Below are 144,179 nucleotides of genomic sequence, written 5' to 3'. Positions count from 1 at the left end.
AAAAAAATAGCAGAAAAACGTAGACTAAGAAGAGTATGGCAGACCCATAGAACACCGGAGGACAAACGCAAACTTAACAACGCAACTAGAAAGCTATCCAGAACCTTAAAAAACTATAAAAACGACTGTTTCCATAAATACCTCGCCAGCTTATCCCCCACAGCCGACGCCAACTACTCACTATGGAAGGCCTCCAGGAAACTCGCACGCCCCCCACAAATAATCCCACCTATCCGCCGTCCGCAAGGTGGATGGGCGCGAAGCCCTATAGAAAAAGCCGACCTGTTTGCTAAACACTTGTCAAAAGTATTCAAACCCCATTCTCCCAAAGCCGCCGCGGACGTTACTGAATACCTGCACACCCCCTTCCAAATGTCCCCTCCTATCGAACCCTTCTCCTCTGCAGAGACTATAGAAACAATCAGTCGCCTAAACCCCAAGAAAGCAGCAGGACACGACCTAATAGGCAATAAAGCAATCAAGGAACTTCCCACAAAAGGGATAGCACTCATCACATCGATTTTTAATGCTATCCTTCGCCTGGAACACTATCCTAAGGCCTGGAAAATCTCATTGATTACCCTCATCCCTAAACCCGGTAAACCGATATACGAAACCTGCTCCTATCGCCCAATCAGTCTTTTACCTACACTGTCCAAGCTATTCGAGAAGATGCTCACGAACCGACTCCTTCCAATCCTAGAGAACTTGAAAACACTCCCAGATCACCAATTCGGCTTCCGAAAACATCATTCTACAGTAGAGCAAATCCACCGCTTAACTCATACGATCAGCCAAACACTTGAAAAGAAAAAATATTGCTCAGCGGTTTTCCTAGACATCCAACAGGCATTCGACAAAGTATGGCATGAAGGGCTACTATACAAGATTAAAAAGATCCTACCTCACCCCTACTACTCCATCCTAAAATCTTACCTAACCAATAGACAATTCATGGTTAAATGCCTAGACGCCACTTCCGCAACATTCCCAATAGAAGCCGGCATACCCCAAGGTAGTGTCCTCGGACCCCTACTGTACTCCATCTACACTGCCGAAATACCTATATCAAACGATATAACAATAGCGACATTTGCAGACGACACAGCGCTATTAGCTACCCACGCAGACCCGGTAATAGCCTCATCCACTCTCCAGCGAAGTCTCGACTCCATGGAAAAGTGGTTTCACAAATGGGGCTTCAAAGTCAACGAAAAGAAATCCTCACATGTAACCTTCACGCTCCGAAAACAAACCTGCCCCCAGGTCACCATCAACAATGCAACAGTTCCTAGCAGGGACACAGTCCGATACCTGGGCATGACCCTGGACAGGAGACTAACGTGGAAGACACACATCTCAGATAAAACGAAGCAACTAAAGGACAAACTAAAAAAACTCTATTGGCTCACGGGCCGACGCTCCAAACTAAACATACAGAATAAAATTACCCTCTACAAGACCGTAATAAAACCTGTCTGGACCTACGGAATCCAACTATGGGGAACAGCAAGTAACTCCAACATTGAAATACTCCAACGCTTTCAATCGAAAACGCTAAGATCCCTAATTGACGCACCTTGGTATGTAACCAATGAAACAATACACCGCGACCTCAAGATACCAACCGTCAAAGAGGAAATAGCAAAATATAGCGACAGATATAGCAAAAGAATCAACAAACACCGAAACCCCCTAATCACTGGACTACTCGATACGACGGACCAGATTCGCAGGCTGAAGAGGCACTACCCGCTAGACCTAAACGTTAGATTCATTTAATTATCCAAATTAAGCATATGCACTTACTTATAATACTTATAAATTATACCTATCTATAATAAGTATTAACTTATTGTAAATAAACAGCCATGTCACTGCGCCACGCCAGAAAAATTACTGAAAATTCTCAACGCGAGAATTGATTGTAATTTCAACAAATAAATAAAAAAAAAAAAAAAATATTCCTACGCTTCTTCCGCCGAATTCTCGAAAGAGCATGCACGTGCTAGCCGCCGTAGTACATCTCACGAACGCACGCTAATGAGGATATCGCTGAACAACGAAGGAAAGAATCCGTTCGATCAATCACCTCATCTGTATGCGATTAATATCGTTGTATTCCAACAAACTCTGAACAATAACTTAAACACGAAACTGTAATTTGTGTCTTTGTAATTTGCAATGTTGTTAAAATTTTGTATCTCCCTTTGCAAATGCAAATAATTTAAATGAAAAAATACATGGTTTTTAAATCGTTCCTCTTATATTCGTAATAATAATTTCGTTCTACAGTGAATGCATTTATTATTCAACGACGTGATTTTCGGTTGTTTATTGGAAAGTTATAATGCTGCTGATCTATAGAATTAGTACTGACTGTTATAGTAATATATATCGTATGTATGTATATCGATATGTATGTATCGTATATATAATAGTAATGTATATCGATTGTAATTACTCGTAAACCACTCAATTCATAAATGCATACATATGTGGCGGCACTCGACAGCACAAATACGACAACTCGACACTAACTAATACCAGACAACGGCAGCGCAGTGGTTAGCGCCTCAAGTTACGAACGTTCGGGATCTGGGTTCTTAAATCCCGGCGACCGTAGTCCGATTTTTCTTCCACGATTCTTAAATGAAAAGAAAATACAGCAGTACCCTAGCAGCGACATCTACAGCCAGCAGCTACAATTATCATTTGTGTCTTTGTTCTCTCCTAAAGGCCGTCCAAGGGACTTGAGAATGCAAAGAAGAAGTGCTGCAAGAACATAACAAATATATTTACAAACCAAAACCAATTCATTACAACGCTCATCCTTCAATTACATCCTCCGTCGCGAAAATCCTCCGCTTCCTTTCTGTCAATCCATCTTGCCCATATGTGGTTCCATAGCTGCTGAATCGTATATAGACAAACAACAACTTGAGTAAGCAAGGGGGATGGATGTAGAGCCGACAAATAAAGGAAAAGGAGAGAGAAGTGTTTCGTCCTTGAGTTTATCATATTGTGGTGGCCGGGGGATTCAACGCTATGTCCTCGATTCGCTCTAAGTACTCAGGTTCTAGACACCCTTGGAGGGCGGTAGATTTTTCTTCATCGCCCGCGATGCTCGCCGCCGCGAGCTATCTCTCTAGTAAGGAGAACCATAGCACTATCTTTTAGAGCATCGTCAAAGGCACGCGGACTCTTCACTGGTCGTAACTGTTTTATTCTTGCTTGACATATCGTTAGCGCGCCCGGAATCACGATAATTGAAATCTCATTAGCTCGATCACGTCGGGGTCACTTACACCTCACATATTTCAAATAAAATCTGCATAATTCTGAAGGAAACACAACTACATTTGGGTTATCTTGTTTTCACAGAAACCTGAGAATTGCTCAGAGTATTTTAATAAAATATTCAACTACTTTAAAACGCAAAAAATAGTTTATTGTATGTGTTACGCCGCGCGACTCTCTGCCTGGCCCAGGTCACACACCGCGGGCCAGAAGGACACCAGAGGTCCGCTCGTCCGCACGGCGTACCCTCATTATCCTTAAGCACCGTCCATAAATCATAGATTTACTAGAAAAGGTCCTTTAAACAAAACAAACATCTGGTCCCGAGGAGTTTCTAAACACTATTGTCTACCACGGCAGGACAAGGGAAAGTTGTTTTTTGTCACGTACGCGGCAACTTTTCCCCCGTTAATCACTTTCTCTCGAGGGCAGTTAAGACCCTTCGTTTAACCAATTAAAAACGAAGCCTATTCCCTCACTCTCCTAAATAACATCGGCTCCAACAAATCCGATGGTCCCGTGCGCTGGAGGGACCGATCCTTAGCCTTCCACCGAGACAGCATCGTCTCCAAAAGACACTGATTTCACATCCTTCGAACGAGCATCATCCTTCGAGCTGGCTCTCTGCTCATCTCGTACATACGCACCAGTGTAACTATTCTCGTTATAAGTTGTGGAATAAACGGTGACCTAACTTACTACTGTGTAATATTCAATCAACCACCTCTGTTATCCTACCCGAAACAGGGGAACGACTACTTCGCGGCGTCGATTCACCGAATCGTAGCGAGAATTTACGCCTCTCGCTGACGCGTTTTCCTAGCGACCGCGTCTCTCCGCGATCGGTCGTAACAGTATGGAATATATAGAGTGGTTCACGCAATTGTTTCGGCATAATTGGAAAATTCGAAATGTGTAGCTTTAAAAATATTGCAGAGGAAAAATCGGATTCGTCGAGGACAACCTTCGTTCAGAAAGTAAGGGAAATTGGCATTGCTGCTAATTGGTCAATTTGTATATCGGTGGTTAGAAAAGGATGCTAGCCGCTCTCGAGAGAAAGTCTCTAGTGGGAGACGTCGTTCGTTAAAAAATAGGCGTTTCGACCGTTCGCGGAGAGACGCGATCGCGAGATAGCACGTCAACGAGAGTTGTAAGTTCCCGTTACGATTAAATAATCGACGCCACGAACTGATCGATCCCCTTATTTCGATTATGATAGTAAGGGTAGTTCAATGAAATTCCACAGAATTAACACAAATAAATTAATGTTTATTTCAACAACTTATTAACTAGAAAGATATAAAAGGAACAAAAAAAATGTAACTGCGTTTTGATTGATAAGTAATGCGCGACGTATCAGATGTGTTGACGGTTTGACTTCTCGAAAAGTTCTGAACGCCTCTCGATTTTTTTTCGTTTTTTCTGGAAGGCGACCCCCACTACGTTCGGATCACGCCACATTCTTTTACGCGAGGTAAAATAACGGCCACGAGTCGACGTTTCTGGAAGTCGCCCTGCTTAATGAACCACGCGCTTGCCACTACAATGTTTGTTTGCCGGGCAGACGCGACGATCCGTCTGCGACATTATAGTGCCGCGATCGATAGTTAAGAATATGACCTAGGGTAAGCCGCATGGCGTAACATTCTCCCCCCGTTGAGAGGGTACCGATCAAACTAGCGAGGTGTGGTTGAAGTTCCCATCTTATTTCGTCTCGGTGGCTAGTTGTTCGGGTTTCTCGAGATCGGGTTGAATTGGCAGTGGGACAAGCCTTTTGACGCCCCGATCCAAAATGCTCTTTGCCGTCTGAACTGTAGCTGTCCGGATGACACCATCAGCGCCTGGATGAACCTTGATAACTCGGCCCAGAGGCCAATGCATGGAGGGAACGTTGTCCTCTCTGAGGATGACGATTGTGCCCTTTTGGATGCTATGTCCACCCTTGCTCCATTTATTGCGGTTGGTTAGCTCGTTCAAATACTCCTTATGCCAGCGGTTCCAAAAATGTTGTTTAAGCTGTTGGATATGCTGCCATTTGGAGAGTCGGTTCGATGGAATGTCCCTGAAATCTCGATCACGTAAGCACATTAATGAATCGCCAATGAGGAAATGTCCGGGAGTGAGGGCTAGGAGATCATTTGGATCGGTGGAGATAGAAGTTAGCGGGCGGGAATTGAGGACTGCTTCTATTTCTATGATAAGAGTATTACGGTGTTAAGCTCATATGTTTCTGTTTCTCCACTCGCGCTGCGCCATAATATCCTTTGATATTTCCAATTTAATTTATGGTTGGAATAAAAGACAGTTATTTTTCATTAATTGAAATATTGCAATGCAGAGTACTTTCCAAAATACGCCGAGAGTATTCCTGATGGTGAAACGAGCGTTGCTTCATCGAACGCAGCTAAAGAAAACAACATCTATGTAGTTGGTGGTACGATGCCTGAAATAGAGGGCGATAAATTGTAGAATACCTGTACTATTTGGGGTCCCGATGGAACTTTGATAGCAAAACACCGAAAGGTAAGTAATATATTCCTTTATGGCTTTGAATTTGAAAATATTGGGGTGAAGAAAGTGACTCTATCTAGGAATAATTTAGGAATATACATATGTACATACGTATACTATAACCAATTCTATAATTTACGGTTTATAAAATACGTTATGATACGGGAAACGCCCATTTTTGTTGTAATGTGTTTGTTGTTGTATAAATTTTTCACATACTTAAAATATTATTATACTTATTTTTTCTCCTTTTTAAACATTATTAAATGATAAGATTTTTTAATAAAAGAAAGTGATAAAAACGCTGTCAGTTATTAAATAAAAAGTAATTAAAGTTTAGGAGTTGGTAACTTTGATATTAAATTACAAAAGTTGCAGCAATAGAATTAGCGACTACATTTTTATGTTATTAGGTACATCTATTCGACATCGACATTCCTAATAAGATTACTTTTCGAGAGAGTGATTCACTCAGTCCTGGTAACTCCCTAACGACGTTCGATGTGAAGGGCTGCAAAATAGGTATTGGCATTTGCTATGATATTAGATTCGAGGAAATGGCACGCATTTATCGGAACAAAGGTACAGTAACTTAATCGATCAATACTTAACTAGCAAAAAATTAAATATCTTTCTTAAATATATTCTATATAAAATTAATATAATCTGTAACTCTGTATAAAAAGAAGCTTAATTTAAAAAACCAGTATATTTGCTGAAAATGAAACAAATAAAAGAATTAAAAGCACAATAAGAGGACTGTCCTCGCATATTCAGAAATGATGGAATGTGAACCGTGCAACTACGAAGTTAATTGGTATTCGGTGGCTTCATATTTCCTGCTTCTCTGGGTTAGGTTGCCAAATGCTGATATATCCAGCGGCATTCAATATGACCACTGGACCACTGCACTGGTCATTACTTCAGCGTTTCAGAGCGAATGATAATCAATTATACGTTGCCTGCATATCACCGGCTCGTGTTCCTTAAGCAAGTTACGTCGTATGGGGACATACACAGTTGACTAATCCCTGGGGAAAGATTCTTTACGATTTGGAAACTCAAGAGAATATGGCAGTCACCCATATAAAAAAAAAAAAAAAAAAAAAAACTGGCGAACCGTGTGTTACCACAACGAGACACGCGATGCTATTTGTCGCTTTAAATTGTGCCGCAACTCGTTTTTGAGATCTTTGCCAGGGGCGCGTTTAAATATGCTGAAAATATATTTCTGGCTTTTCTGGGGTTTAACTGAAATATGACAAATAACGTTGTAAAACATATGTACTTATGACTTACAGAGTAATTGAGTGTACAAAATATATAGTATACAAAATAGCCAGCGATTTAGGGCTTTAAAAGATCAAAAGAAAAGAAAAGAAAAGAAAAGAAAAGAAAAGAAAAGAAAAGAAAAGAAAAGAAAAGAAAAGAAAAGAAAAGAAAAGAAAAGAAAAGAAAAGAAAAGAAAAGAAAAGAAGAAAGATAATATGTTGTGGCAGTCTAAGTCGATCTAAGAAAATAGATAAAGGGAGGGAGGGGCAAAGCTAGTTAATCTGGAAAGAATCCAAGCGTCAATTTCAAGCATTTACAGAGAATCAAGCGAGCTGGTTAAAGTCGTGAGCTGAGCAATTATCCCGCGTTAGGTTCAATCAGGTTAGTCCCACGCGAAATTGATCCAACCATCGCGAAAACGAGTGTATTCTGATTTCTGTCGCAGATACTTCTGGCTAGTGCAGTACCTACACGGTGGTTGTTGAAATAGCCGCTTCTCATCTATTTTCCGCAGCGCGGACATCATCCTTTGATCCCTTACGACTAACGAAGTTTTCGAAGATGTACGGTAGTTTGAGATTCTACTTGAAAATGATCATGATTACGGTCTGTGTGCCATCTGCTCTTCTTTTTGTCCTTCTGTTAAAGACTGGTAAGTTGATACTGATTAATTATGCGATCGAAACCCTATATAATGGCTACAAAAATGCCGCTAATATAATATTCCTTCTTTCTTGTATCTGTCTGCCTCTCAGGTCGTTTTACTAATTACAATAAGTAATTTCGACTTCTTTGCGCTCTCTTTTAACGCATTCGAGACCGAAAGAAATTCATATCAGTCAGTAGGCAAGGGTATAATATACATATTTTATATATAACTTATGTAGTAATGTATATATCATGTTAATTTCATATTTTTTTCAATATAGAATTATTATATATGTCGGGTTTACATTAGAATTAGGGTTAGGGGCGTGAAACGAATCTTCGTTTGGGTTACACGTTGTCGTTATGCAATAGAGAAGACATTGACTAGTGCAAATACGATTATTATAGAACCGGACAAGTAACCGCGGTAGTTAGGTACTCGAGAAACTAATGACAATGATCCTAAGTGCAATAACGAATCCGCGGTCAACGGGATAGTGGATGTACGGGCTCACAAAATCTAAGTCGGATGCGTAATATTCACTGGTCGTAAAGGGTTACTCCTTTCATCAGTGAGATCGCGAGCGAGAATGCCTTTCCCGTCCCGATGATGCCACAGAGGAAAACTATAATGGGGTGTGTCTAAGGACACGAGATCATCGGATTCGTCGAGAAAAGCCTTCGTCCAGAAAGTAAGGGAAATTGGCGTTGCTGCTAATTGGTCAATCTCCATATCGGTGGTTAGAAAAAGATGCTAGCCGCCCTCGAGGGAAAGTTGCTAGTGGGAGACGCCACTCGTTGAAAAATAGGTCTCCCCTATTTTCCCGTAGTTGGGACAAAGACTGTTTGTCTGCTTGAAGGACTTTAGTTGACTAAATCTTAAGATTTATAACGGGCCCTCGAGCTAGCCGAACATGTACTGCGGAGACGCATCGACATCTGGCAATCATCTTACTCGAATAATAGGGTCTGCGTGTGGCGAGCCACGGGACAGAAACCGTTGGAATGTTTACTGTTGCGTGTCGCCACGAATATTTCTTTTAAGGAGAGCTATAGAATTACTCCATACCTTTGTTAGACAAAGCGTTCATCCCGTTACCGCGGCTACGTTCGGCGACTGACTGTCGCCTCGACCCCAAGCTCATTATCACAACTCTCGAACAATTACAATCGGATTGAATAACTACAATTGTTCAATTACAGCTATAGTAGACTCTAGGTTACAATGTTGCGGGATTATCCAAAATTCCAAAGGCTCCGGTGTTCTTTCATCTCCGACATATGTGTTGTTTAAATGTGTGGACTAAACGCCTTAATTCCGTTGGAGATTCTTTGGTTATCCTTGGATAATCAATTATTGCCATGCAGTGATTGAAAGCTGTGTATCGTGGACATTCGAAACTCTCCTTGAGAACGGCTATAGCCTGACTGTAGTTTACATTACTAAGGGGTAACGCGTTTAAACACTCGGCTGCTTTTCCTTGCAGGGCGGACTGCAGATAATGGAATTTCTGTATGTCCGTGAGACTAGGATTTTTATCGATTGTGGAAGAAAAGGTATCATAAAACGTGTTCCATTTTTCTAGGCTTCCGTCAAAAGTAGGGAGCCGAAGATCTGGTAATTTAATGGCTATTGGATTTAAACTTGCGGATGATGCACAGGTTGGAAGGTTTATGGATGTCGACGGCGAAGCTGCTTGCGCGTTCCTCAGAAGATTTTGTAGCTTTGTGTCTACCGCGACGTACTGATCCCTTATTTCGAAGCCGCGCGCTTGTTCCTCCTCGTCTAATACTTCTAACTCGAGTTGGATCGCTTCGAATTGATTCGCAACTTCGGTCAGTTGTTTCTCGTAGTTCGTTAATAAGGAGTTTTGCTGACTCCCGGATTGCTCGTACTCGTCCAGTCGGTTCGATAAGTATGTGAATCGGCCGCTACAATAGCCTTGTCTCCGACGCAGGGAGATGAATTGGTCTTCGCTCGTCATCGTTGCCGAGGATAGGAGATGGTCGAAATAAGGAACGAGCTTACCTTACTGTCGTGCGGCGTGAGGTCGCGTGTATGTTTGGTGAGGAACGCCTTGTTCCTTCCCGACGGCCACTCGTTCGGTTGTATTCTTAAGTTGTGAAATTCGTTGCGTTGATGACTGTCCAGCTGCGGCGGAAGGCTGCGTGGTTGCGTTCCCTTGCCAATGGGATGTGCTTCTTCGAAGATGACGCGCCTGACGTCACTGGTTTCGCTGTAGTGGTTGCTCCCGCTCCCGCTGCTGGTTTTGATAAAGTCACGTGGCACTGTGTGGTCACTGGTAAGTGCACTCTTCACTGGCACGTGATCCGGCTCGAAGGACCAAATATTACGACCGTTCGCGGAGAGACGCGATCGCGAGATAGCACGTCAACGAGAGTTGTAAATTCTCGCTACGATCATGTTAATCGACGCCGCGAAATAGTCGTTCCCCTGTTTCGTTTTGGATAACAGAGGTGGTTTAATGAATGTAACACTGTATTAACAGGTTAACATAGAACAATATATTTTACAATAATCTGATGAAGATGTTACAGAAATTTGACTCGACTTTGATCTCTAGATAAATTCCTTTGCTATTGGTCTGATATGTTCGGTGTGTCACGTTTGACTCGTCAGAAGGAACTGCCCGCCCTTCGATTATTTTCGTCTTTTCTGGAAGGCGACCCCCACTACGTTCGGATCACGCCACATTCTTTTACGCGAGGTAAAATAACGGCCACGAGTCGACGTTTCTGGAGGTCGCCCTGCTTAATGAACCATGCGCTTGCCACTACAATGTTTGTTTGCCGGGCAGCCGCGACGATCTGTCTGCGACGTTTTAGGACCGCGAGCGACGGTTAGAAAATATAGCCCGTGGTAAGCCTCGTGGCGTAACAGTAGTCTATATAAAAAAAAATCTTACTAATAAAATTATTATACGATTTCCTGCGTGCACGACGCTCGAGGAATAAACGAAAGTGTAATTTTCATTTTCAAGGTTCGCGTCACGAAACATACGCATTTACGGATACATCTCACCACACAGTATCGTATTGTGATTGCAGACACGTGTTTGATCGGTAAAAACGGGACACGCGGTCGGTGAACGCTTGCACGTCAAGTACAGGACGTGAATTTTTGCATTTCGTCCTCCAGGCCGCGTGAGAAGAAACACTAGACAGGCCTCTGATATATCGCACGGGATACGGGACACTGCCATTGTTCCAGACGCACACAGATAGGCCACGCATGGACGAATGAGAACTTATATTCCGGCACAAGGATAATCTTGATTGAGGATAGCGTCGCCAGATTATAGAAATTAATGGTAATCATCGTTCGACCGCGAATCCCGCGAATTCCCAGCTACCAGGAAAATGCTTGTTTTTCTTTTCTTTATCAATACCTAAGTAAGTTTGAAAAGTTACATGTACAACAGCAACAATGTAAATATGGATGCTGTTGACATTTAGGAGGGAAAATGTCGATGACTATGAGAGTCCTCTTTCCATCATATGTATAGTTTGGATTAAAGGATATTTGTATCTCAATGTTTATTTGCACTTTTAGAAGTTTCTCTTTGTGTATTTTGTTTGACTTCCGGATTTTCAAAGATAACAGTATCTTAAGGATACAAACTTTAAACGTATATATTTTTCACACCTTGTTCGACCTTCGGGTTGAGTAAAGTACGGATTATGTACAAAGGTATTTAAAGCGTTATAAATCACAGATTTACCCAACGTGGCATAAAACGAAAACTCTACTCACCAATGTCCTTGATACGAAGTCTTGACGAGTTTCACAGTGAAGAGGAACTGTATAGCGCACACGAGGAGACAGCAGAGGTTTAGGGAGAGGGCGAGTGCGCACAGCGCTAACGTCACCTCGTAGACAATCGTATACTCTTCCGGGCTGATCAGGCTACTCGGCGTCACCGTTAACGGTGAGATCTTCAGCAAGAAGATCAACGAGAGTAGCGCCAGTAACAACGACACTAGACACAATAAACCCAAACTGGTCAACGTCTCTTTCGCGCCAACCTCGTGGTCCTTGTGATTCCTTGACAGGGACGACGACCAGGAAGCGTTCAAGGGGTACGCCGTGGAACCGGGACCGGTTAACTGTCCCCCGGTAGTCGTACTCTGAAGAGCAGGTGCAGGCGAAGGTGTCGCCTGACTGGGTAATCTGGACAGTCTCGAGATATCAAAGCCTCCATTCGCTTTAGGTCTGTTGTCCTGGTGCAGCGGCGCCGGGGATATCACCTCCAATGTAGTCGACAGATTATTATTATTGTTATTGTTATTCCCACCGGCAACAGGACTGACGCTGTTCACAGAATGCTTCGACGTGGACAACGTGGACAGATTAAGAGCGTGCGAGTGATTCAATCGTTGAGAAAGATTGTTCACGCTCAACTGAGAATGATTCAAAGGGTGTCTGTGAGTGGAAGATGGCGTGGTGGCAGCCTGATGCACGTTGGCTCTTTGATGGACCACCGAGTCGTAAACGTCGACTCCCCGTCCTTGGCTCCCCCCTGTCGTTCCACGAACGTTGCTGTTGTGACATCAATCACATCTCAACCTACATCAGTGATAATGCATCGACGGTCGACTTTCGAACACTTTTGGACACATCACCACCTTATCATCATAGCATACACCAAGACTGTGACGCACCTTAGTCCACATCAGAGATAGGATATGGACCCCCGACCTTTGGACACTTTTGGATACATCACCACCTTATCATCATAACATACACCAAGGCTGTGATGCACCTCAGTCCACATCAGAGATAGGATATGGACCCCCGACCTTCGGACACTTTCTACATCATAACCTACACCTATCCCCTCAACATCCTAAAACCAAAACGTATATAAACCGAGACTTCACCCAGCTCGGGCAGTTCTTGTTCTTCTTCTAGTTGCTGTACTCATACAACCCCTTTTCTCCAGGTCGGTATTATTTTGTAAGTGTGAACATTTATAATAAAGTTTTATAAAGGAAAATAAGTAGTTGGGTTACGACTCAGCCTTCTTACTACCACCCAAGTACCGACTTTACGTGACATTTTTGGCGATCCGTGCCAGGATCTATTCACTTCAGTGCAAACGAAATTACGATTTCGGCGTACGCGCATCATTGAAGATCGAAGGATCAACGGACCCAGTGCGAATCTTTGCTACTACGAAGCCCTGCAGCAACTTTCAACGTTCCATTACGGTGAAACTAGACGAGAGGACTACGGTCAGCGCAGAGCAAGCCTACAAATAAGATTCGGAATCTAGAACCAACCAAAGAGGAAACATCCCTGAGACTCCTCAACGATCATAGCTACTATGGTAAGCTGAAAAATCTGGATTCATTTTCACGATACCGTGTGAGAAAACCCAGTTTCTCAAGCGCTTCGAGTCCAAATAGCAACAGTAGTTCAGACTCAATAAGCTCAATTAGAATCATGCCCACATCACGAAAAGATAAAGTCGAAACTATTGAAACCGTTTCTACAAACGGAGGTACGGACAATTCGATTCGTGCCATACTCGACGTAATTCAAAAACAAATTGAAATTCTTGCGCAACGTGTAGAAGAGACACAACGGACGGCCGACAGTGAAAATAAGAAGCGTGCATCGGAAAATGTAGAAAATAAATTTGCCAAAGAAGAAAAAAGAGGTGTTAAACAAAAATCAATTTCAGATAGTGAAAACGAAACAACTGATACTCGTCAACGAAGGGAAGTTCTTTTAACGAACACAGCTAGTGATAGCGATAGGTATAAATCTGTAGAAAATGATAATGCAGTAACGGGTGTAATAGCAACTGATGAAGCGAAACATAGAGGCAGACCTAGGAGATCGGATAAAGTCGAAGTTAAAAAAGATGAAGATACAAGGAAGATCCTACAAAATGAGAAGGGTGGATTAGAAGAACAAAGAAAACTCGAAGAAGATACAAAAGAAGAAACTGCAGAGACAGAAGTCAATTCAAAAGGTATATTAAATAATAAGTGCGATTTACTTGATACCGAAAGAGCTATTGAAATTAATGATACGGTTCAAGATATTAAATTTACTGAAGGTAGAAGCCGCACTCAAAATGATATGGAAGATGTAGTAGAAGATTCACAAGAATTATCTAATAAAACTAAGTTATCAGAAATAAGGATTGCACTTAACAAAATTGAATATACAAAAACTATTTTACGGAATAAAAAGAATTCATTAGAAAGAGAAAGAGGAGTAAGGAAAAAGAAGAAAATGTACAGACAGAAATTATTTCAAAAAATATATCAGATGATAAATGTGATTTGCTTTAGAAAAAAAAAAAATATTATCCACAAACTACATTAGGAATTTATCTATTTTAGTGAGGAGAAAGAGAAAGGATAGAGGAGTTGATCAATAGACTGTGGATTTTGAAGCGTTTATGAAAAACTTACAATTTTAATAAAATATTCAATGTAAAGTCTTTGTTATAATATTCAGATAGATAGATGAAAAAAAACAGAATTTGCATAATTACTCATGGCTTATTGATCAATCATGCGACTCGTTCAGAGGTAACTCGAGTTGTAAAGGCGACAATTTATTAAAAATGGTATATCTGACGTACGATGCATTTGCTCATGTTAAACTATTTAAATAAGTATAAATATCACGCGAAAAAAAAATCTACTGAGAATAATGTTGAACTAGTTAATAATAATAAATCATATAGTGAAACACAAACCTTAAATCAAGATTTTAAGTTCAAAAAAAAAAAAAAAAAGAAAAAAAGAAGAAAGAAGTTGATAAAATGACAGCAACATGTAGCAGCAGGCGAGAGAAAATAAGCCAAATTTCTAAAAGAAGAAACGATGCTCAAGAACTCGAAATTTCTCGAGTGGATATGCTAAACAACGAATTTAATGAACAGTTGAAAGAACGTGAAACAGCAATAGAAGACTTACATCAAATGTTAAAGCATCAATCGGAAATTCATAAAGTTACCTTAAATGAAGCAAGTTTGAAAATAGGAGAACTCTCTGATAAAATTAAATGTTTTAAAGGAAAAGATAGCCAGATACCGAAACGTAATGAATTACTCGAAGAAGAACAGAATAAATGGAGAAGTTTAGAAAAAATGATTACAGAAAAACTTGAAGAAGAAAAATCCCGTTAGGAAACAGCTGAAGACGAAGTGAGAAAGCTTTCCAAATATAACGAGCAACTTCTAAAAGATTATCAAGAAATCCATAAAAAAGAAAAAAAAAAGTAAAGAATTAAACATGTACCTCAACTGAAAGATAAAATCAATCGACAGGATTTATATGCGAAGAACATAAGAGCACAATATATAGAACAGCACAAGATGATCGAAAAATTGAGAGCAAAAGGAAAACGTGTGCATAATAAAGGTAAAGAGAACACATAATGTATCTTCACCAGGGGCGCATGATCCAAAATTAAATAATAAAATAAAAGGTTTTGTTACTGAAAAGTTAGAGAGATTTCATGACAACAAAAGCATTGCCTGTGCAGAGTGCAGTGTATCAATGTGCACTAAAAATGTAAGCAACGTGACGATTACTTTTAGAACACCACAAGCACCACGAAAACACAATCAAGACCAAACAAGATCAAGTTCAAAAGTGAAGTTACGTGAGCTTATTACTGCTAACGACCAAAAATTGAATTACGATCCCGAGCATCAACTCGCTGATCTTCAAGTAGAATGTTCCGACAAAGACAGGACGACACAAGAGCTCGAGAAGCACATAGAGGACATGAAGGAGGAAGTGCAAAAATTAGAATTGCAACTCGACGAGTTACAAAAAAAAAAAAAAAAAAAAAACACACACGTAAAAAGAGTTCAATCTTTTGGAATACAAATTGAAGAACTAACAATAAAATTAGAAGAAATAACATAAGTCACAAATATGAAGTTGACTTGCTGGAACAAAAAAAAAAAAAGGCCAAACTTAATTCATGTGTTAGTAATTCAATGGAGGAACGTGAAGCTGGAGCTAAAGATGCAAAAGAGATAAAATGTAGTTCTTGAACCACAAGGACAAATAATCTGCCCTTCAATGTGAACTAGACGAACTAAAGGGTGAATATGAAAAAGTGGGTGATTTTGGATATAACTATGAAGAAGAAACTAATAAATTGAAACTGGATTTTGAAAAATAAGAAAAATGATCCTTGTCAATGAAAATAAATTTGAAATATTGCGTAGGGTAGAAATTGAAGGTAAAGTAAAAGATATGAACGAACAAAATAATTTTCTTAGAAAAGAACTGGAAAACGTCCAAAAACTTTCCAAAGAAGTTAATAATCGCTTACTCGAGGCAAACCAAGAATTAAAAGATTCACATAGAAAACACACTCTTATTTGAAAATTGAAAAAAAAAGAAAAAAAACATCAGGAAGAATTAGGTGATATAATAAAACTTCATGATGAAGAAAAATATAAACTGATACAGCATTGGTGTTCTGTAGAATGTCAAACTGCCATAAAGGGTTACATTGATGGAAAAGTGCAGTAAATATTTAAATAACAATCCATGACTTCTTAAGTAATTGTAACAATCTTGATGTTTTACTATGGAACAACTAGATGAAGTGCACAGTGACATTAATAAAGTAGAATCATCGATAAAAGTAGATGTATCTTCTTCATTAATATCAGAATCAACGACTGATATTATAAAGAAGGTGCATGATATTCCAGAAAATCAAAAAAAAAAAAAAAATAAGTCACAGGAATGTACAGATAATACAATTCAAGATGGTTTAGTAGTAAATAAATGTGATGTAACAAATTTAAATAAAAACAAAAAAAATTTCTAAAGTAAGAAAAGTAGTGAGACAGAGAGCATAAAGAACGCTGCGATTAATGAAGTAGAACAAGAAATAATAAATAAGGACCCACAAATTGATGATCAATGTAAAAAAAAAAAAAAAAAAGATGAGAAATTTCAAGAAGAGCAAGCAGAGAATACAACTGAGATTGGAGATCATTCAAGATATGCAGGTGACACATCTTTAGATAAAGAATCTTTTATAAAGGAAAATAAGTAGTTGGGTTACGACTCAGCCTTCTTACTACCACCCAAGTACCAACTTTACGTGACACTCTCGACCCTTCCATCCCGATAATCCCAATCAAAATTCGAATGAACCACCCAACGGAACGAGCATCGATCCGTATAGAATCTCTTTGAGCATTCTTCACTAAGGAATTGTCGTCTTTTACCCCATTACGTTCTTCCATCACAATCTTCGTAATGGTAAATGAAAAAGTAAAAGTTTTTAAAACGCGATGGCGCTATCACTTTCTAAAAGCGTCGTCTTTACATTTCCGATGGCCACGGGCACATCCGACTGCCAGATATACAATGTATTATAAGAGTATCATTACCATACTTTTCATGAAAAGAGCAATTTTTCTTGATAACTATACTCTGTAACATAGATTGAAGTCGCTGATTTGATCCCTCTGATATCGTTGTCTTATGAGAGTCTCGCCTGGTCTTGATTGGTTCTGCTGACTCTTATCGTTGTGAAAAATCGATTCGTTGTGTACCTTTTTTGTATAGAGAATTATTTTGTGGTAGAATATAATGTTGTAATATTCGTGGTCTTTACTTTACTAATTTTGTCACTGAGCCGCTCTTTGGTTCGTTGAGCGATTCATATTCCGCATATATTCCGTACTTGCTTCGCTTGGTACGTTTATAATTTTCGCAGTTACAATAAAAAATTTAATTCTCAACAGATTAAAGATTTAACCTCTTGCTTTATAGTGTACAATAATTTTTTTTTTTTTTTTTTTGTATAGGTTATGTGATCCATAGTTTGAGTAAGTAGTACATATATATATATTTACGTGACAAGCTTTCATTTCAATCTATATTTAAGATTAATATTTTATCAGTTTCTGTTCGTAACAACATCGAAGTAGTCAATAAGTTTGAAGAGTATAATTAAGGAAGTTATGAAGCAAGAGGTTAAGAACAAATTCTGAAAGAGGTTATGTACAACTCAGTAGTACTGCTTTACATTACTTTGCGAATTACTTTTCAAGCATAAAAATAGTTTAACAGCCACTTATAGTTACTTCCTTACCATTACATTCATTAAATTCGTTTGATTTTGTAAACAAAATAACCACGCTGACCAGTCTCTTATTTAAAATAGAATTATTTTGTCATATATCCAACAGTTTACTTTCTCTTCGCTTTGTCTCGTATTACGACTTTATAACGGTGTTTCTTTAAACTTTAAACGATCGTAATAAATGTATTTACGGACGATGACTGATATCTGGTCTGTCTTAAAGTTTCAACTAATTAGTGCCCCGTTACTTTGGACGTTATGAAATGTTGTATAACCAAAGACTTATCTTCTCTTTTGGTAGTTGCATAAGAGAAGACTGAGCCATTGAAACGCTCGAATAGATTAGCTGATTCGCTTAACGTATTTTTACTTCCGACGAGCTAAACACAAGAGCAGAAAGCACATAAGGAATAATACAGAAACGTCAAACGTATACAGAAATATATTTCGTAAAAGCATTAGTACGTAACATGTCTTTATAATTCTATTTATGTATAGTAAAATGGCTTGTATCCATTTTCATGAATTATAACTGACATTTCAAAGCATTCATGTAGATATGTAACTCTCGTTAATTAATAATTTAACAATGCGTCATGAAACGTATCATTTTCGTTTCTTCCTTTGTTTCGTTATACACAGGAACGAATTTGTAAATAAAGATGTATAATCAACGATAACATATGACAGCGAGTATAATAACTGTCAGCAAAGGAAGAGGTCGGTAAAATGATTGTGGTTGATTTCAGTGTATCGGTAAATAAGCTTTGACAGACGTTGCCGGGGGACTCGGTGTCGGTGAAACCGCGTCGATGAAATGATTGTCAGTAATTTAAAGATAACCCAATTTATTGATCTGTCTCCCCTTCATGGCGTTGTACGTCTCTCTATAAAACATATTCTACCTCGGAGGGCTGAAAAATTTAACTTGGTCTCACTGGACTGGACTGTAAGTAAGAAAATTGAAATGCAAAATCCACGCGTGAGCGCAACGGTTTAGATGGAAAGTTCGATAGGACAATTATGTATATTAGCCTGAAAGAAAGCTCGTGGCTTCGCACGCAACACGTAATTTCCCTCGCTGAAATAATCCTATTACAACGATACGATTTAAAATTTTCCTTAACAGACCTCGCAATGTAATTCTTCATCTACAATTTTTTATTCGGCCTGAAACAAGAGACTTTCGAAGCCTTATAGAGTCTCGCGAATCTAAAAGTCAGGTTTCAACGTATTTTCGCGTCTTATTCTATAATACTGAAGACATTAAAGGTGTTAACGATTATTGTCTCACTATGTACGTACATCAAACGAGTACTTACGTAAGAGACGAATGGAAATGGAAACAGCCGAGAATAATTGAAGATAATTTGAATACGTTCCAGGCTATAATACAATTTCTCGTGAACCGTAATTGATTCGCAGAAGGGAATTGCTGCTTCTCACGACTAGCAAAGTGTTTCGCAAAAAAAAAAAAAAAAAAAGAAAAATGGTATCGGAAGGATAGAAAAAAAGCGGTGGCTTACATCAAGCAATCTTCATGCCGATAATGCATTTATTATTCAGTTCGTTCATTTTCTATCGCGTAACAGACACTGGGATAACTGACAGAACGAGCGTATAAATCTTGCATCTCTCAACCTGACTTCTCCCGATGGAAAAATATTTACTGGTCTGGAATCGTGCATCGCTAATTAGTAAAAAAGTAATAAGCAAGAAAGCAATTATACTACCGGATTGGTATTTCTATTTTATTGGAGATTAATTAACCTGAGTAAACCAACAAAAACTTATCGAAAATCAATCGAAATTAAATCACCTTTTCAAACAGGCTATAAATGGCCAACTAATATTTGCAGTAATAAACTTCACTTTCGAATAAAGTATACGCTCTATAAATTGTAAATTGATAATTTCGTTATTATATCATTTTTCTTAGTCTAAACTGAATTCAGTGAAAAGAGCTTTCAATTGAATTACACACTTCATTAGTTTATGAATTATATTCGTTACCATACGTACAAAAGAAGGTTGACTGGTTTAAAAATTCAAAGGGTAGAACCTCCAAGCTCACGATTGGAAACAGATTCAGTTCAATGGTTTAATTTGCCATTTAATTGAATTCTCTGGCAATTTCAGCGAACTGTGGGCTTTAGAAGTGTCCAGCATTCAAAGGCAAGACCTCCTCCATCTTTCTCTTTCTTTCAGTTCCAACCTGTAATTGACCTGTTAATTCGACGCTATATTTACATGCTCGCAAGGCATTCAAACGACTTCATTGCGTTAAATTCGCAATTTAGCAAACACGAATGTCTCAATCAATTTGTAGTTCGAAACAAATAAAAGATAATCAATTTTTCAAAATAACAATCGATATGTTCAATGCATTTGTCGATGCATTTGATCGTTACGTTCATTTAGCATTTTTATAATAAAAGCGTAGAACACATGTACATACACATAATATTCCATGAAATGATTTATACAGAGTCTATTATGAGTCTCGTTTTATCATATTATAAAAGAATGAATTTTTCCCAATAAATGTAACTTCATACAAAATCTCGTTTAAAAAATTCAGTTTTTAGTCTCATCAAATTAATTTAATATCGGAATATGTCATTTTAGTCGTTATAAAAATTTTATGTCAAAAAGCGTTCACAGATACATATATAAATAAATGTCCAATCCTATGCATTTATTTAAGCTGAAATCTGAACTTAAATATTTATTAACAATATTCTGACGAATATGCAATGAAAGATAAAAGCAGCTTTATTTTTTTTATAGGATGGCTCATGTTTTTTATTCATTTTATGTTTTTCGTTGTCAGCGCGTAACTACCTATCAGCCGCATGAATGCCAGGTTTTACTACTCAGAAGCGAAGAAGCACAGATGCAAATATACGTTACCTTGCATGGAAAGACGTTAGATACATATAAAAGTCATAACGTAGCTATTTACACATGGGGAATATTTATTTTTGTATGAAATATTTTTGCTTCTGAATTCTCATTATAAATGTACGTCCATTTCCTACGTTAAAGTACGTCTCTGCTTTGAAAACTTTCATTTAAATATAACGGTTAACAAAATATTATTAGAGAAATATTAAAACGAGACGCTAAAAGAACATTTTAATAAAGTACAAATGATTATTTGTTCTTTGTTAAATTGCACTGCTGTAACTCTGATTTTATTAAATTCAGAATGAATCATTTATAAACTGAACCGGAATATAAAATTTTAATCCGCAAAAATCATAATGTTGAAAGTTAGGAACGAATAACAAATGAATAACCTAGTTTCATTAAAAGGCACGTGGTTAAGGTACGCCAATCCGCGTAATAACTTTGACACTCCAATTATTATAAAATATGTATCCTTAAGGGATTTTTTTGCGCGAATGCAAAATACTTTTCATACGTGCATAAATACTGAATAAATGGGACGTGATTTTCAATATTTCTTTTTTTAGAATTTATAACAAAGTAACTTTTTCACAAATGTTTTCGCTGACATTTTTACTACGTAAATGTCTTCTTTTGTAATTAATAATTTCGACATTTCTCTGAACTTTCTTCGTTGCGATAAAAAAAATATACAAAGCTTATGACGTGCTTGTTTAAAAATATTTATACGGAACAAGACTTTGAATTTGTCAGACCAATCGTCCTAACGAACGAATAAATTAAACGACTCGTAACAAAAAATTATTCCTGTCCATGTTTCTCTTTGTAAAAGTAATTCAAGGCAAGTTAGATGAATCGCTGTGTACCCTATTCGCGTAGCATGTGCTTTAACGACCAGCGTGCAAGCGTTAACGGTGTGCTTTAGTTTCTCTCTGGTTGTGTTAAGTGTTTAAGTAATGAGCATATACTCACTACGGGTGGTTTGCATGAGATCACCTGGCACCACTTCGGCTTCGAATGATAGCAGATGCAGAGACTGCAAACCGCAGGTCCCGGCACAAGCATAAGACCACGTCGAATGGTTTCTCCTTGAAAGTCAGTACAGTTGTCGTCTATAGCATCTGAAGACGATTCTCAGCTTGAATATCTTTGCCATTCGACGGTCGTACGCGCAGTTACGTTAACCGTTTCAACGCCACTCAGCGTGATCATGTTGTACGCGTAGTGTGGTGAACTGTGTCGCGATGTTTGGTTACGATTGTCAATTCACAATGCGCTCGGTTCCGAACGTAGCTTGTCACTAGTCTATCAGAGTTTCCTCTCGTAATTACTTTTCTTTCAAATAATCGTAAACCAAATAAAGAAAAAACTAATGTATAAATTACCTCTTGAATTGGAAAACCAATTACAGAACGTCACACAAACAAAAGGTAAAGCACGAATATTTGGCAACCTTTTGACTCTTTAGTGTAACGTTTCTGATATAACTGATGAAGTGAAGCGTGAACGCGTTGAACGGTATGTTTCGACAATCCGATACGGATTTTTAAAACATCCCTGATACTGAAACGGCTAATAGCGTTACGAAAACGATCGTGCCAGGAAATTTTTGTTCGGATCCGCAACGGATCCGCATTGCGGCTGCCACGATGCTTCTACGTAGCATTGATGCTTCATCGATGAAGCACGATTAAAATTGGATATTCGATTTTTTACTAGGGAGAGAGTTTTCATATCGTGTTTACTGTTTCACTTCGCAAGTGTGCTTTACAGTATACGTTAGAACTTGAAATCGAGCTATTTGAGTTAAAGTCGCTTGTAGCTTGAAATGACGTTTAAAGGATATAAGAATAATAGAAGGCTAAAATTCAAAAGTGTATATACGTACATATACATTTCAATAAAAATAGCAGATAATCTCAAGTAAAAAAAGTAGATTCGCGCTAGTAAAATAGTTTCAAAATACTTGTGAAAAGTCAAACGACTTGACTAATTAAAAATGGATGTAAGAGCTTAAAGGACAAAGGCGTATAAGAGTATCAATTAAGTAACAAATTCACAGTGACAAAGAGGTTTCCAGTCGATCGAATTCAAATAAATCGGCTAATTTGAACGAAACTTTAGATGCACGAGAAGCGACACTCGTCCTCAAGGACTACGAAAGTTCTACTGGGATGAATGAAAACTTTTGTCTGACCCGGTGTGTATACACAAGATGCGCGAATCTCGAGTACAGCTTGCATTAATTAAAGTAATTGGTTGGTTTGATCAAATTAATCGGTTTAAGCAAATCACTTTGAGTCCAATTATCGGATGTCATCGATGCTACGTTGAAATGGCGAACACCATCCAAGTAATTGATGTCCTCTGTAATTATTTGTTAATCATGCGCGGAATCAGAACGATTCGACCTCGTTACTAGAGTAGAGACGGAAATTAATAATTCGTGTCAATTGTTCGATCGTGTTCACAAATTCAAATGCGGTTGAGTGGCGGAAACCATTTATAACACGTCCCATACAGCGTAGATCGCATACACGTCTTAGGATGTATTTTTGGTACTTATATATACTCTATATATATTCTTACTCTATATATACTTATATGTACTCTATATATATTCTCTATCTTAGATATACCATAAAATATTTCGTGAAATCGCGTATTCGTGTCTAATGTCAGGGATTCTCTTTCCATAAGTCTGCGTTTTCTATATTATCTTTCTTCCTTATCAGTAGGCATTCTCACAATTTGTGATTAATACTGCTCGTACAGGAATGTTGGGTTTTTGACGTTGTAAAATTTCACGTGAAATAATAATGCCTATATATTGACTAATTTATCAATTAATTAAATCCGTGTATATCAAGTTTTCTATAATTTAGTACTTTCGTGTAACTACAGAAATTTGATGCAATATAAAACTTGATTAAAACAGCGATTCATTAGGAAACGAGAATAATGATGCAAATATTTTTTGTAGCCATTATATAGGATTTTGATCGCATAATTAATCAGTATCAACTTACCAGTCTTTAACGGAAGAACAAAAAGAAGGGCAGGCGGTACACAGACCGCAATCATGATCATTTTCATGTAGACTGTCAGACTGCCGTACATCTTCTTTAGTCGTCAAAAGTCGCGATGAGAAGCGTAAAAGAAGTGCACTAGCCAGAAGTATCTGCGACAGAAATCAGAATACACTCGTTTTCGCATGGTTGGATCAATTTCGCGTGGGACTAACCTGATTGAACCTAACGCGGGATAATTGTGTTAGGGAAGTGATACATTTACACTGTACATGAGAGTGTGTGTGTAAGGGCCAGAGGGCGTCAAGGTCTTAGTGGAGACAAAAGACTGTTGCCAGATGTTAGAAGAATCTAGGATAGTCGGTTGGCGACAAGCGTGCGTGCAAGACGTTCTTCAGAGTGTAATATAGATGTATAACTGTTGTGTGGGAAATATAGTCAATTATTTGTATTCCTAAATCCTCGAATTTCCTTAACATGGTAGCAGAGCGTGGTTACTAGTTTTGCAAGATATTTAGTGCGTGGTTACGATCTTGCGAGTGAGTTTTCAGTAAAGAAAAAAAAACTTTCAGGGGAACAAAATATACTTCGAGCACGTAGGAACGCTTGAGTAAGAAAAGAAAAAAAAAGAAGAATCAATTAAAATGGAGAGATCGGAAATCATGATACCTATATTCGATGGCGAGGATTATGGAATGTGGAAGCAAAGAATCACGATGTTTCTCAAATATAAGGGATGCGAGGTTGTTACAACTAGAATGAAGAACGAAAGAGACGATGAAGACTGGGACAAAAAGGATTTGAAGGCGATAAATATAATTTATAGTGCAATATCGAACAGACAATTGGAGTATGTTAGGGAAGGAAAAACGGCGTATGATATAATAAAAAGGTTCGATGAAATGTACTTGAAAAAGTCGACGGCACTGCAGATCGTATGCAGAAGGAGATTGGAAAACATAAGACTGGAGAACTACAGTGATTCAGCATCATTCTTTAACGATTTCGAAAAATTAATAAATGAATTAAAAAATGCGGGCGCACAAGTAAGTGAGAGGGGAAAGCTGAATTACATGCTGAATACGTTACCCGAAGAATACAGCTACATAGCGGACATAATAGACGCATTGAAAGAAGAGAATCAAACGGTAGCGTATGTGAAAAATAAAATAGAAATAGCAGAGAAGAAAAATAAATCCAATCGAGGAGAAAGGCAAACGCCTTTTCTGCAAAAAAGGAAGGATGCTTCAGATGTGGAAGATTAGGACACTTTGCGAGAGAGTGTCAAAATGGCGTCCAAGCGGGAAGCAGTAACGGCTATTGGCATGGGCCAACACGTGGTCGAAACAGAGGAAGAGAGAACAAAGGCAATACGAGCAGAGGACGTGGAAACTTTCATCGTCAATCAAGAACCGGCACGGGCGAGCATGGAAACTCAAGAGCAGGCATATGGACAGCAGTGAGACGAATGAAATAAGTAAGAACGAAATAGTGTGGCTATTAGATAGCGGTTGTACCGATCACATAATTAATAATATAAATTATTTCGATAAATCTATCGACCTAAAAGAACCGGTAAATATATATTTAGGCGATAATAGACCGATAAAAGCGACAAAAGTTGGGAATGTTATAAGTCATTTTGAAGCATTCGGAAAACAAAATAAAATAAATATGAGGAAAATATTTTACGCGAAAGAAATGTCCGCAAATTTGATTAGTTTAGGTAAACTAACAGACAATAAGAATACGGTTATTTCCAAAGGAAATATTGCGAAAGTAATAGATGAGGATAATAAACTTACAGCTGTAGCGTTCAAAGAGAATGGGACATATAGAATAAAAAGTATATTGAAAGGGAAGAAGCACTTAGTAAACAGCGCCGAACGTAGTGGTATGAGTAAAAAGGAAAGATGGCATAGGCTGCTAGGACACGTAAATTTTAAATATTTAGAGATTTTGGGTAAAGAGCAGCTAGTGACTGGCATACCGAATGAATTTGAAAAGGAACTTTTGAAATGTAGGGTGTGTATAGAAAGCAAAATGCATAACTTACCTTTCAAAAATAATCGAACTAAGGCTAAGGAAATAATGGAAATTATTCATACGGACGTATGTGGTCCCTTTAAGACTACCGGATTCAATGGAGAAAAATATTTCATTTCATTTATCGATGATTATAGTAAAATAGCTAGGATCTATTGTATAAAATCAAAAGATGAGGTCTTTGATTCTTTCGTACAGTTCGTAAATGAAGCCGAAAATTTAACGGGCAAGAGGTTAAAAATATTAAGATGCGATAATGGTAAAGAATATTTAAATAATCGAATTTATAAATTTGCTAGGGATAAAGGTATAAGAATAAATAATTGCCCAACATACGTACATGAATTAAACGGGACAGCGGAAAGGTATAATAGAACAGTGATGGACATGGCGCGTTGCTTGTTAGCGGAAGCGAAAGTACATAAAAGGTACTGGCCGGAAATAGTTTGTACAGCGGAATAACACCAGCTCAGATAAATGACCCTCTAACTTACCTTTGTCCTCATCGACGTCAGTGATTTTAAAGCTAGTTATAAAGTGCACTTCTCAGCCAGCGTCCACGGCAGTCAACATTATTTAACGGGTCTTAACGCGATGTAAAAAGGGAAAAAGGAGGAAAGAAGGAACAGGGAAGCAAAGAGGAAAAACGAATTTTTCATTTTCTCGAAACTGCATCAAGTTTCAGGCTGCTCGCCAAAGAGTCTGTAGCTAACGAGACAAGATTAGACAAACCACGCTTTAAAATTCCCACAGAACTATAATAATCCTCGAAATCAATACGATTCGTCGATCCATCGCCTGATTAAAAAATGAGATAGGATGAAGCTCACTAGTCGGCCTTTGAACTTTCAATAGTGATTCTCTGTAAATGCTTGAAATTGACGCTTGGATTCTTTCCAGATTAACTAGCTTTGCCCCTCCCTCCCTTTATCTATTTTCTTAGATCGACTTAGACTGCCACAACATATTATCTTTCTTCTTTTCTTTTCTTTTCTTTTCTTTTGATCTTTTAAAGCCCTAAATCGCTGGCTATTTTGTATACTATATATTTTGTACACTCAATTACTCTGTAAGTCATAAGTACATATGTTTTACAACGTTATTTGTCATATTTCAGTTAAACCCCAGAAAAGCCAGAAATATATTTGCAGCCTGTTTTAACGCGTCCCTGGCAAAGATCTCAAAAACAAGTTGCGACACAATTTAAAGCGACAAGTAGCACAGCGTGTCTCGTTGTGGTAACACACGGTTCGCCAGCTTTTTAAAAGCGCTCTCCGTTTGCTTTTTCCTCTCTTCCTTATCTCTTCGTTTTTTCTTAACGAGCAAAATCATTTTCGCGAGGACGAGAGTACGGAAATGACGTACTGGCAATTTTGTTTTGTGATAATACAAGCAGCTCGGTTTCAGTGAATTAAACTTGGCCCCAAGCTTCTACTTATCCCTACCTTCCTTTCCTTTATTTTCCCTTCTATATCGGTTTTGCGGTTTTCCACATTTCCATCACAATAAACCATGTTTTTTCTCGATTTTACATGTTAGCCAATGATTCACGGCAAAAGCGTCGACTGTAAAAATATTTGTAGTTGCAATAGCAACAAGTATGTTTTCTCAAATAGAAAATATTGGGAGCGTACTAGTGACGAGGGCCTCAGGCTTGATAACGAATCCGTGACCAACGGGAGGACAGGTCCGTTGCTCTAACTCACACGTGCACCACTCCCTGCTCGTAAGGCACTCGACTTCCTTCACCGATCAGCTCTCCAGCAAGACTGCTCGTCATCCAAACGACGCCACCGAAACAAGACTCCGGTCGAGTGTCTCAGTACACACGATCCTCCGATCGACGTACGATTGCTATCGGTTTGGATACTTGCGATTGTTTCGTTATGGCTATATTAGGCTCTAGGTTGCAAGGTTAGAGTGTTGTCCTGAAGTTCCAGAGGGGCCCCGGCGTCCTTTCGTCTCCGACTCGGCCATCCTGACACTTACACGTCCTCGTGTGTGGCCTGCTGGCTTAGTCTACCCGTCGGGGCTTCCACCACGTAGGCATCGACCCGGCGCTCGTCCACGGGGCAATGTTTTTCTTCTCGCCGCGATGGACAGCGAGACGCGATGTGTCCCGGCATGTGGCAGTGAAAGCACAACGCTTTTGGTGGTGCAGCCGGTCGGCTTTCCTCCGGGCGTCGGGGGTCCTCCTTCGGTTACCACTTCGCCCTCTTGCGGCATTCGAATGTCGGATGTCCGTAAATACCGCAGTGGCCACACCTGGTCCAGGGGGCGGGTGACCTGCCTCGTTTGTTTCCGGAGCTCGCTAATGACCTCCACGGCGGGGGCGTTGGCCACTCCGTGTATAGGAAGGGCTTCATTTCTCTTTGGAATTGTTTCACCGACGTGATGTCACTCGTGAGCGCTAGTCGTTTAAAACGTTCATCGCGCGAGCCCAGCAGATGGAGGGCGGTGGCGGCGAGTACCTCTTCCCTGGTTGAATTTCGCCACTTCGACCCCAGGAGGGTGATGATACGATTTCCGTACGCTCCTGGTGTTTCGCCGTCCCGCGGTAGTTCCTCGGCTACCTTGATTAGCGACGCGGCTGCTACTTCTTGGCCACCGAAGTGCGCGGCGAATTGTTCCTTAAAATCTGGCCAGGTGTGCTCGTCGCCGTTCATTATCTGCGTAAGCCAATACGCTGCCGGACCCTCTAGGGCACGGTTTAGGGCAGAATACAGTGCGCTGTTTTTCAGGCGGTGGTCCCTCATGAGCAGGCCGACGGCTGTGCACAGGCGGCTGGATCTGCGTCCGCGGCTTCGGGGTTGAAGCGCGGTAGCGATACCCAGGTTGCCCGGTGTCCTTTCTTCTTCTTCTTCTTCTTCTTCCTCTTCTTCTTCCCTAGCGACCGCTTTAGTGCGCGCACGATACTCTTACGATCCCGTGCCGACAACGTGTGTTCGGATGCCACTTCTGATGTCGAGTCTGAATCCGAATTCGAGCTCGAGTCACATTCCGAGTTCGAGCTCGAGGCGCCCTCCCGGGCAGGGCTCGCGGGAGATTGCGATTCCGTGTTGGAGTTCTCCATCGTCCGGTCGCGGGTGGGGTACCTTTATTGTCGATAGTGACACTAGTGACGAGGGCCACAGGCTTGATAACGAATCCGCGGCCAACGGGAGGACTATCATATAAAAAGCAACAGGATACACGAAATAATATAATTCTGACTAGGACAACATAAACGCAAGAAGTGTTGATATTGAAAAAAATATTTAATTTTGTATATAAATATTTTCATATTTAAAAAAGTTTCCGGAAGCAGGAAGATTTACAAACAAATAATATCATAAACCGAATGTTTCATGATCCTTTTCTAATTAGAGTGTGTGACAGCATGTGAGAACGTTTCTTAAAAATATGACTTATTGCAATTACCTAATCGCAATTATAAACGATTAAGACCTTCTCACAACGAGGCAATCTATCCAAAGTATAAAACTCGTTATACTTGATGAGAAAACAAATCTCTACTTAGGTTTCATTTCGTTTCATCGCGTTCATAAAAAGTGAATTTGTATGAACGCATCGTGCAATTTAGTAATTAGGACTGTTGATCTCGCTGCAACATAGATGGATAGAAAAAAGCCATTTAAAATGATACAACGTCGGGAAGACAATTATGAAAATTATAAATGGAACACAAGATAAAATTGTTTAAGATTAATTCTTCTTTTTTTTTTTTTTTTTTAAATCGCGAGTGTTTGCAAACGAAGTTTCAATCTGTTTACAATGATAGCAATGAGAGGAGGATGTCTATGAAAGTTATAAATGCGATATTGAATAACATTTCTGCGAGTGGGTTTGTTTTTCGTTACAAATGTTTTTTAAACGAATCTGCAATCTGTTGGAAACTACGGAACAGTAACGGGACGACTGATAGGGAAATAAAAAAGATCGCGTTTTATTTGAACAGACAAATCTTTGAAATCTATTCGAAAGTCTATTTGAAATGGTACGAGCTCGAAAAGAACGGTGAATACTATAGAAGAAGGATTAATTAAAATTCTTATTAATCTGTACGCTTTGTATATTAAATACCTTGATCGATGCCAAGATAACAAATTATTATACAAAACAGTGAAGTATCCACGTCTGACATTAATATTGAGTATTACCATTACTGTAATTTAATTTTTAACCGATCCTGAAAATTCCTTAGAACGTAAAAAGTATAAAATGTTACTGTGCATTTCAAGATTAAATGCACTGTAATTTAGAAACAGTTATGAAGCGGAAACAAATAATTTATTCAGAATAAGAATTCTACGTAATCATGTTAAAAAAAAAAACGTACTTATAACGCGTTTAAACTCCAAATATGTAAAGACAATAAGGGAAAAAAATTAAACGAAGAATCGTATTTTTTGTAAATTCACACAAGATTTTATCCAAAAAAAAATTAAGATTTTTTGAAGAACGTACAAGACGGAACACGAACAATAAATAAGGGATGTTAAATACAAAAAATAGATTGAAATTTAGATTATGAAATATAAAAAAAATGATATTGCATAATTTACAATTATTTTCGGTAGCTTACGTCAGTATGTTGGAGTGTAAACTATAAAATATTCAAAAACTGATACCATTTAGACATAATTTAGAAAAACAATAAATTGCGGAAACCGATAGTTAAAACTCGATACGATCGATACTCCAAAACTCTAATCCTAATAATTACTCAGCAATAATAACCGATAATTCATGTTGATTAATGTTTGAACTCCGTTTTTTTTCTGTATGTGTATACAAATTTTGTACAGTTTGATAAAGCGAAATTAAATTATCATCTTTTTGTACTACTTCAAACATTGAGATTTGTCATCTTCAAGGTCGATCACACATATTTTCATATTGCAGAGTTGCAAGGGTAATTAATTTTGCAATCAGTTTTCCTTTGATATAGATGTGAATACAAATAGCCATTGATTGACAATATACCGAAGCAATTCTAGTTTAATTTGAAGTCATCGATCCTTTGATATTTTTGGAAGAATAGTAAAAGTACAGAGAAAACAAGAAAAAATGGCGTTAACTAAAAGATAGCTCCAATGTATCTCATAAATATTATCTATATATCATTTGTAAGATGTAAGTGACCAAGATATCGAATTATACAAAAATTGTATGTAATGATTAATACTTGAACGTTACTTACATTTATGTACATGAAAATTTGATCTTTTATTAACTAAGTTATTGATCGACAAAATGACTTCCTACATAATTCTCCGCCTGAACTGAAATGCATATTTTTCTTTACGCAAGCCTTATGTGTAGCTAGCAACGAGCAAACAGATTAATTACTTTACACAGGGTCGTATCTTGTTTGCTGTAGGTGAGTTCTCTCGTGTAATCAACGAAGTACTCAACTTTAAAGCGATAACAGAAGAACATTATTGTATCGATAAAAATCATGCTTTTTTCAAAGAAATATGTAACTCGTATTTTTTTTAAAGCAACCCTCATAACGTATTGAATAAAATAATCATACATTTTTTCTTGTTCAACATTTGTAAAATACGATATTATCAAGATCACCAAGGAGGTAATCTTCAATTCTTAATGAATATAATAAAACACATAATTAATGATTGTTTGATGGTTTTATTATTATCTCTATAATACAAAAGCACAACATCGTGTCAACAGTTTATATAGTTCGTATGTTTCTGTAGGAATACACAAATAATAGTTCTCTATCACAACGTAATCTAAAGGGAAAACCCTAACTAAATGACAAAAATATCGGTAATAACTGGAACTAATGAATGTTAAAAGCAATCAGTATATTCCATACAAACTTCCATCAACACGATTCGTTCTTCATTCTCTCAACACACTAAGACCGCAATCTTTAAACGCTTATAAAACCATAAGCAATCGTGAAGTTTAGAATTCGCTAACTGGGCGTCTCTCAATCCAGTTTTTGATCTTGGGCAGAAGGAAGACCTTTTTCTCCAGCAGCTTCAGATTCTCGTAATTCTCGATCAGATCAAACTTGTACATAAAGTTCAAATAATCGAGCAGAGCAACGAATGTTAAATCAGCCCAAGAGAGAGTACCATCGTAGAAGTAGCCGTCATTTTCCTTCACTTGCTGGTCCAAACGTTCTAAAATGAACGGCAGCGTCTCTTCAGCAGTCTTGCGTTTTGCAGCTTTGACCTTCTCGTCCTCCTCATAGTGGAAGGCGGCAATTTCTGAAAATTTGTTTTCAGTTAAATACTATTCGCTAATGTTATACTAATTTGAATACAGTGTTGTGCGAAATTTAAATGATACTGAAGATAGAATTACAATCCTTTTTAATCCTTTGTCTTGTATTGTTGACATACGTGTATCGTTCGATTAAATCAAATATTAAATCGGATTTCAACTAATAAATACCTGAACAGATATGTACTATCTGTTATCAAGATTCTCATAAGATTTATGCAAAACAGCACTGGATACTCACTATGACGAATATCATGAATAGTATCAACAGTGACATCAATATGAAGATTTGCCCAGTCAGTCTTTCCAGCTAAGTCATATTGTTTGGCTAAGTAACGGCAAATAGCTGTAGACTGAGCAACCTTCCTTCTATCAGCTACGAGCATAGGAAGCAGGCCATAAGGAGTCACTAAAAACATACAACTAATAGAATCAAAGATTCTATCGAACAAACAGATTATGATGCTTCTTAAATATCTAGCTTCCTGTTATCTGTTTTGGAAAGATATAATTTAATTTATTGATAATTTATCAGCAAACAAAGGGCATTGTCTCCTTAACAATACCTATTGTTCTCCCACATATCTTATAGAGCAATGGAGAGTAAACAATAATCTCTGTTATACTCTGCATAATTGTGTTCTACTTTATTTAGCTACTTTAGTTAAATTAGGAAAGATGAGATTTAAGAAACAGAACTTCTTTAAATTTTAAGCTTACAGGGCTTTATTTCTGGCCAGACGTCCTTTTTGATACGTTCATCTTCAAATGGAATACTAGCATAGCTGAAGAAGAACGGATTGGTTCTGCCAATGCCGTAACTGGGAAGTAAGTCAATTTATAGAGCGGCATCTTCCTGGAAGTATAATATATACAAAGTAAAAACAAAGAATCATTGATGACAAGAATTATATTATTACAAATTATGAAGTATAAGACAATTTAAGTAAAAAGCATCAACTACTAACTACTCGCATAGCTATTTGTATCTTTATATTTTAATATAGCTTAGATATAAAAAGAATATTATTTTTGGATGTAATAATGTATAAACTTGCGCCAAATATTATAACAAAATATTGCACTTTCTATTTAAGTAGGATAGACATATTACCGGCATTTATCTTTTTTCTATAGCAATGAAATTGTTTATAAAAAAGTTTATAAGAAAACTATCAATTAATGCAAACAACGCATTTCAAAATATTAATTACATTCGCGCGATTCGTTATCCCTAGTATTAATTTAACCATATGGTTCTATACACCCAAGACCCTCTAACAGTAATTTAGTACCATTACTAGTCGTATGTACAATGTATGTTTGTATACAACTTTCGTAACTACAAAACATTCAGCAGTGATTATATATTCTTCCGAACATAAGAAACATTTTCTAATTGCATACTTAAATTTATCGATCAATTATGAACATATGATAACATTTATTTCTTTCAACTACTAATTTTCAAATCCTCTGCTGTTCCGTTAATTGAACGACGCGCCGACTTTTCGTACAAGTATCTTGTATCTTATCTGTATTATTTAGTTATCAATAAAGAAGAAACATTTTCTAATTGTATATTTAAATTTATCGATCAATTATGAACATGTAATAACATTTATTTCTTTCAACTACTAATTTTTAAATCATCTGCTGTTCGGTTAATTGAAGGATGTCGGCTTTCTGCAGAAGTATTTCATATTTATTATTTAATTATGAATAAGGAAAAAACATACAAAATATAGTTTTTAAGCGGTTTATTATTTATAAAGAGAAACTTTGACTCGGGATATATATACTATATATATACTATTTACTTACAATTTTTTTTTTAAGACTTCAAAGTCGAAACAAGCACAGGAAATTTCCAAGCCGGTTAACAGAAACTTGAATGAGACAAAAATAACCTTTAGATATCTATATGTTATTCTTCCCCCCTGTTGCTTCCACGTAACTCTTATCCTATTGGTGGAGCTGTGCTGATATGTGAAATTATGACTACATAAAAACATCCGGAAAGACTCATTGAATGATTTTATAGTTTAAGGTTAATAAATTTCCATAAATTAAAGTTGAAAATTTATGAGAACATGTTTTCTGTAACAAAACTTAGTAAAAACAAACTAGTAAGGTTTATAGATTCTTTAATGATTATGTATGTATTCATAAACTAGTTCGATAAACATCGTTCGATAAAACGTCGAACAACACACAACATTGAAGCGCGAAATTTCAAATTCAAGGAAAGATAAATAACAAATATTGCGAACAAATGATATTAAATTTACAATAATCTCATGTAAGAAAAAATAAAAGGGATAAAAGTAGTACAGAAGATAGAAAAATCTATAAAACTGGTGGCTGGGAAATAGAAAATATATAAATTTATGTTATTAGAGTTTAGTACTTCTGTCGATCAATGTGTTACGACCGTTCGCGGAGAGACGCAGTCGCAGTAGCGAGAGGCGTAAATTCTCGCTACGAATCGACGCCGCGAAGTAGTCGTTCCCCTGTTTCGGTTAAGATAAGAGGTGGTTAAATGAATATGACACAGTATAGTAAGTTATATTTCACCGTTTATTCCAACAACTTATAACGAAGGCAGTTACGCTGGTGCGTATGTACGAGATGAATGAGTGACTGATCTGTGGGTGTGTCCTACCCGGTGGAAGGATATTGACCGTTCGAAGGATGTGAAATCAGAACTGTCTTGGGAGACGATGCTGTCTCGGAGGAAAGCTAAGGATGGGTGTGTCTAGCGCACGGGACCATCGGATTTGTTGGTGACGATTTTAGTTAGGATTTTAGTTCAAGCTGAGTTGACCGTGATTCAATTCACGAATATCGGAGAGGAAAAGTCGTAATTCACAATATTACGCACAATAATACCTTCACATAAAGGAACACAGCTCAGATGAGACTTTTTATAGTTAAACTTTTAACGTACTCATAGAAACGAAATTTTTTTTTTTAAATAGAACTGTTACATTTTACGACACGTATAACATCGAACATTTACCAACATAGCGATGCCAGCGTACATATATATATATTGGTGTACTGGTCATCTTTTTTCCACACGTTTTTAGCTTTTTAGCTGTTTGTGAATGGGCGCCTAATCAGCCAATCAGAAATGGCCGGTATTCTATGAATCCTTTTCTTCAATGCTTGAAGAGCTGGATATTTATCCAAAGCTGATGCCCCAAACATATACTCGAAATTTTCAAGGGCCGCTGCAAATACGAAGTCTGCCCATGTCGTCTGAAAAAAGGTTTGTATACATTTATTTTGTACCTCCTCTGTTAAACAATTTTTTTAATTTACCTTGAAAAATGTGAAAAATCGAACTCTTAACTAAAGATCACTAGCTTTTTAGGAAGAATTTGGATTTTTATTTTATTGTCAGAATTTAATGGATAATTTTAGAAACTTCAACCTTTGGAGGTATTTGTTAATTAAAAATGACAAAACTGGTATTATGTAAAAAAGAGTAATGTGTATCCTGAATCAATGTCGAATGGAAATTAGACAGTTCTATAAAAATAATCCTTCTCACGATTCCACAACTTCATAGCTTAATTAAATACAATTCTTCGGCGATATAATTACAAATACATTTACAGGAATTGTGTAATATGATAAATATCTCGTTAAAGAAATTGAAATCGTAAACTGTAGATTCTAGTATTCTTTCACTTTCATGTTTCCTATGAGCCCTTCAATCGCTAAATATTTTGCAATGAAACACGTATTATTAAACAACATAATCATACTAAATTAATTTAATGTGACTATTTATTATTGTTATATAATAACACAGTGATGAAAGAAATAAACTGGTCAAGTAATCTAAGGGACGATAATACGTATCTATGTCAGTGACAGTGAGAAAAATTCAGATATCTGTACTTAAGTGATTACACTTATAAGTATCATTATATATTATATAAATATGATATTTCGAATGGTATCATTTATCACTCATTAAACAAGAGTGTCATATCCAGAGAAATGATTTTACATATCTTAATCTTTGCTTTGATTACGATAGTAATAATTTCTATCAAACTTGATGAGGAAGATACATGAATAATTATCTAAAAGCAGAAAATCTTGGCAAATTCATTTGTACATAAACTAACAGGAGTGAATTTTAAAGATACACTCTGCTCTCAACAATTAAAGCTGTCTTGTCGCAACAAAGTTTCAATAATTTTTTATGGACAACATGGCCCAGTTTGCACAAAGACTAAAAATTTTAACATTAAATTTGGATAAAAAATCTTACGGTAGAAGGAATGATATATCCTTTATTTTTGCCAATAATCTGGTCGAATTTAGTCAAGTAAAATGGTATTGTTTCGTTCAAAAGTTGATTCTTCCTCGCTTCCTTCTTTTCAGGATTCTCCTCCATGCGATAGTAGCAGATATCTGAAACGTATATGAAACCAACCGTTACGTTCATTTGTGTTTTTCCCCCCAAACGAAGAGAAAATAAGTTGTGAAAGAAGGAGTAGTCTCTCATAGTTCCTACAATTTCTTCATTCTCTTTGCTTTCTTCAATATTGCCTCAACAAGTTCCTGTGGTCACGATACTTGAAATATATACAATGTTACCAGCGTGGAAATTGTCTTGGAAACTTGGAAAATCTTTCAAGAGGAACAACATTGCTAACTGAGATTCGAGAAAGGAAAGGTAAGTAAATCCTTGCTTCTACTTAGAGCTTTTTTATTTACTTCTGACGAGTAAAGTACTGTTATTAAAATTTGAATAAAAGTACCAAGAATGTCGAGATATAAACAACCATTTGTGGAAAGGTCAGGAGAAGCAGAATTATCGAATAAACGTTATATAACTCTTAGTGATTAAGTAAGAGAAGAGAAACGAGAAAAAAGTCTTTTATCTAGGTCTTAATAAGGTCTAATTGTATATTTAAATTTATCGATCAATTATGAACATGTAATAACATTTATTTCTTTCAACTACTAATTTTTAAATCATCTGCTGTTCGGTTAATTGAAGGATGTCGGCTTTCTGTAGAAGTATTTCATATTTATTATTTAATTATGAATAAGGAAAAAACATACAAAATATAGTTTTTAAACGGTTTATTATTTATAAAGAGAAACTTTGACTCGGGATATATATACTATATATATACTATTTACTTACAATTTTTTTTTAAGACTTCAAAGTCGAAACAAGCACAGGAAATTTCCAAGCCGGTTAACAGAAACTTGAATGAGACAAAAATAACCTTTAGATATCTATATGTTCTTCTTCCCCCCTGTTGCTTCCACGTAACTCTTATCCTATTGGTGGAGCTGTGCTGATATGTGAAATTATGACTACATAAAAACATCCGGAAAGACTCATTGAATGATTTTATAGTTTAAGGTTAATAAATTTCCATAAATTAAAGTTGAAAATTTATGAGAACATGTTTTCTGTAACAAAACTTAGTAAATACAAACTAGTAAGGTTTATAGATTCTTTAATGATTATGTATGTATTCATAAACTAGTTCGATAAACATCGTTCGATAAAACGTCGAACAACACACAACATTGAAGCGCGAAATTTCAAATTCAAGGAAAGATAAATAACAAATATTGCGAACAAATGATATTAAATTTACAATAATCTCATGTAAGAAAAAATAAAAGGGATAAAAGTAGTACAGAAGATAGAAAAATCTATAAAACTGGTGGCTGGGAAATAGAAAATATATAAATTTATGTTATTAGAGTTTAGTACTTCTGTCGATCAATGTGTTACGACCGTTCGCGGAGAGACGCAGTCGCAGTAGCGAGAGGCGTAAATTCTCGCTACGAATCGACGCCGCGAAGTAGTCGTTCCCCTGTTTCGGTTAAGGTAAGAGGTGGTTAAATGAATATGACACAGTATAGTAAGTTATATTTCACCGTTTATTCCAACAACTTATAACGAAGGCAGTTACGCTGGTGCGTATGTACGAGATTTTTTTTTTTTATTTATTTGTTGAAATTACAATCAATTCTCGCGTTGAGAATATGTACGAGATGAATGAGTGACTGATCTGTGGGTGTGTCCTACCCGGTGGAAGGATATCGACCGTTCGAAGGATGTGAAATCAGAACTGTCTTGGGAGACGATGCTGTCTCGAAGGAAAGCTAAGGATGGGTGTGTCTAGCGCACGGGACCATCGGATTTGTTGGTGACGATTTTAGTTAGGAGAGTGAAGGAAGTGTCTTCGTTGTTAATTGGTTAACGAAGGGTCTTAACCGCCCTCGAGAGAAAGTGGTTAGTGGGAGGAAAGTTGCAGCATACGTGAGAAAAACTAACTTTCCCTTGTCCAGTCGGGGTAGACAATAGTCTTTAGAAATTCTTCGGAAACAGACGTTTGTTTGGTTTGAAGGACCTTTTCTAGGAAATCTATGAGATTTATGGAAGGTACTTGAAACTATGGAGGATACGCTGCGAGTATCCGGTGACATCTGGTTGCCATATTGCTCGCGGTGCGACGTAACAAAATGGAATAGAAAGATTATACCACAGACGAAATTATACTTTATACTTTATTATACTTTATACTTTATTATTACATTACATCAATTGACATCTTTGGAATTACAACGATTCGATACACATTTTAACGTTTTAAACGTTTTAACGTTTAACATTCTAACATTCAGTTAGAACTTTGTATTGATTAGAGATATTGTAACGACCAGAAATATCGATACATATATCAATACTTTTACCTCGAAATTCGTAGATTCGTACTCTTCATTGTCCATACAAATTGTGTCATATATGTCCAAACCAAATTTAATTTCCAATTTAAAACCAAAATTCTTTTTCGAAAATGGCACTTCCAATTCTTCTTATTCTCACTATTTAATTGCTAGCCGTATCAAGTAACAACGAAAAAAAAAATAATAATATCTAAACGTTAAGCAGGTCCATATTTTGGGGGATACAATTAAAAAAGTAAATCGTCGGTGGAATATTGTTTCACCTATCAAGAATTTTGGAAGATATAATTAGAAATTTACAAGCTGGGTAGAAAATTGTACTCCTTATCGAGCATTTTTGAAAATATAATTGAGAAAGTGGAATCTGGATAGAAAATTGTTTTACCTACGAAGCATTATAAAAAGTAAGTTTAATAAAACTATACCTTGGATATTTCATATATTTTTTCATATTATACGCATTCGTTAAAATTTTACACTCCCAAACATCCTGCTATACTTGCACAAAAAAGCGCAGTCTAGTAATATCCCCCTCACTGCTTCTCGCATTTTCTTTCTAATCATCTCTCGTTCGCTTTTCCTGATATTATTCTCAGCGTAAGTTCAGAGTGGCGGTTTTTAAACTCAGGAACGCGCGGCTGTTCGTTAAATGAAATATCAAACGTAAGAATTGGCGCAGTCTTAACGCGAGATAATTCATTTCGTGGCACAGAGCGCACGTCGTTGAATATTAATTCATATCTCATATAAGTTGCGAATAAAAAAAGCAGATAAAAGAGGACAAAAATCCGATAATTACCGCGAATCTTTACGCAATTTCAAGAAATACAAAAGAAATTTGTTTGTAAGCATGCTACTAAGTATTATTAGAAGTACTGTACTTTCGATATTTTACATATTCTTGCATATTTTCTACATTTTTCTGTATTTTTGTATCCTTAAACTTTCCGTAAACGCGTAAACGTCTGCGTTCTGACAATGACAAGGAAGATTCTACTGATAAAAATAAAGCATCGAATTTCACCGAACTCCCAGAAATCAGATCACATAAATTAAAAAGAAAGAACAAAAGAAAATACAAATATATATATATATACATACGTAGCCACAAATCAATTTGGATCACGACAGATAAAATAGGTAGCAATAATGTCTCCACGAACATTATCATAATTTATTGGAATTTACATAAAAGCCAAAGAATGCTATTGTTTCAATGACACGGCGTTTTGTCGAGTTAGATAAATATGAATTGTGTGTTTGAACAAGTGTTCGGTCGTGTTTCACGCGACGAAAAAGGAAATCACAAGACAAGGTGTCGCCTCGTTGGAAGCAACAAATCGCAATACGAGGGTGGAAATTGGGTGACACCGGGAGGATTACGAGGGATGAGAAATCTGTCGAGAGCGTGAAAGGCTCGCGGTCACCGGGTTTCTCCAGTTCTGTCGCTTTTAACGCCGAGTTCTTCCGCTTCGAGGATAGAAGCTGCGAAATATCGAGGCCATTGTCCAAAGATTTTCAAGAATATCCGATGCAACGTCTTGAAATTTACGAGAGCAAGTCTGATAAATTCTTATCTCTGGTCCATTCGTGGCCAATTTTTTAATACCCTCGTAACTTGTAACGACAAATAAAAATATTGGTACAGGCCAATTTTTTTTTGGATAAAATCTTGTGTGAATTTACAAAAAATACGATTCTTCGTTTAATTTTTTTCCCTTATTGTCTTTACATATTTGGAGTTTAAACGCGTTATAAGTACGTTTTTTTTTTTAACATGATTACGTAGAATTCTTATTCTGAATAAATTATTTGTTTCCGCTTCATAACTGTTTCTAAATTACAGTGCATTTAATCTTGAAATGCACAGTAACATTTTATACTTTTTACGTTCTAAGGAATTTTCAGGATCGGTTAAAAATTAAATTACAGTAATGGTAATACTCAATATTAATGTCAGACGTGGATACTTCACTGTTTTGTATAATAATTTGTTATCTTGGCATCGATCAAGGTATTTAATATACAAAGCGTACAGATTAATAAGAATTTTAATTAATCCTTCTTCTATAGTATTCACCGTTCTTTTCGAGCTCGTACCATTTCAAATAGACTTTCGAATAGATTTCAAAGATTTGTCTGTTCAAATAAAACGCGATCTTTTTTATTTCCCTATCAGTCGTCCCGTTACTGTTCCGTAGTTTCCAACAGATTGCAGATTCGTTTAAAAAACATTTGTAACGAAAAACAAACCCACTCGCAGAAATGTTATTCAATATCGCATTTATAACTTTCATAGACATCCTCCTCTCATTGCTATCATTGTAAACAGATTGAAACTTCGTTTGCAAACACTCGCGATTTAAAAAAAAAAAAAAAAGAAGAATTAATCTTAAACAATTTTATCTTGTGTTCCATTTATAATTTTCATAATTGTCTTCCCGACGTTGTATCATTTTAAATGGCTTTTTTCTATCCATCTATGTTGCAGCGAGATCAACAGTCCTAATTACTAAATTGCACGATGCGTTCATACAAATTCACTTTTTATGAACGCGATGAAACGAAATGAAACCTAAGTAGAGATTTGTTTTCTCATCAAGTATAACGAGTTTTATACTTTGGATAGATTGCCTCGTTGTGAGAAGGTCTTAATCGTTTATAATTGCGATTAGGTAATTGCAATAAGTCATATTTTTAAGAAACGTTCTCACATGCTGTCACACACTCTAATTAGAAAAGGATCATGAAACATTCGGTTTATGATATTATTTGTTTGTAAATCTTCCTGCTTCCGGAAACTTTTTTAAATATGAAAATATTTATATACAAAATTAAATATTTTTTTCAATATCAACACTTCTTGCGTTTATGTTGTCCTAGTCAGAATTATATTATTTCGTGTATCCTGTTGCTTTTTATATGATAGTCCTCCCGTTGGCCGCGGATTCGTTATCAAGCCTGTGGCCCTCGTCACTAGTGTCACTATCGACAATAAAGGTACCCCACCCGCGACCGGACGATGGAGAACTCCAACACGGAATCGCAATCTCCCGCGAGCCCTGCCCGGGAGGGCGCCTCGAGCTCGAACTCGGAATGTGACTCGAGCTCGAATTCGGATTCAGACTCGACATCAGAAGTGGCATCCGAACACACGTTGTCGGCACGGGATCGTAAGAGTATCGTGCGCGCACTAAAGCGGTCGCTAGGGAAGAAGAAGAGGAAGAAGAAGAAGAAGAAGAAGAAAGGACACCGGGCAACCTGGGTATCGCTACCGCGCTTCAACCCCGAAGCCGCGGACGCAGATCCAGCCGCCTGTGCACAGCCGTCGGCCTGCTCATGAGGGACCACCGCCTGAAAAACAGCGCACTGTATTCTGCCCTAAACCGTGCCCTAGAGGGTCCGGCAGCGTATTGGCTTACGCAGATAATGAACGGCGACGAGCACACCTGGCCAGATTTTAAGGAACAATTCGCCGCGCACTTCGGTGGCCAAGAAGTAGCAGCCGCGTCGCTAATCAAGGTAGCCGAGGAACTACCGCGGGACGGCGAAACACCAGGAGCGTACGGAAATCGTATCATCACCCTCCTGGGGTCGAAGTGGCGAAATTCAACCAGGGAAGAGGTACTCGCCGCCACCGCCCTCCATCTGCTGGGCTCGCGCGATGAACGTTTTAAACGACTAGCGCTCACGAGTGACATCACGTCGGTGAAACAATTCCAAAGAGAAATGAAGCCCTTCCTATACACGGAGTGGCCAACGCCCCCGCCGTGGAGGTCATTAGCGAGCTCCGGAAACAAACGAGGCAGGTCACCCGCCCCCTGGACCAGGTGTGGCCACTGCGGTATTTACGGACATCCGACATTCGAATGCCGCAAGAGGGCGAAGTGGTAACCGAAGGAGGACCCCCGACGCCCGGAGGAAAGCCGACCGGCTGCACCACCAAAAGCGTTGTGCTTTCACTGCCACATGCCGGGACACATCGCGTCTCGCTGTCCATCGCGGCGAGAAGAAAAACATTGCCCCGAGGACGAGCGCCGGGTCGATGCCTGCGTGGTGGAAGCCCCGACGGGTAGACTAAGCCAGCAGGCCACACACGAGCACGTGTAAGTGTCAGGATGGCCGAGTCGGAGACGAAAGGACGCCGGGGCCCCTGTGGAACTTCAGGACAACACCCTAACCTTGCAACCTAGAGCCTAATATAGCCATAACGAAACAATCGCAAGTATCCAAACCGATAGCAATCGTACGTCGATCGGAGGATCGTGTGTACTGAGACACTCGACCGGAGTCTTGTTTCGGTGGCGTCGTTGGGATGACGAGCAGTCTTGCTAGAGAGCTGATCGGTGAAGGAAGTCGAGTGCCTTACGAGCAGGGAGTGGTGCACGTGTGAGTTAGAGCAAGGGAACCTGTCCTCCCGTTGGTCACGGATTCGTTATCAAGCCTGAGGCCCTCGTCACTAGTGTAACTATCGACAATAAAGGTACCCCACGCGCGACCGGACGATGGAGAACTTCAACGCAGAACCGCTACCTCCCACGAGCACTCCCCGGGAGGGCGCCTCGAGCTCGGACTCGGAGATTCAGACTCGACATATATATTATTATATATATTATATATACTATTATATCTATATAATATATGTATTTATATCTATAAATATACGTATAAATATATCTATTTAAAAAAATAAAGTTGACCTTCATATATCGCCAATAATATCGCGTGCGTATAAAGAAGCTAATTACATTTAATTCTTTTTTTACATTTATTTATTTTTTATTATTATTTTTTTCACAACTAATTTTCACATTTAATTATTACATTTACATACATTTAACTATTATTACATACATTTACATACATTTAATTATTATTTTTTTCATAATTATATCTCGTTTGAAATATTTTTCGACATAACTAATTGTTTCAAAAACACATATTCCAGCCTTCTAAATGATTTATTTTGCGTATTATACGAATTATTCCATCTATAAATAAATTGTTCTCTATACACACAAACACGCACACAGTCTGTTAATTACACGAGTTAATTGTATCATTTTTCTCGATAAGTTGACAGAGCAAGGAAAATGCCCGTGGTCGTGCCGAACATATACGGTACATATTTGCATATACTGGCATCAAGTATACCGACGAGAGGATCCCCGAAGAACCTGGCCTGAATACAAGGATTGTAAGCGTGAAGAATCGATTTTTACTTTCATCGTTCAACTCTCAGGTATCTACCATTTACTCAAACTTTTCTGTATATAAAACTTTCGTTTCACGTGCAGGCTAAACTTACTTAAAGTAAAATTTCATACGGAATAAAGTCGAACTTTTCATTAAGTTTTGCTTCCGTAATATCGTGTTTATCGAATACCAACTTAATTCACTTACGATTCTCGAATTTTTGTGTTGCAATCTTTATTGTTTTCAATGAATCGAAGCATTTCGAATATTTTGAGAAAACCGTAAATAGGTGACTTAAAATAGGAATACAAAAATACTTCTACGTTTCTCGTTAATTTAAAAACTTTTTAGGACTTGTCGGAAAAAAAGGATAAAAAATTGAAATCAGTTCGGAAATGAACAAGAACATAGCTAAAAAGTCGAAAGAACAAAGCAGACATAAAATTCGATCTTCCGTTGCGACATTTCTATCGTAAATAGTATAATAAAAGTTTTACGCAGCATAGTCTTCGATATAATCTTATATGTCGCTTGCAGATAGAGAAACCAAAAATCAACGTAAGTCTGTAAATCAATCCTGTCGGTGTAAAACACAAAATTACGTTCGCAAGAGACATTCGATTTATATTCCTTGCATTTCAATTTTCATTACAAGAACCGTGTACATTTTCTAATATTTTTTCCGTGTCTGGTATTATGCGACGTGAATTTTTTATTCGCAGTTGTAAGTCCACTATCATTGCATAAGGTCTTCCCGCAAAACGATACTGATCGTTCCTCGTACATTCAGTACACCGCATCGGACAGATTCGTTCCTTTCCGTGAGAATTACAAATTTTATACTCGATCTTTTATCCTTGATTTTAAAAACTTTAGGTTCTTCCCAACAGTCAAAAACACGCGATACCCTGTCCATCGTAATCGTAAGAAAAGAAAAAAAGGAGAAAGAAGACATTTCTGTATTTCTTTACTAGGCCATGTTGATTAAAACCGAAATGATTTCGATTCATTTATTCACAAGAACGCAACGGCCTCGGAAGCTGTGTTGTGATTTCCTATCGATCGTTTCCCTCTACACAGTGTTCATATGAGCCATGTTTGTTCTTAGCAATACCTTATAAAATGCTGCCTGTGCTGGAGATAGACGGGAAACCGGTAGCGCAGAGTAACGCTGTGGCGCGATACTTGGCGAAGAAGTACGATCTAATGGGAAGGAACGAATGGGATGCGATGATATGCGACGTGCTCGTCGATACTCTTGGAGATTTCAAGCAAGGTGAGTAACTGATGAGATGACTTTGCATTTGTCTCGCCACAGAGACAGACGTTCAAGAATTCATTGTGAAAAGACGAGTACAAACAAGATACGTATGTCTTTCCGTTAAGCGAATGTTACAGTTTGTTTGCAAAAGTCAGTTTTTAGATTATAGAATCGTAGATAGAATTTAGAGGATAGAAACTTTTAGTAGTCACTTTTAGTTTAGTAAAGTCTTATCTACAATAAGCAGACTACGTTATGATACAACGATTCCAACTGAAGATTTCTATCGACATCACGAATTCGATGGCTTCCAAATTTTCTTCTCTGCAATCTCAGACGCTCAACTCGAAAGAATCTTTTAGATCCCCCGACAAACACTCGACTCAGGTTATCTATTATCGTAATCTTCCTACGGGATTTTTTTTAACTGCGTTGCATTAACGAATAACGGGATAACATCACGTTTCTCTCAACGCCTTTCAACGTTCTACAACTTTTATTCTTTGCAAATCCCTGTCTCTATATGATAAACGCTGGTTATCCGCGGAATTTACGATTTCAATTTCTTTAACGAGATATTTATCATATTACACAATTCCTGTAAATGTATTTGTAATTATATCGCCGAAGAATTGTATTTAATTAAGCTATGAAGTTGTGGAATCGTGAGAAGGATTATTTTTATAGAACTGTCTAATTTCCATTCGACATTGATTCAGGATACACATTACTCTTTTTTACATAATACCAGTTTTGTCATTTTTAATTAACAAATACCTCCAAAGGTTGAAGTTTCTAAAATTATCCATTAAATTCTGACAATAAAATAAAAATCCAAATTCTTCCTAAAAAGCTAGTGATCTTTAGTTAATAGTTCGATTTTTCACATTTTTCAAGGTAAATTAAAAAAATTGTTTAATAGAGGAGGTACAAAATAAATGTATACAAACCTTTTTTCAGACGACATGGCCGGACTTCGTGTTTGCAGCGGCCCTTGAAAATTTCGAGTATATGTTTGGGGCATCAGCTTTGGATAAATATCCAGCTCTTCGAGCATTGAAGAAAAGGATTCATAGAATACCGGCTATTTCTGATTGGCTGATTAGGCGCCCATTCACAAACAGCTAAAAAGCTAAAAACGTGTGGAAAAAAGATGACCAGTACACCACTACATATATGTAGTATCGTGGACGAAAGGCCTAAGAAATATCGGGCGAACTATGAACAATGTCGCGAGAGCCGAGGCGCCGTCGGGCCCATCAATGTGTCATCGGTCTTTTCAAGTGCATAGTTTCGTGGAAAAGACCTACGTGACCCTGGCTACGAGCGTCTGCAGAACACGTGTGCGGTGGGCCTAGGAAAAAGGCAATAGAATGCGACAACGGCCAGAGTGTGAGTCGAGAAACAGAGTGTGAGTCGAGGAGCCGAGTGCGAGTTGAGCGGAGACAGAGTTTGCGAGTGGCGTTGCCGAGAGAGTGTTGATTGCGTTTTGGTAAAAGTCGAGTCGCTATCTAGTTATTTAGTTGCGCTGTTTTCTGTACGTTTGGCGTGAATAGTTCAGGTTGAACAACAATCGTCTTTTTCTGTCTGATTAACATCTCTATTGTCCACTCCTTGTAAATACATTATATCACGATATTACATATTTTTGGGGGCTCGTCCGGGATTGGACAAGACAGAAAACGAAACGGTTTAACAGAGCTATTCGAGCTAGTTGTGAATTTACCGGTACGCGGTGCGGTAAAAGACGATATCGTTGACTGTTTAAGTTTGTGTAGTGTGAAAAATGGCAAACGTTGGGGACGAAAGATTGTCGGGTGAAGAGGGTTCGACGCTGGAGGAGCTGAGGAGTAAGCTCGCGCGAATGAACCTCCCTATATCGGGTGCGAGGTCAGTGCTGATTGCAAGGCTGAATCGGGCGTGTAGAGCTGGACAATCGTATCCTAAGGGATCGACGGGCGGTGAAGAGCTAACCGGTCAACGAGATTTAGGAAACGTACAGAGAGCTGAGCGTGATTGTAACGAAGATGAAGATGTTGAGAAAATGAATACGAAGGAGTTGAAGGAGCGCCTCGCTAGTTTGGGTTTAAAAACGACGGGAAGAAAAGTAGAATTACGCGCACGGCTACAAGCGGCCATGGATGGTAACGACATATCGTCGGAAGAAGAAAGCGACGACGAAAGTGAGGATGAAGATGACAAGAAAAACGCAAGAGGATACAAGAGAGATACGCGAAGGGTGTATCAGGACCGTGATGAATATTGTCGAAGGGCATGTGTTGGTTCGACACTGAGTTTTAGAGACGTCGAAGATGCATTAGAGTCGTTTAGTGGCGACAAAGGTGAAAATGTCGAACGATGGTTCGAGTCGTTCGAGGAAGTCGCTGATACGTGCATGTGGTCGGATGGGCAGAAGGCAGTCTACGCCAGGAAGCTGCTGAAGGGATCAGCGAAAATATTTGCGAGCTTCGAGTGTCATGCCAGGACTTGGCATGAGTTGAAGAGGGGGCTAGAGGGGGCTAAAGAATTTTCGAGGAAAGTCAACAGTAGGCAAGTACATCAGAAACTTGAAGAAACAAAAAAGGAGAGTGATGAAGCATGTTTGGCTTACATGTACCGCATGCTCGAAATAGCCAGCCATGTGGACATAGAGGAGGAAGCAAAGGTGGAATACATAGTGGATGGAATAATAGACGACGAGAACAATAAGGCTATATTGTACGGCGCTACGTCAATCAAAGAGTTGAGGAAGAGGTTAGTGATGTACGAAGAGCAGAAGAGTCGCAGAGCAAAGTCGATTGTGAAGCCGGCTAAAACCCAGAAGAACGGGAAGCCCAGTCAATCTGTAGATGCAATGAAGAAAAGAAGATGCTTCATTTGCGGTAGTGAGGATCATCTAAGTGTTAAGTGTCCGGAGAGGGGAGAAGGTGTTAGGTGTTCCGAGTGCAGCGGATTTGGACATATTGCAGCGAGGTGTACGGCACGACCGAAAGAGACTTGCGTAGTGTCAAGATCCGAAAAGGGGAAGTATGTGAAGCAAGTAATCGCAGGAATTAAGCTTCTATTCTCTGAAATTACTCTCAAATCTCAGAGTCAACCCTTCAAATTCTCCACACTGGATCTTCGATTCTTAATATTTGTAATATCGTAGAATAGCTTTGATTGGAGATCGGCTGAAATTAGAAAATACCGTGTACGTCGTCTTTCGTGGTTTGTTTACATCCAAGAGCGCCTAGTAACAGTGACGCGAGAAAAGATAAGCAGCGTCAAAACAGAAGTACGGTTCCACATTTCAAGGAGTGGCAATCGAGAGGCCAGAGTATGTGAGCCGAAAAGTGTGCGTGTGTGTGTGTGTGAGAGGACGAGAGCAAGAGCGAGCACGACCGAGCAGGAGTGTATTGGCGAAGATCAGAGCTAATTGAGTCGTCGAAGAGTAGAGTCGTGAGAATTGATAGAGTTGTTAGAGAGAGAGAGAGAGTGTGTGTGTTAGATTCGTTGTGACGAGAGTGATCAAATAACTGCAAAGTTATTTGATATAGATACGAGTATTGCATTTAGTTTCCGTTAAATAAATATCGTTCTCTGTCCAATTTATATTTGTATATTCAATTTAATATTAATAAATTGTAAGTAATCGGAAAAAAATTTCTATCCTTATTTTCCGATATTACATATTTGAAGCATAAATTAAAAATCGACACATTGACTACTTCAAAGAAATTAGCCCGAACGAGACATAACTCGTTCATCGTGGTTTTCGCGCGAAGTAAATATGCGGTTTCTCAATCGTTGTGAGATTCCAACGACGTTAATTCTGTCGAAACGGCGACGCGCGACGACGATCGCACATTCTGTTGCTAGCGAGTGCTTGCAAATCGCGACGATATCGAGCGTAAAGACTAAGCGCAAAAATGGAGGACACTCGGCGGGGAATTGGAAATGCTCGATGACGAAAGGTATTTCAAGGTGTAATTACATCCACATCCAATTGGATCGCACCTTCGTTCGGTTGCTAGGTCAACAACCTTCGATGTTATTCAAATAATGCAACGGCTGGGGCAGCCGGTAGCGAGTCGTAAAAATTTCAATAAAACACGTTCCTGCTAGTGAACGTATGTTAAGACTTACACCGAGTTTTATTTCGCTACGCCGTTTACTAGTTCGAAACGATCGATTGCATAATAGTAGCTGTTTCTTTCATCTCGGAAACACGATCGTAAACGGTGACAACGATCCAGCTTATTCCTGATCGTGTTAATTTCCACGCAAACTTTGTAAACATTATACGTCGCGACGCTCTCGTTAACGCGTCATTCCCTCCAACTCGAAAGTCTTGCAACTTTGGTGATCCGTTTTCTGTGTAAAATTGGTTACGAGCATCAGGGGACTTATCGTCGTAATCGGTAAATTGTTTATTAAGGATCTACAGCTTTTAAGGATTTCTCTCTAGAGATTTAGAGATTAGAAGTTTCATTAACGCGTTATCGTGTCTCTAACTCGATCTTTTTTCGTGTAAATTGGTCACGAGACTTACGAGAGCGTGAACGCGAAAAAATAGCGTTGAGCACGTAACATTCGGCCTGATATCGTTGATTGGCCGCGAATCGTCAACATGCACGGGACAGTTTTACGTAAAGACATTCGATCCGTACAATTATGTTAAGACGTCGACCACAGAACGTATTACGTTGATGCAATTAAAATTTCAATGAAACAGGAGAACGCGCTAATAACTAGTCACCCCGTTGTTGACCATAACGTACAAATACTTTTGTTTAAGAGCTGCTCGTTAGTGTTTACCGCGTGCAGCGATTAAGTGACGAACAAATTACGTTCAAAGGGTATAGAGCTCGTTCTCGATTAAAATTCTCCTAACTTTCTAATGGTATTAGAAATTATAACTTGAACGTATGTACGCGACTGGCAATAAATATCAGGACAGCCGCGGATATTTAGTATAAATCGAATATGTGTTCCATTGTCCTTAATTTCTTTTATTATCGATTATTATTATTATAATTTTTATATTAATATTAATATTATTTAATATTTTAATATTAATATTATTTAATATTTTAATATTAATATTATTTAATTTATTCTATTATTGATTCGTTCCATTCCGTTTACGTCATAATACGTAGCCTGCGGATTTTTACGCATATTTTTCAGAATATAAAGGAAGCGAAAGAAAAAACTAGAAGCTGGATAAAAAATTGTTTTACCTCGATTAAACGTTACAAAGCGTGCTACTTTCCGATGTTTTATATATTTCCACGTGTCACACGTGTACTTTGCAATTTTGCCCTTTCAGATTTCACAGAAATGCATAAAACTTCCGTGACCTAATTTTTTGGCACGTGCACGTGCTTCAAAATAAATTCGATGATATTAAATACCAGATTATAGGAACCAGAAATGAAGAGTTCTACAACGATGGAATGGGTAAATGATTGTCGATCAGACGAAAGACAATAGCAAACAACGATATAGCGATGATTAATTAATGGAAGATTTTTTCCTTTCAGCAAACAAAAATAGAACTTAACGAACTCAGTAATTGATAAATGATTACGTATAAGATAAGTGCATTTTCCAACTGTGAGTCATAGTTAACGTTTAGTTTAGCCTAGGTAGGATCTTAGCTTTGGAGTAAATAAGTATAATAGTAGCAAAAAATCGATAGAATTGTTAAAAGGCTGTGACTAATCCTGCTCGACTGGTCAGTTATCATCTGAATCTATTGTTATTTTGCTAGTATACTTTTCGAATCATTTTCAGCTATTCTATGGGCAAGCATTCGTTTCTTTCGCGCATGCCACGTATCATTCGCTCATTAACTCGTTTTTGAAAGCTTTTACCGGCGAATGAAAAACGTAACGTACACTTGCATAATGCGTTCGAAGTGTTCGTTCGTTCAATATTCATGTAAAGGTTAGGCGATACGCGTGATAAGTCGCGATGCTACGAGATGTGATTAGATGCGGATGTTAATATCTTGTAAATACCTTTCCTCGACTATGATAATCATCGAACACTAAGAATTTCGCAAATCGATGCAATTAATCGGTGATCTTGTGGGAAGAAATTTCGATATCACGATAATGTTAACGATAGTATGTTAATTACGACTAGTACCGTTACTGTTACATTGTTTCATAATTAGTATTAGTTTAATATAGTCAACGACTCCTCCGCAAGCATCCGTGCAAGTGTTATTTATTATTATGCTCACCTTCTATTGGAAAGTTCTTGCCTTGCTCAGCAAGTCTTTTTGATTTTTTTCCTGTAGAACTTCCGCGTGTTACCGATTTTTATGCTATGTACGTGTTTGTAGGAGAACTTTCTCTGAGCCGCGAAGTTTTCTTTCGACGATTCAACGATCGAAAATCAAAGAGAACCAATGTTCTCTCTTTCGATAAAGTATGTGATGATAGCCATTGCCAAAATTATTGATATATTTATCTGGTTGAAGACAATCTAGCAAATTATACAGCAAGCCTAATGAAATAATAATAATCTTTATCATTAAATTGCGCCATTATTTCATAATTTCATTGAAGGATAATAGAAATTCACGAAGCCTTTAAATTGGATTTCATATTATAATAATGTAAACATCGTTTGACGGTATTATCTGGATGTGAATAGGGTTGATTTGATTCAGACAGCGTCAGTCATCATGACATCGACTTCCTATCTCGTTATGTAACATTCATCAGAATAACAGACGCAATTACCGTCACTGAATTATCTTAATGACATTCGTTATTAATGAGTAAGTGTTTTCGACATACGTCGGAGGTCGCAAATCTTGGATCATCTTTCTTTATTATCTGTTTAGATCCAATCCAGTTCCTTCACAGAACTTCTTTCCCTTCAATTTACCTAATTTAATAATTCTTCAAAATTTTCTCATTTTCATTTCTCATTGCATTGTTTATTATATATTCTACAAACCCGTATGAACACAACGCAATAAATTGACACGATAAAAGCGTTGAGATAATAACCACGAGACAATACTCGACAATAATAATACGAGACAATAATAATCGAAAAGGCTGATGTTACGCCGCGCGACTCTCTGCCTGGCCCAGGTCACACACCGCGGGCCAGACGGACACCAGATGTCCGCTCTTCCGTACGGCGTACCCTCAATAGCCTTAAGCACCGTCCATAAATCATAGATTTCCTAGAAAAGGTCCTTTAAACAAAACAAACATCAGGTCCCGAGGAGTTTCTAAACACTATTGTCGACCACGGAAGGACAAGGGAAAGTTGTTTTTTCTCATGCACGCGGCAACTTTCCCCCCATTAATCACTTTCTCTCGAGGGCAGTTAAGACCCTTCGTTTAACCAATTAAAAACGAAGGCTATTCCCTCGCTCTCCTAAATAACATCGGCACGAACAAATCCGATGGTCCCGTGCGCGAGACGGATCCTTAGCCTTCCTCCGAGACAGCATCGTCTCCCAAGAGGCACTGATTTCACATCCTTCGAACGGTCAACATCCTTCGAGCGGGTAGACACACCCGCAGATCAGTCACTCAATCATCTCGTACACACGCACCAGTGTAACTATCCTCGTTAGAAGTTGTGGAATAAACGGTGAAATATAACTTACTACTGTGTCATATTCAATCAACCACCTCTGTTATCCTACCCGAAACAGGGGAACGACTACTTCGCGGCGTCGATTCACCGAATCGTAGCGAGAATTTACGTCTCTCGCTGACGCGTTTTCCTCGCGACCGCGTCTCTCCGCGAACGGTCGTAACAGCTGATGAAACAAAGGAATGAGTAATTTGTAAAGACAGGAAAACAGCAATTAACGTACATCCAGCTACAATTGAAAATAACTTTCTTCGCTTTAAATGAAATTCCAATCAAATACGTTTTATCAGACTCGACTAACAATCAATATTATTAGCTCAACAAATACTCGAGATTCCCAATGTTTTTTGTCGAGTTTCAAATAGAAAGTTAATTACTCGCTTGTCGGAACGTCCATCGGCATCGAAGACCGTGAACCAATCTACGTTATCTTCTCCTTCGTTTCAGGCTGTCGCTGGCGATACCAGTCAACCGCGAAGGTTACTCGAGATGCAGCATGTACGATGTAAATTACACGGAAATTTTGCTAAATGGAAGCCACGTACCGGACACATCGTGGCCAACGAAAGATTGCCAACAAGGATGGGAATTTAATTATACCACCGTCCCTTATGCGTCTGTGGCATCCGAGGTGACAGAAAATGTTCGACTTGTAATTTCCTGCTTTTTGAATATTTTATCTGTTCCTATCAATCAATCCCTTTATACTGTGTATGTCGTATTCGATTATTTGCATGATCTATTTCGATAAAAAATAAGCGTAGTGTACAATTTTTGGAAAGAAAGAAGAACGATGGAAAGGGTCGAATAAACGTTTGTGGAAAGATCGATAGTTCAGAAGTGGGAAAATTAACAATGTCGATTTCCACAGAGGAAAATTATAGTACGTAACAGGATTACTAGTACATATTGCAGTAATAATTAGTGCATGTAGTGAAATTACAGAGTACATTCTAAATTCAAGCGTTACATTGCCAAATAAAATACAATCTGAAAATGAAACTGAAAATGAAAATACCGGATTGAAAAGAAACTTTAATAAAACGTTATAACGAGCAACAGCGCGAACACACAGATTTGTTCGACATAAATTGCAAGACTTTTTGCTCCAGTGGATTTCCATGAACTTTGCGTCGCTCGTCAGGAGGAGAATTATTCATCGAGGGGTAGGAAGCATCCAGAAGAAGGACGCGAGAACGCGCAGGGTCTTAAGCTTCTCCTTCTTTCTTCCTCAAAGGGAAAGGAAAAAGGACAGAGGCGCGCTTCATTAGGAATTTCGAAACTTTGATCGAAAATTCGTTTAATCGAGGCGTTGAAATTGCTATAAGATTCCCGTGATGCTGATAGTGATCAGAAGTAAATCATTCGACTGTAGTTTTCTGTTGCAGCTGGGATGGGTTTGTCAGTATGATGCACTGCCAACCATAGCTCAAAGTATCTTCTTCATCGGCGCTATCTTCGGAGGATTAATTTTTGGATGGGTTGCTGATCAATATGGAAGAATACCAGCTTTGCTCGGAGCTAATTTAATGGGATTTCTCGCTGGGGTGGCTACTGCGTTCACGGGTAGCTTCTGGCAGTTCACTTTGTGTCGTTTTTTCGTTGGATTCGCCTTTGATAATTGCTTCACTATGATGTACATATTAGGTAACCGTTTTTCAATAATTTCTTTTTTGCCCTGGAATTGAGTTTGAAAGCCACACAGTGGCTACAAAAAGTACTTGTACGTATGTATCCTTATTTCCCAATGAAGCGTCTCTCTTCCTTTTTTTTAAATCAGTTTTTACGTTTCATTTTGATAGCATTAATTATTTATAAGCATGTATGAAAGTATTACAAATGATACGAAAGCTAATATTTTAATCAGTCTTATCTTAAGACTTAGTCTCAATTAATTGGTATATATATAAATGACGTTCTAAATACGATGGTGTACAGTTACTTTTTGTAATTACTGTAAGCAGGAAGATCTCTAAGTTTAAATAACAAAGTAATCTCTACAACATACTGTAAAACTGTTGTTATGCTTGATTTACGACTGACGTTTCTACAAGTATATGAATTTTGCAACAGAACTCACGTTGCCATGCAACAATTTAAATGAAATTGAAAACCATTCAAAGTTACGAAGAAAGATGCTTAAATACATATGAATATACATGAGGTCATACATATTTATTTTTTAACTGCGGCGTTTATATCAAAGAGAGGGAGAGAGACAGAGAAAAATTAATTTTCCTGTTTTATAAGAATTTCATGCAAGATAAAAATATGAAACTTTAAGATAGTTGGATTTATATATACCATTGAATATTTATAATATTTAAAGGTAGTTAGTTCGCAATTGTTACGCCGGGAGACTCTCTGCCTGGCCCAGGTCACACACCGCGGGCCAGACGGACACCAGATGTCCGCTCTTCCGTACGGCGTACCCTCAATAGCCTTAAGCATCCGTCATAAACCTGAGTCACTTGCCTGCTAAGGTCCTTCAAACAAACATCTGTTTCCGAGGAATTTCTCGAGACTATTGTCTACCACGGCTTAACTAAGGAAAGTTGGTTTTTCGCACGTACGCTGCAACTGTCCTCCCACTAACCACTTTCTCTCGAGGGCGGTTAAGACCCTTCGTTTAACCAATTAGAAACGAAGCCTATTCCCTCACTCTCCTAAATAACATCGGCACCAACAAATCCGATGGTCCCGTGCGCTAGACACACCCATCCTTAGCTTTCCTCCGACACATCATCGTCTCCCAGTACTGTACTGATTTTACATCCTTCGAACGGTCAACATCCTTCGAGCGGGTATACACACCCGCAGATCAGTCACTCACTCATCTCGTACATACGCACCGGTGTAACTATCCTCGTTATAAGTTGTGGAATAAACGGTGAAATATAACTTACTACTGTGTCATATTCATTCAACCACCTCTGTTATCTTAATCGAAACAGGGAAACGACTACTTCGCGGCGTCGATTCACCGAATCGTAGCGAGAATTTACGCCTCTCGCTGACGCGTTTTCCTCGCGACCGCGTCTCTCCGCGAACGGTCGTAACAGCAATCATTTTCTATACTAATATTTTCCCTCTATACTCGCGATCAATTATAATTTTGTTTTCTCTTTTAACGAGACAATATTCTGATTACAAAGGATTAGTTGTTCAAAATTGCTTTTCATTTCTGGACAACTATAGCATACCAGGGTTTTCATAAATTTTCACTTCCCAACGGAAAGCGAAGGTAACGAATGAATGGTTCTACAACGAACGCTTCCACAACTATAAATCTATGTATATATATACATACATACATGTATATGGTTTTAATTAAAATGAACATCTTCTTCTAGCAAACTTATTTAAAATTCGTAAAAATATCACATAATAATATAAAACAATCAAGTAACATTTTAAATATTCCATTGAAAATTCTAATAAATTGTTTAATATAAGATCGATATAATTCATGCTGAATTCATTGTCTGATATCCATAATACAGGCAATTTATAATACAAAATTTTATTATAACTCTACATGAAAAAATTTCAATTATAATACTGTAGAAATATATTTTCCAGTTATTGTTCTAATATCAATATACTGAAGAGAAAATCTAGACTAGTCTCTGTCTTGAAAGATATTTTATACCCTGAAAGTACAGCGTTAAGACCCTGATTGAAACTTTTGAAGATACTCTGTTGAAACGTAAGAACGCTGATTGAAAGTTCATCAGACGAGTCATTGAAACGAGTTTTCTTGATCGAATAGCAAGTTTGTCCTGCAGACAGCATTCCAATTGTGAAAATCGAGACCAAAGAAACTCAGGTGACGTGCATTAACCCTGAACGATGACTCAAGCCGAGGTTGGAAAAATTTACAATTTGTTCGACAAAACAAGGCCAAGTTGACGAGATTCGTGAGCAAGTGGCTGGTTCGTTAATGATTTGGCGTTCGAATTTTCTTATTTCTATTCTAATTATCAAGGTCGATTAAACGATTGATCACGAATATTCGACGGAAATATTGAGAAAGAAGGCTCGATCTGTACGAGTGTAAATCGTATTTTAATCAATGACTTGAGAAAGTGAGGTATTGATTGAAACTAAGATAAGTGATACTAATTCGTTTCGAGCGCGTAACAAATTACATCATCGGATTCATTGATTTGCAAATAATTCTATATTCAGTTCCGTATTTATAATCGAGCGTAGCGAAGATAAAATGAAAGGGACATGATTATCCGAGGGTCTCACAACTAGAGGAAAATCGATGGGAACGAGGAAATCCTTAATTGTAGAAACTGCGTAGAAAATACCGTGGAAAATATCATATATATTTTAATAGAAATATTTTTGTACTTTTTTTTAAACATTAAAACTTTAGAGCTTTAGAAGCTTTATGTATTAGTATACGTATTTATACAGACTTTGAAATTCATAACAAATTTCTCTAGATAGATGCGGATTTTTTGTATTGTTTCGTATGTATACTTGTGTCACTTTTCTTTCTAACGATATTTAGTTAAAAAGTTCGTCTATATCATTTATAATAGATTTTGTTTTTATTTATATTAATGTTAATTTTATATTAATAAAAATCACTGAAATTTTCAGTATCATCATTATTTAGTATCATCGAATTTCTTTCTTCTTTATGTTCCATATTATTATTAAAATTCTCTAATAAACATTCAAATATCCTATAGAATATTTCCATTATTTTTCACGTATTATTTGCAGTCATATTTTCCATATTTTATTATCGATAAAGTTTGAGTTGGTTCTTTAAATTCCTATTCAACATTCCAGCTAACCAGTCGATATCAATAACACGTGCCTTTCTTCCTGCCAGGATTTATAACTTATTCAAGCAGAACCTCACTCGACCAGCTCGTTGAAAGCGTAGAATTCGATCAACTTCATACAACTCACATACAAACTGCAGATAATGCTAACAGTGGGAGGAAAATATGAGACTGCAAAGCGTATAAACCTAGTAGTTTATAAAAGCATTTACATATTTGCCACAGAAAATTTATATGTATGTAGAATATGTGTTATATAAAACATTCTGAAATTTCATTAGCATTGTAATGATTATATTGGTAAAGTTTGAAGCATTTCTGAAGATGCACATAGAAGTTACGAGATATTTAATGCAAACATTTATTTAGTACAAATATACAGCATAAATAGTTACCTTAAACATGTAATAAATGGTTATCAAATATCGGGATTTATTAATATAATAAATGTTTGACTATTTTTATAATTAAATATTTTTGTAATTACTGTGAAATATATAATTACGCTAAATAATTTTGTATCTTGTATATAGATTTTTAAATTTACTTAATTGAAACTCTGCATTATAATAACCGTATTTATAATTCTGACGTCATATTCGATATAATTATTATATGACTTTATTACGATCCTAATGAAATTCCAATATATTCATGAATATATAACAGAAACGTAATAATACTTTGTTGTACTAATTATGATACCATCATATATAATAAATATAAATAAATAAAAAATGTCTATAAATGCTAAGATACTTTTACGAGCCAACAGGCGAGAAGGAAGAAACGAAAGAAAAGAAAGAAGAGAACGAACGTTAATCAGTTTCGAAACGTTAACAACGTCCTTGCGTTGGACGGTGCTCGCGTTTATCGATTGGTCGCATTGCGAGATATCGGTCAGATTATTATTATTAATACGATCGTCTGTAATTTATCTTTGCTAACTGTGCCGCACCGAATCTTCGTTTACAATAAATGAGTTGTCGCTTTTGATCGAACGGTAACACGATATGAAATTACAGGGTGACGGAAACAGCTGGGAGAAAAGCGAATACTTTTTCTGCGCGAATAATGTAATGTTAAAAGCAGTAAACCTTGAGAGGCGAAGTGATGAAACGAGTGGTCTCAGAGAAGCTTCTTTACGTCTTCTTCTCCTTTCTGTATCCTTTCTATGAGAATAATATCTCGTCTTCAGAAGAGATCTCCTCGCCCTATCTACGCGTTGTAAAGGCAATACAAACTGAATGATACATATATTTAAAAAACGATATTTTGTTGGTTTTATGAATATTGATTTTTATAACGTGAGGTTCTTCTACTCTTATTTTCTATTAAATTAATGATACATATATTTTAGAATGGCTGTCGCAATGGTGATGATGATGATGGTGATGATGATTTGCGAAAGAAGATGTTGAAAATTACAGACAGCATAAATAATATTTAGATTTCATGGAAGTTGATTTTTGTAATGCGAGGTTCTTCTATTCTTATTTTTCATTAAACTTCTATGTAGAAAATTATTAAACATTTGGATATAACTGGGAGATTATTTCATGCGTACCGAGTTACTCGATGGTCTCGTACCGAAGCTGATAACCAACCCAGATTTTCAGGAAAGCGATTAATAGCTTAAAATTTACTCGTGCGAGATAATAATCCAAAATGTAGTTAAAGTTTTTAAGCATTGTTTGTTAGGATTACGAGAAAATGATGAATTAACAGTTATGTATAGACACGTTATATATATGTAGGAGGTCCAGAGCGTATTGGAAAAATTTACGGCGAATTAAACAGGAAATTCCGAGATATTTGCTCAAAATATCTGATTTGTGGAATTATCCTATAGCTATTTTATTTAATAAAAATTAATTCAGGTAATTTTAGAGAATAGAAATATCTGAAACTCGTGATTTAAACGAACGTTCGTCATTTTGGTTTATTATGAATTATAAATTGGTTCATTATGAAGCATGAAAAGTAAAATTCAATGGTACAAAGTGATTTTAAATAAGGAAGCGAGTTCCATGGTAAACATGGTTCGAGCATCGCAATTATAATAAAGCAAAAAAAAAGAAACAACCACTGAGCGGTAATTATCAGGAAGCCACTAGTTACAACTAATTGAAGGTGATACCGGATTAGAAGCAAGCCACTATTAAGTGGCTAACACGGTTGCTTCATTAAGAGCAATTACTCCCTATTTTACGGCAACTACAAATAGACGTTGTTCATTATGATATATTTCCACGTATTTATCGCATCTTGTCCTGTTATGCGATTAAAGAGTTACAACCTTGCGTTTCTAATTTATTGGACGTATACGCACCAGACATTAATTTCGTCTACGTATTCGTGAAATTGCGAGATTCATTCATCGCGAAGGTCAGTTCAATTGTTCAAGATAACTTCTCATCGTTTCAATCTGTTTTCTTGTACGAAAATAGAGTAATATTTACTTGTCATTGCACTGTGGATATATATCGATATGTTCGTTCAGGAAGTCAATTGTTTTCATCGAATTAGACTCGACTTTCCGTAGAGAATGTTCGTTTCGACATAAATATGTATCTCAGGCTTATCGATCTTTCAATATCTACCATAAATAGCTTAACAAGGTAACACACGCTCGTGTTTGAATTATGTAAATGATCCTTTGACTCTAACGATCCGTTTATTCACAGTTAATTTATGATATTGCTAGTTACGCGTGATTCTACCTTTTGTATCTTTAAGAAATACAGGGTGATTGGTAATTGGTGGTACAAGCGGAAAGGGGGTGATTCTACGCGAAAAAAGAAGTCGAAAATATAGAATAAAAATTTAAAAATTTAAAAATTTAAAAAATTTTAAAAATAACGTCAATTGAGACAACGATCTACAGTGAGATCCGTTATAACGAGACGTGATAAAGTGCACGCGTACCGAGCGAAAATTCAAAGTCGATTTTCTCGAAAACAAAGCCTCAAACGAAAAATTTTTATTCTATATTTTCGACTTCTTTTTTCACGTAGAATCATCCCCTTTCCGCGTGTACCACCAGTTACCAACCACCCTGTATAATTCGTAAATAGAAACGTATTCTTGTCGATAAGTATCGAAACACTTACGGAAATTTAAATGGGCTTGAACAATCATCGGGAAATTATTAAAGTCCTTGTTATTAGATCTAAACACGATTTAATCGTAGAACTAAACACGTTTGTTAAATTAATCTATATATTGTATATCTACTTTTTATATATTTGTAACTCAAATTTTTCTTCTTCATATTGCGTTAAGTTGCCCCAAAAGTTTCTTTCGTTTTATATTATTTTATTGAATTACGTATGATCTATTTTGTCCCAATGAATATAATTCAATAAAATAATATAAAACAAAAAATAGTATGCGTCTATTATCTCCTTACGAGACGAAAGAAATTTCTGCGACAACCTAATATATTGTTCCATTCTTTATTCACAGAATATTTCTTTCACAGATGATTCTTCTAAATATTATGCTTTTTATTCCAGTATTAGAATACGTTGGACCAAAGTGGAGGACATTCGTGGCGAATATGTCGCAATATTCTTCACATTTGCAACTTGCATTCTACCCTGGATCGCCTATTATTTGGCCGACTGGAGGATGACCTGTATTGTCACCTCAGTTCCTCTTGTTCTAGCCGTAGGTACGCCATGGTTGATACCGGAAAGCGCTCGATGGCTGGTCAGCCAAGGTCAGATAGACAGGGCCATTAAAATCCTTGGTAAATTCGAGCGAATCAACGGCACCAAGGTGCCCGATGACATCTATAGACGATTCCGGGTAAATAAACCGATTACCGCAATCTTTTCCGTATTTTCTACTTTTATGATCTTTCCTGCTTTATGTGCGTTCTATAAATACCAATTTATATGCCTTTAAGAATATCATATAATCATTTTCTTTGAATAGAAGTCTAATTGGGTCTTTTACGTAATGAAAATTTGTTTACAACCTAGTAATTTTATATCTTATTCATCACCTAAATTGCCAGCGATAAATTGCTGTCAATTTCTGTTATTGTCTGTTATTGTCTATTTCTGTAATGTTATTTATTGAATTTGTATATTGTTTTTATCTTTGAAAATTTTTATACAAATAGATTAAACATTTGGAAACTGCTCAGTCTATGAATAGATCATGGCAATATTAACATTAATGTACGATATAAGGAGATAATCGACTTTCAGAGGTTTGATGTTTTATAAAGTAAAATGAAAAAATTTGCGAACGTCCAAGTAAACTATTTCGAAAGGATCGTCTCATACAAATATAACATAAACTTTCTTCCGGATTTTATCGTAATCTTTGTACACATAACAGATTCACATAAATTTGTAAGAAAAACAGACAAACGACATTAACTAGTTAAAAATTTGCTAATAACAGGAAACCTGTGCCAGAATCTGCAAAGAGGAGGAAGCAGACAAAACGTACTCCGTGTTGGATCTATTTAGAACGCCACGACTACGGAATATCACGATTCTATTTATTGTTATTTGGTTCGTATCGCTATTAAACAGATATCAAATAGATTGACGTAAAATCGGAATTGTATCTTGTAAAAATCTCACGAACAGTTTTATATCTTTTGTCTAAAAATACTTCATTTCTGAAGCAAGGAATTTGCTTCTCACATGAAATATGATAGCGTGCTTTTCTTTATCATATGAAATTGTTTTACGAAATATAGGATGGCGATTTCTTTGGTGTTCGATGGTCACGTACGAAACGTCGATAATTTAGGCCTGGACGTGTTTGTTACGTTCACGATTGCTGCAGCAACCGAGCTGCCTGCTGACACGTTCCTCACGCTCGTTCTTGATCGATGGGGCAGAAGATGGCTGGCGTGTGGTTCCCTCGTCATTTCTGGTATCTTCAGCATCTGGGCTTCTGCCGTTTCCAATAGTTCGTACATTTCGTTTTTATATATTCACCCTTCTATATTACTGATCAATCTTCTAAATAACCTAAGTCGATAATTCTGACTTAATCAGACGAATATTTTTCATTCGTATAACATTGTGCTTTTTGAAAGGAAGAAAATGTATATTTTGGAATATTTATAACATGCAAATGCTTGTAGATTATTTGCTACATTGCTAGAATAGTTTCCAAGCCCTATCATGTATCCGTTGTATAGATATTTTATTTCCCCTTCTACTGCTTTGATCATAAGATCGCTTCGTATTTCCGCATATATCAAAGGGCGTTGGCAATAGTCCTCAAAATGATGGGCTTCAGCGCTCCAGCAGTGCTATATGGCTTTCAGTAGCCGTAATCCATAATACAATCCCTTAGATTCAAATTGGCTAGATTAACGTTTTATAGATAAGAAGCTTATTGCTTGTGCTTAGCTTAGAGCTAAGCACGCTTATATTAAGCTTAGCAAATGCTTGTATCAACTATTGCAGACAACCAGACAAATTACAGACAGATAAAATAATTTCTTCCCTTTTTATTCCTTAAAATTTTCTAAAATTATTTCATGAAAAATTAGAATTAAAAACTAATGCTAAAATTTTTTTTTCAGGTATATATACAGCTTCTCTGGCAATTCTCGGTAGATTTTGGATAAACATTTCATACAATATCGGTCTCCAATATGCGGCTGAAGTATTACCAACTGTGGTTAGAGCTCAGGGTGTAGCTTTGATACATATAATGGGATACGTTGCTAGTATCCTCGCACCCTTCGTAGTCTATCTCAATGTTGTGTCCTCGTTCCTACCTCTTCTTGTGCTGGGCACACTCGGAATTATGGGCGGTCTTCTGACTCTCTTTTTGCCGGAAACATTGAATAAGGATCTTCCGCAGACGCTGCAGGACAGCGAGGATTTTGGAAAAGATCAGAAGATGTGGGATGTACCTTGTATCGGAAGGTAAAATCACATAAAGGAACTTTCGGTCTCCTTTTTTCAAAGATATTCACAGATCTTCAAGCTCGAAGTTCAAGATTCTCAAGCATTCTGTTAGATCTACATCTTCGTATGCTTTCGTATTACTTTCTTCTTAAAATCTGTTAAATCTCTCAAAAGAAAACTGGACTATCTTCTTTCTTCAAATGCTTTTTAAATCTTTTGAACAGAAGAGAAGGATCGAGTTGGGAAGTTATTCAAATCTTTAAGCGATTGGATTCAATATTTTTAAACGCAATGTTTTGACAGGAAACGCGAGGACGAGGAGACACCACCGGTCGCCATGTTTCGATCATTTTCTAGATGCAGTGCGAGGAATTCGATGAGAGTGTCACAGACGAAATTCGAGCAACTGTATATAACAAACCGAAATTCCGAACGCCTTATCGCGTGTGACCGTCCGGTCAGCACCCGTTCTCAGCCGCCTGAGTGGCATTCGATCACTCCAGCCGTTCTCCGAATTTTACACTAAGTATAAACAAAACCTTCTCCCACTCCAACGAATGGAAGAATATAAATGCTCCCTTCAAAATCATCCAGTCAGTCTAATAAAAAAATTCTTAACTAATCCAAGTATCGAAAGTGTATCATCGCGAACCGAAAAAATTGTATAAATTGAGTAAAAAATAAAAAGAACTTAATCTCCTTTTCGGAAATTAACAAGTTCCTTATTTTTACCTTAATTTTACACGACAAGAGCATAGTTGTTGCCAAGCAGCGAGCTCTAGAAACGTCGATTTTTGACCGTTACGTTTTTCACACAAGAAGAGGCATACGTGATCATAGGCGCGAGCGGTGGCGTGACCCGAGCATAGTGGGGGTCATCTTCCAAATGAGACAAAGGAATAATCGAAGGGGATCAGTTCCTTCTGACGAGTCAAACGTGACACTTCGACAAATCTGACGAGCAAACGAATTTATCTAGAGATATCGTAAAGTCGAGTCAAATTTCTGTAACATATTCATCATATTATTGTAAAATATATCATTCTATGTTAACCTGTTAATACAGTGTTACATTCATTAAACCACCTCTGTTGTCTTAACCGAAACAGGGGAACGACTATTTCGCGGCGTCGATTAACATAGTCGTCGCGAGAATTTACGCCTCTCGCTGACGCGTCCTCGCGACCGCATCTCTCCGCGAACGGTCGTACCAACTGTAACAAAGCATTTATTGACAAATTTAATATCTTTCTCCATAATCTCCATAAATCTGCAATACCCTTCCTTTGTATTTGTGTGCGTTATTGAATTGAATAAGACACCGATATAACAAGTTATAAATCACAGTTTATTCCAACAACGTCTCTCCGCGAACGGTCGTAACAATCTGTATATAAAATCGATAATTTCAGCATTCAACATGCTGTATATTATAATGCCAAGTTCACGTTATGTTCATAAAGAGTACAGAGATAATCTTCCAAGAAATTTCTCCCTAGAAGTGCTTGAAATCTCTCCTTGGAGAATCTTAGAAATGCGCGAAGAATATTCCAATTTCAGAGTGTTTCGAGAAATATCGTCGAGCTACAAATACCTGGAATTCGAATCGCAGCGAGTATTCGACGTATGCGTGGGAGTCGTTCGTGCTGTTACAGTGGAGAAACATGTTTTTGTTTTTACGGAGGTACAATTCAAGACTAATTGTAGATGTAACGCGATTTAAAGCTATAATAAGCGTGGAAAAACCATTCGCGATCGGCCAATTACTTTTTCCACTGTCAATTTATTAATTACGATTGCTTCTGAAAGTTTTCCTACGCGTAACTGCTAAACGAGAATTTTCCCATAGATCCCAGAAATTTCGTACACTTACTTTGCCATACCAGCTACCACAAGCAACCAAGAAAATATCGATGTCTTAATTTTCGCAACTTTCAGACATTCTTGAAATTTAGATAAATACAAATACAAATGCAAAATAATGCCGTTATAGATAAATACAAAAATTTCGAAGTTTTCCGCTTCTCAGAGAAATTTTGCTTGCATGTGTACGCAGTGCTCAGAAATTCGGCAGATTTAAGCCTAAAAGGATTAAAATTCGATGAAAAGATTACGAGATAATAAACTTCAAAGTCGATTACCACGGAAGTTTACATCGTGTGAAAGATTAAAAGGAATATTCTGACGAGCAGCTCTTAATAGTTTCAGCGTCTAATCCTCTAAAAACGTGACATTAATTGTTCGTGCCAAAGAGGCAGCTACGAATTGCAAAATATCGCGAGAATTCGATCTCGAAGGGCGTAGAAAAGGCAGGGGCGGGAGAACAAAAGAGGATAACGTCTCAGATTTAAAAATGCGCTTGTCACATGATTTTTAAAACTTGTTTTTTTCGGTATCTAAAGCACACTTACAAACACGATTTTTTTTTTAATTCGGTGAGCCGCGGAGAGCTGAATACGACTTTCGTATGGAAAGTCACGAAGGTACGATACGTTATATTTTTGCGAACTACTTACTTCATCTAGTCGGTTTTTTTCTTCTTTTTTCTTGAAGGAACGCATGGTTCTATATCGCTCTCTTTCTCTTCTTCTTCTTCAATGTAATTTTCACGTAGGAGACTTATCCGCCTCAAGTACGTATTATAATCTTTTATTGTAGACCATCGACGAAATGATTCTTCTCGATACCGTTTAGTAGCATCGTTATGGAAAATTCTTCTCTCTTCTCATTTTAATTCCCTTAACAGTCAATGGAATCCGATACTATGCGCACAGCTACGTACGTGCAGTGCTATATCATCTCTACTCCATAAATATCGTTCACTGCCCCAATGTTAAGGTTCAATATACGAGAGTTCGCGACCTTTATCGTAGTTTCTGTCGCTAATTAATATTAACGTGATGCAATCTGAAGCGACGAGTAATGAATATGCCCCTCTAGCGTGACGAATTATCAATCATACATGTTACGAGACGATTGTACCATTATTCGGTGCCAACTAGTAAGGTTGCGGAGAAGCATGTTGTCGACGACAGATGAGATTAATCTTACTGATTGCAGTCCTGACACAGACACGCACATATGTAAATGGGACACTTGTAAAGTTTCTATCACGATCGTTGTATTCTTTTTTTGCTTACGTAAAATGTGAAAGGCATTGTGACTCGTTTGCGATCATTGATAGTTTGTTTGGTGAGTGTGCTGTTATGAGTGGGATTAGTAGATGAAAAGATGATTTAACGTGGCGATTTTTATGATTGTAAATATTGACATCTTTTGACGCCAATTTGTATGTTTTTTTTAATATTAATATAGAGTGGAATAGATACACCATTGGGGATTAAATGTTTTTAATCTTTCGTTTCTAAGCTTTAATTAATTACGTTTCAGAGTTACTCGAATGAACTATATCTTAAAGAATAAAATTCGAGTTTGATTATGCGTTCGTAAAAATTGGATTAAATTTGAGTTATTGCCACTTGAAGACACTTCGTTACAATAATCATTGTAAATAAAATTAAGAAGTTAAGTAAAACTAGGAACATTATATTTGTCTACGATTTTTTACATTTCTGCGAGACGCACATGTTTCATTGCTAACGAAATAATTAAGTTTATTATAAAATATGAAGGTAAATACGCTTCGTATTAGCAAGTTAATTTTCGAAAGCTAAATGTAGATATTATTATTTGAATGTCATAAATACCCGATACAACAAGTACATACATGAAGTGACACACACTTGTGTATTCATGAGTTTTTAATTGCCTTCTACGAGTTTACGAATTATAAAATTTTATAATTACAAATTACACACTCGAATGATAGATTATTTAAATATTTAAATACGTGTAATAAAATTTTGATTTATTCGATAAATATTATGTTCAGATAAACTCTCCGTTTTGTCTACTTTTCATATCTTTTGGAATCTTGTTAAAAAATAATGAAAAATGGGGTTCGTTATAAATTCATGATTTAGTTAACGATGTTCAAGGACGTTTAATCTGAAGGATCAGAAGGAAAATCACGATCGTTACGAGACAACGTGAGAAAATTTAATGCCGCAGATTGTCTGAAATCAGCCATAATCGCATTGTTACTTACTGAGCGATTCTTAGATCCTTTAGTTCTGTTTGTTTTGCCGACGAAACACGTATAACATAATCTGTTACCGATACTAGGTGATAAATGAACAATAAGGAAGTGAAACTGGTAAATTCCATGAAGGAATACATTATCAGTTTGGAAAAGATAGATGATCAAGATAGATCACGATCACTATGTATTAGTATGGCAAAATGAAGACTGAAATATTTGTACAATATTACAGTAAATAATTAATAACAGATTTCGTGTTAATAAAATGATAAAAAATATTAAATTTAGGTCCAATATTTTAAGCATTTAAAAAAGATGGAACAGAAAACTGTGATAGGCTTTGATCTTTGAGTATTAGATGGTACGATAAGTATCGTTTTCGAAAAAAGAGTATTAATAAATGTAAAGCATTTTAAAAATGAAAATTTTCCATTAGCGAATTTCTCGTCTCTTCTAGTCAGAAATTAAAATTGAATGAACTGTTTTTGGGTAATATTATGGAATTCTCTTTAGTTACGTGTTTATAATACATAACAGAAATGTATCTATTATTCAAGATCCATCGTTCTACTGTTATGGAAACCAGAAGCGAACACAGATTTCCCTCAGTCCGACCTCTACACAGTCAGTGAAAGCATTTTCATACAACAAAGTAAAGATAAAAAATTTTCCTTCGACGACGCAATGCGATTCCAGTCACGTTGCTTAATGATCTATCAAGATAGACAGGATTCTTGAGGAACCAATGTAATTACGTGACTACGATCATAATTTTTCTAAGGTCTCTGTACCCATAAACAATATTGTGATCCCGTTTGTTATTTAATATAATTACTTATATCTAGTTATATTTAGTTATTAAATATTAGCATGATTTACTATATGTAATTCAGTAAATCGGTACAAGATCTAAAGAAAATATTTCTTACGTATGATTTTGACGAACTTTGTGTAAAAATCTATAAAACTAGAAGTTGCTTAGTTTATATACAGATAAAGAAAAGCATCGTTTATATCGTCGAGATATCACATTTATATCATTTTAAAAATAAAAATTCTTCATCAAAGCGAAGAACATTTTCATAAAAAATTACGAACAGAATATCTCGATTCTACAATCTACTGTAAACAAGATAAGTATCGATAATGAATAAATCTTGACATTGAATTTTATTCAAAAAGTTTTATTCAAAAGTGATATCAAATAATCCGTAATGACATTTATTACTCCAATCATATCAGTCAACTACTACCTACCGCGTAATACGCGATCGATTTTCAAACGCACCCTCCCCGCCCCCCCACCCAAATAGAGTTTCCAGTGTAATTCTGTTATTCTTGAATCTTCGGCTTGTTTTTCATTTTTTAGCTCACTTTAAAATTTCTTCTGGCTTCAATTGTGCTACGATTTAAAGTTTTCCGTGTATACGTTTAGGACGTTACTGCGTGCGGAAATAGTACAGAAGGCCTCTAATTATACCGTCTACAATATTATTTATAGACTTTGAACCATATAGTACGTAAGTATGTAATTGTATATCTGTCGTGGTTCATTTTATCCTTCTCTGTTGCGTGAACCAGCGGTTAGGACCGACACTAAATCAAGTGGGAATGAAACTCGTTGAAACAACGCTAGACATGGTAACGGATCCATGACTGTGCTTCTGTTATTATCAACGCCAGTAACGGTTAAACCTATTGCATGTGTGTAAGTTGGAAGTTACGTACATAACTTATGCACACCCGTTGCGTGTTTCGCAATCCCATATTTCTTTTAATTTGAATTTTATGAAACTTTTTGTTCGATAATTGATGTGCCATATTACATCCGTCACATTCAATGTTATATGGTGTAATTTCTTCAGTTGTGGTGTTATGTAAGTTACGAGGTCATTCCTGTGTTTGGACATGTGTTTGGAATGTAGTGTGTATCTTTCTCTTCGTATGTACATAGTGAGTAGAGACTGTCTGTCTTTCGCTAGAAGAATATTCTGCATATAGTTATTTACTGTTCTTGATATTTGATTTTGGAAATTTAATTTTCGCTTTGCTTGTATCTTCGAGCGTAAGGTGAAATTTGTACAGACATATCTAGTAATTTGTTAATCGTACTGTTCGAAATTATTGTGTGTGTGAATATTTCGGTGAATATAAACTACGAAAACCTGTCCTTGATTTTTTATGGTAACAAAGCAGTCTTTTCAGAAGAAACAATATTCATAAATCAGTCCCTTCGCAAAAAGCTAATTCTACGAATCTTGTTAGAAGAAACCGGTTGACGAAACTACGTGTCCCTTCAGGAGAGGTCTAATTTATAGAGGTAGCTTACAAGAAAAAACCAATCTCACAAAAAGCTTGAGCATTCTTAATTAATCCTCTTTAGAATTCAATTACATTTATGCCTTTTGTAAATATTAATTCTAAAATAACGATGCTAACATTTCTAACCTACAGAGTATCAACAAATAACATAACGCAATTCCCCATTTCAATTAAATATGAAAAATATACTAGAGTCGATCCAAGATCAAACCCGGTAAAACAAACGACAAATTTACCTGAAAAATCCACTGAATTCGTTTCAATACATCCGTTATTTAAATTGCAAAAATCAGTCGTGTTTCAACGTCAATTTTTAACACCGTCCATATATCGCAATTTTAGTACGCGACAAGACGACAATACAATTCATTTCAACACCATTGAAAAGTATGGCTGGCTTCGGACAACCGGTTTCCGGCGTGGCGCCACTATGCTTTGGAGAAACAAGGAAATACATATGTATGCACCTTGCTTTTTGTGAGACAGAAGAACTCTGTGTCTCTGTTCTACCAACGTCGCTGTTGCGACGATTTGCCGCAAACCTAAATGGAGTTCGATCAATGGCAACGCGAGCACGTGGTCCTCGATGTTCGCGATCGGAAAATCGAGTTTTCCAAACTATTTCTAGTTTCGCCGGTTCCACTGTCAATCAACGTTTCTTCCTTTGGTTCCGTTTCTCTTCGATTCTCTCCTTTTTTATTGGCAAACACGTGTCACCGAGTATCGTGTTCGTCTTCGCTAAGCAAGCTTCTATATCAGCGATACGCGAGCCGGTTTCCCCTTCATATTTGTACAAGACTTCGTGAACATCGGACGTTTTTCTCCTCTCTTTTCGAATAAGAAAATCCTATCGTTGTTTAACTAACAATTGCATTTCTTTAAATGGAAATGTGGTCGTGTCTCCTTTATATTTTCAATTAGGGGAATTTAGGTTTATTGCCGTGGAAACTTGATCGGTCGTTTACGTAAGGATCTGCGACTCTGCTTCATTTTCGAGGAAAATTTCATCGAATACAATCGTTTCACTCAATGATTGGATCAGTCGGAAGGGAGATTCCGTGACTGCCTGTATAAATATTGATCATAGTGTCTCTTGAAGGGAAGCTGTACCAATCTTGTTGATTTAACTACTGATCCTACTTTATCCTCGAGAAAAATTACTTAGTTTGATTGTTTGACCATTAATTTTAGCATTTCTTCGAGGGAAACAGTGTTGATCGCTCGAGTCTGCTTCTTTCTCAAGGTAAATTGTATTTACTATTTACTCGATCAGCTATTTTATTTTCTTTTCCCGGAGAAACCTTGTTTCTCGCCTGTTTGACCATCCGCGCTATTTCTTCTTTGAGATAAACTGCAGCGATTATTCGTGTAATCAACAAATCTACTTTTTCTTTCTTTACGAAGGAAATCGTGTATTTAACGAAATCTCGCTTGTTTAGTCATTGATTCCGCTAACTTTTCCAAATAAATCGTCAATCATTCGCTCGATTGCCAATTCTAATTTTGCTTCGAAGCAAACTGCGTTGATTATACGTATAACCTTTTTAATAGAAACTGTTTTTCGCCTATTTTATCGCCAATTTCCTTTTCGAAATAACATGTATTAATTATTCGTTTAATCGCAGATTTTATTTTATTTTATTTCTATTTCTATTTCGTTTTATCATCGATTTTCCGCCGTCTTCAAAGAAACCCACGTGAATTACTTTAATTGCTTTTTCAAACTAATTTTATTTCTTTACTTTTAAATTAAGAAGCAGCAACGAAAATGCTACAATAACGGAAAAATCCTTCGGTTATCTCCACAAAGAACACGAAGGTATCGAACTTAGTGTATTGAGACATTTTGTTCGTTGGAAGTTAGTCGACGACATTTGGAACGGAAAGATACATTTGACATGATTTAGTGTGACGTTGAGAGAGAAAAATGGTTTGATCGAGGGTGCCCTTAATTGCTAATTTCATAACTTGCTGTTAATCGATCTGACAGTGATATTAGTGGATGTGGTTGGTAGTGCCTGATTAATCGTGATCGATATTTTGAACAAAGAGCAACGAGAAACGATCAGTTTGGAGTTTCACTTTGACGTCGTGAGACTATCGTTAATTAGACATAGAAGAATCGTTTGGTGACAGGTAACGGTTTCAACTTCTGTATTCATTTTCTTCTATAGACTGAATTTAATTTTTCGCTTTGATAATCGTTTATAAAAGAGAAGCGATAATTATTAGTTCTACCTAAGAATGTTACTAATAAATTAGGAAAAAGAAATTTTGATTGGATTCTTGATAATGAGTGAAAATTAATTTAAAAGATTGTATTTGGAATTTTGAGAATCGATCGAGTCCTCAGTTTCCAACAAATTGTAGCATATTGATTTCTCAAAGTCCTGTATCAAATGTCTTGTAATTATAAGCAATTGTTTCGTTTGGACGATCAAGGATAATATACTCTATTTTTGATTTTAAAAATGCCACCATTTGTGTAGACGTACACACGCAAGTATTTATTATGTAGACACGATGGCTCGTAGACACGAACGTTTCTCGTTGTCGTATTTTCCAAACAGGTCAGTTATTTCGAGCACTCGACCACTTTCTCGCTCCTGACAATGACATTAGTCATTCTAATCGATGTCTCGAAATCGATGGTTTTTCTGTCAGCTGTTTCGTTTCCGTGTTTATTCTATATGATAATATTGTTTCACGTATTCGCCTAATTTAATTGGCAAATGATTAATTTCCCTGAATCCATTTTCAAGTAAACATATCAGTTTAACCTTTTGCTCTATCTGATACGAAAATGAACAATTTGATATAAAAATTTTGCGAAAGATCGATATATTATTTTACTTTTAACTTGGAAATCGTTCTTTTAATTTTTCAATATCTAATTAACCACCTCAGACCGTCTGTTTTAACGAATGGTAAATAATCAAATAATTGCGTTGATACATCAGAAGTACCATCTTCTTATATCCCTGATATTAGTGTTAAAACAGGTTTGAAAAACCTTCAATTATTTCATTTATCCTTAGCCTTCGATGGCTTAAAATTTTCTCGGTTATTTTCCAATAGAGTTCAATATATTGATAGAAAACTTAGTGTAGTTAAGCACTGTAACCGGAAGTCACCCTTAAGTCGCCGGGTAAGAGGATTACGAGTAATAAACAAACAATATTAATCAGAAAATTATTCCATTCAATTTTTCTCCTGCATTTAATTAAATATGACAGAGTCAACAAACTTTCCTTCGGTTCTTCTATCTCATTTGCAAATCTATAATATCGATATCCAAACGATAACTCGAACACCATTAACCAGCACTCGAGGCTATTTCTTTCGTCGAAACTTTCCTCAGACATGTAGATATCACGTTGACATCGCCGCGTATACCGAATCAGCCCTTTTTAAAGATGATCTCGCGAGCGTGGTTCGTATGCAATTCAATTTGAACGAGTCGCGTGTCACGATTCACTTGACTCCCGGCACAGTAATTGGCCGGCACTCGAGCAAACACTTACACTTAATTTAACGTTTAACCGAATCGAAAACAAAGCGAACAGTTGCCGGACTTCGCTCGTTCTTTCAGTTCATTTCCGAACGTCTTTCGATCAGCATATCGGGTCTCCTCTTTCATTTCCGTTGCCTTTCAAAATCTAAAATCATAATTGAGACTTTGCTGCTCGAACTATGGAAGAGGAAAACGTGAATGACGGGTAAGATTGTTCCTGCGTTCTGTCAGAAAATAATTTCCTGTTTGTGGGAGAGGAAAGGAGCATTGTAATTGGAATCACAGAATGTGAAACATCAAAGGAACTGCCGAATGACATTTATTTCAAAGACTAGAAGACTGAAAACTTTGTTATACGACTTTTATACTGCTACGCCTGGAAATCAAGGATGGATTCTGTTTCAGCGAAATGAAGGACGAGAAGAGTAACTCTATATTGCCCACTGAAGCGACTCGATTGAGACCAAGATTGGAAAGTTTCGATGATGTTCTACCGTATGTCGGTGACTACGGGAGATATCAATGGCTGTTGTTATTGTCGTTACTACCTTATGGCGCGACGTACGCGTTTCTGTATTTCTCGCAATTTTTCATTACGATTATTCCCACGGAACACTGGTGCAGGATAGACGAATTAGTAAACTCGAATTTCACCGAAGAAGAGAGGTAAGTATGTATAATGAAGGAAAGAAAGAAAAGGAGATATACGTAGCAACGAAAGCTCCCTTAAACTTTGAACGATATTTTTGATTGTTCGTAGAAAGTGACTTTAAAATATTGTGAAAAATATGCGAGATATCGCGATTTCTGGAATTTCTCGAATTTTCGAACATTTCGAAAATTATTAGAAAATATTGTAGAAAAATTTCACGATAAGATACAAGATATTTTTGGATTACTCTGTCTGGACTTTGGTTCTTATTTTAATAATTAAAATGATCAATCATCTATCGTATGGGGTGTTTAGGATTAAGATAGCGATTCCAGTGACGAACGTTTATCCTTATTACGAACAATGTCAACGGAAGGACGTAAACTTCACAGAGCTGTTGAAGAGCGATAAGAGCCTGAGCTCATCGGGCTTCCAAACAAACAAAACGATAAAATGTACTCAATGAGAGTATAATTTTACGCAGATTCCATATCCTAGTATAGGAACTGAGGTGAAGTATTCACATCGTTGTCTGAATCGCATGCTTCGAAATTCTTACACTTCTGCTGCGTTCTTTGGGTCATTTCCGATCTACTCTAACCTTGTTATAGTAAATTTCTTAAGTTTAAAGAAAGTATAAGACGATAATTGTTAGTACGGATAATTCCTCGTTCCGATTTTACGCGAACGTTTTTTTCAGAGCATAAAGAACTCTTTCATTCATCGAACTGCGAGCAGAATCGAGATATAAAAATTCGAAGACCGTAGCAGGATTAAAATTATATTCTGAAAAATATGAATCTGGTTTTTCGCTGACTAACTCTTAACCTTGGTGATTAGCTAGATTGGGTATGCGACCGAGAATACCTCGTATCAACGGCGCAGGCCATCTTCTTCTGCGGATCCATCATCGGTGGTTTCCTAGTCGGTTGGATCGCCGATCACAAGGGTCGTATCCCAGCTTTAATGTTCTGCAATGGTATCGCCCTTTTTGCCTCCATTTTCACTGCCAGCGCAAATAGTTTTTGGTCATTCGCCGTCTGTATGTTTCTCACTGGACTGGCGTTCGATAACTGTATCAACATTCCTCTGATTATCGGTAAGCCTTCTACGAAGTAGAAAGTGCGAGAGGTTCGACCGATAAGCCAATGTTTCAGTCACGCGAGAGATAACGTTAGTATGAAGTCAATGTTTCTATTACGTGAAAGATGATGTTGCGTGAGAAATTTTTGATGAATTGTTCCTCGAAGATAATTTTGACGTTGCTGTACTCGATTGAACTATACGGTTCGAGAGTTCTTGATTCAAGAGCTTTTGCCACCACCAGAGATGAATATATTGATTTTGTTATTGTTAAAGATCGTTTCATCGATTTTCATGTCGTCGAGGATAGTTATATCTTGATATTCTTAAATCGAGTTATACAAGGTGGTTGGTAACTGGTGGTACAAGCGGAAAGAAGTCGAAAATATAGAATACAAATTTTTTTTTTTAATTCTTCCATCGAGACAACGATCTACAGTGAGATCCGTTATAACGAGACGCGATAAAGTGCACGCGTATCGAGCGAAAATTCAAAGTCGATTTTCTCGAAAACAAAGCCTCGAACGAAAAATTTTTATTCTATATTTTCGACTTCTTTTTTCGCGTAGAATCACCCCCTTTCCGCTTGTACCACCAGTTACCAACCACTCTGTATATTCGTTCGAAATGAAAATTATCACAAAATTTTCAACACGTAATTCGTTTAAATACGTTAGAAGCAAAACACGTGCATTATGTAGCGCTTTTTGTTATACGGACCAGCTCAAACTCGGAACATTCACGTTTGCAGAGTAAACGGATTAATTTAAAATCGGAATTATATTTATAATCTTACAATTATCCTACAATTATGTTGATGGTATCGTTCATTCGGCTCGTCATCAATTGCTCCATATTAATAATAACCGGTTTCACTCGATAAATCTTCCATGTTCTATTACTGCAACATAAAGAATAATCGTCGTTAAGTATCTTGATATAATAATCAGTTATTCCGAGAGTCATCGACGATCAATTATCCCGCAGTGCTCGAATATATGGCTGTTTCGAAACGAACGTTGGTCGTGAATATCGCCTTTGGCGTATACTTCGCAGTGGCTAGTACAATTTTACCATGGATAGCCTATTATATCGCGAACTGGAGATATTTTACTTACGTTACTGCCATACCGCTGTTATCTGTCGCTATCACACCGTGGATTCTTCCCGAGAGCGCCCGGTAAGTAAACTCCTAATCGTTCGATTATTCGAATTCTCAACTTGCGCTTTGAGATTTATGCAAATTTACTTATCGATCCATATCACTCGTATTTGCTCTGTTCAAGCTGGTACGTTTCCAACGGGATGATGGACAAGGTTGTTGAGAAACTACGGAGAATAGCTAGAATCAATCGCAGAAATCCAGACTCGCGTATTTGCGATATATTCGTCGTAAGTTCGATCAAATAGAATTCTAGAAAGCTTACGCGAAATAATACGGTACAGTACTTGAATCTGTGCTGACAGATATATTTGATTCACGTCGAAAACACACAGACTCGCGAATGTATTTTAACATGCATAGACAGGTTTTAAAAATGAAACGCGATGAAAAATGAAATATGAAATGAAACTTGACTGTCGCGATTCCATTGTGGTATTATATCGATCTCGTACAAAATTTGAAGTAAATCTGGGAATTTATATAGAAATTATAAAATATTTACAATTTACAAGTACAATCGGGGATAAAAATAAGCTGCTATAGTTAATGGAAATAGATGTGAAGAAAGTATAATCAAATTAGTATCAGCCTCATATACTTGAGTTTTATTTATTATATTTCCTTCTAATAATATGCAGATAGTTCAGCAAATGATTGAAATGAATTTTTACATTTTCTCCACTAATCCACTTAGTTTTGTTCCCGACTGTATTTCGGATCAGAAAAGTATTTAATCAACCAACCACCCATTATATTAATAAATCTCGATATCAAAAGCCATGCCGACTAATTCCATAAAACAGAATGCAAAGTGCCACTGTTCGTGCTATCTATTAATGACGAATAAAATGAAAATAAAATTTCTTTTCAGTGTGTTATGAATTTTGAACTGTGTAAGGGCTAAAGGCACGACTCGTATTATATCTTTCGTTAATTATTCTCGAAATAAATTCTTGCAGAGTAACATGGAGGCACCGGACAAAATTCAAGAATCAGCGACGCTGCTCGATCTGTTCAAAACGCCACGGTTGGCGAGAAACACTATTCTTCTAGTTGCATTCTGGCAAGTATAAGATACGAGTTCATGTTGCGAGAAAACCTTCATAAATAACCGATACAATCTTGTAGGTGTTTCACCCTGATCTCGTTCGACGGTCACGTGTATTCATTAAAACTTATCCAGAGCTCGGTGTTCGTGTCGTTCTCGATCGCCTGTGCCACAGAACTTCCAGCTGGGTTATTACTCGCCCTGTTGCTCGACCGATGGGGTCGTAGACTCTGCGGATTTCTCACGATGGCAATGACCTGTGTACTCAGTATCGCTGAACTTATGTTACATTCCAGTAAATATATCGATCTGTTTATTGAAGTAAAATTAAAACGATTATAATGACGTATTATTGAGAAAAATCTGAAATTAAGTTGATGATGAATGTAAAAGAATTTTGGCAACTTCGAAGGTATTAATCTTGGAAAATAATTATTTTGATGGAACTAGAATTTAGGAATTATTAGGAATTAATTTAGTGGCGAAATTGAAAGAGGTGTGCACATTTTAGAAGCAATAATTTTCTATGTGTTGGTTTTCTAGAATTTGGAGATTTATAGAAGTTTAAAGTTTGTGTGAAATTTTAATTTGATTTTGATTAAGCTTCGATCGGACTATATTTTTAATTAAACTTACAATCAAGTATTGTGTACCCAGGATTAATTTTGTATTTTTTAATTTATTCCCCAGTGCTCGTGAAATTAGTAATGTCAATATTGTCGCGATTCTGTCTGAACATGGCAGCCAATGTTGGTCTTCAGTATGCAGCAGAACTTCTGCCCACGCCAGTCAGATCGCAGGGCGCATCTTTCATTCATATTTTCGGAATAGTTGCACACTCTTTGGCGCCATATATCACTGACTCGGTAAATAAATATTTATACTACTATTGTTGTTACAACATTTTTGAAACACCGCTAAGTACATCCACGTTCAACTTCTCTTTAATTTATTCCAAAAGATACAATAAGCGCTATTAGAAATTATGAAAAAGTTCTCATGTAAATTTTCTCATGAAAATGTAAAATAGTTTTTTTCTTACCTTAAAACAAGTTGTTTCCTGAAGAAGTTAAATATTATAAAAATCTGATCAAAATATTTCTCACTTTCTAGAAAGCCTGTTTTGGAAGTTGCAACCAACGCTTTTCTTTAACTGATCTTTAATCAAAAAATTGAAATTTAAAATAAAAAATGATGGAATAACTTAAGATATGAAACTATATTGGTTGAAACTTTCTAATGAAACTTTTTAAATGAGAAATACTTTGACCAGATTTTCATGGTATTTAACCTTTGCTCATATAAATTAATATTTGTTCATTAGGCTGCAATTTGGGAGGGATTTCCAATGCTCATTATCAGCACGGTGTCCTTTTTTGGCGCTGCACTGGTTTTGTTCCTGCCGGAAACTGTCGGCCAGAATCTTCCTCAGACTATCAAGCAAGGCGAAGAATTCGGAAGGGACCAACATTTCTGGTCGTTGCCTTGCTACCATAAGACACACTTCAATGGACATCAACACTATCACTCCTGTGAACGATAATTATCTGATTTTTAATAATAATTCAATTAAAAAACACGAAGGAGGATTCGTGTTTTTTTAGAAGTAACAATATTACAAGCGGATCAGTCTGACGATTTTTGTACGAGAAAAAATCGGAACATATTATTTTTCTATTCTCCTACATTAATTTTTATTTTTATCGTTTACGTTTAAGAATTTGTAGGCCTTAATTCTAAAAAGAGCGAGCAAGTTAATGGAAAAATTTCACTTAACTATTCGCGTTAATTTCTTCGGTTTAACTTTTGGGAAATGCTTCGTTAGCTTCGGGAATATTCCAACGATTCGTTTTACGTACAAAATAAGCATGATAAATATTACATCACGGTAATGAAAACTATTGGCGTAATACCTAAGATGAAGATGCAGAGACATTCTTAGAATTTCTATTGACACCTTTATAGATTTCTCGTTTAATATCGCTACTACATTTGAATCACTTTTACCTAACGGTGTCACATAGTCTCGTTGGAAATTTGTCAAATTCCTTAAAATGATCACTGAAAATTTTCCTAAATTTCCAAGAATTTATTTATCACGAGGTAAAGAAAATGTGTATTAGAAAGATGAGATCGAAGGTTTACCATTTTTTCAATTATGGCGAACGCAATATGTAATCAATGAAAATTTTATATTTTCACGTTGAAAGTTTGTTCAGATAATTATTATCCAGATGATGACTAACTCTTACGAATTAATGCGTGTCTGTAGGATAATCCGGTAGACTTGATCCGCTTTTTATATCGAAAGTTGAGCAATCGGTGACGCGTTCTTATACACCGAACCGCGAAAAGCAAAATTTCATATGATCTCACCAATTTCGGATGTCAGTCAAATCAGTCAAATAATAAGTTCGCGTTAATATACACGTTCGATTTTTGAAAAGCTTGTTCAATTTAATAAGAGTCTTGGTAACAGGCTTATGTTTTTAGACCTAATTGGTTGTTTTCATTTACAAGTACCTCGTGTTAAAGTACTCATAAAATGACATTAAAATCAGAAAACTAATAACTGAAAGATTATCATTTTTCCTCCGTGGTAGTTTACATATAACATAATGCAACTAACATGTCACGATTAATGCAAAATAAATAAATTACTAATATAGACATTTTTTTAGTAATTTGTATAATCGTGAAACGAATTGGACTTTCTAAAGGCAAATATTAAAGGAAACATGGAATTGATGCCAAATCTATCACAAATATTATTTATACTACTTATTTGCGCAGTTTGAAGCGAATCAAATTGATGAAGGTTTCTTTGTTACATGTTAATTTACATTTTAAAAGACATAACAGGCACGCTAATTAGTTTGCTTAAGATACTTTCGAGATACCAAGTTAGACGCGTTTCCATGAAATCATATCAATTTTACGATGATATTTTTCTATCAAGCATGCAATTATAACCGTATCGTTGATTAGTGCATACAATTATCCATGTACATTCGTCTTTCCGAGTACCGCGCTTCAATATTGCTAATTTCAAATTCGTACATTAATGTTCGTAAATGCTTGAAAATGCTATATAACTGTATCAGCTTCTGTTAAAAACATTTTATAGTAAAATCTCTATAAATTTGTAATATTTTTTAGACAATTTGAATTCATTATATTATACATCATACATTCTAGTCATTTCTAATTAAGTTACTTTTGCGATGTTTAATTACATTTTATGTATATTCTTATAACTCTCTCTGTTACGGCGCGTACGATGGTCCGTGCGCCGTCTGAAACTTTATACTATATACTGATCTACTACATACTATATCCTATAAACTGAATCCTTTGACGTAATCTTAATAGCTTGAAGGAATCTCTAACCCTGTAAGTGTTTTCGGTTTATGGATGGTCCTTAGAACAATGCTTAGGTTTATTGCGCACTCTTACAAATAACGGAGAAAGCGGGTAGTTATTTTTCCAATAAACAATGTCACCCACGAGCCACGTTGGTAGGAGGCTTCCTCCTCCTATCTTCATTCATTAACGTTGGCTATAATCAATGGGCACCCTCACTTTCCTAACGAAAAGTGTGAACAACGAATCCGCGTTCTTCGTTCAGAAAGCACACCCACACTGAGATTTCCTCTCGTGGCGGCACACGAGAACGCAAATCTCACCACTCGAAACCAACTAGTGTCGGACGACGGCAGCGCAGTGGTTAGCGCCATAGAGTACAAACGTTCGGATCCCGGGTTCAAATCCCGGCGCCTCGTACTTTTCCAAAGTCCGATTTTTCTTCCACGACATCTAAATAAGATGGAAATACAGCAGTACTACACCCCGGCAAGCGACACCTACAGCCAGCAGGCTACAATTATCACGGATATATGAAGGAAGACGGAGAAAAAGAAGAAAAAAAGTGTGTTTCATCCAGAGCCTGCTGGTGGACTCATCAGTAAGGCTTACCTAGCAGGCTCATGCCTTAGACACAATGGAAGGAGGGGGAAACAAAGCTATGTACATGGCAGAGACATTGAAGACGGATTCCTCCCTCCCACGGCCGGACACTGTATCCAAGGCCGGTCTGATCTCCTACCCTCTCTTGCGACGTATCCCAGTGGAGCGGCCCCACTCTTAATCTAGTTTGGTGGGAAAGGTTCGCGTACACACCGTGTGTAAGAACTATTAAAAACCACACAGTGTATCGCGACTACCTTTCTACTACTTAACCCAAGTCCTATATTATCAGTCTTAGGTACGAGGCGGCTCCTGTCACGTAAAGTTGGTACTTGGGTGGTAGTAAGAAGGCTGAGTCGTAACCCAACTACTTATTTTCCTTTATAAAACTTTATTATAAACACTTACAAAATAACACCGAACCGGAGAATAGGGGTTGTATGAGTACAGCAACTAGAAGAGGAACAAGAACTGCCCGAGCTGGGTGAAGTCTCGGTTTATATACGTTTTGGTTTTAGGATGTTGAGGGGCTAGGTGTAGGTTATGATGTAGAAAAGTGTCCGAAGGTCGGGGGTCCATATCCTATCTCTGATGTGGACTTTGGTGCATCACAGCCTTGGTGTATGCTATGATGATAAGGTGGTGATGTATCCAAAAGTGTCCAAAGGTCGGGGGTCCATATCCTATCTCTGATGTGGACTAAGGTGCGTCACAGTCTTGGTGTATGCTATGATGATAAGGTGGTGATGTGTCCAAAAGTGTTCGAAAGTCGACCATCGATGTATTATCACTGATGTAGGTTGAGATGTGATTGATGTCACATACCCCCCTCTTTAGATTGATTTTGGTCCTCCAAAATCTTAGTGTTTCCTCAGTATGGAGCGATGGAATTGGACTCTGACTGGCTCGACTTGTACTTGTTCTTCTTCGTCGTGGTATATGCTTTTGCTATTTCAACCTGTGAAGGTTGTTGGCTGGTTAAATTTCGACTACGATTAATAGGGATAATTTGCTAAGTTTGACGAAATGCCGCAGTATCACGTGTTGAATCTTTCGTAGACTTTCTAACAGCCTGTGATATAGAATGAGTTAGTGGTCTTTGAGTAATGGTTTTATACTATCTTGTTGTTTCTTTATAGTTTGATTGTTATCCAGTTGTTCCTTTGATACTTGCATTTCTTTGTTTTGTTTAGCAACTTCTAAAGCCTTTTCAGCATCTACAACTGGTTCTTTTTCCATGCATGTAATTTCTTCTTCAACCAGTACAACTGTGCTTTCCTCTATAGTTCGTGTTTTTGTGTCATTTAGTAAACTTTTCAATTCAATTTCCACAGTATCTGGAGCTTTGGATACCGACTGACTGTCATCTTCTGCATTTTCAATGCCCCAATCATCAAAGATATCCTGAATGACACTTCTTTTGTTAGTTATGCGCACTTTATCTGCTTCACTTATAGATTTATTCCTTCCTTCTGTATTAGCAACATGTATAAGTACGACAATTTTATTATGAATAATTTTCTTTTCTACATTAATTTTATGTGAACTATCAAAAGATCAATCTTGCCATTTCCATTTGTTGTTTCTTGTTATTCTTTTCTTTAATATCAATGTCATCTGCAGTTTCTAGATCACTAATTACTCCTGAGGTAATAGGAGTTATAGAATCGTTTCTTGTCTTTGTATGATTTAATATGTCATAATTGTATTTCTGGCTACAATTTTCAGAAACTTCTTGGGCCATAATTTCTGTTGAAATTACTTCTATAATTGTTCCATCACTTTCTCGTGCTTAACCTATCGAATTAAATTCTTCATTTACAATTTCAGCGTTCTACATTCCTTTTTGTTCTGCAGAAACATTTTTTTTTTCTTCATTGGAATTTACAACAGCATCCTTTTCATGTACAGTTAAAACAATATTTTCTTCTGTACTTTCATTCATATCATTAATATATAGTAGTTTCTACAGTCAGTACCATTACTTCTGAACTACTATCAACTAGTTTAGACAAATCTGTGTCTGTATCCGTGACATGCAATGTTTGAGCTTTATCATCAAAAGTTTCACCAAGTGTTTTAATTAATGCTTGACACTGAGCATTAGTAACACTAACTGTATCTATATTTAACACTGTACAAACGTTGTGTTTCTCAATGTTTTGTTCACCCTCATTTGTATTAAATATTTCAACATCGTTCGTACTTTCTTTATCTAAAGATGTGTCACCTGCATATCTTGAATGATCTCCAATCTCAGTTGTATTCTCTGCTTGCTCTTCTTGAAATTTCTCATCTTTTTTTTTTTTTTTATATTGATCATCAATTTGTGGGTCCTTATTTATTATTTTTTGTTCTACTTCATTAATCGCAGCGTTCTTTATGCTCTCTGTCTCACTACTTTCCTTACTTTAAAAATTTTTTTTTGTTTTTATTTAAATCTGTTACATCACATTTATTTACTACTAAACCATCTTGAATTGTATTATCTGTACATTCCTGTGACTTATTTTTTTTTTTTTTGATTTTCTGGAATATCATGCACATTCTTTATAATATCAGTCGTTGATTCTGATATTAATGAAGAAGATACATCTACTTTTATCGATGATTCTACTTTATTAATGTCACTGTGCACTTCATCTGGTTGTTCCATAGTAAAACATCAAGATTGTTACAATTACTTAAGAAGTCATGGATTGTTATTTAAATATTTACTGCACTTTTCCATCAATGTAACCCTTTATGGCAGTTTGACATTCTACAGAACACCAATGCTGTATCAGTTTATATTTTTCTTCATCATGAAGTTTTATTATATCACCTAATTCTTCCTGATGTTTTTTTTTCTTTTTTTTCAATTTTCAAATAAGAGTGTGTTTTCTATGTGAATCTTTTAATTCTTGGTTTGCCTCGAGTAAGCGATTATTAACATCTTTGGAAAGTTTTTGGACGTTTTCCAGTTCTTTTCTAAGAAAATTATTTTGTTCGTTCATATCTTTTACTTTACCTTCAATTTCTACCCTACGCAATATTTCAAATTTATTTTCATTGACAAGGATCATTTTTCTTATTTTTCAAAATCCAGTTTCAATTTATTAGTTTCTTCTTCATATTTATATCCAAAATCACCCACTTTTTCATATTCACCCTTTAGTTCGTCTAGTTCACATTGAAGGGCAGATTATTTGTCCTTGTGGTTCAAGAACTACATTTTATCTCTTTTGCATCTTTAGCTCCAGCTTCACGTTCCTCCATTGAATTACTAACACATGAATTAAGTTTGGCCTTTTTTTTTTTGTTCCAGCAAGTCAACTTCATATTTGTGACTTATGTTATTTCTTCTAATTTTATTGTTAGTTCTTCAATTTGTATTCCAAAAGATTGAACTCTTTTTACGTGAGTGTGTGTGTGTTTTTTTTTTTTGTAACTCGTCGAGTTGCAATTCTAATTTTTGCACTTCCTCCTTCATGTCCTCTATGTGCTTCTCGAACTCTTGTGTCGTCCTGTCTTTGTCGGAACATTCTACTTGAAGATCAGCGAGTTGATGCTCGGGATCGTAATTCAATTTTTGGTCGTTAGCAGTAATAAGCTCACGTAACTTCACTTTTGAACTTGATCTTGTTTGGTCTTGATTGTGTTTTCGTGGTGCTTGTGGTGTTCTAAAAGTAATCGTCACGTTGCTTGCATTTTTAGTGCACATTGATACACTGCACTCTGCACAGGCAATGCTTTTGTTGTCATGAAATCTCTCTAACTTTTCAGTAACAAAACCTTTTATTTTATTATTTAACTTTGGATCATGCGCCCCTGGTGAAGATACATTATGTGTTCTTTTTACCTTTATTATGCACACGTTTTCCTTTTGCTCTCAATTTTTCGATCATCTTGTGCTGTTCTATATATTGTGTTCTTATGTTCTTCGCATATAAATCCTGTCGATTGATTTTATCTTTCAGTTGAGGTACATGGTTAATTCTTTACCTTTTTTTTTTTTTTTTATGGATTTCTTGATAATCTTTTAGAAGTTGCTCGTTATATTTGGAAAGCTTTCTCACTTCGTCTTCAGCTGTTTCCTAACGGGATTTTTCTTCTTCAAGTTTTTCTGTAATCATTTTTTCTAAACTTCTCCATTTATTCTGTTCTTCTTCGAGTAATTCATTACGTTTCGGTATCTGGCTATCTTTTCCTTTAAAACATTTAATTTTATCAGAGAGTTCTCCTATTTTCAAACTTGCTTCATTTAAGGTAACTTTATGAATTTCGGATTGATGCTTTAACATTTGATGTAAGTCTTCTATTGCTGTTTCACGTTCTTTCAACTGTTCATTAAATTCGTTGTTTAGCATATCCACTCGAGAAATTTCGAGTTCTTGAGCATCGTTTCTTCTTTTAGAAATTTGGCTTATTTTCTCTCGCCTGCTGCTACATGTTGCTGTTATTTTATCAACTTCTTTCTTCTTTTTTTTTCTTTTTTTTTTGAACTTAAAATCTTGATTTAAGGTTTGTGTTTCACTATATGATTTATTATTATTAACTAGTTCAACATTATTCTCAGTAGATTTTTTTTCGCGTGATTTTTATACTTATTTAAATAGTTTAACATGAGCAAATGCATCGTACGTCAGATATACCATTTTTAATAAATTGTCGCCTTTACAACTCGAGTTACCTCTGAACGAGTCGCATGATTGATCAATAAGCCACGAGTAATTATGCAAATTCAGTTTTTTTCATCTATTTATTTGAATATTATAACAAAGACTTTACATTGAATATTTTATTAAAATTGTAAGTTTTTCATAAACGCTTCAAAATCCACAGTCTATTGATCAACTCCTCTATCCTTTCTCTTTCTCCTCACTAAAATAGATAAATTCCTAATGTAGTTTGTGGATAATATTCTTTTTTTTTTTTTTTCTAAAGAAAATCACATTTATCATCTGATATATTTTTTGAAATAATTTCTGTCTGTACATTTTCTTCTTTTCTCTTACTCCTCTTTCTCTTTCTAATGAATTCTTTTTATTCCGTAAAATAGTTTTTGTATATTCAATTTTGTTAAGTGCAATCCTTATTTCTGATAACTTAGTTTTATTAGATAATTCTTGTGAATCTTCTACTACATCTTCCATATCATTTTGAGTGCGGCTTTTACTTTCAGTAAATTTAATATCTTGAACCGTATCATTAATTTCAATAGCTCTTTCGGTATCAAGTAAATCGCACTTATTATTTAATATACCTTTTGAATTGACTTCTGTCTCTGCAGTTTGTTCTTTTGTATCTTCTTCGAGTTTTCTTTGTTCTTCTAATCCACCCTTCTCATTTTGTAGGATCTTCCTTGTATCTTCATCTTTTTTAACTTCGACTTTATCCGATCTCCTAGGTCTGCCTCTATGTTTCGCTTCATCAGTTGCTATTACACCCGTTACTGCATTATCATTTTCTACAGATTTATACCTATCGCTATCACTAGCTGTGTTCGTTAAAAGAACTTCCCTTCGTTGACGAGTATCAGTTGTTTCGTTTTCACTATCTGAAATTGATTTTTGTTTAACACCTCTTTTTTCTTCTTTGGCAAATTTATTTTCTACATTTTCCGATGCCTTTTGTTTATTAATTATTTCAGACTTGTCTTCGATTAATTTCGTCTTTAAAGCGCTTCGCAAAATTTTATTTGTGTTTGATTGTCTGGTTTGATTATAAACAATTTCTTCAAATTTTGGCGAAGTAGCAGGCTTTGCAGCAACATTATAACGACTGCTCCGTTTACTACTATCTAACATAGATGGAGATGGATTCTTGTCATCTTTATTCTCTAAAGACTTCTCTTGTGTATTAGCATCTAAATTTCTCGACATAAGATCTGCTGAAGTTTTTGATTCTGTAGTGTCACACGCATTTTTCGCTGTCATCATTTGGTCTTCTTCTATAAGCAAATGTTCATTATTTTAAGCATTATCTCTTGCTTTTTGTATGGATTCTAATGATATATTTTGTTCAACGTTGTCTATTGATTTTGTATCATTTTCAGCAGTTGATTTACTAACTGCTTCTAATTCCTTCGTTTCAATTTGGTTTTCTTTATTTGTATCGCCGTCCAAAATATTTCTCATTGAAATATTATCCTTCTTGTTATGATCTTTTTCTGCTTCTCCTAAACTTTTACTTTTTTTGTCAAACCATTCTTGTAAATTTTGAGTATCTTGTGACGAAGATGGTGACAAATCATTATACAATACTGCAATATCTTCTTTCCTTCGTTTCACAGACTCTTTCTGGTATTCTGTTGAGCTATTGACATCAAACATTAAGTCTGTTTTAATGAAAATATAATCCTGTGAAGCGGTGTCAATTGATACTTTCTTTTCATAAGAATTTTCTACATTAGACTGCAATTCTTTTGAAAATTCTTTCAAAACCATTTCTTCATTTCCTACAGTAACGTCTGTTTTCTCCAAGCTTTTGTTCAAATTATTAGAAACTAAACTACCCTGATAACTCCGACTAGTCGCTGCTTTAATAGTCTCCTTTAACAGTTTTCTTAACTTGATTTCGTTCTGCTTCTGCATAGCGTCTAGTATGGCCCGAATACTTGGATCCACACCAGTAGCCATAGGGCTAACAGAAGATGTGTCTTCTGATTTTTTGCTCATAGTGGTTATTGTACTGTTGTTGGAGTCTGTACTAGCGAAGCTATTGTGACGAGTACGATAATATTTAAAAGAATCCAGTTCTTTACCTGAATATTCTTCTTTTCGTGACCAGTTTCAGTTTTGGTGATGACCGTAGTCCGCTTTCCGTAGAAGTCGTTTTCACGCAAAGTGAGCTGATCTGCAGTCGATCGCATCCGAAATGCGTAATTTCGTTTTCTTGAAGTTGATGGATCCTGGCACGGATCGCCAAAATGTCACGTAAAATGGATACTTGGGTTGCGAGAGAAAAGAAAGCTGAGTCGTAGCCCAACTATTAATTCTCTTTTATCGAACTTTATTATGACTTTGGCACTTACAGTAGAATAACGTTGAACAGAGAAAGGGGTGTTGTACAAGAACAGCAACTAGAACGAGAACTCCCCGGGCTGGGTGAAGTCTCGGCTTATATACACCCTGGCTTGGGGATGTTGGGGGGTTTGGTGTGGATTCCAAGGAGTCCGAAAGTCGGGGTTGGGGCCTTATCTCTGATGGGGACCAAGATGCGTCGCGGCGTTGGCGTCCGACAGTCGGGAGTCGATGTCTTTTCTCTGAGAGGTAATTGGTGTCACACGGTCAACGGGACGAACTCTCCATCTAACAAAGGCATTAAGTAATCCTATAGCTCTCCTTAAAAGAAAGATTTGTAGCGGCACATGGCAGTAAACATTCCAACGGTTTCTGTCCCGTAGCTCGCCACACGCAGATCCTATTCTCCGGGCAGGATGTTTACCAGATGTCGACGCGTCTCCACAGTACGTGATCGGCTAGCCCGAGGACCGTCATAAACACTAATATCTAGTTACCTAAAATCCTTCAACAGATACACAGTCTTTGTCCCAGTTACGGGAAGACAGGAGAGACCTATTTTTCCACGAATGACGTCTCCCACTAGCAACCCTCCCTCAAGGGCGGCTAGCATCCTTTTCTAACTACCGATATGGAGATTGGCCAATTAGCAGCAACGTCAATTTCCCTTACTTTCCGAACGTAGGGTGTCCCCGACGAATCCGATGATCTCGTGTCCTTAGACACACCCCGTCATATTTTTCCTCTGGGGTATCACCGGGTCGGAAAGTCTCTCTCTCTTGCAGTCTCATCGACAAAAAAGGATTAACTCCTTACGGTCAGCGAATATTAACACAGAATCCGACTTAGATTTTTTGCGAGTGCGTACGACTACCGTCCCGTTGTCCGCGGATTCGTTATTGAACCTAGGATCATTGTCATTAGTCTCTCCAATATCTAATAACCACGGTTACTTGTCCGGTTCTATGGTAATCGTATTTGCACTAGTCAATGTCTTCTCTATTGCATAACGACAACGTGTAACCCAAACGAAGATTCGTTTCACGCCCCTAACCCTAATTCTAATGTAAACCCGACGTATATGTATATATATATATAAATAAATAAATAATTATAAATTAATATTACCTATTATTAATAATAATTTAATTATATATCTCAAGATAATAAAATATTTATAATTTATATTAATTTTTATATATAAATATTTAATTATATATAATGCATTTTTTTCAATTTAAAGTTAAAATATTTATATTTATATTTTAATTTTTTTATAAAATTAAATATATGTATAAAGATTTTAAAATTAATATATTTAAAATTAATAATTATATATTAATATATACTTATATACAAGATAATTCAATTTTTATCAATTTTATTAAAAAATTTTATTTTATTACGTTAAATATTTATAAATTATTTTAATTTAATTATCTAATTAAATTATTATTAATTAATTATAATAGCAATATTTATAATAGTATTGTTAATTTTTTATTTTTATATTTTAAAATATATATATAATGTACGTATCCATTATGTATTTCCAATGTACGTACAGCAGATACTCACAGGAAAAACCAACGATACTAATAATAAAATCAATGAATTAGAAAAAAAGAGCTATAGACAAATATCTTATAATATACCGTGGCATAATCTGCAATTTATTATAAAATAATTGATCCGAGCAGTATCAATTATAAAAGAAGATGGCTGAATATGATAGACACTGTCGAATACTAATCAAATATAATCATTTAGTTAATCTTTAAGATTTAAGTTAAGATACATCTTTGAGGAATCAATAAGTCTTTCGCTAATAGCCTAATAGATCTCTTGATAGATCAAACGAAGAAATACCTAACCGCGATTACAGCCAATTGGTACATATTATTCGATACATAATTAATATTTGTATCACGTACAGCGATGCAAGTGGTATTGAAGAAAATAGCCATTTTATGTTACAACTATAACGAGTAAATTTACTCGTTTAACTTGAGAGGAATTAAAAAGGTACCTGACTTTTAAATAAGCATTAAATAAGAAATATCGCAGACGGTGATGTAGGTGTTATTCAAGAAAAGAGAACATTTTATTTTGTAATTAGCACGAGTAAATGAACGAATATCGATAATATAATATAACGATTAATATGAATTTTATCTGGCTGATTATTTAAATACCATAACATATTTCACAGTAACGTCATCGACTGCCGTTAGGCTCTTTTCCCTTTTTGTTCAAACTAATTGATAGTCGAAAACTAGTATCAAGGAGGTGTGAATTTAGTCTTAGTTTGTAGAAACTATTAAAATGATAAAAATGGATAGCGTATTAAATCGTCGAAGGCGCCAATTTACGATAAAAATTAAGAAATTGTTCAATTTGATTTTGTTATAATGGAAAACCCGTCCTTTGCTATGTCAAGAGATCGTTAACGTTTGATTGACATCTCGGCACCTTGTCAAGATATATAAGGAACGCGGAAGTCGCGCGCGAGCTCTTTCGTGCCTGAAATTCCGGACAGTGAACATCCAAGAAGAATTTAAATATAAGGTAAATAAAAAAAATATCAAATAACAACATTGTAACTAGTAATTTATAACGTCTAAGCCATTAATTTACAATACTTGAGAAATTAATTTATAATATTTAAGCTATTAATTTATAACATTTAAGCCATTAATATATAACATATAAGCAATTAATTTATAACGTCTAAACTATTAATTTATAACATTTGTTGAGATATGTATAATTTTCTGTGTTGGACTGGGTTAAATGTGTAGTAGAGATACTTGTATGTGAATATCAGCGTGTGGATGTATGTGTGTGCGCGGCGTCTCGAAAACAGATGAATGTAAACTGTTCAGTCGGTTAACAGTCGGGTATAGAAGAAAGTGCTGAGACGCGTGCAAGTGTGTATCGATGAATATATAAGAAATCGTCCATAAAATAAATATATTACTATTTTAAAATTAATCCTCAGTATAAATTTAGTGTTCTTATAACATTATTTCGACTTCAAAGATCCACAATTCTCAACAACATTTGTGCTATTAATTTATAACATTTAAGTTATTAATTTACAACATCTAAGCCATTAATTTACAACATTTGAACTGTTATTCTATACATTTAAGTTATTAATTTATAACATTTAGGCTATTAATTTACAACATCTTAGCCATTAATTTACAATATTTGAACTATTATTTTATACATTTAAGCCATTAATTTATAACATTTAAACTATTAATTTATAACATTTAAGCCATTAATTTATAACATTTAAGCTATTAATTTTCAACATCTAAGCAAATAATGTACAACATTTAAACTATTAATTTATAACATTTAAGCTATTCATTTATACCTTCTAAGCCATTAATTTATAACATTTAAGCCATTAATCTAAAACAATTACATCATTAATTCTTAACAGTTATACCAATAATTTATAACAACATTTTCCCATTAATTCAATGTAATTATGCTCTTAATTTATAACAGTTGTACCCTTAATCGGAAGTAACTCTACATTCATTGATTTTAATCAATACCATAAATTCGTAGTGAGTGAATTAAAGATTTATTTTGCTTTATTTTATTAACGAAATCTATCAAGTCTTTGATGTGCTATTTCATTTCCATATAGCATTATATTTTAACTCTGAATACAGTATTCAATTTCCAATGTCACTATTTCGTATAAAATCTGTGGTAACACAGAGTGTCGATGTATGTGTCACGTAAAATAACAAAATAAAAAAAGGAATTTGAGGTAAAAAATAAAAAAAGAAAACTTTATTTTTTTTCTAACATCAATACACTTTACAATCTACTTCCGAACTCTAGGCGTGACTTTTTAAGACTGACTCTTATGATTTTACTTTCGATCGGATCCGATTACTTTCTTTTGTCATCCCTCAACATCCCCACCGTCCATGCATTTGTTAGGCGTCCGCGATCGTTGCCACGTGCTCTTTCTTCTAGAACCTTCGGTGGAAGGACCGTTGGGATGTTGATGGTTCATTAGGCACTTCAGCGATATACATTGTCGCCGAGTGCTTTATCTCTATCGTCAGTCCGTCGGATTTGAAGTATGCCGGTCGTGACATATGTAACGATATATGGTATAACGTTATAACGTATTACTTTACATGATATAACTTTATAACGTATTACGTTATATGTTATAACGTTATAACGTTATAACGTAATACGTTATATGGTATGACGGTATAACGTATTATGTTATATGGTATGACGTTATAACTTATTACGTTATATGGGATGACGTTATAACGTATTACGTTATATGGGACGACCTGTTTCTGTCTGGAGATTGATTCCTAATACAACGTGTGTCCCATTATATCAGCATCTCTAAAGTACAATTCTATGTGATTTCTAGGGATAACAATACAACCGATCCACAACTTCGTCAGGCAAAACGTTTATCCCGTGACCGTGGCTACGTTCGGCGACCAGTTGTCACCTCGAACCCACTTTCGCTTTCACAAATGTCAAACAATTACAAATGACAATTGCTTAATTACAGTTATGATAAAATCTAGGCTAAAGCATTAGAAGACTTCCTCAAAATTGCAAAGGGAAGGCTCCGGTTTTCCTTTCATCTCCGACATATATAATAACCTGTTAATAGCAGCGTTCTCTTCAAGTTAACTACCCTTATTATCCCAAAAGAAATAAGGGATTGAACGATTCGTGGCGTCGATTAGTCAATCGTAACGGGAATTTGCGACTCCCGTTGGCGCACTTCCTCGAGATCGCGTCTCGCCACGAACGTGCGAATTTACATATTTAACAATATATATATGGCGGGTTAATGTTGAAATTTTGGGTGTTTGGGCGTTAATTTTAGTTTCTTTACATTTTTTTCCTTTAGGAATAGCACTTTATCATTTATGGAAGTTTTGTTAACAGAAACGAAAAATTTAGAAAAGATATGTATAATCAAGGAATCTCAGGATAGCACACTTAGACTGCAGATTTTTCTGTATGCAAAAGTAAGTCAAAGGAAGAGGATGAAGTTTTCTTGTATAAGGCTTTGTTTCTGCTTCAGCTAGCTTACAATGAAATACGTTCAGTGTGACAGAGTATCGACAACTATTTCAAACTTTAGCTTTAAATACAAAAAGTTTACGCGCAAAAATAAGCTGAAGAAAAGAAAAATGTTTTTTTTTTCTTGTTTGACGTCTTATCCTGTCTGGCGGTATGGAATTATTCTGGAAAAGCCTGTATATGTACAGAGTATATAAAAAATACACTTATTTGACCGGACCACCCTAATTCTACAACTCTGGATGATACAGTTTTACAAACGTCTACTCATCGCGAGGACCAACTTGCCAACTTTTCAAAATAAGCTATGAGTCGCAATTGAACCGTTTTCTGGAGAAATGACGTTGAAATTCCATTGGGTCTTACATCGAGATTATTCGCAACAAGTTTATATTTCGCAGTCAGGTAGAAAGTAAGCAATGTGACATTAACGAGAAAACAACAAGTTTTCGTTAGCAGGTGGGATAGCCCATGATAAACAGAATGGAGCAATCAGCGTGATTTCACATTATTACAGAATTATCTACTGTGTGAAAAAAGACTTTCAAACAAAGATTCTGATTTTATTAGCTTTCTTTTAGAATAAATAGAAAATAAAATTTGTAAATAACAATTAATCTCATTATTTTAAATAATATATTTAAACTTGTTGAAATTGCAAATAATTTATTTCTGTCTTTTAACATTTAAACAATTATTTAAATGAAAATTTATTTAATAGTGCCCAGTATTGCGCGCAACACATTTTTGGAACAACGAACAATTCGATAGTCGGTAATAGAGATAGATGGCAAAATAATTGGATTTATTGATAAAATGAGGATTAAATTGATTAAAAAAAGTAAATTGATTAAAATGTATACAAATCCTACATATACAAGAATAATATCTTGCACATCATGGTATCCAAATATACTTTCCCAGTAAACTTCCATTTGATCCTCGTGCTAAGTAGCATACGGTGCCAGCAAACGTCAATTTTTACAAAATTTTGCATGAATCAATCGATCCAGAGGCTCCGATCCTCCGAAATCACGCTAGTGGACACTTATACGCCCTGACACTTTTTATACATGCCGTACATAAAAATATATGTATCGAAACTGTTGTTATTTCTATACTCAGAGGTAAGATCAGAGTAGTTATTATTTTATTGAATGGATAAATCTATTACACCGTTCTGAGCCAAAAAAGCCTTTATTGCACACGCTTACAAAAACTAGGGATAAAAACAAAAAAGCATCTTAAGCCTATCGATTAAATCTATCGATTGTAACTAGCATCATCCTCTAGTTACTATTTCTTATCACTAACGCATCTGCATATGGATGGCGAGCACGAACTCACGTTGTCATTTTCAACAGAAACTTTGATACAAAGTACGCAGATTTGTGTATAAATACATTACGGTTGAAAAATTGTTGAATATTTACTACTGTATCTGTTATACTTGATCGTTAACACCTATTTTTTTCGCCTGCCTAACTTACTATCCTCAAAACGTTATCAGATTATACATTTTGTTCGGCTGATAAAATGGAATTTCTTGGAATTTAGAGCTCCCTTTACATTCACTTGTTATTGTACGAGTATTTTGCTCGTTCACCAGCCGTTCACTCATTTTATTTTGCAATCGTGACAATTTGATGCTGCTTCTCTACTCTGTATAACGTGTTACCTACAAACACCGATATGTATATAATCTGATGCATTAATTACTATACGACACACCATGAGGACGTTAATACACGCAAAACGAAATAGATAAACAGTATCTGCTAAAATTATAGCTATAATATATAATATAATATATAATATAATATAATATAATATATTTTTGTTACAGTCGACTTCTCCAAACGTCAAAAGCTTGTCTTGTTATTGGCACGTACCGTAAACACTCGACTAATTGCGTATTTCTTAAAGCTATATTTCCCCTCTTTACAACTTTTTTACGAGATTAGTTTGAAATCAGCCCAATTGATAAACCATTTCAATTTTCAATCTCTATATTCAAAATTTATTATAATCAATTCTATTTTAGTTTTTGCTATCAAAGGAACATAAATTGGAAGTTGAAACAAAAAACATGGGTTCTAATTAAATATTACTATCTGCTTCTATTCTTAATCGTTACGAATTATTTATACATTATTACCAATTATCAATTGTTTATTATACATTGCTCGTTGCATTCACCCTATTACCCCTACACTTCCGTATCATCAACCATATTGCTATCTTCGAATAATTTTCCTCAAACGCAAAATCTCCCACATACCTAACCTTTTAACTTCAAAGCTAATTAATTCAGGGACATCTTCGATCTTTAACAAGCGTGTATCCTACCAATGATTAGCAGCTACTCTTCATTAATTCATTAATTCATTGATTCAATCTGTAACGTTTCGAGTATGTACATCGCATGTCGTATCATTGTATCGGTATTGTATCTGTTGATTCGAAAGATAGCTGGTTACTCAGGTGGCTAAATTGATCTCGCCATAGACGAAACTTATTTGTGTATCCATCTATGTATATATAAAAGATATACACAAGCAAACAGATAAGGCAATCGAGAATCAATGGATTCAATTGCCGGTAAATATTTACAAAAAAGGAAATACCGCCGATTTTGACATTTTTTAAATATTTTGTTAATGTTATCAGTTTGAGTAAGATTTTATTCGAGGATTGCCGTTCATTAAAAAGTTAATATCAAAAAAGTTCAATGAGTCATTTGCATTTAAGAGAGTGTACTTAGTCAGATTCTTAGTAAACACTTATCCAACAGCCGATCGTTTAGTCATTTTCGATTCGATTATTCGTGTTCGTTTTTTCGTGTTCGATAACGTTTTGCAGAAGAAGATTCGATTCAATGTTTGTAATATGTCGTGTATACAATTTTAATAGTTACATTCGATAATTGCACAAAAATCGGGACTGAAACGTTACAATTATGGAGACGTAGGAACGACTCTATTCCTCAAAATTGACAACGCGAATGAAAGAGAAAGAGAGCCTCGTTAAAGGCTGGCGATAAGTTGAAAGATTCTTATTTGCGATTTTTGATCAATGAAATTTTTGCTAATATGTTTCTTGCGTTTTACTGGTTAAAATGACACCAAACACGATAAAATTTGGAACATATTTGCTTACTTAATAATTGATAATTAAATATTATTCATATTATATCATGTTTGATCTTATTTTAGTCGGGGAAATCCTACAAATGGGTTAGTGGAAATTTAATTTTAAAAAGCCTAAAATAAGGCAATTTTCAGTTTTGAATGATTACTCGGATACATTGTCTCAACGATAACTGATAATATTGGATCATGTTACACTGCTCGATCGCAATGGACCGCCAAATTTCCGCGATACCTCAGGGAAATCTGTCCTTCTCAAAGTGGACACGACGGCTGTGTAACTACGTAGAGGACTTTTTCGTGCAATTATCGAATGTTTGTACTAACCGTGTAATTTTTTGTTCCAAAATTCTTATTCTTTATATTAGATGAATAATTCAAATATCTCGCTGTGAAGTACCTGTGTTATTATTGATTGGTGTTTTATAATTATATTAAACAACGAATACTGAATAACGAAGTATTTTTCGGTTAAGGATTTCTTTCGTTATTCATAATTAATAATTATTATACATAGCAATTTCGACAAAGTAACGAAGATGTAGAGTCGAATTCGAGTACGATAAGTAGTCACAGAAAATTTATCTTTTCTCCAATTGATTGCGTCTCCTAGTTTAATGGTGTTTTATAAACGGGCCGCTTATCTTGAAAATGGTAAATCCATTTTCCTTTGTTTCGGAATATTGAAACATTACGTTCGATTGGACTATTTTACTACGTTTTATGACCTTGAGTGACCTTAAATGACCGCGATATTTAAATCCGTCTTCAAAAGAGCAACAATGGGACAAATAGGTATTCAAAACTACACGGCTACACTTAAAAAAAAACGAAGCCTATTAAAGTGTTCTTTAAAACTCGTAAACGCGTCCATCTGAGAAAAACTTTTTCCATCGCGTAATAGCCTCCTCGAAACCAAACAACTTTTGTTTCAAACATTTCCCTGCGTCTCAAAAAATTGAAAGAATTATTCAGGTGGTTTGCTGTTGAAGACTCAGCCTGTATATCCCCAAAATTCCATGTAGTTCTGATTGTTAGGCAAACTGATATTGTAATCTAACACGAGTCAACCTCATCAAGGGGCGAGAGGGAGGGGGTGTCAATAGACTAAACACAGAAGTATTCGCCTCTATATGTACCTCTATTCGCTATTTTGAACATGAACAGAAAGATAACAGTACGGAGTGGGTGAGAAAAGCATTAAGAATTTTGATCCAGCATTTTTTAATCTCTTTATTGTGACATGAAAACTACGGAAAAAGTAATTTAAAAAAGCGACCAGATATCAATGACCTACGAAAAAGATAAAATTCATCCGGACAGAAAGAAGGAAGAAAACTATTTAACGTTTCATCAGAGAAAAAGAATCGAGGAAAAGGCTTGGTTATTGATCTTGTGAGACAGGAACGTCATAAATGCTAGTATAGGTAATCTTGCAGAAGTTGTTAAGAATCTTTATCGTAGTTTGGTATGAAAAATATCGAATAATTTGGATTTCGAATCACATACAAATTAAGATGCAGGGGAGAGTCGCACAGTACCTTGTGCTAGAGTTGATAAAAATGAAAATTTACAAAGTGACTTTATAGCACAAATGGAACTTGATAAAAGTAGGAAAATTAATTTTATAAAATTCAATAATACGAATTGACGAATTAACAATGTGCAAGAATAGTAATGTCGGAATTTGTAGGAAACGAAAAATTGTCGTCCAGTACCGATCAATTATTTAATTATTTGATCTTTTGCTCTAAATGGTTAATAATGTTTTAAAAAGTCCTCTAGATGTCAGTATACATATTCTTATTCAAATTTGATTTTTATGTATATCGTATGGAAAATACTTAATATTTTCTTGATCTGCGCATTCGACGTGTGCCCAGACTTCACATTCGTCGTTTTTGAAACATTGAAAGCTTCAGTGACCTGTCTTTGGGCCATTTTATTTTTGAAGAGTAGCTTCGAAGCCCCATTCATGTTCTCCTCTGACAATTTCTCTCTTTTCTGTTTTGGACTTTCAGACATTTTTCTATGGAAAAGGTAGATGAAAAATTAAACGGACACCTTCTAATTTAGTCTCAGTTGCCAAAATATTGAACTTACAGGTAAAAGAAATTCGGTCTATGACTAAATCATCGGTATTGGACGACAAATACGTTGAACAAATACGTTTTAGATTATAATGTATATAATATACAGAGGAAATTATAAAAGTGGGGCAAATAACTGGTAATTACACTTAATAAATTAGATATAGTATACATTAAAAAAAATTTTACTTACCTGAAAAACAACATGTCAATTCTAGAAAATAATTTTTAATTTTCGAAATATCAATGTATATGTTTGACATATCAGATCAATATGGCTCCGAAATATGTTACACGGAATTGTTCATTTTCATTTGTTTGTTCCAATAAAAGCGCTAATATCTGGTGAAAAATCCTATGTATTTAGAAATTAACAGAAATGTTAAGTGAGCTGTTATTTTGCCCGCATTGTATTTCTTACATGTAATGCCTGTTACACGTTTTATCTTTAAAATAGCAAACTCATTATTTACTCGAGATTTATTCCTAGCGCACAAATATTTTTCAATCGAGCGATGCAAAGTTTTACTGTATCTCGGATCATCACAAGTTAATCAAAATCTTGAAGATTCGATTTCACCTGCTCAAAGTGACTTTTGCAGGCAAAAGAAATTGTTCCTCGGATACTTTAACATTTTTTACTAAATTTCATCAAAAATAGAATTTTATTTGCTAATAGAAGATAACTATGTTTTGGTACTCCTACAGAACAATATCACGACATTCGCTAAAATTACAAATATTGTACAGTATATTCACTGCAAGGCTAATTGAAATAGCTTGAAATCCAACATATAAGAATGCTACTTGCAAAGTATCTTTGCTAGTAACAGTTTAAAGTAGAGAGATATTCCTAAAAAATCATATATTTTATACATATATGTACGTAGTATATACAGTGAATATAACTATCTTTCTGAATTTATAAAATAACAGTATATAATAATAAATAATAATAATAATATAATATAATAATAAAAAAATAATATAATAATAAATAAAAATAACATAATAATTATAAATTTATAGAATAACAATATTCCAATATTTATATTTTTCCTTGTTGCAATTTTGTAAACCGTCAAAGCGTTTACAACAGAAATTCCCAGAAGGAATTGAATGCCAAGTTTTCTGTACCATTTGATTCCTTTTCTAATTGTGGTGGCATAAGAAACCATTTGATCGGAATAATCTATACCACACTTTCCTTCGTTATATTCGACAACAGCTAGCGGTTTTAATGTAGCGAACAAGCGAAACGAAAGATCATTCTTGAGACCACCACTTGAGCGATTCGCATTACTAAAATATCGATAGGAGCACCTAGCAGAGAACGCTTGGTACTGCTGTACGCGTGGCCTGACGCAGATTTTTTTGAAAACACGCGTGGCAGTCAATGTGTTAATAAACTATTAAACTACATGTCGTGAAGAAGTATCCCCTTTATGAACATTTATTAATAGCTCTAGAGTTGATAATATTAGCTTGAGGAAGTTCTGTATGTACGTGTAATTGATAGTACTCGCGTACACCTGTGCGTGTAAAACGTTTCAAGTTAATAAAGAGAACATGATACACGTGGAATAGGTATGAATAAAAATTACAAGAAGCCGGAGAATATTCTAAAACATATGCCATGATAAAATATAAATTGTAAAGAGTTATAGATCATGTTATTATATATTAAAATTATGCTTAACAAGCAGATATTAGCGTAAATATGACGCTGCGTTAATTAAATCCAACAATATTGAGAAAAGAACAAATTGAACAATACGTAGAAATAATTTAGAAAAACACTGTTAGATCAATTTCAAATTGGGTTTTCTTTACTCGATGTCAAACTTAACTCTTACTCGTCTTTTGCATAAACTCTTTTCGTGATATGAAACTTTAGAGTTGACATGCTGCTGGTATTAATTGCACACGCAGAATAAGATTTTCCAAATTGAACCGAAACGATTTAGACAGAAAAATGTAATACTTTCAATACTCATAACAATTATTTATGCATTCCGCATATAAACCTACCGAATATTTATTACTTACTTTTAGCTCAAAAATATTTGATATACTACTACCAAGCAAATATTAGATTGAAGAGGAAATCATACATGAAAGATGTCACTTTTTTTAATAAAAAGTTCGTTCTCATCAAAGTTTCTGGCAATTTATTACATACCTGTGTACAAAGTGGATTACTTTGTAACACAACTGGAAAGTAACTTTCTTTAGTAATGATTTACGTAATAAATTACGCAAAAAGTAAAAAGAAGATTATATTTTAAATCATATTCTAAGAATAATTGTATTTTAAACGTGATTTCAAAAGAATTTTGAATTTAAAAATTCGTCAAAAGTACATACGTACTTACTACTTCGACACGATCTAGGCTAATTATGTGTACTAATGTTTATACATCTTGATAGTAACTGTATTCAAAGAGCGCGTCGAATCTTTTTATAGTATTTGCCTTTTGATGTATTAAAAGTATTGTAGTAACTGATGGTTTCTTAGAGTAAGGACAAGTGATGATGGTAGAGTTCAAAGTTTAGTGTATTTTAATAAGTGATATTCAATAACAAAAGGACCGACTACAATATCGTCGCACGCCGACTCACACTCCGTGTCCGCTCAACTCGCACTCTGCTTCTCCACTGACTCTCTGGCCGTTGTAGCACTCTATTGTCTTTTGCTAGGCCCACCGCACACGTGTTCTGCAGACGCTCGTAGCCAGGGTCACGTAGGTCTTTTCGGCAAGGCTATTTACTTGAAGGACCCGGTAATGCATTGATGGAGCCGACAGCGCCTCGGCTCTCGCGACATTGTCTGTAGTTAGCTCGACGTTTCTTGGGCCCTTCTCCCCGATACTACAGTATCATTAGAGATATTCTTCTTATTATCGCAAATATGTATTGTTCTGCTCATTACATCGACAAGTGAACGGATTTTAAGCTTCCTATTCTTTTACATTTTCAATATTTCCAGAGTTATTTGTTTTCAGTAGAAAAAATATTAATTCCTGCCACTTTTGAGAGGAATTGTTTAGAAGTGTATCCTGTTTATCTCGAATCGCTCAAATATATCGGGGGAAAAATGAATGACGCAAAAATCGAATTGACATCGAAAGGGATATACTATTATATTCGTGTGTATTTACTTTGCGTGTATTGTCTTAACATGAAATTTCATGCGTGTTAAAATATTTCAATGGATATCTCCATTTTTTGTTACATAATCACGCAGCTGACGTTCAGACATCTCTAAAATACTAGAAACTTGCGTCTTTCGCACCATCCGCTATCGTAATAGAAACTTTCAAATTCGACAGAGCAATACAAAGCACGTGTCACGTAAAATAACAAAATAAAAAAGGAATTTGAGGTAAAAAAATAAAAAAAGAAAACTTTATTTTTTTTCTAACATCAATACACTTTACAATCTACTTCCGAACTCTAGGCGTGACTTTCTAAGACTGACTCTTATGATTTTACTTTCGATCGGATCCGATTACTTTCTTTTGTCATCCCTCAACATCCCCACCGTCCATGCATTTGCTAGACGTCCGCGATCGTTGCCACGTGCTCTTTCTTCTAGAACCTTCGGTGGAAGGACCGTTGGGATGTTGATGGTTCATTAGGCACTTCAGCGATATACATTGTCGCCGAGTGCCGCCACATCTTTATCTCTATCGTCAGTCCGTCAGATTTGAAGTATGCCGGTCGTGACACACGCGAAAAGTGACTGACCAAAAAAGAACTGAATGTTTTGACGACATTAAGAAACTGCAGCCTTGTATTTCAGCAATATCATACCAGCAATAACAAATTTTGAGAAATATCTTTATGTTCTATTCCTGTGGCGTACTTTGGATAACGCTAATCCCGGCGACACACTAAATTTTGAAATCCATACGACTGATTCTACAGAAGCGGGGATTCTACAGCAGCGATTTCGCCTGCACAGTTGTTCATTTAATTTGTGAATTGTAAGAAACCTCAAGTATGTCAGAGGACATAGTGATATTGCTACAAAAGCGACTAGACAAATAGAGAGCTACATGTGATTTTATCGTATTTTTTTAACCCTTTCGCTTCGGCAATCCAGTCCGCCGAAGTACTGTCACTGAACGGAAACGCGCGCCAGAAATACGCACAGTGTGCGTGGCTACTGTATATACGTTTTCCTAAGTCTTAAATAATAATAATTCTTGTAAGAACCGTATACGAAATATCGTTTCACTGTCAATGGATTTAGTAGATTTTTTAGCATGAAACAATATACGATTTTGATGTTGTTTCAACAACGAGTAACTTAAAGAAGTGATTAATCCAATATGTCAATAAAATCAAGGGAAAATGTTCTGTCGATAACGAAAAAATATATTAATGACCACAGATAGCATTTGTATATGCATCATTTTTGTCAAATTTTGTCTTCAAAACACAAGAACTAGATATTAAGTTTTTAATGTTTTTAATATTCCTATTTTATCTACTTTTGTTAAAATACATTAAACACATTTCAATACTAAACTAAAGATCTTTAAACTTAAAAATGACTTTTGCTTATTCCCATGTCACAAACAATTGGCTTTAATAATTATCGATCAATACTCTCTTATTCGTAAGCACATCAGCACATTCGATCCATGCAAATTCACGTAAAATGTTACTACTTCCTGCCTTTCGTTACATGTATCTTAATAAATTGTATCTTATTAAATCTTAATAAATATGAGTCTTAATAAAAAGAAGTTACTTTTTACGTAGACCAAACCTAGTTCTATTATTAAGCGCGTAAGCAGATAAGATGAAGATCAAATAGAGGCAAAGCTAAAAAATAACGACTATATATTTTCATGTTTCAGCGTTGAAAACTTATGTGGGTGAAACGCTAGAATTGACTGGAGTTCTTCGACAAGAAATGGGCACTTGTCTTTGCATAGACAGCAACAATGTGCCTCCGACAGTCAGCAAACGTTACTCTGTACAAGTTCACTGTATGTATTATTAAGCGCTTATCACAGAGTTATTATACAAATATATTTGCAATTATCATTCTTATATATTATACAAGGTGAATCAGAACACGTGGAAAATATGGCAGAGGTTGATTCTGAATACTGAAATAAGAAGAAAATTTTATATAACATAATATGCCTAATATGACCTTACGTTCCGCTTATAGCTTATTTTGCGATGCTAAACATTACACAGATGAACGATTTCTTGGAAAATAGATAAATCGTGCCGGCCTTATTTCCGGACCAATACGCTCTTCGGATCCGAATCCGTTCGATTATTAAATACGGGGACGTTTAAAATCTCTTACTTATAAAACGTTAGTTGACGTGACGATCAACATTTTCGACAAATTCGTGTAAGCTGTTCGAACAAGATGGACGATCTATGACGCGACGCATTCGCGTTTCCGTAGAAACTGGAACTGGTCGATTCGAGTAATTTCTCTAAAGATAGGTAAGAAAGTACTGTGACACAAAGCAAGCGTCTACTCGAAAACGTTTATACGAAATTTTCTTCTTATTTTAATGCGCTGAATCAGCCCCTGCTTGCCTGGAAGCCGTACTTTCCACATGTCTCGAACTCTATCATACCGATCCACTAGGTAAACAAAATAAAAGCCTGCCAAGCACTGTGGCGGCACGGGCCACGGAACTTTTCAACGGCTCCGGATGCAAAGCGCGACGCCGCCAAAGCGCAACACCGACGTGCCCAATGTACCATCGATATCTTCACACTCTTTCCGCCGAATTCTCGGAAGAGCATACACGTGCCAGCACTGGCGGCACATCTAATGAATGCACGCTAGTGGGGGATATCGATGGGCTACGAAGGGAAGAATCTGCGCGATCCGAAACAAAAGCACAGGCAGTCTGTCTTACGCCATTAAATGTGTAACTCCTCGGTACTATTTGCATAGCAACGCGTCGAATGATCTCTCGGTGTCTATCGTTATTTGTTAGTTGTTACCAGTTGTCTGTTAAGTGTAATTGTTAATTGTTAATTGTTAACTCTGATTGTTGATTAGTTCTAAATAAACTATTGTTCGTTAAAAACACCAAGAGTAGTTCCTTACGCACCTATCACCATACCACCTCAGCACGAACGCCGTATAGATTGTTTTCACCTGTTCGATTCGTGCTAGATTTGACTAAAATACTCATGCGAAGTTATTGAAAATATAAAATCCGAATTAACATCCAGTTTTCAACAACCTGTCTAAAGATACCGCTCACAAACAAGCTATCATTTCTTGAAACAAATATATAAGATTTATTTACGTTATCAATTTTGTCGTGTGTCGAAATACAGCCCACTCAAAACATTCTATGGACCAAACGAAAAAATTGTTGACATTGATTGTCAACAAGTCCTACAAACTAGGATCTTTCATATTTCTTTCGCTTTTGATAATTAGACACAACCTCCCGCTAGCCGATGAGTCATTCTGCTATATTTGGCTTATCCTTTGTTATTATACAAATTACTGCCATTGTTCACGGCTGATCTACTAATTCGTTTGGTGACTAGACACTACGTTAGATATTTTAATCAAATAAACTCATAGTTGTATCGATAAAATACTTCCTATCAGTACAATATATGATCTAAAATTTAAACATCCTGCTTCAGGGCGACATATCCAGTGAATTAACGGCGCCTGAACAATCCCTTAAAACGGGTAAATCTATAACTTTATTATCTAATTTCAACCTAATATCCACAAACTGATCAACATAATTTCACTATGCCCAAAAAGAATCGCCTTGCAAATGATATCGATATTTACGACATTTCTTTGCTATATTAATATAGTATTATTTGTTATAGATCCAGACCACCGACCTCGACCAGGGCTATCAAAATTCGCCTTCGTCATGGCCAATAACCAATATAATATTAACTACGATAGAAACTGTCATTGTTAATTTAACACTAGCTATCGCTGCTATAATACGAATAGCCTGTATACATATTAAATAAACTGTAATAAATAACTTATTATTTTTAAATACATCCTGTCTTATTTATCTACACCTTCCTTTGTCTTACGTCCACCTTGACCTACGCATTGTCACGTAAAATTCGTGATAAAAAAGGATTTTTGCAATCCACTAGCGATAAAAAGTTCGCGTACAAGGTAAATAGCGGGCAAAAGAACGGTATAAAGCATAGAGTGTAGAGTATAGTAGCATCGCAGAAAAAGAAAAATCAACAGCTTGCTCGGTCATTGCGCAGCAACAGATCGAGCAACGATACAAATGATCATGGAAGTGCGTTTCTGCTTCCCGGTCTGTTCGAACTATGACGATTTGTCTTTCTGATCTTTCCGACTCGACCGTTGCACCGTTCACTCGACCATCGACCATAAATTGTTTCGAATTTTCTAGAGAACGGACACTTGAAACTACGTGCTTGCGGTACATTCGATAGCCAGAACAGAGGGATCCTTCGTGAGCCTGTTTTCGTCCTGCGAGACGAGCAAATTATTAGAAATTTCCTGATGCAATTGTACGCGATTTTATGCAACTTTGATTATACACGTGAACGATATTTGGCACAGAGGAGTAACATTTTCGGGGTAACATTTGCGCACTAATAGGTTCCCACGTAGCTAAAATAAAGCAAAAGTTGCGCGAAATTAACGGATGACAATTGAGAAATTTCTTGGGTGATCTACGTTTATTACGAAATGGTTGGATGCGAGAATCGATATCTGGTAGCATCTAAGTTGTCCGAGAGAGTTTCACGATAAAGGAACAGATCTCTGCCGATACTCTCTATCCGACTATCGTAGCAGATTTGCGTACTTTTGCAAGGTTCTCCAAATTAATACAAATTTCTAACTACCGTAACATCGAGATATTATACATCGTAAGGCAAAGTTAAGGAGAGTGGCGATGACCTCGGAAACGCGAAAAATATCTCAGAAGATAGAATTTTGGTGGCGCGAAGGACAAATGTTCGTGATGGTTTTCCCAATAGCGATTCTGATTCTCCCTTGACGTGTCTGCTCGGCGCCACTTCCGGCATCGTGACAACCACCGTAAGCCCTAGGACGCCCTTACAGCCTCCTTTACATCGCATATGCCCTTCTCGCTGTTGATGAAAATCCAATTTGTGAAATTAGACGTTTGCTCGCTTTGAGACAAAGTAAACCGCGTTTCTCACAGGTGTTCGGCAGATGGCGATGATGAGATATAGTGCAACAAAGTGAAATTTTACGCGCGTAAATCTAACAGGATTATAATGTAACAGAAGCACAACAAAGAGGAAACTTGTGATGAAAAAGGAAGAATATATTACCAACGAAACTCTTTTGCTCCATTTTCTTTCGTAGAATTATATTTCACTTGCGAGTATTATAGCAGGTCTGCCTTTGATACAAAAATCATAAAAGGTTTACGTATCTGCACGTATATTTACGCTGTATGAACGACACTCGAGTATTACACGCATGCATTATCGACAAATAGATCCACGTTCGAGATAAGAGTTCCTCTTTGATACTTTCTTATGGTATAAATAACGAGAAATTATCAGGAAGTATGTTACAGTGAAACTGCTCGTACTTCGTTACTTTTACTCGCATGTATGACACCTACAACGATATTCTTTGTTGAATCAATAAATAAAAGCGCTCCCCAGCGTACATACAAGACTAGATCTTGAAATATAAGAATCGACGTAACAATAAGACTAAAAAAGTTCGAAATGAAAATAATTCGCCGAAACGGCAAAAAGAGAATACCTGACACAAAAATAACGATACGGTAAATCAGCGTCCCGTTTTAATTTTCATCGATCAGTCGTCCAGCAAGCGAGATGTGTCAAGCAGCAACGGCGACAAGGTAACAGAGACGAAATATTATCGAGTTAACGCACGCGAAGTGGTCGCAGGAATGGCTGACGGGTGCGAGAGTGTAACGCACTTACGTCACGCGAATTTCAGACGAAACAACTGGTGGTGTAACGAAAATTTAGCGTCGCAACCGAATGTGCTAAATATAAAGTGGATGGCTGTTGACCGAAAGAAAAATGCTCAACGATACGGTGCCGCCGTTTGTTCTCTTACAAGATTGAACGTCCACGGTCGACCCATTTACCAGACCCTCCTCGTTACACGAAGAGACGAAATCACCAGTGCTATTTAATCGTGCGAATTATATCACGCGTATCTCGCGAATTATTACACGACGGTGATAATAAGGCAAATCTAATAAAATTTACTTCTCATTAAAAAGTCGTACCAAAACAATTATTTATTAATTGGTTTATATATTAATTCTTAAGAAGATACATATAAATAAGAAAAAATGGTAAAATTTGATTAGTATAATAAAAGTAATATATGCCTATGATCATTCTAAAATATAAAAAGTGAAATAGTCTTACGTTCATTGGTATATTTTAAGAACACATACATCTTTTAACGATAGTTGCAATGTAACATCATTTTTATATTACACGCAAGGTATGGCAAGTATTCCTGCTCTAAGGCACAATTTGAAATCAACAACATTCAGTTTAACAAATTATAACTTCTATTCGTTTTCCATCATGGAATAACGCGGTGGTGTCTTCCATATTGCACTGGACGTGCGTTGTAATCTACTCCTATCTATATTTTCAAACATTTCAGTTAAATCTGGTGTGCACATTCTTCTATCAAAGAATTTATAGACTGCTTTCTTCGGAATTTATCGTTGCATTGCAAGTTCATTTTCGCGTATGTATGCTAAAATTGATAAAAATTCGAGTACTCCATGCATTATAATGTTTATTAACTCATTAAGTAAAACAACACTTACATTGCGCCTAATGTGGAATTGTACGCCTTGGTCTGGCTTCATCGTCCGATGTGTCGTCGTCAGGTTTACTGTGCAAAACAGAAGTGGACCTTACTGTTTGGAGCTATATTTTGGATAAAATATCGAATGAATAATAGCTTGTGTTCTTATAACAGAAGAATACTTTGATACTGTTTGTAATGTTACCTGCGATGTCATCATCTGAGTCTCCTTCTTTTGTTTCGCTAATAAGATTTTTTTTGCTTTTTCGACAGATCTTCGTGCCAGTTTTTGAACAATGGCTTTTTCTGAAATTTTTTCTTTTTCAAAGGCCTCGATTCTCCTTCTTACGGGCACATTTTTCTTCATTTCATTTTGAATGTCCTGTTTCGTCATGTTTCTATTAGACATTTCCCTTTCACGGGATGGCTCATCTTCTGCGAATAATTCTTCGAACTCGGTGAGTCCAATCGCTTGATTCAGCTGCTGAACCTCCTCCTGCAGAGTTATTGGCGACCGTGATGTAAATTTAGGTTCATTATTTTTTCCTATACTACTAGCCAAGTTTTTATTAATTACTACCGTTTCGTTTGATTTTATTGGTGATAAAGGTTCTACAATTGCGGTAGCGTCCATCATCTTCTGCGTATAAGTAGAATTGATGTCCATCGTGGAATTCATAAGAGGAGTAAATTTCTCAAGTGCATCCTCGCACATTGAAGGATCTTCAATATCATTTCTTGCTGATGGAATTACTGTATCATCAATAATATTAGAATATTTACCCTTCGTGTTTTCACTCCGTGAAAAAGTTCTCTTTATATTACTATCTCTTGTTGTCATTGAAGACTTTATTGGTTCAATCCTTTCTGGTTGTTTTGCATCTTCTTTTGAAATTGTTTCGCTTAAAACATTCTTTTTTGTTTTACTATGTTTTGTAGGACCTTTTGTGTTTTTTTCATCTGAACTACTTCTAGCACTTTCCTCTTTTTTAGGTCGGCCTCCACGTTTCCTCTAAAAATTTAGAATATATTTAACAACGTTATAGTAGTATTTATATACACAATGTACATACAATTGTATAAGCAATTAGATTTTGACGCATTAATTAACCGATATTAAACATTATTGGGTACTACATATAAGGGTTAGTATTGATTAGTAACATAAGATATGGGGTAAGATTAAAAGTATTAAATTTCATCATAATATGACACAAACATTTACATTATTGTCATCATCAAGAGTTAGCCTTCGTAATTTTGTAACAAGTGACATTGACTGCTGCTTTTTAATATTAATTGCAGCTTTTATTGCAGCCTTTCTTTTTGTTCGGTCAATTGTTGTTTCCAGCACATCCCCAGTTTTTACATCTTTATTTTCTGTTTTATCATGTACTGCTGAATCTGTTACTGTATTGTCAGTATTGATAATATCATTTTCTGGGATAGTCTCTTTACGGCGATAACCTTTTTTCTTCAAAACTTTCGGCCTCTTTGTAGTTGAAGGGCCAGGGACTGATTGTGGTATTTCAGCAATTAAACCATGTAAATAATCCAGAGTGTCTTCAAGCTGGTTGTTAATATATTTTTTAACATCCAAGGAATAATTATGTATATTCGATATATCTTTGGTAATCATTTCTTTAATCTCCTTCTTTGATCCAGTATCCATATTTAAAATCTACGAATAAATGATATATATTTAATATATACATTAAACTATACTTTTTAATAATACATACCATAATTTAATATTATGGTTGAAATTATGACGTATATAGCAATTAATACATACACATGTGTTTAGTTCTATTAACTTAGAAGCACATGTAAATTAAAAAAAAATATATATATATGAAACAATAATAAAATAATGAAGTAACATTGAGAATAGAATCTAGTTTAATTACACATATATACCCTTTTAATAATTCCGTTCTTATAAATTTTATTAACTTTACAGTGAAGCTTACAATTACACTAATGCCAATGAATATTAACGTATGCGTTTATTATTACACTAAATAAAAATGAAAGTAATGCAATGAAAAATACAATATACCTTAATGGAAATAAAATAAGTAAATAGCGAAGTATTTATTAATATTATTATATAGCATTATATTATATTATTATAATATTTATTAATATTTACTTACCTTTTACGTTTGCACAAAAACTATAAAATTTTAAATATAAAGAGAGATTTATAAGAGAGATAAAGCAAGTCACAGAAATTAGTGTCTTTCAATGGCAAAAATGCGTTAAAGGAAGTGAAACGATAATCTCCGTCTCGCGTCACAAGCGGAACTGTGTCAGTTTTGCTCCCTGAAAGTACACGTAGCGGTACATGAGCTAGAGAACATTTCAAATCATGTTGTTGTTTTTTTGCTTCGGAGTATCAAGATCGTGAGGACATACATAATATATTAATAAATAAACTCCGGGCAAAACAATGTCGCCGTTACGTTACCGTCGAACCGTCGAACAAAGACGAATTTGAATTCTCCGACTCTCCCCCGATCTGTTTATACTATACCAGTTTAAACGGACGCAATCGTAAAGAGTTCACGAGAGTTATGGATCAGTATCTACGAGTATCTACCGTCTTTGCGAACATTATCTATAATTATTTATTTAATCATTTGAAAATATACTTGAAGGTTTCAACAACGAGCAATCTTGTCTAATAAATCTCACGATCAACCATCCTCTACACACAAGTCCTCTGAAAACATAACGACTTTTCAGTTCAATTTGAATCGTTGCGTTCAACGCCATCAGGGTGTCCTGCATAACGCGGGCATCCGACTAGGTGCTGATACCACATACAAGAACAAGTTGAATATGTGAAATAAAGCTTTTTAGCTTAAGGTCCCGTTTTGAAAAAAATACAGTTTGAACATGTTCGGTTGGCAATTGGCTTAATACAAATTTTTACAAAATTTTACGCGATTTATTTTTACAAAATTTGTTAAAATTGATTAAGAAGTTACTTTCAAGAAGTAATATTTACATAATTGTAAATTGAACCCTATGTTTAACAAAATTAGGCATTCTTAAGTATTTGTTATTGTAAATTACTATTATGCTTCGCCAAGTGTGATTGGCGATTTCTGGAACACAGCGTCCATCGATGTCTTCAATGAAAGAACATAAGTTTAATAACCTAACTGTTCGCGATCTGTTCGCGAATTATTGTATTGTATTATAAATTATGTGGCATCATGATATCATAAGGAATACAAGTCACTATGATTTCTTCGTACTATTTCACAGATGGAGTGTGCAAATTTGACTTTACAATGAACAAAGTCAAACGTGACAATGACAAAATTGTATGTGGCAAAACTGGATACCTCAATGTTATACAGTGTGTCAAGAAAGTGTTTGTTGTCATCTTATGTCTTTGGGAGGTAATTCTACACCTTCGGATTTGCGAAGATCTGTTGAAAAAGAGGATCACAAAATTGACCTCGAGCATTCTATTGCACGTATTGCGTGTTTGTGCGCGTATTTATCCATCGATGTATTGCAAAGAACAGTTTGTCCAATAGGGGTTTCACACGCAGCAGTGGGAAAAATAATACTCTCACCCTGAGAGAATTGACCGGCGAGGGCGCGGCAGAGGCCATGGAAGCGCTTCGGTGAGGTGCGCTAGGTCCGTCGCAAATCTGCCCAGCAGGGGAACCGGATTGTCTGGCACGACGGCTCCGGCGACGAGGCGCGGTGTAACGTGGCCGCATATCGCTCCATTAGGGGGTGTATTGAGCGCGGAGGGGGTGTATCCCTCACACCAGTTCCCGGGCCCCTCTAGATCGCTGCCGGGACGGTCATCGTGGAGGCTTTAGTCCGTTGGCGTCTGCCACTACCACGCCGCTTTTTCCCAGAAGCGACCTGGTGTCCGTGCGGATTTCCTCCACGTTAATAAAAAAAAAAAAAAAAAGTGGGAAAAATAATACGCCAAAAAGGTGTACGTTATAAGGTTCGCCGTGTGCGAAATTATGTCGTTTGACGAATATTCGATGGTTAGCCGCTAAGAAAATTATAATGCAATCCTTGGAAATATCTTGTTTACGGATGAGAGCGATTCTTCCGATAGCAATATTCTCGATCGTCAGACTGCCAGGATTTAGGCTTGTGAAAGTTCTCACATTATGATACAATGATACAGAGATTCAAGCAGGCTCGAGCAAGTTTGATTTATTATTATATTATTTATATATATATATATGTCGGGTTAACATTAGAATTTAAGGCGTGTAACGATTCTTCGTTTGAATTAGCCATCGTTTTATGAAACAGAGATTATATTTACGCGAATATACAAGATTTTACAAAATATTATGAGTATTGAGTTTAATGAATGATAAGATTAACAAATGATAAGATTAACAAATGATAAGTTTAACTAATGATTCCAAACGAATCCACGGTCAACGGGATAACTCTTTACTATGCGTAGAATAATTTAAACACAAAAAAAAATACGATTGCTGAGGCACTCGGTAAATTGCTCGATGTATCACTTTCCAGGGCGATCACACGAATGAATATCTGATGAAAATCTTTTTCGCTGTACGACTGCATTTTGTTCGTTATATGCTCGCTGGAGGCATCGAGAAGCTTCCAATCGCCGCTGCTAGGCAGACTCTGCCAAGAGTTTGTTGTATACTCTTTGGAAGCATCGAGAAAGATCCAAACGTCGTTGCTAGGCAGCCTCTGTCTGGAGTCTGATTCCTAATACAACAACATTATATCGACATCTCCAAAGTACAATTCTATGTGATTTCTAGGGAGAACAATACAACCGATCCACACCTTCGTCAGGCAAAACGTTTATCCCGTGACCGCGGCTACGCTCGGCGACCAGCTGCCACCTCGAACCCACCCTCGCCATCACATATATCGAACAATTACAAATGACAACAATTGCTTAATTACAGCTATGACAAAATCCAGGCTAAAGCACCAGAAGACTCTCGCAAAATTGCAAAGGGAAGGCTCCGGTTTTCCTTTCATCTCCGACACGTTCTTTTGTGATCCCGTTGGCCGCGGATTCGTTATCGGGCCTGAGACCATCGTCACTAGTGTCGCGAGTGCCAATTGTCGTGATCAATTGTCAAGACTGTAATAACTCTATTATTGTAATAAACTACACCTGCGTGTACCGTACCAATGGTTAATTCCCGTGAAGATTCATTTGACGCCCACAACCCTACTCCCAGTGCTAATCCGACATACATATTAATATTTTTAAATATTTTTTTTTTAATATTCAAAAATTTTTTAAATTTCCCTAATATTTTCAATATTATGCTCTAAATGTATAAGCTATTTAAATTAAACAAGTTCATCTTTCTCTTTATTTAATTTAAATATAAATTAGTAATAATAATTAAATAATTAATTATAAATATATTTATAATCAAATTATTATTATTAATATTAATAAATAAATGTATATTAATAATAAATAAGAAATTTTTAATCTAAAATGTATTTCTAATAAATCACAAACATATCCTATAATCTTTCCTGTAAATGTTTCAACTAAACATTTTTCAAAATAAAATTCATAATAAATTATTTTATTTGTTAAATAACTCATTATAAACTTATAAAAAAATTCTATTATAAAAAATCTTTTGATAAATATTAATTTTTTTCAAATAAATATTTAATATTAATACTAAAAATATTAATCCTAATAATATTATCTTAAATACAAGATATTTATAACTATAAATTAAATTAATATTTAATTGATAAAAGAAAAAATTGAAAATAAATTTTCTTAAAATTGATATAATTATTAAAATTACTGATATAATTCCAGCTATAATACAATCTTCATTTAAATAAATTAAATTTATTATATAATTATTTCCCATTATTATAAATATTGTACGAAAAGAATATGATACTGTAAAAATTGTTCCAAAAATTAAATTTATTGTACTAAAAATTCTTTTCATATTTAAAAAATAATATTCAACAATTAAATCTTTAGAATAAAATCCTACTAAAAACGGAAATCCACATAATATTAATAATGAAAATATTATTAATAATCCTTTTATTGGATATAAATAAAATATACCAGAATAAAAACGAAAATTCTGAATACCATTTATATAATGAATAAATCTTCCAACACACATAAATATTATAGATTTAAAAAATGCATGAATAAATAAATGTAAAAATGTTAAATCTGTTATTCCTAAAGAATAAATTCTTATTATAAGACCTAATTGACTTAATGTTGATAAAGCAATAATCTTTTTAAAATCTATTTCAAAATTAGCTATAACTCCTGAAACTAATATTGTTATTCTTGAAATTATTAAAATAAATCTTTTATATTTAAAATCAATTATTATCTCATAATTGATTAATAAATAAATTCCAGCAGTAACTAAAGTTGATGAATGAACTAATGAAGACACAGAAGTAGGAGTAATTATTGCAGCTGGTAATCACATCATAAATATTAATTGTGCACTTTTTGTAAATACTATTAAAAAGAACATTAATAAAATTAATAAATCTATTTTATATAAAATTAAATTTCATGTACCAAAAATTACTAAAAAAGAAATAATTATTAATAAACTAGAATCTCCTACACGATTTAAAATTACTATAATTATTCCTGAATTAAATGATAAAAATTTTTGATAATAAATAATTAAACAATAAGAAATTAAATCCAGACCATCTCATCCTAATAATAAAGTTAATATATTACGTCTCAAAATTTAAAAAATTATTGATATTAAAAACATTAATATTAAATAATAAAAACGATTAATTAAATATTTATTATTTAAATTTATATATCTAATTCTATATAATTAAATAAAAGAACTAATTAATATTACTAAAAATACAAATATTAATAATTTAAATCTAATCATAAAAATTGTTAGGGAAGTGGTACATTTACACTGTACATGAGAGTGTGTGTGTAAGGGTCAGAGGGCGTCAAGGGCTTAGTTGAGACAAAAGACTGTTGCCAGATGTTAGAAGAACCTAGGATAGTCGGTTGGCGACAAGCGTGCGTGCAAGACGTTCTTCAGAGTGTAATATAGATATATAACTGTTGTGTGGGAAATATAGTCAATTATTTGTATTCCCAAATCCTCGAATTTCCTTAACACGAATAGATGTACCTAATAACATAAAAATGTAATCGCTAATTCTATTGCTGCAACTTTTGTAAATTAATATCAAAGTTACCTACTCCTAAACTGTAATTATTTTTTATTTAATAACTGCCAGCGTTTTTATCACTTTCTTTTATTAAAAAATCTTATCATTTAATAATGTTTAAAAAGGAGAAAAAATAAGTATTTTCGTATGTGAAAAATTTATACAACAACAAACACATTACAACAAAAATGGGCGTTTCCCGTATCATAACGTATTTTATAAACCGTAAATTATAGAATTGGTTATAGTATACGTATGTACATATGTATATTCCTAAATTATTCCTAGATAGAGTCACTTTCTTCACCCCAATATTTTCAAATTCAAAGCCATAAAGGAATATATTACTTACCTTTCGGTGTCTTGCTATCAAAGTTCCATCGGGACCCCAAATAGTACAGGTATTGTACAATTTATCGCCCTCTATTTCAGGCATCGTACCACCAACTACATAGATGTTGTTTTCTTTAGCTGCGTTCGATGAAGCAACGCTCGTTTCACCATCAGGAATACTCTCGGCGTATTTTGGAAAGTACTCTGCATTGCAATATTTCAATTAATGAAAAATAACTGTCTTTTGTTCCAACCATAAATTAAATTGAAATGTTTGTCAGTTTTTTATTTTCTAAATTATCAAAATAACTAAGTTTTATATTTCGACTTAATTAAATATGCAATTACTTAGCTAATAGTATATATAATAAATTGTTTCTACAGGTTCAAAATGAAAAATGAATATTTAGAAATATTTAATTACGACAATGCTATTTGTGTTAGCATCAGTGGCTTGTTACTCAACGACTTTGCTAGTACTTTTTGAAACATAAAGTTAGTTTTCAATTAACACTTATACTAGAGGCGGAATTATAAATGCAAAATAATTGATAATACTAATTTATAAGTACCTAATTATTAGTATCTTAAAAAATATATTTATACAAAAATCACGATAATCATGAAAATGGGGAAATCCTATATTCTCGAATCAATTCACAATTTATTTTGTATATTAATTAGATTCCGCGCTCATCAGTACGTACTCACTGGCGACATCGAGAAAATGTATCGGCAATTCCTCGTACGACCAGAGGATCGGAAATATCAAAGGATATTATGGCGCAGCGCGAGTGGAGAAACAGAAACATATGAGCTTAACACCGTAATACTCTTATCATAGAAATAGAAGCAGTCCTCAATTCCCGCCCGCTAACTTCTATCTCCACCGATCCAAATGATCTCCTAGCCCTCACTCCGGGACATTTCCTCATTGGCGATTCATTAATGTGCTTACGTGATCGAGATTTCAGGGACATTCCATCGAACCGACTCTCCAAATGGCAGCATATCCAACAGCTTAAACAACATTTTTGGAACCGCTGGCATAAGGAGTATTTGAACGAGCTAACCAACCGCAATAAATGGAGCAAGGGTGGACACAGCATCCAAAAGGGCACAATCGTCATCCTCAGAGAGGACAACGTTCCCTCCATGCATTGGCCTCTGGGCCAAGTTATCAAGGTTCATCCAGGCGCCGATGGTGTCATCCGGACAGCTACAGTTCAGACGGCAAAGAGCATTTTGGATCGGGGCGTCAAAAGGCTTGTCCCACTGCCAATTCAACCCGATCTCGAGAAACCCGAACAACTAGCCACCGAGACGAAATAAGATGGGAACTTCAACCACACCTCGCTAGTTTGATCGGTACCCTCTCAACGGGGGGAGAATGTTACGCCATGCGGCTTACCATAGGTCATATTCTTAACTATCGATCGCGGCACTATAATGTCGCAGACGGATCGTCGCGTCTGCCCGGCAAACAAACATTATAGTGGCAAGCGCATGGTTCATTAAGCAGGGCGACTTCCAGAAACGTCGACTCGTGGCCCGTATTTTACCTCGCGTAAAAGAATGTGGCGTGATCCGAACGTAGTGGGGGTCGCCTTTCAGAAAAAACGAAAAAAATCGAAAGGCGTTCAGAACTTTTCGAGAAGTCGAACCGTCAACACATGTGGTATGTCGCGCATTACTTATCAACCAAAACGCAGTTACATTTTTTTTGTTCCATTTATATCTTTCTAGTTAATAAGTTGTTGAAATAAACATTAATTTATTTGTGTTAATTCTGTGGAATTTCATTGAACTACCCTTATTATCATAATCGAAATAAGGGGATCGATCAGTTCGTGGCGTCGATTATTTAATCGTAACGGGAACTTACAACTCTCGTTGACGTGCTATCTCGCGATCGCGTCTCTCCGCGAACGGTCGAAACGCCTATTTTTTAACGAACGACGTCTCCCGAACGACTAGAGACTTTCTCTCGAGAGCGGCTAGCATCCTTTTCTAACCACCGATATACAAATTGACCAATTAGCAGCAATGCCAATTTCCCTTACTTTCTGAACGAAGGTTGTCCTCGACGAATCCGATTTTTCCTCTGCAATATTTTTAAAGCTACACATTTCGAATTTTCCAATTATGCCGAAACAATTGCGTGAACCACTCTATATATTCCATACAATAAACTATTTTTTGCGTTTTAAAGTAGTTGAATATTTTATTAAAATACTCTGAGCAATTCTCAGGTTTCTGTGAAAACAAGATAACCCAAATGTAGTTGTGTTTCCTTCAGAATTATGCAGATTTTATTTGAAATATGTGAGGTGTAAGTGACCCCGACGTGATCGAGCTAATGAGATTTCAATGATCGTGATTCCGGGCGCGCTAACGATATGTCAAACAAGAATAAGACAGTTACGAGCAGTGAAGAGTCCGCGTGCCTTTGACGATGCTGTCACGTCGATTCGGGGTAATTTCACGTTCCGCACGCAAGGTGATAGATTCGTACTTCAATTTTGATTGTTATTAGAAAATTTATTAAACACTGACAGAGTAACGATACAGAATGGTAAACAGCACAGAAAAGAATGTCGAGTACTGACTTGAGAGGTATTTTTTTATATCAAGGACTTGGTTCCTGTGGAGGGGATATCGCTGGATGCCGGTCACATAGGGTTTCTATTACTGCTTAGTTACTATTTTACTGGCTAAGGAATGTGAGATATAATTATCCTTTCGCTGCGTTCTCACGACCACCGTGACAATGCCCTAGAAGATAGTGCTATGGTTCTCCTTACTAGAGAGATAGCTCGCGGCGGCGAGCATCGCGGGCGATGAAGAAAAATCTACCGCCCTCCAAGGGTGTCTCGAACCTGAGTACTTAGAGCGAATCGAGGACATAGCGTTGAATACCCCGGCCCACACAATATGATAAACTCAAGGACGAAACACTTCTCTCTCCTTTTCCTTTATTTGTCGGCTCTACATCCATCCCCCTTGCTTACTCAAGTTGTTGTTTGTCTATATACGATTCAGCAGCTATGGAACCACATATGGGCAAGATGGATTGACAGAAAGGAAGTGGAGGATTTTCGCGACGGAGGATGTAATTGAAGGATGAGCGTTGTAATGAATTGGTTTTGGTTTGCAAATATATTTGTTATGTTCTTGCAGCACTTCTTCTTTGCATTCTCAAGTCCCTTGGACTGCCTTTAGGAGAGAACAAAGACACAAATGATAATTGTAGCTGCTGGCTGTAGATGTCGCTGCTAGGGTACTGCTGTATTTTCTTTTCATTTAAGAATCGTGGAAGAAAAATCGGACTACGGTCGCCGGGATTTAAGAACCCAGATCCCGAACGTTCGTAACTTGAGGCGCTAACCACTGCGCTGCCGTTGTCTGGTATTAGTTAGTGTCGAGTTGTCGTATTTGTGCTGTCGAGTGCCGCCACATATGTATGCATTTATGAATTGAGTGGTTTACAAGTAATTACAATCGATATACATTACAAGTAATTACAATTTATTACAAATGACTCGCTGTGCATATTACTATAACAGTCAGTACTAATTCTATAGATCAGCAGCATTATAACTTTCCAATAAACAACCGAAAATCACGTCGTTGAATAATAAATGCATTCACTGTAGAACGAAATTATTATTACGAATATAAGAGAAACGATTTAAAAGCCATGTATTTTTTCATTTAAATTATTTGCATTTGCAAAGGGTGATACCAAATTTTAACAACGTTGCAAATTATAAAGACACAAATTACAGTTTCGTGTTTAAGTTATTGTTCAGAGTTTGTTGGAATACAACGATATTAATCGCCTACAGATGAGGTGATTGATCGAACGGATTCTTGCCTTCGTTGTTCAGCGATATCCTCATTAGCGTGCGTTCGTGAGATGTACCACGGCGGCTAGCACGTGCATGCTCTTTCGAGAATTCGGCGGAAGAAGCGTAGGAATATGGATGGAACATTCCCGATGGGCACGTCGAGAAGCTACTAGAAGGTTCTGTGGCACATGTGACGCCACACAGACACCCACACAGGTCACACTCATTACTGCATAGAGAGTGGGGTTCAAAACCTTTTCAAGGGCCATGGGTCACTAAGCCAGTCAGTCTGTGAATAACTAGCCAACTGTCTACATTCCAGAACACACACACTTATAATTCCTGTAATAATTGTTTAATAAATATCACATTATATTGTTTCAACACAAACATTGTGTCTTCCGCAGATTATTAATCTTAATTCCAAGATTAAATTCTAACAGAGCTTCCTAATAATTATGGTACAATTGGTAAAATGATGATTTTACATGAAAAAAGTAAAAAATATATTAGATAATTGAAATAACGCGATATAAATATAATTGAAATAACATCAGTAAGAACGGATGTTTTAAGCTTTCGATTTTGAGAAAACAGGGTATGAATACGTTTAGTTAAAAAGCAATCCGTGTTTATTCGAGCATTCGCGGAGAGACGCGATCGCGAGAACGCACGTCAACGGGAGTAGTAAATTCCCGTTGCAATTAGATAACCGACGCCACGAACTGATCGATCCCCTGATTTCTGTTACGATAATAGGGGTGGTTCAATGAATTTAACACTGTATTAACAGGTTAATATAGCTTGTATATTTAAAAATAATGAATGTAATAATAAGAACGTCACAAATTATTTAGCGATAAATACAGTTGATATGTTATAGGAATTCGACCCGACATTGCGATATCTCTCAATGAATTCGGTAGACTAAGCAATTTATAACGTTTGACTCTTCAGAAGGGACCGATTACTCTTCGATCCTTTTCGTTGTCTTCTCTGGAAGACGACCCCCACTACGCTTGGATCACGCCACCGTTCGCGCCTATGATCACGTATACCAGCTTCTTTCTTTATGCAGATAAAATAACGCACCGAAGGCGAATAGATGTTTCTGGAACTCGCTGCTTGACGACAACTATGCGTTTATCGCTACTTTGTGTATATCTCGACGGTCATGTAAGACGATCTGTTTGCGACGGTTAGGAACACGGTCTATAGTAAGCCTTGGGGCGTAATAAACGGAGAGAATAGAATAATCTTCTTTCTCTGTGGGATGTTAGAGACTGATGTGTACAAATCGAAACCGCTGAGGAGAATATCGAAAGGCGAGTGTCACAAATAAGTGAAGAGATATTATTAAGCGTCTTTAAAAACATGTTACGAAGAAATAATAAATGTACGGAATATCAAGGCGGGCATATTTAACAATATTTGTAATTATTTTTATGCATATTAATTGTAAGTTATCGATCCTTATCAGGAGCACGAAATTACACAATTAACAATTATCGAGATCGTCAAACTTTAAAACGACGAAATTTTCGGCTCTCTCGTTAAGTACCGAAAGAACTGAGTTACAGTTAAAGGTACGCGAAATTACATTAGAGAAATTAATGCAACGTGTTACGCCATGCGGCTTACCATAGATCATATTCTTAACTGTCGATCGCGGCACTATAATGTCGCAGACGGATCGTCGCGGCTGCCCGGCAAACAAACATTGTAGTGGCAAGCGCATGGTTCATTAAGCAGGGCGACCTCCAGAAACGTCGATTCGTGGCCGTTATTTTACCTCGCGTAAAAGAATGTGGCGTGATCCGAACGTAGTGGGGGTCGCCTTCCAGAAAAAACGGAAAATATCGAAAGGCGTGCAGAACTTTTCGAGAAGCCGAACCTTCAACACATCTCTTATATCGCGCATTACTTATCAAGCAAAACGCAGTTACATTTCTTTTTGTTGTTCTCTTTATGTCTTCCTAGTTGATAATTTGTTAAAATAAACGTTAATTTATTTGTGTTAATTCTGTGGAATTCATTGAACTACCCTTATTATCCTAATCGAAATAAGGGAATCGATCAGTTCGTGGCGTCGATTATTTAATCGTAACGGGAACTTACAACTCTCGTTGACGTGCTATCTCGCGATCGCGTCTCTCCGCGAACGATCGAAACACAACGTTCAAACGACAATTGATAGTCCTGACGAAATAAACGTCGCTCAGAGAGTCGAAAATTTTGTCTCTTCAAATTTTAAGCGGATACGAGTTATCCCCACTACTTCGCGGAACTGATCACTGCAAGTAGTTTCCGGTGTTTTCTTTGTCTGCTCCAGCGATAGCGCAATTACTCATAAATTGCCAAAATAAGAAAAACGAAGTTTTCATATTTTTTATTTCATTGTTATAAAACGATTTAATTGGATTTTCGAGAATCTCACGATCAAAATGATATTGGACGATAGCTAAACTCTGGAAATGCGCAACGTTCGGTCAACTGCACAGAAGACCATGCCTAAGTCCGACACAATTCTTTGAAGTTACAATGAATGTTGATACTAAATCCGTCGTTTAGAGATACCTTGGCTTCTTATGACACTAAGTTAAACAACTTCCGTTATTTGCTGACTAGTCCAAATGGATCCAGACACTGGTTAAATTATATTTCTTTTGACTTTATTTGTCTAGATATAAAATCTGTAAGGTATCTCGTTGTATCTCAATTGCTTCTCTTCTTTCTTATTCCTACATTTACTGTATTCACAAAACAACGATCCAAAGACAAGTAACAGCGGTCAGTTTGTGAAAAGTGCTCGTTAACAAATCTTAAATTACAACGAAACGAAACTGTTCAACACCTTAAAATTGAAAATTACCGAACTAAGTAGGAAAAAGGCCACAATGTTTGTAGAACCTCGATAAGTGTTCGCCGAGACAGTTTCGACATCTGGACTACGTCGGACAGTTTACGACGGATATCCGTCACATAAAAGGGGTAGAAAATAACGTATCCGATACTCTATCTCGCATCGAAGCGATCGGAAAACCAATAGATCACCATACGCTAGCTGCAGCGCAAGAAAAGGATAGCGAGCTACGCAGAATTATCAACGCTGGCTCGAGCGCGTTGCAGCTGAGAAAAGTACGATTTCCCGATCACAACGTCGAGTTATACTGCGATATTAAAACCGAGACCGTGCGACGGTACGTACCGGAACCGTTACGCCGCGCCGTATTCCAAGCGCTACATGGACTTTCCCACCCGGGGATGCGAGCTACGCGAAAATTGGTAGCGACGCGCTTCGTCTGGCCGTCGGTAAATAAAGATTGCCGAACGTGGACACGACAATGCATACCGTGTCAGCGCAACAAAGTCACCAGACACGTATCCTCGCCCGTCGGAACGTTCGGAACGCTAGCGGGCCGGTTCGAGCATATACACGTAGATATCATCACAATGCAATATTCGCAAGGATACCGTTATTGCCTTACGTGTATCGATCGTTTTTCGCGTTGGCCTGAAGCCATACCTATCGCCGATATGGAAGCGTCAACCGTGGCTTCGGCCCTCCTTTCTACCTGGATATCTCGTTTCGGCGTACCCTTGAAAATTACGACTGATCAAGGACGTCAATTCGAATCGCGTTTATTCGAGGAATTATGCCGGTTGCTCGGCGTCAAACATTTGCGTACAACGGCCTACCATCCAGCGTCTAACGGGATGGTAGAACGCCTACACAGACAATTAAAGGCGGCGATCAAATGCCACGACACGAGCAACTGGGTCGGAATTCTCCCGATCGTCTTATTAGGCATAAGAACCGCGATAAAGGAGGACCTAAACGCAACGGCGGCCGAAATGATTTACGGCACCGGCATACGTCTGCCGGCGGAATTCTTTTTGCCAACTAGTCAACGGGCCAACTTGGAATACGCGCGAAAATTTTTGCAAAAATTTCCTAAAGGAATTATAACCTATGAGATAAATGAAATAAAAATACAAAAACCAACTGATATTAAAAGAAGAATGATTATTTTACAAGATAATATGAAACTGTGTAAGGGATTACATATGTAACATATTGTCCCGATGTACACATATCTGCGAAGTGACTTACTACCCTGTATATTCCAGAAACTTCTTAGTTTGCCCCAGCCTTAGCAATTTGAAACTATTTTATTAAAATTAAGAATTTTCCACATTAGATCGAACGCACTTCTAATAGGTACCAAACAGTATATATATATATAGCAAGATTTCACATATCTCTAAATTATTCACAGAAAATTAATACGGCACATAAATTAGACTTCGGATTGTAAAAATTAAGAATAAATAACCGATACAGTCTCACAAAAATAGAAGGATAAAGATAGAGATAAGGGATCAAAAACAACAGTTATTTTTCAAATTTGTATGAAAAGCCCTTAAGAAAATAAGTTCCTCCTTAAATTGAAAACAGTTATATGTATAGAAATCAAACTTGCGATAAAAGTAAAAAAGATAGAAAATAAGAAAATTGTATTTGTTTTTATGACTCACTTTTACATGTAGTATAATTTCCACCGCTATTTTAGCATAGAACGCTATTTTCAAACACGAATTGTTCCAACTCGATAGTCCCTTGCTTTACTGTAAACGGAAAATTCTTTCGTGTTCTCAACCAAATTTATCAAATTCCAGCAATGACACATGCTATGTGATTGTCAGTAGAACATGGAGAAATGTTTCCAGTAAAGTTTCGAGCGACTTATCGGCGATTTTCAGGAGACACGACGCGACGATATCGCGTGTACAGTGCTTCTATCGGTGTTGATGCGCTTTAATACATAGTGCAAGAGAACACTAATAAGATTTCCCAGTGGGCCTGTAAATCCTTATAGATCACTCAAAAATATATCATATTGTTTGTTTCAACTACTAGCAATTTAAAACGTCGTCTACATATATTTAGAAAGTTAGCAAAGACATATATTTGTTCCTGAGCATGATTTCTATCAGTTGAGCGTTGTAGCAAAATGTCCGATACAATTTAATGTTGAATTTGTCTTTTTTTTAGGCTAGCTTGATTGGATTACAGGTAGATTTAAACGATCCGTGTGTTGCATCTCCAAGGCATCTTCGACTCATCGATACGCAGTGATACCCGGCAAACTTCTAGTGGACAAGCGACGTTGCTTGCAGGCAGTTTATATACCTGTTTTGGCATGTGTTGTCGGCAGGCAATGTCTACAGACGCCTGTAGTCTGCCCGTACGCGCCTTAAGTTTCACTGACAGACATTGTCCGCCGATTACTACGACATCTGTCTGTGGACAATAGGCCATCAGTGTGGAGTTATCTTTACCCGAATAATTTAAGAAATATAAAATAAACTTCAACGAAAAGTTGCTAGCTTATTTGGAATTGGTATCTTACTAATACAATGTTATCGAAATTGAATAAACCTCGTTACTGTATTTAAAAGGAAATTGCATTTATATTTCAAGTTTATAGAGACAACAACAACAACCAAACAAAGAATCGCAACGAAGAAATAAACGGATACAACAAACAGAACACTGGATCGAAGATAGAACAATAAACAAGATAGAACCAAGAAAACAACAGTAACGAAGAACCGGGGCGCAGAAAAAAGCACGAAGCGTGCGAGCTGGAGAGGAAACCTGTGACCGTCGGTGCAAGCGGTAAGCCTACAAAATGGTTGCCGAGCAGGAATAATCGGCTGGAGAGCCAACCTGCTGGGACCGAGCTATATGGTGGCAGGTATCGCGTGGCGCCAGCTAAGCGAGCTGCCGCCCGAAAGGGTAGGTTTAACTTGTCCAATGATCCGCAAGGAGAGGGCAAGTCATGCGCCGACCATCTATGCGCGCCATTCCCAAGTCGAACGCGAACATCTAAATGCGAAGCCAGTTTGCGTTTTTACTGCAGGTATGGCGCGGTCGACCAAAAGGTCGGGCCCTCAAACGCACACGTTACTTGTACAATTCGAGTGCTGCAGATACGGAAAAGCAATTTATAATTTATCGTAATTTATCGTAATGCGAATTTTGGCACGTCGTCATAAATAGATTTTTATTTAAAACGAAATTGTTAAATATCCTTTTGTATCAATTCACATAACGTTAATAAATCAATATTAGACATATTACTCATAAATTGTACATATCTTTGTGCATATACGCATAGTTTTCGTGCATATATCAATATTTGTATATTTTATGTGTATAACTTTCATATGCTTTTCGCAAATTTTACATTCATAAACATCTGCAATCTACACGTTACGTTTTTCGTTGTATTTACAAGTACGGACATTAGATATTCTATTACATTCTTTTATTATAATCTTTTGATATATTTATAGTTGTTTAATTATTAGGTCATCCCATAAGTTCGTGCCGTTTTTCGAGAGGTTATATATGTTAAGATCGTTTACATACCTTTCAGTTTCATGAAAAAATGTAATCCCCCTCTCGTTGTACAACTTCTTCCCATTTTTCTGGTAGGTTCCGTCTCGATAAAAGTTCTCTCGTTTTTCTTTAAAATAATTTTCTATGCTATTTTTGAGAGTGTCAACATTTTCAAATTTTTTAGCTACTAAAAAGTGTTGTAATGCTCTGAACAGGTGGTAATCAGATGAGGCAATGTCTGGGGAATATGGGGGATGTGGTAAAATTTTTCAATTAAATTCAGACAATTTTTTTGTAACGCTTTTCGGGACATGCGGTTTAGCATTGTCGTGATGGAAGATAACGTTGTTCCTATTCACTAAACCTGGCCGTTTTTCAGCTAGTGCTTCCCTTAATTTTTCTAACTGAGCGCAATATTTGTCTGAATTAATGGTATCACCACTAGATAAAAGTTCAAAATAGAGTATTCCTTTATAATCCCACCATACACACAAAAGAACTTTACGTGGATGTAACCCTGGTTTTGCACAGCGTTCAGCTGGCTGATTTCGTTGGGATCAGCTACGTTTCCGTTCAGGGTTTTCGAAAAGTGTCCACTTTTCATTACCAGTTACCAGGGGCGTTTAAGGAATGGTTCACGTTTATTACGTGCAATTAATGACATGCACGCTGTCGTTCGTTCAAGACGGTTCCGTTCCGTAAGTTCATGGGGCACCCAAACGTTCAACTTTGACACCATCCCCATTTTTTTAAACACCTATGAATCGTTGTCTTAGGTATTTTCAGTACATTTGACATCTCTTGAACTGTCAAACTTGGTGATTTTTCAACAAGATCCCGAATTTTATCTCCGTCTGTCTGAGGAGGACACCCGGAGCGTACCTCCTCTTCTAAACAGAAATTCCCAGCTCTACAACGTTGGAACCACTTCCTACAGGTGCGAGATGAAAGCGTATTTTCTCCGTAAACAGCACATATGTTTTTCCTGGCAATTGTTACCGAACTTTCTTTCCGAAATTTATATAACATGAGATGTCGAAAATGGATACGCATTTCACTCGTGATTTTTTACTGTTAGAAGTCACTGTGTTCACTATATTACGATCTTATGCCCACGAAGATCTACTCTAGCCTGTTCTCGATCAGCTAAGCTCAAGTGCATTGGTCCCGTATCGCCGTATGTTTAGAAATCGACACATGAAATATATACACAAAAGTGTATAAATATATACACAAAAACTTATGGGATCACCTAATATGTAAACGATTTTGAACTATTTAATTTAATAAAGACCTTAGATCGACGGATTTTAATTGCTGTCACATAATCGTTAATTCATTACTTTTCTTCCAACTGTCACGAATTTTCACAAAGTGTGTATTTCGGATCGTTAATCTCATACGGATGTAAACTTCATTTTCTTAATAATCTTGGTCAATCATGTATCACATTTTCTATAAAATCTATAAGATCAGCAAGTGCTCTAATACTTGTGAACAATCATATATCTTAATTCGTGCCTTTTGTATTAATACAGAAGCTTCATGCGAGAAAGAATTTTCGATATAAATGTTCTCAATGTTGTAAATCGAGTTCTGCCAGAGCAACCGAGCCAAACGGACGTGTAAAACAGTGCTTCAGAAAAAGTGCGGCAAGTGGGGAAGAGAAAGTTACGAACGGCAACGCCCATAGCTAAATGGTGGAAACTCGTGTCTTCTACTAAGAAGACTACAAGCAAAACTAAAATGAAAAAGCACATCCCACCGATAAAAATAATTAACAAAGACGAACAATACTACATAAATAAAACAACAAACATATCAAAACCAAGCCAACCAATAAACGAAGAACAGGAATGCTCAGCTACAAACGAAGTTGATATGGAAACAATACCAAACAATGAAGAGAATATTACCAATAACGAATTAACCCAACAGGATGAAAGCTGGAAGGTGGCAAGTTATAACAAGAAACGAAAAATAACAGGAAATTCAGATACAGAAAAGCAGCGATGGCTGCAAGAATTACCATTAAGAAACTCCTTCAGCTCACTTACGGAAGAAATAGACGACCCAACAACCAAAAACACAACTAAATCAACGCAAACTACAAAACCACCACCAATATTTGTCGACGCCCAGATAATAGACCCGCTTATTGATCGACTAAACGATATAGTTGGGAAGGAAAACTACACAATAAAACAAACAAAATTAGAACAAGTAAAAATTCAAATAAACACCCCAGAAAATTATAGGAAAGTGATAAAAGAATTAAAAGAAAAAACGCTGTATACCACACATACCAGCTGAAAACGGAAAGGAGCTACGAAATAGTTATAAGAGGACTACATTCAAAAACTAACACAAAAAAAATTAAGTGACGAATTAGCAAAAATTGGTCATCAAACAAGAGCAATAAACAATATGACAAGATACGATACGAAGCATTTAACAACACATTGTCCATACGTAGGGAAAATAAATGAAGTAAAATGTTACAACTGTAATGGAAACCACCCAGCCAGCTATAAAGGATGCGAAATCAGAAAACAATCACAACGTAAACAGTTTCCACCACTTGGCAATAGATCAATCAACAACTACCAACCACAACAAAGTATAACGGATAATTAAGCAACATTGAAAGCACAAAATGAACCAAAAGCTATAAACGGAAACACCGATCCCCAAGGAAACCGCAGCTACGCGCAAGTAACCCAAAACATTAGACAAACAACGCCCACAAACAAACAGAATCAAAGCAACAACACCGAAGACGATACAGAAATCAAAGAAATGCTCAGACAATCCATTAAAGGTACAGAGATATTAAGAAAAATGGTAAGTGAGAAAAACACAATACTAATGCAACAAGTACAACAAACAACAGTCATGTTACAACTACTCACAAACTTGCTAAGTAAAAAATAAAAATGGACATGCTTAAAATAGCAGCCTGGAACTCTAACGTACTACAACAAAGGGCTCTAGAAACTAAAACATTCCTGTATAATAATAATATCGACATACTACTCGTATCGGAAACACACTTCACTATAAAAAGTTACATAAAAATACCGTACTACACAATATATGATACCAAGCATCCCTCAGGAAAATCACACGGAGGGACCGCAGTAATAATAAGAAACGACATTAAACACCACTAACACAGCCAAGCTAGTAAGGAATATATACAAGCAACCACCGTTACTGTACAAACTAGCAGCAACCATTTACAGTTGTCAGCAGTATATGTACTACCGCGACACAAAATGACATCACAAACGTGGGAAGAGTACTTTCAACACTTAGGTGACAAGTATATCGCAACGGGAGACTACAATGCAAACCCACGCTATGGGGATCAAGAATTACCACACCTCGAGGTAGAACCCTGGAAAAATACATTAACAACAACCTCAATATATTATCCACAGGAAGACATACTGGCCGACAGACCTGAGCAAAATACCTGGCCTACTCGATTTTGCAGTTACAAAGGGACTAAACGCAAATAAACTAAAAATAACACCCAGCCTCGTTGCATACAGCCCAATTGCTTACAGAAACAAATTAATACTTTATAGCAATCCAGGGACACTATGCAACAGAACAACCAAATGGCAAATTTTTAAAGAAATAATCGAGAGCAAAACCAGTTGCAGCATCCCACTGGAAACACCCGAACACGTCGAACAGGCAGTAACACCATTGACAGAAACTATCCAAGAAGCATCATGGACAACCACTATACCTGAACCAACCAACAGACAAACAAAAATAATTCCATCAGACATACTTGAAAAAATTAGAGAAAAAAGAAAAGCGAAAGCAAAATGGCAAAAACATAGAACACGAGAAAACAAAAAACACCTAAACAAACTTGCAAAGGAAATAAAAAACAAAATAAAAGTGCACAACAATAACGAATTCACAAAATTCATAGAGTCACCCTCTGCTCACGAGAACTCCAACTACTCCCTATGGAAAGCCACGAAAAAAAAGAAACCAATAAAACTAGTCCCAGCAATCAGGACGGCAGACAACACATGGGCAAGAAGCAACGAAGAGCAAGCTGAAGAATTTTCCAACCACCTTTGAAACACATTTATACCACATAATATCAACAACAGCAACCCCAAACGTCATACGGACGAGGATGCGTTTACCACTAGTACCTCAACTGACAACCACTATACCATACCTAAAACAACAGCACAAGAAATTAGAAACATAATCGAGAAAACAAAAAACAATAAAGCACCAGGAATCGACCTAATCAATGGTAAAATCTTGAAAAACCTTCCGCCAAAAGCGATAACACTAATGACAATAATATTCAATGCAATACTAAGAATCCAATACTTTCCTAAACTGTGGAAACTAGCACAGGACATAATGTTACCTAAACCAGGCAAAGAACCACACCAAACTGCATCTTACAGACCAATATCACTACTTCCTGTGTTTTCCAAAATACTAGAGGAAATAATATGCAACCGCATAAAACCAATAATATAGAAGGAAAAATTAATACCAGATCACCAATTTCGATTCAGAAACATACACTCCACTATAGAGCAAATGCACAGGCTCATTAAAGAAATAATACTAGCATTAGAAAACAAACAATACTGTACAGCCCTCTCTATGGACATAGATAAAGCATTTGACAAAATAAACCACGAAAGCCTACTACAAACAATCAGGAAACAATTTCCGGAGCAAATATACCAATTAATAAAATCTTACTTAAGCAGCAGAACCTTCGTAATAAAAATCAAGGACACATACTCTGAAGTTAAAGACATCAAGGCAGGGGTTCCGCGAGGAAGCGCCTTAGGATCAATACTATACACGAAACATACCAACAACTACCAATAGCAAAATACTGACACTCACGGACGACACAGCTGTACTAGTCAGGCACACTAACCCAGAAATAGCAGTCAAATTACTACAAGAACATATCACAAAAATAGAAAAGTGGCTGCAAGATAAACAAATAAAAGCAAACCCCGATAAATGCAACCATATTACACTCACACTGCGAAAACAGACACCATCAAACATTCTACTGAACGGCACGCACATACCGCAAACAAGGCAAGTCAAATACCTAGGACTAGACCACCTAGAAACACAACTCACATGGAAACAGCATACTAAATCAATAATAGACAAAATACAGACAACAAGGAGACAAATGCATTGGCTAACAAGTCGAAAATCCAAATTAAGCATAGAAAATAAATTAAAAATATACAAAACGATCATAAAACCAATCTGGACGTACGGAATACCACTATGGGGGTCAGCGGCAATGAGCCATATAAACAAAATAGAGACAGTACAAGCTAAAATTCTTAGAACAATAGTAAACGCCCCATGATACGTTAGAAACGAAGGCATACGGAAGGACCTGGGAATACCAATGGTCAAAGAGAAAATTAGCAGACACGCAGAAAAATACAAAGAAAGAATAGGAACACAGCCAAACTGGCTAGATGCGAAAACGATCAACACCTCAAACATGGATAGAAGGCTGAAAGGGAAATACCCAGCAGACCTCACAAAGGACACAACCAAACAAACACGAAGATGGTATCCCACTGGGGGTAGCTACCCACATAATAATCTAACAGCTAAAAAATTCTACCAAATGTCCAAACTGGACAAATTGTGAATCTAATCTATAAAATAAAAAAAACCTGTGATCTGAGTTTAGATCTCAGTTTAGAGTGATACATCTCCTAAAAGGATTAAGAGATTTTTTAACAAATTCCCAAAATAACAGTGAATTTTAGAACAAAGATAATGGAAATACATAAACATCTTGTTAATAACGACGTGGGTATACTGATAGGAACTAATATCTGCAGAATATATGAATGTCTTAAACATAACGTAATGCTAAAAAACGTTCTCTTTGTCCAACGACCTCTTGATTCCTATACAACCTCTCCTGGTTATCTTGCACACGCGTAACATTCACGTACCGTTACATGCATTGCCATTCCATACTTTTCGTATCCTTTTTATACTGTTACTTGAATATAGAATTATATAAAGAATACAAGAGCACAAAGATATAGAAAATATAAAAATATAAGAATAAAAGATTACAAAACTGTCAAAATTACAGAAAATCAGATTAAACATTAGTACCTATATTCTACATTCTTTTTGTATTACATATACATTTTTTACATCATAAATGTCGGGTTTACATTAGAATTAGGGTTAGGGGCGTGAAACGAATCTTCATTTGGATTACACATTGTCGTTGTGCAATAGGGAAGACATTGACTAGTGCAACTGCGATTATTATAGAATCGGACAAGTAACCGTGGTAATTAGATACTCGAGAAACTAATGACAATGATCCTAAGTGCAATAACGAATCCGCGGTCAACGGGATAGTAGATGTACGGGCTCACAAAATCTAAGTCGGACTCTTTGTTAATAAAACGCGTAATATTCACTGGTCGTATGGGGTTACTCTTTTCGTCGATGAGATCGCAAGAAAGAATGAATTTCCGTCCCGATGATGCCACAGAGAAAAACTATGATGGGGTGTGTCTAAGGACACGAGATCATCGGATTCGTCGAGGATAGCCTTCGTTCAGAAAGTAAGGGAAATTGACGTTGCTGCTAATTGGTCAATTTCCATATTGGTGGTTAGGAAAAGATGCTAGCCGCCCTCGAGGGAATGTTGCTAGTTGGAGACGCCGTTCGTTGAAAAATAGGTCTCTCCTATCTTCCCGTAGCTGGCACAAAGACTGTTTGTTTGAAGGACTTTAGTTAACTAAATCCTAAGATTTATAACGGCTCCTCAGGCTAGCTGAACATGTACTGCGGAGACGCATCGACATCTGGCAATCATCTTACTCGAAGAATAGGGTCTGCGTGTGGCGAGCCAGGGGACAGAAACCGTTGGAATGTTTACTGTCGCGTGCCGCCACAAATATTTCTTTTAAGGAGAGCTATAGAATTACTCCATACCTTTGTTAGACAAAGCGTTCATCCCCTGATCGCAGCTACGTTCGGCGACTGGCTGTCGCCTCGAGCTCAAGCTCATTATTACAAATCTCGAACAAATACAATCGGATTAAAAGACGACAATTGTTTAATTATGCCTATGATAGAATCTAGATTACGGTGTTAAGGGATTTTCCTGAAGTTCCAAAGGGAAGGCACCGATGTTCTTTTATCTCCGACATATATATGAACCAAAATAGAACATATAAGATATATTTTATATAACATGTTTCATGCCCCACTCTTTTCTTAATCATCACATTTTATGTCAGACATTTTCCTTTCACAATTTCCTCAGACTTTTCTTCTGAACCTCTACCAAGCTGCATATCACTTTTTACTTTCCTCTTGTTCTTCCCCCCCCCCCGTACTTCTTAACCTCGTTCTTGTCTAACACTTTTACCGACACGCGCATTTCCTTTTGTTGTAAGCTTCCTCTAAGAACGGGTATTTCGAAAACGCTCGTTTATTATTTGTAACATTTTCCTCTCAAGCAAACGGCGATTCGGAAATCGTTTCCCATACAGACTCTGATTCAGTGAATGTAGCTTGTACCTTAACATAACACAATGTTTACATGATACTCAAACAACGTAAAAAAGCGCTAAACCAACCACCAATTCCGTCGCATTTCTGTGAAAAATTACATGCTACAACACAAAATAAGCTGTCATTCGAAACCCCGGTTATATTGGGTAAATGTTTATATAGACCTTTCTCCTCGTTTTAGTGTGGTGAATTGGCCTCCGTACTTCCCATATTATCTGAATCACTTTATATGTCTATATAAGATGATTTTTAATACAAACATCAACGTCAATGATTTCACTATATACGTGAATGATTTTGATACAGTTCTTTGATACAGATGTACATAAAGTCATCGATTTAAATATATTGTAGTATCGTAAACTATTATAATTAGTTTATTAATAATAAATTGATTAAACAGATGTTAATTAAACAGAAAACAATGATTATTTAACATGAACTAATCGCAAAAACGTATTATAATTAAGACAACTAGATAATTAATTAACAACTCTCGTCAACACAGATTCAACTCTCTCTTCACAACGCTAACAACACTATCTCAACAACGCAACCCGCACTCTCTGGCCTCTCAATTCATATTGCTGTTAATTCGTTTATCGTCCCTTAGCAACCCCCTGTCTTTTGTCTTAACCTTATATCTTTTGTTTTAGCCGCACCACGCACATGCTCAGCAACCGCTTGTTTATAATTCGCACGCCCCCCCTCACGCTAGACCTTTCGTCCACGATACTACACTCTGCCGTACTGGCAATCACATCTGCCCTCAGATGTGCTCATCTTCGCTAGTTTCACTCGCGTCGTTGACTACGACAGTGTCACGTAATTTTTGGGGTTGATTGGTGAAAATAAAATAGCTGAGTAGTAACACAACTATTAACTTTGTTTTAATTAAACTTTATTATTAATTCAGCAATCACAATGTAACACACACTGAATTAACATAAATCACAACTCACTCCAACCACGTTATGTAAGATTTAGTTACAACAATACGTTAAGTACGCGATTGTTATAAGGATAGAGACCGGTATAGATATATTGACTATTCTAAGGATACAGAATAAGTGAGTTTTTCTGGCGATACTATGTCTGAGAAAGGCTAGGGGTGAATGTGTCTAAGGACACAGGACTATCGGATTCGTTGATGACAATTTTGGTTAAGGAAGTGAGGGCAGTAGACACCGTCTCCGATTGGATAATAAGACGGTTGGTGGACCAGGAAGGGATTTAGCCGCCCTCGTGAGAAAGTTGCTAACGCAACATAGCAGACGCGAGGAAAACCTACTTTCTCTGTTAACCCGTAGTAAACAATAAACGTAAAAGGAAATCTAAGACAAGAGATACTCGCTTGGCCTGAAGGACCTTAACTATGAAAATTCCAAGACCCCTGGTGGGTACCTAGGACTACTGAGGGCACGCGTCAAGGATGTGCAGACATCTGGGCGCCATCCTGCCCGCGGTGTGTGGCCTGGTCTCTGATGTGCATTGAGGTTACAACAGCGTCCCACCATTTCATGTGATCAGCCGCCGTGGAGGTCGTTCGCGGCCCTTCGTGTTCGCCTTCTCTTTGTGCCATGTAACGGTCATTCCCCAAAACTTTCACCACGCGGTACGGCCCAAGGAACTTCGACTGCAGCTTTAGCTCAGAACCGCCCTGCGTCCTCTCGATGGCCACTAGTTCTCCCGTCTTGTATGTTGTCGCCTCATTACGTCTCTGGTTAAACGTCCGCCTGTTTTCAGCTTGAATCTCCTCGATCCGTTTCTTTGCTGATACGCGCAACTGATCTCGCTTCTCCTGGAACATCGCGGCCCACTCGTCTTCGATCAGCTGCCTGATCTGCGGATCATCCCGCATTCTCATCCGCGTTCCAAACAACAGCTGGAACGGAGTAACATTCGTACTTTTGCTGGGAGTTGCGTTCAAATACCTCTACGCTGTCTCTAGGTGTTTGGACCAATCGTCTGGTGTTTGTGTTACATGCGCAAAAAGGCCACTCGTTCGGAAACAGTAATCAGGTACTATACTATTTTCTATTCAAAGAATGCATGTTTTTTATAGTACATGTTAGAAATTTTTTCGTGGACGGACACGTCAGAGCTCCGACGATACGCTAAACGGAGAGTTAAAACTGGCGAGAAATGATCTCGCCACTCACGACGTCGCAATTTCATAATCAAAATTTATTTAAAACAAAATTCAATAATGAAACAATACACGAGAAATGATTATAATCAGATATACCGAGCGCGTCTATGAAATCTAGTCAAGGATTACAAGGAGTGAAGGCAAATAGACATTTAGAACTTTTCTAATTGTTCAACCGCAGATGACAGATGATTCGGCAATGACCGAATACTTTGCAATGACGCGAACCGAGCACGGCTCGCCGATTTATGCCCCTGCGTGCTCCTTTTTCGTTGATTCCTCTAAATTTTTCGGAATACGCAAACGTTTAAACCGTTTAAAGGATTGTTATATAGAAAGTTAAAGCCAGACGCGGAAGTTTAAAAAATTAACGGCCGACGCTCTTTGCTAGTTTAAAGAACTGTCTGTAAAAGACCAACAACTGTCTGGAGATTGCCGATCGGCAAATAGAACGGTTTCCCGGTTCCTGTTCCAAACACCAAGACTTATCATAAATAAGACAGGAAATTATTCCAAATTATCCGATTCGTACAACAAATGAATACACACGATTCGTCTCTTCGGGTTGTACCGTTTAAAATTTTTGCAATTTTTAATATTTAATATTTCTCCAAAACTATCATGTACATTATGAAAAAAGAAGTCGGAAATATATAATAAAAATTTTTCGTTTGAGGCTGTTACGTCGAGCGACTCTCTACCTAGACCAGGCCATACACCGCGGGCCAGACAGAAACCAGATGTCCGCTCATCCTTGCTGCGTACCCTCAATAGTCTTAAGGACCCATCGTAAATCTAAGGAATTTTCTAGCTAAGGCCCTTCAGACCCAACAAATATCTTTTTTCTAAATCGCTACTTTTAAGAGTATTGTATACTACGGCTTGACACGGGAAAATTAGTTTTTCTCACGTACGATGCTTCCCACTAGCAACTTTCTATCGAGGGCGGCTAAGACCCTTCCTAGTCCACCAACCTTCGTTTAACCAATTAACAACGAAGCCTATTTCCCTCACTCTCTTAGCCAAAATCGTCACCAACAAATTCGATGGTCCCGTGCGCTAGACACACCGATCCTTAGCTTTCCTCCGCCGCAGCATCGTCTCCGAACAGCACTGATTTTCCATCCTTCGAACAGTCAACATCCTTGACCGGGAATACACCCGTAGATCAGTCACTCACTCATCTTATACATACGCATCAGCGTAACTGTCTTCTTTACAAGTTGTTAGAATAAACGGTGATATGTAACTTACTATACAGTGTTACATTCATTTAACCACCTCTGTTATCTTAACCGAAACAGGGGAACGACTAATTCGCGGCGTCGATTATCATAATCGTAGCAAAAATTTACGTCTCCCGCTCACACGTTTCCCTCGCGATCGCGTCTCTACGCGAACGGTCGTAACAGCTGCGATGGTTGGACCGACATATACATATTTTACAAATTTTATTATATTATTATCCATATAAAAATTCGTAGTATAATAATCATTATTTTTAAGTATTAACACGTTGACTGCCACGACTCCTGTATTCGGGTGTCAGCAAAGTTTCTGACCAGGCCGCGTAACCCATATTCGGGTGTCGCTTATTTGACTACTTGCGAAGGATCGTCGTAGGTATTTGAAAAGATATTCCATAATAATAAAACTGTTGAATTGTTATAAAATAAAAATACGAAAATGGTTCATTAAAAAATTATTTAGAATGTAAAACCTTAAAGCATTCTATACGTAGCTGAGGTTGGTCGGGACAATTTGGTCAATAAGTTGTTGTTTTCTTCAAATTCTTTTGTGCCATTGTTCGGTCCACTCGACGTCTTTTATTTGCATAACATAGATAGTTTGCATGCGCGTCTAATGCTTCTTCCGGAATAATTTTTGCGAATGGCGATATTATGCTGACTCCGTCGAAGACAAGGATTTTTTGTATTTTCAGACAACCTTAATAATTTTGCAACTAATAATTGTCTAAATATTCTAATATTTATATTTTTCCTTGTTGCAATTTTCTAAACCGTCAAAGCGTTTACAACAGAAATTCTCAGAAGGAATTGAATGCCAAGTTTTCTATACCATTTGATTCCTTTTCTAATTGTGGTGGCATAAGAAACCATTTGGTCGGAATAATCTATACCACACTTTCCTTCATTATATTCAACGATAGATAGTGGTTTTAATGTTGCGAACAAATGAAACGAAAGATCATTCTTGAGATCACCACTTGAGCGACTCGTATTACTAAAACATCGATGGGGAGTACTGCTGTACGCGTGGCCTGACAGAGATTTCTTTGAAAACACGCGTGACAGTCAACGCGTTAAAACCGTTATTAGATATTTATTTAATCAGTCTAAAATTTGTAGTACAATCATGAAAAGCTAACAATAGAATCACGTCTAGACTTTACAAGCATGCCGCAAAATAACAGTGTCATTTGTATTTATACAGCATTAGTCTGTTGTCGTCAGATTCACAGTGTCGCGGAATCAGTTATCGTCTGAGTTGAGTCGTCTTTCGGATACGTGATACACATTGTATAGACATTTACTGAAACAATTCTTTTGCCTACCAAGCATTAATTGGTAATATCTGATGAGTGAAGAACACAATTTGATTATTAGAAGGTTGATTTTTGAAATTTCTATAAAGAACGATTAGTTTAGCGAGGTAAATATTTTACACGAATGTTTATAAAATGAAAAAATATTCAACTACGTACTAGCTTTGTATGAATAATTTTAACCTAAAAATTTGTTCTGTGCTAAAATAGCAGTGGAAATTATACTACATGTAAAAGTGAGTCATAAAAACAAATACAATTTTCTTATTTTCTATCTTTTTTACTTTTATCGCAAGTTTGATTTCTATACATATAACTGTTTTCAATTTAAGGAGGAACTTATTTTCTTAAGGGCTTTTCATACAAATTTGAAAAATAACTGTTGTTTTTGATCCCTTATCTCTATCTTTATCCTTCTATTTTTGTGAGACTGTATCGGTTATTTATTCTTAATATTTACAATCCGAAGTCTAATTTATGTGCCGTATTAATTTTCTGTGAATAATTTAGAGATATGTAAAATCTTGCTATATATATATATATATATATACTGTTTGGTACCTATTAGAAGTGCGTTCGATCTAATGTGGAAAATTCTTAATTTAAATATAATAGTTTCAAATTGCTAAGGCTGGGGCAAACTAAGAAGTTTCTGGAATATACAGGGTAGTAAGTCGCTTCGCAGATATGTGTACATCGGGACAATATGTTACATATGTAATCCCTTACACAGTTTCATATTATCTTGTAAAATAATCATTCTTCTTTTAATATCAGTTGGTTTTTGTATTTTTATTTCATTTATCTCATAGGTTATAATTCCTTTAGGAAATTTTTGCAAAAATTTTCGCTGGAAATTTTCAGAAAACCTTATTCCTGAACAAAATTTGTTTTGTACTACGAACTGTCGCATTTAAATAAGAAAAATTCTATTTATTTAATTTTGTTATTAAGCTTCTTCATATCCAACTTCAAATTATCTGTAGCTTGTTTATAATTAATTAAGTTTGAAATGTTTGTTTGTTAGTTATTACAAAAGGGTCATAGCTAAGTTTTTGAGTTGTGCTCAGGTTATTATAACTTCAGTTATTATGCTCTGAGCGTCATGTTGTTTCTTAATAAAATTCTTTAGTCTCAATAATCAATTTTCTCTGTTCATAAAGATGGTGGTTGTTTATTTTAAGAATTTTGTTCTTAATTCCAAATATTGCGGACATTCTTTTATTATGCATTAGTTGGTATCCAATCTTCTTGGATAGGACGTATTGCATATTCCATTTTTATTTGTTTTATATTTTATCCTGTTTCCTAGACTCACTGCACAATCACGTTAATCTCTCTGCTAATCTAACTTGTACTATTATTCTTTTAGTTATTAACAATAATTTCATATCTAAGCAACTCACTTCAATTATGTTTTCTGAGTCGTTAGTATATTTATATACTTCACCGTTGATAATCCTGTAGATTATTCTATTCTCTCCGTTTATTACGCCCCAAGGCTTACTGAAGGCCGTGTTCCTAACCGTCGCAAACAGATCGTCTTACATGACCGTCGAGATATACACAAAGTAGCGATAAACGCATAGTTGTCGTCAAGCAGCGAGTTCCAGAAACATCTATTCGCCTTCGGTGCGTTATTTTATCCGCATAAAGAAAGAAGCTGGTATACGTGATCATAGGCGCGAACGGTGGCGTGATTCGAGCGTAGTGGGGGTCGTATCTCAGAGAAGACAAAGGACAAAATGGAAGGGCAGTCAGTGGCAAATGAGGATTCAAACGGGATGCATCGAAAGGTTCAGACGAATAAAATCAAAGTCGCTTAGTTTAACGAGTACATCGAGAAATATCATAAAATCGGGTCAAATTACTGTAACAAACTAATTGTATCATCGTTAAATCATTTGTGACGTATTCATTATAACTTTAAGTATCGTTAAATATACACGTTTATATTAACCGTGTTAATTCAAAGTTAAAATCATTTGAACTATCTCTGTTATTCTAAACGAAACAGGGGAACGACTAATTCGCGGCGTCGATTATCATAATCGTAGCAAAAATTTACGTCTTCCGCTCACACGTTTCCCTCGCGATCGCGTCTCTACGCGAACGGTCGTAACATTTGGTCCTTCGAGCCGGATCACGAGCATTGGACGATCAAGTGAACAGAGATACAGCAGTAAATCATACAGTGCCACATGATCACATCATCATCAGCATCGCAGCAACCGTTAGCGGCGAACCTCGCGCCAACAACTAGAGGGTCAACTTCCGCAAGGAAATGTCTTGCACGTCAAATCAGACACACACGGTGACGAGCAACGTTTCAATTCGCGACAACAAGGTATGTTCGTTCATTGTATTTTCTTTACAATCCGCTATAACATTTTTTTCATCTTTACTTTTACACTGCGATTTAAGGCAAGAAAAATGATTGAAAGTTTCTTTTGTTCTTGTTTCAAATCATTTTTCCTTCTTAAAAAGGATTTTAAGAAAGATGAAAAATATATTTTTCTCAAAGTATGATAGCGTTTGTGATAGATCATGTATGATCTTGTCCTTTTTTTGCAATGCTATATCTAGTGTCCTTAAATGTTTCATATCTTTTCATTTACTTATACTCTCATCTTATTCTTCTGGTCTGAAAGTATAACTGTTACAGCTTTTAATGGTGTTTTCTTTTTATCTCTTGAATATGAGGTGGAATGGTGTAATAGGTACTGAAGTACAGTAGGTGATATTTAACCAATAATGTTAGTTAATTTTAATAACATTAGATTGTCAATCTAAAATTAATAATTATTTATTATTTTTCTAACATTAGCATTAGATGTCTGAAATAAAGAATTGATCTTTTAAATCAATTATAGTAATTTAAATTTACCTCTAATGAATTCCACAAATAATACCTATTAATTGATTAATAATTTTTATTATATGTTTAATATCTTTATTTATTATAATAATTTTAATAAATTCATTTTTATTATATATCAAAAAAAAATATTTATAATACAAATAATAATAAAAATAAATTTAATAAAAAATGAAAATGATTATGATAAACAATCTATTTGAAATATTTAATCCTTCAATTAATAACTATATCCAATTAAACTGAATTTTTATATTTTTACCTATTATTTTATTTCCAAATTCATACTGATTAATTCCTTCACGAATTTTAATAATTTTTAAAATATTAATTGAATATTTATTTAATGAATTTAAAATAATTACAACCAATAAATATTCAATAAACATTATCTTATTCTTAAGAATTATAATTTTCATTATAATATTAAATTTATTTAGATTAATCCCTTATATTTTTACATCAACAAGACATTTAATTTTTAATTTATCAATAGCTTTACCTTTATGATTAAGATTTTTAATTTATTCAATTATTAATTTTCCTTTAAAAACTTTAAGACATTTAGTTCCATTAAATTCTCCAAAATTTTTAATAAACTTTATAGTAATTATTGAACTTATTAGACTTTTTATTCGACCTTGAACACTATCAATTCGTCTTTCAGCAAATTTAATTTCAGGACATCTTATTTTAATTTTATTAAGAAATTTTATAATAAACTTTATAATTTTATTACCAATAACTTTAATAATTCAAAACATATTATTAATTTTAGAAATTTCAATAGCTTTTATTCAAGCTTATGTATTCTCAATTCTATTAACATTATATTTTTTTGAATCAAATTAATGAAAAAAAATTTTCCTTTTCATATAGTTACTATTAGACCATGACCAATTATTGTTTCTTTAAATACTATAAATTTATTACTAAGACCAATTTTATGAATTTACTTAAATAATTTATTAATTATAATTTTTAATTTATTAATTTTGATTTTATCAACAATAATATGATTTCGAGATATCATTCGAGAAAGAACATTTCAAGGAATACATTCTTTTTATATTTTATCAATAATAAAATTTAGAATAATTATATTTATTATTTCTGAATTATTTTTTTTTATTTCATTTTTTTGAACATTTTTTCACAATTCAATTTCTCCTTCAATTGAAATTAATTTTATATGACCACCAAAAATAATTAAATTTTTTAATCCATTTGAAATCCCTTTATTAAACTCAATTATTTTAATTATATCAGGATTTTCAGTTACATTAAGACATTATAATATATTAAATAATAAATTTAAATCAAGAATCAAAATATTATCATCAACAATTTTTTTAGGATTTTATTTTAACTTCATACAAATTTTTGAATATTATAATTCATTTTTTTGTATTAATGATAGAATTTTTGGATCTATTTTCTTTTTATCAACTGGTTTTCATGGTATTCATGTTCTTATTGGAACACTATTTTTATTATATTCTTTAATACGAATATTAAAAAATCATTTTTCAACAATTCATCACATTAATTTTGAATTTGCTATTTGATACTGACATTTTGTTGATGTAATCTGATTATTTATTTATATATTTTATTATATTATTATAAATTAAATCAACTTTAAATATATAGTATAATAAATTACAATTAATTTCCAATTAAAAAATTTAATATTAAATTAATATATTTAATTTATATAATTTATTATTTATTAATTTTTATAATTTTAATAATTATTTATTTATTAAATAAATTTTTATCAATACATAAAAAATTTAATATAGAAAAAAATCTACCTTATGAATGTGGATTTAATCCTATTACAAAAATAAATATTCCATTTTCATTACCATTTTATTTAATTTCATTAACATTTTTAATTTTTGATGTAGAAATCATTTTATTAATCCCATTGATCTCATATATCAAAACATTAAATTTTTTTTATTTATTTATTTTAATAATATTTTTATTTTTAATATTAATTTTTTCACTAATTATAGAATGATCAAGTAATTATTTAAATTGAATATTTTAAATTACTTTAATTAAAATTTTTGACAATATAAGGATTTAAAAATAAATCAATCTTTAAGCCGAAATTAAAAGTAAATTTTACTTCTTATATTAATTTAAATTTATGAAATAAAATAAATTTTAAATTGAAGCCAAACTAGAGGCATTTTATTGTTAATAAAATAATTGAATTTAAAAATTCCAATTTATAAATATATATATATATATATATAAATTAAAAAATTTATTAAAAACACTTAAAACTTAAAATTTTAATTCAATTTATATAGTTTAAATAAAACATTATACTTTCAATATAAAATCATTAATCAATAAAAATTAATTATAAATAGAAATAATTTAATAAAGCTTCTAACTTTAATTTTGATTTAATATATCATTATTTCTTAAAAATAATTAAAATAATAATAATAATAAATTTATAATTATATATATATTATTATATTATTTAAAAATTTAAAAAAATTTCCCTAATATTTTCAATATTATGCTCTAATA

At 35.9% G+C, this 144,179-nt stretch overlaps 4 protein-coding genes, 1 long non-coding RNA gene and 2 pseudogenes across 10 annotated transcripts; 4 read left to right on the top strand and 3 right to left on the bottom strand.

The window, feature by feature from the left end:
* Window positions 1-5,644: 5,644 nt before the first annotated feature.
* LOC143303652 (uncharacterized) lies at window positions 5,645-7,645 on the top strand. Its single transcript, XR_013060162.1, has 3 exons — window positions 5,645-5,823; window positions 6,225-6,393; window positions 6,668-7,645. It is a non-coding gene; the product is annotated as an uncharacterized LOC143303652 (long non-coding RNA).
* Window positions 7,646-31,462: 23,817 nt separating this feature from the next.
* On the bottom strand, window positions 31,463-32,943 carry LOC117164193 (glutathione S-transferase-like; annotated as a pseudogene). Its single transcript, XR_013060223.1, has 3 exons — window positions 32,812-32,943; window positions 32,333-32,500; window positions 31,463-32,075 (listed from the first exon to the last, which is right to left on the bottom strand). The product of XR_013060223.1 is annotated as a glutathione S-transferase-like (transcript).
* Window positions 32,944-35,187: 2,244 nt separating this feature from the next.
* On the bottom strand, window positions 35,188-75,161 carry LOC143303698 (glutathione S-transferase-like). Of its 2 annotated transcripts, XM_076625120.1 has the most exons (3): window positions 75,066-75,161; window positions 36,383-36,525; window positions 35,188-35,355 (listed from the first exon to the last, which is right to left on the bottom strand). In XM_076625120.1, the coding sequence occupies exons 2-3, from the start codon at window positions 36,506-36,508 to the stop codon at window positions 35,188-35,190; spliced, it is 294 nt and encodes a 97-aa protein (XP_076481235.1). In that variant the 5' UTR covers window positions 36,509-36,525; window positions 75,066-75,161. The 2 variants fall into 2 exon arrangements, with proteins under 2 accessions (XP_076481235.1, XP_076481234.1); XM_076625119.1 differs by lacking the exon at window positions 75,066-75,161 and having other exon boundaries at window positions 36,383-36,619.
* Window positions 36,651-48,934, top strand: LOC143303697 (uncharacterized). 3 transcript variants are annotated; one of them, XM_076625114.1, is made up of 4 exons: window positions 36,651-36,790; window positions 43,909-44,074; window positions 45,137-45,304; window positions 46,250-48,934. In XM_076625114.1, exon 4 carries the CDS (start codon window positions 47,076-47,078, stop codon window positions 48,438-48,440), a length of 1,365 nt encoding a protein of 454 aa, XP_076481229.1. In that variant the 5' UTR covers window positions 36,651-36,790; window positions 43,909-44,074; window positions 45,137-45,304; window positions 46,250-47,075; the 3' UTR covers window positions 48,441-48,934. The 3 variants fall into 3 exon arrangements, with proteins under 3 accessions (XP_076481229.1, XP_076481230.1, XP_076481232.1); XM_076625115.1 differs by lacking the exon at window positions 36,651-36,790 and adding an exon at window positions 37,605-39,236; XM_076625117.1 differs by lacking the exon at window positions 36,651-36,790 and adding an exon at window positions 37,607-38,058.
* Window positions 61,264-64,345, top strand: LOC117163167 (carcinine transporter-like). The gene is made up of 2 exons (XM_076625118.1): window positions 61,264-63,626; window positions 63,912-64,345. The coding sequence occupies exons 1-2, from the start codon at window positions 63,409-63,411 to the stop codon at window positions 64,132-64,134; spliced, it is 441 nt and encodes a 146-aa protein (XP_076481233.1). The 5' UTR covers window positions 61,264-63,408; the 3' UTR covers window positions 64,135-64,345.
* On the top strand, window positions 73,161-80,063 carry LOC117163160 (carcinine transporter-like; annotated as a pseudogene). The gene is made up of 10 exons (XR_013060222.1): window positions 73,161-73,751; window positions 73,952-74,212; window positions 74,514-74,709; window positions 75,039-75,297; window positions 76,269-76,461; window positions 76,568-76,673; window positions 77,406-77,509; window positions 77,575-77,789; window positions 78,185-78,360; window positions 78,819-80,063. The product of XR_013060222.1 is annotated as a carcinine transporter-like (transcript).
* Window positions 80,064-108,138: 28,075 nt separating this feature from the next.
* On the bottom strand, window positions 108,139-114,477 carry LOC117163162 (uncharacterized). The gene is made up of 4 exons (XM_076625069.1): window positions 114,469-114,477; window positions 108,826-109,632; window positions 108,640-108,742; window positions 108,139-108,566 (listed from the first exon to the last, which is right to left on the bottom strand). Exons 1-3 carry the CDS (start codon window positions 114,475-114,477, stop codon window positions 108,647-108,649), a joined length of 912 nt encoding a protein of 303 aa, XP_076481184.1. The 3' UTR covers window positions 108,139-108,566; window positions 108,640-108,646.
* Between the last annotated feature and the right edge of the window lie 29,702 nt (window positions 114,478-144,179).

This window comes from Bombus vancouverensis, chromosome 15, assembly GCF_051014615.1.
Source record: "Bombus vancouverensis nearcticus chromosome 15, iyBomVanc1_principal, whole genome shotgun sequence".
Classification (NCBI taxonomy): Eukaryota; Metazoa; Arthropoda; class Insecta; order Hymenoptera; family Apidae; genus Bombus; species Bombus vancouverensis.
Note: the sequence above shows the minus strand (reverse complement) of the source record. Positions and strands in the feature narration are given on the sequence as shown.

What these genes read in the sequence shown, in the direction of transcription:
- LOC143303698 (XM_076625119.1), bottom strand. Translation starts at nt 36,619, where the DNA reads ATGAGAGACTACTCCTTCTTTCACAACTTATTTTCTCTTCGTTTGGGG. An exon ending in GATATATCATTCCTTCTACC is followed by an intron (nt 35,356 to 36,382) that starts GTAAGATTTTTT and finishes ACCTTTTTTCAG; the next exon opens with ACGACATGGGCAGACTTCGT.
- LOC143303697 (XM_076625114.1), top strand. Translation starts at nt 47,076, where the DNA reads ATGGCAAACGTTGGGGACGAAAGATTGTCGGGTGAAGAGGGTTCGACG.
- LOC117163167 (XM_076625118.1), top strand. Translation starts at nt 63,409, where the DNA reads ATGGGATACGTTGCTAGTATCCTCGCACCCTTCGTAGTCTATCTCAAT. An exon ending in GATGTACCTTGTATCGGAAG is followed by an intron (nt 63,627 to 63,911) that starts GTAAAATCACAT and finishes ATGTTTTGACAG; the next exon opens with GAAACGCGAGGACGAGGAGA.
- LOC117163162 (XM_076625069.1), bottom strand. An exon ending in CTCAGATGATGACATCGCAG is followed by an intron (nt 108,743 to 108,825) that starts GTAACATTACAA and finishes TCCAAAATATAG; the next exon opens with CTCCAAACAGTAAGGTCCAC.